This window comes from Ptychodera flava, chromosome 1 (genome assembly GCF_041260155.1).
Source record: "Ptychodera flava strain L36383 chromosome 1, AS_Pfla_20210202, whole genome shotgun sequence".
NCBI lineage: Eukaryota > Metazoa > Hemichordata > Enteropneusta > Ptychoderidae > Ptychodera > Ptychodera flava.
The window spans coordinates 17,000,637-17,144,815 of record NC_091928.1 but is presented as its reverse complement, the minus strand read 5'-3'; the positions used below and the strand labels follow the sequence as shown (position 1 = coordinate 17,144,815).

Below are 144,179 nucleotides of genomic sequence, written 5' to 3'. Positions count from 1 at the left end.
ATATGTCTGAAAACTTTTGTTTTATTCAACCAACTGATTCATCTCCTTTGATATCCCCTAAGCTACATGTAAACAGTCCGGAAAGACTGATATCGATGTCTCCCGGGCCCCCATGCAGTACGGCCGTACGTGTCCAAATATTTCAGTGTTATACATTTTCTTGTCCTTCTCTTTCTTTCTGAGCCAGTGTCATTATTGTGAACACGGCTAATAAATAAATAATAATATTTCTTCACCGTTTTGCAAAATATCTCGTCAACCGGGCGCATGGGCCACGTCTTTTGTACGTTGGTCAAAACTAATGACACTGTAGGTCAGGATATCACATCGGTCAAAGTAAGATTGAATAAGGAAGACGAAAATGCTTTCATCGATTGACAAAAATGAGAAGGAACGAGTCAGTAAATATCGAACCATAAAGGGGAGATCGAGACTGCCATCCCCCATGATTAATCAACATGGAACAAAATATATATTTCGATCGACAGACTTACACAGTACAACCAGAGACAGCACTTTATTCAGCTTTAAAATAAGTCACCGCCTTTCCTATAATAACACCCCGTTTGCGTTTCGATCTACTCTGCTCTGTCCCCAATCGGTATGGCCGTCCGGGTTTCGCCTGCCGTCGGCGTACTGACTGATACATGGTTATTTCTTCAGGGATCTTTTCATCGTTTGGCATAAAATAGAGCATCTCTTTTGGTGCACAAGGCAAATCAACGTTTAGAAGGAAAGTCACAGGAGGTTAGGATATTATATAGGTGAAATTAGAATGGAATATTGAAGATGAAAAGACTTATCTGTCGACAAAAATTGCCATAAACCGAGAATTGAGATTGTCTATGATTTATTAATTGGGTACAAAAATATTCGATTGAGTCATTAAAACAGCCAGAAAGACCATTTTCTTCAGCTTGAAAAAATAAGTCGTCGTCTTTCTCTTTCCTTGACACTGTCCCAATTTGCGTTTGAAAATATTAGTCTGTTTCCCAGTCGGTAAGAACGCACGGCGCGTCGGCGTCGGCCGTATTTACCGACATGTAACATCGATTTTTCCTCAGCATTTTTTCAGCGTTTGCAAAAGATTTCGCAAACTTGTCCTTTTAGTGCACGGGGCACATCTGTCTATGTGTTTTAGGAACAAGCAACGTGTGGTTTAGAACATAATATCTGTCAAATTAGGAAGGGATATTGATTCACACACAGAAAGTCTGTAAATTTCAATCGACACGGGATGGTAAGAATTCGGAAAAGACGATGAGAAAGAGAGAAAGTAGGTAATTTATTCTGACTTTCTTCGATATTAAGGTGAGAAAATAGTTACAAAACCAGAGACTAGAGGGTTGGTACTTCACACACGCTGAAACTTCACGCATATTTCGAAAGCGGCAACTGAGATCCAGCTCACTAAATCACTGAGGTTTCCCACTCAGCGAAAATAATCATGTGACCCAATGAAAACCAATCTGAAAGCCGTTTACACAGCCCTTTGTTATGCTCATTTCTGCTTTTTGTCTGACCCGTGGTTCATCGTATTCGTAACGGTGGTTTTCGATGTCTTGAAATATCGTTCATTCACCAACTGAAGGAAGTTTTTGAAGGGTATGTAATTCGGTCGAATTAATAGATATCGAGAAAGTCCCAATTTTAGTCGGTGGTCGATTTGAAAGGGCCCAAATAAATTATGTTTTGTGAAAAAAATAGGGTGGTCGAATTAATAGGGTGGTCGAATTGATCGGGTTTTTACGGTAGTTTTTTGAGAATGAAATTTTCTGACCAAAAATGGCAACATTGCCCCAAAAATACAAAATTACAGATTTCATCAGAAATTCAATATATATTACTAAGTTCATCTGTAGAAACCTGTATACCAAATTTCAAAGCTATCAGACCAGTACTTTTTGAGAAACACACTTTTTGACCAAAAATGGCAAAAATTGCCCCAAAATTATAAAATTGCAGATTTCATCATAATTTCAATAAATATCATTAAGGTGATCTGTAGGAACCTGTATACCTAATTGCAAAGCTATCAGATGAGTAGTTTTGGAAATACACATTTTTTGACCAAAAATGGCAAAAATTGCCCCAAAAATACAAAATTGCAGATTTCATCATAATTTCAATAAATATCATTAAGTTATCTGTAGGAACCTGTATACCAAATTTCAAAGCTATCAGATGAGCAGTTTTGGAAATACACATTTTTTGACCAAAAATGGCAAAAATTGCCCCAAAAATACAAAATTACAGATTTCATCAGAAATTCAATATATATTACTAAGTTCATCTATAGAAACCTGTATACCAAATTTCAAAGCTATCAGACCAGTACTTTTTTAAAAATAGTGACAATAATCACTGTTCGCTCCCATACAGTTATCAAAACAAACCAACAATTGTATGAAACATGGACATACACATACAGACAGACTGACATTCACAGACTGGCACAGAGTGATGACATTGACCCCAAGTGTGCCTTGGCCCATGAAGAGTGATAAAGATATAACAAAAAGCTGAATGTAATGATAAAATAGTTAAGTATAGGCCTACAGACACTGAGGGTGAATTTGTTACAGCAATTTGATTAGTTTCTTTTCGTTTTCTACTTCTGTGATAATTTTTAAGACAATCAAACTGCAAGGCAGTTTTAATATGTATTGACAAACATGTTATCTTTTACAAGCACACAGCAAACTGTTCATGATTTTTCATTTACAATATTTGACATAGACTGAAATACATAACTAGCAACCAGTATTTACATTTTGCCCATGCACCAGATACATGGAGAGATTTCAACATACGGTATAATCATCAACTCAGAAACCCTACAGGGAAAAGTAAACATTGTTTTCTTCCAGAACAGCTGGTACATCCACATCTGGAGCAACATACAAACTTGACCAATTACACAAGGATGATGACACAAGAGATAAAGTTAAGAAATTTAACTGTGGTGAACTTGACTATTCCTTTCAAATCCTTACCTAACTTGATTGACATCTTAAACTAAAATACACTGCATGGTTAATTGCACACAAAAATACATCAGGGGTGTACCATTTGATAAAAGGGGGTTGTCTGGAAGATTGATGAGGAACATTATCTTTTTTATCCGATACATTGTACATTCTTTTTACCTTTTCTTTTTGACAAACCTTCTGTGGCTGATTTTTTTATTGACATTGTTTGGATTTTTTCAAAATCTACCAGGACTCCCCCCCCTCCATCACTCTTTAACATTGAAAAAAACTTTGAATATATTTGTTGGAAACCAAACCTGCTGAAATCACCTCAGCTATGTTTTCTCATTATTTTTTACCGCATTTCAACACCAAATACAGTTTACCATTTCAAATGCTTACTGAATCACCGCATTATCTTGAACATAGGGCAAATGTCCCTGAAGCTACTATAGACATGGATACAAAATTAAGTATTTCCTGACTGTATGAAATCATCTCACTAAGGTCATCCTAGGGACCTGTTAGTCAAATATTAAAGCTGTCTGACCAGCGTTTTGAAAAAAACAAGCGACCCAATAGTCGACAGAGCTCTGCTGTGTTATGTAGAGAGCAACTTTTCGTGACATGTATTGATGAAGAAGGTTGAGATCTTTGATAGCTCATTGCAGGATGGCCTGACCTAAAATGGCAAAATTAGCTGCAAAAATACAAAATTGATGATTTCATCATAATTATGTATAAAAATGTATACCAAATATCAAAGCTATCACATGACTAACTTTTGAGAAACAAATATTTTGACCAAAAACGGCAAAAATTGACTCAAAAATACAAAAATTGAAGATTTCATCAAATTTCACTATATCACACTAAGAGAACCCCTAGGAACCTGTATACCAATATCAAAGGCATCAGACAAGTAGTTTTTGAGAAACACATTTTTTGACCAAAAACGGCAAAAATTGCACCAAAAATACAAAATTGCAGATTTCATCATATATTCTATATATCATATTAAGCTTATCTGTAGGAACCTGTATACCAAATATCAAAGCTGTCAGACGAGCGGTTTTGATGAAATAAATTTTTGACCAAAAATGACAAAAATTCCTTAAAAATACAGATTTGCATATTTCATCACAATTTGAACAAATCCAAGTTGGGTTATCCCTAGGGATCTGTATACCAAATATCAAAGCTGTCTGACCAGCGGTTATGAAGAAGGAGATTTTTTACCAAAAACGCCTTTTTTGGCACTAATTTGCATATTTTTGGCAATGACAACTTCATTTGAACAAAATCTCATCTACAGCCCATCATCCATGTACACACCAAATATCAAGATGAAATGTGCAGCGGTTTTTGAGTTTTTGATGTTGACGGACAGACATACAGACATACAGACATACAGACACACAGACATACAGACATACAGACATACATACATACAGACATTTCCCTAGCCTATAAGAATAGCTTCCATTGCCATATATACATATGGCTATGGGAGCTAAAAACATTTTTTGACCAAAAATGGCAAAAATTGTCTTAAAAATGCAAATTTGCATATTTCTGCACAATTTGAACAAATCTGAAATAGATCATCCCTAGGGACATATGTACCAAATATCAAAGCTATCTGACTTGTAGTTTTGAAGAAGAAGATTTTTAAAGATTTTTTTACCAAAAATGACAAAAATTGCCTTAAAAATACAAATATGCAAATTTCACCACGATTTGAACAAATCTGACTGTAGTCACCCTAAGTAAACTGCATATTAAATTTAAAAGCAATCGGACAAGCGGTTTGAGAGAAGATTTTTTTACCAAAAACAGCAAAAAATGCCCCAAAAATACAAATATGCAAATTTCACCACGATTTGAACAAACTTAAGTGAGGTCACCCCAAGTGAACTGCATATAAAATTTCAAAGCAATTGGACTTGCGGTTTCAGAGGAGAAGGCAATTGTGGACGACGACGGACGACGACGGACGACGACGACGACGGACGACGACGGAAAATCAACCTATTTGATAAGCTCCGCGTCGCTGACAGCGGAGCTAAAAACCCTATCACTTTGACCACTCTTTTAATTGACCACTCTATTTTTTTCCTCAAAAAGTAATCTTATTTTATCCTTACCAAGTCAACCATAAATGGAAATTAGAACTTTCTCTATCTCTATTTATTTGACCACCCTATCATGACAAACTATTATGAGCAATTTCTTTTAGATAACATAAATGGTGGTTCAGAATATATCAAAGTTGGGATTCAGGAAAGTTGCCTTTACATGTTTTAATCCTCAATTCACTATGAACTGTCAAAAAAAGTTGGACTTTCTGATAATTCCACACTAAAATTATTTTGGCTTTGATGATTTCCTAATTAATTCAATTATTTAAAATCATATTAATTATTTTTTTCTGGGTGAATTGATAGGGTTTATACAGTACAAGAATTACATACAATGTAAGTCAAACTTTGACCAAAAATGACAAAAAAATTCCTTAAAAATACACATTTGCATATTTCATCACAATTTGAACAAATCTAAGTTGGGTTATCCCTAGGGACCTGTATACCAAATAACAAAGCTGTCTGACCAGCGGTTATTAAGAAGAAGATTTTTTACCAAAAACACCTTTTTTGGCATTAATTTGCCTATTTTCAACAATATCAAAAAATAAAAAAAACAGTTTCTCAAAATCATATTTTTCATCTACACAACAAATATCAAATCAGTAAGTACTGCGGTTCTCAAGATATTTGAGTGGACGGACGCCTCACAAACGGACATACATACATACATACATACAGACTGACGACGAACGCCGGACGGATACCCATCCCAATAGCTTCTATAGACTATAGTCTATAGTAGCTAAAAGTTGAACTTTCTGATAATTCTTCACTAAAATTATTTTGGCTTTGATGATTTCCTAATTAATTCAATTATTTAAAATCATATTATTTTTTTTGGGTGAATTGATAGGGTTTATACAGTACAAGAATTACATACAATGTAAGTCAAATTTTGATCAAAAATGACAAAAAAATTCCTTAAAAATACAGATTTGCATATTTCATCACAATTTGAACAAATCTCAGTTGGGTTGTCCTTAGGGACCTGTATACCAAATAACAAAGCTGTCTGACCAGCGGTTATGAAGAAGAAGATTTTTTACAAAAAACGCCTTTTTTGGCATTAATTTGCCTATTTTCAACAATATCAAAAAATTAAAAAAAATAGTTTCTCAAAATCATATTTTTCATCTACACAACAAATATCAAATCAGTAAGTACTGCGGTTCTCAAGATATTTGAGTGGACGGACGCCTCACAAACGGACATACATACATACATACATACAGACTGACGACGGACGCCGGACGGATACCCATCCCAATAGCTTCTATAGACTATAGTCTATAGTAGCTAAAAAGTTGAACTTTCTGATAATTCTACACTAAAATTATTTTGGCTTTGATGATTTCCTAATTAATTCAATTATTTAAAATCATATTTATTATTTTTTTTTTGGGTGAATTGATAGGGTTTATACAGTACAAGAATACATACAATGTAAGTCAAATTTTGATCAAAAATGACAAAAAAAATTCCTTAAAAATACAGATTTGCATATTTCATCACAATTTGAACAAATCTCAGTTTGGTTGTCCTTAGGGACCTGTATACAAAATAACAAGGCTGTCTGACCAGCGGTTATGAAGAAGAAGATTTTTTACCAAAAACACCTTTTTTGGCATTAATTTGCCTATTTTCAACAATATCAAAAAATTAAAAAAACAGTTTCTCAAAATCATATTTTTCATCTACACAACAAATATCAAATCAGTAAGTACTGCGGTTCTCAAGATATTTGAGTGGACGGACGCCTCACAAACGGACATACATACATACATACAGACTGACGACGGACGCCGGACGGATACCCATCCCAATAGCTTCTATAGACTATAGTCTATAGTAGCTAAAAATTGCCTTTAAAAATACAAATATGCAAATTTCGCCACGATTTGAAGAAATCTGACTGAAGTCACCCTAAGCAAACTGCATATCAAATTTCAAAGCAATCGGACAAGGGTTTCAGAGTAGAAGATTTTTTACCAAAAACACCAAAAAATGCCCCAAAAATACAAATATGCAAATTTCACCAAGATTTGAACAAACTGAAGTGAGGTCACCTCAGTGAACTGCATATAAAATTTCAAAGCAATTGGACTTGCGGTTTCAGAGGAGAAGGCAATTGTTGACGGACGACGACGGACGACAACGACGACGGACGACGACGGACGACAGACGACGACGGAAAATCAACCTATTTGATCAGCTCCACGTCGCTGACAGCGCGCAGCGGAGCTAAAAATGTGATTTTGAGCAATATGTGGTGCGTTATGTGTAGGTCACCTTTAATGGGAATTGAATATTTGCAGGAAAATAGGATGACATTTCCAAGAAAATAACAGAGCTTGTGCCTTCAATGCTTAAAACTAAGGGCCCCTAATTTCTTTTACTTCTCTCTTGTCAATGCTATACATTCATTCATATCAAGCATTTAAATTTCTGACGGTTCTCTTTTCATAAAGTCACTGTGGAGTTTCAGCCAGCATTTATTCCTTTGCCATTTATTTCACCTGTAACTTAATCATTTTTCTTACACTTGTTTGTCTCTGATCAAGCTTTGTCTTTTGTGAATTATTCCAGGAGTACTTCAATATTAAAACCAACAATTGTGACAGCCACCCTACAGGGTAGATTTGACTTTTCAGATCCTCAGATTCAGATCCTCAGATCCTCAGATTCAGATCCTCAGATCTCAGATTTCAGATCCTATAACTTCAGATGCAGATTCAAATTTACAAACCTTTTACAATACCTGTATTAACAGTATGATAGCAATTTTTCAAAAAATAATTTGAATATGACATATACAAGGCAGTTATGAATGAAAACAAAATAGTCGGACGTGTACATAAACATTTTGGCTTAACAAGTTTCAACAAACACGGGTCTACAATTACAGATTAGCTAACTTGTTTCTTCAGACCCCCTGAATCTGATTTAGCCCGGGTCACTGGCTTCCAACATGGATTAGGTATATTCCCTCGCCATCAATATTACGAACGATGGTAAAATACGGACTGCCGATAGCCAGCATTTACATGATCGTCGCGGTCTTGATCGTTCGATCGCTGGTGTGTGTTTATCTCTATGTCTCTATGTATTGACTATAGAGGGATACGTTCACATGATGATATAACAAGTCGAATCATTGCGCACCCTGTCTTCGACTGATGACGTTCTGATTCTGAGATCGAAGTTTTTAAGTTCAAGATTCAAGATAGAAATAAAATAATTTCTAAAGCCTTTTCAAATCTAAATTATATTTTATTTATTAGTATATCACATCTAACTTTGAAAGTTGTGAAATTTTAATTCCGAATCTGCATCTGAAGTTATAGGATCTGAGATCTGAGATCTGAGAATCTGAATCTGAGGATCTGAGGATCTGAATCTGAGGATCTGTTCAAAAAGTCAACTCTCCACCCTACAGCTGCTGATTGCTCACATATATGTTACATTTCTGGGAAGGTGATCAGATCAGTATTTGAGGTGTTGCACTTGAAGTTGTATATAATTCTAGGGTTTCCACCACCTTACTGAAGAATTTATAGTGCTGCAGCAACTTGGAAATTTTCTGAGCTCAAGCATGTTTAACATCAAACACAGTTATGATCCCTATAACCTTCAACATAATCAGTGAAATTATTTAATTTTAAAAGAGTCAGCTATTTGGTGCCTTTGTCTTTGACAGTAGGGAATTTGAGGTGAGAGTGTTTTGCTTTGATGCTGCCTTGCAAACTTGAGCTACATGTCATTTGGAATTAAAATACATTTGTCACTCTGCATAATAATGAGAAACACTGCTGCCAACTAGTGCCCAGGTAATTGAACATTCATGATGTACATGTACAGAAGTGGTGACCAATAAAAATGATGGCAGTTTGACTCTTGATGATTACTTCTCTTCGATAGCAATCAAAAGTTTCTCGTCACAAACAGAAAGTATTGTAATTATTTCATAACTGTCACAATGAAAACAATGATCAACAAAAAATCTGTGATTGTGAAACAGTGGTGATTAGGTCAACAAAAAGTCAATATAGTCCTCTTCATAAAATAATACAATAATTTGTGTCATAAACATCAAATCATGTCAAGATATCCTACCAATCAAAATAAAGATCATTTCCTCATTTTCATTTTCATAAAATGCATAAACATTGTAAAAGATCAATTCAAGTCTCACCTTTCTCTGGCTCCTTTGATGGGTAGTCCTCACCAACAATTTCTGCAATCTTTTCCTGAAGCTCTGCATCATATTTCTTATCAGATACACGTAGCTTTGATAGCTTATATTTAAAGTCATCTATGATTTTGTCCTTCTCCTTTATTCTATCCTTCAGTGCTCTTATTTCTTTCTCAATGTTTTTAGGTTTCAGGTTTTCTAATTCATTCTTCAGAGAGTAGATGTCAGTGAGCTGCTTGGCAGCTACACTTTCAGCACTTTGACGAGCAAGAGTGTTTTCTCTATTCTGATTTTCTAAGACTAATCTTTGCTGTTGTGCTTCTGCTAGTTGGTTCTCAAGGATACCCTTTTCTGTTTCAAGTGCAAAAATTTTCTCTTCAAGCTTTCTCTTTTTTTCTGATGACTCTATCTTAAATTTTGAATTTTTGTTCAAAGATGTAACAGCTAAGTCTAGATAGTAGCTGATGTCATACAATTTGTGTTGTTTTGGACTAACATCATAGAGAAGTAAACTTTTAGCCTGTGTGCTAACAGAGTGTGTCACATCTATTCTGGACAAGATAGGTGTACCGCCTCCAGTGACCACTTCCTCCAGATCTGAAAGAAAGGAGAGTAGATCTTCAAGTTTTACATTAATTGTAATGGATTCAACGATTTTGTGATGGGACCTCTAACCTGTTTGGTATCCAGACATAAAACCTGAGATCTGTTCCAGATCATGAAATGTATTGTACACAGGTGATCACCAAACATAACGCAGATCTAACACCAAAGGAAATATCAACCCTGAGTATGTGTCGCTTTAATATCATCCTACAACATCATGACAGCTGCAGTGACTTACAAGGTGGAAGTTTGATATTGTATATGTCAGCAAGCAAATTTGCGATAGTAAAGGTGTGTGTAGCCACAATTACTGTTAACAATGAAAAACCACAGGTTCATCAATATCAATCCAAAACTTATTACCTGTGTTACTCAAGTCAGCACCATCTGTGTCTTTCACAAGATACCTTCTAACTCCCAGCAATGCTAAGATCTCAGGCCTGCAGGATAAGACATGCCGAACTTGCCCTGTCATTTTCACAGGTAGTTGTAGTATGTCATAGTGCTTCCCTTTCCACCTTGTATATGTTCCACTGTTGAAGATCAAGGGTGCAAATCTCTCTGCAGAGTGTTGGATTTCATCCTTTGGATCAATCTCAAGCAATAACAACTGAGATGGTTTCCTACCTGCAGAAACAGGAACTCTCATAAGTTAGAAGAGTGGGTTACATTTATTGTTATCTTGTTACCAATAGCATTTTCACCATAGCAACGTGTACTGAAATTTCATCTCATCATAGTATTTGAATTCCACTTGTCAGAGATCACACTCCTCTTTAATAGTAAAAATACCGTCAATGACAACTTGGGCTCACATTTGTTTTGATGTGGCAGGCCAGAGTGAGCATACTTAACTAAGTTTACCCCTGTGAACATGCATACCAAGTTTCAAAGCAATCGGACGAGCGATTTCAGAGAAAATGATTGTTTGACCAAAAATGGGGTAAATTGCCCAAACAATACAAATATGAACATTTCACCACAATTTGAAGATACTCAACTAAGTATGCCTCTAGGTACATGCATACCAAGTTTGAATGTAATCAGAATAGCTAATTTTGAGAAAATTAATTTTTGACCAAAAATGCAAAAAAAATTGCGCCTTAAAAACACAAATACAAAAATATCACTACAATTTTTACACATCTGACAGAAGACAACCCTAGAATTAAGAGTATCAATTTTCAAAGCCATCAAAGAAATACTTTGGAAGGAAATGTTTTTTTTGGACCAAAAATATGGAAAATTGTCCCAAATATACAAACATGAAAATTTCACCAAAATTTGAACAAATCTGACAGAGGCCAACCCTAGGATAATGCTTACCAAATTTCAAGGTAATGGGATGAGTGCTTTAAGAGAAGAAGAGTTTTTGTCCAAAAACGGGAAAAATTGCCCCAAAAATACAACTTGCAAAATTTCACCACTATTTGAACAAGTGTAGCTAGGGTAACCATAAAGAACATGCATACCAAATTTCAACCAAATCTGGCCAGTGGTTACAGAGTTTTAGCAATTTGCAGGATTTTCCCTTTTTGCACCTCATTTGCATATTTTTGACAGTGACATGCTCATTTGAACAAATACACTTCTCCACCCCTAGGTGCACCTGTACACCAAATAATAAAGGTGGTAGGTGCTGCAGTTTAGGAGTTTTTGATGTTGCCGGACATACATCCACACATACTTACATACATACATACATACAGACATAAAGATGCCGCCGACCTACCCTATAAGCTCTCTTTGGTAAACATACCTATACCAAATGTGAGCTATGATAGTATGGGCAAATGAGCAAATGTGAGTCTAAAATAATAAATTGAATAAGATTTTCCCAGCCCTGTATGATTTAACAATGCCTGAGGAGTGATTGTATATAAAACTTCAAGTTGAAAATTGTATGAATTATGGATTAAAATGTCATAAAAGAGATAACAGAATAGAATAATTCTTGCGTTTATTACATACAAATAAAGACAAAAGTGGCTCACATTACCTGTCATATCAACTTCAGTCTGAGATGCTTGCTGCTTGCATAGTGTGGCCTTTTCTTTGGTTTTCATAAAGTCATCTTCGCCCTTCAAATGGAATTTGTAGCATTTACAAAGTTAATGTAATTTCACAAGTTCTTCCATCACTTCATGATTGTAAGTTTTCTTAGTTAACAGTTTGATTGAAAACCCCAAACTTTTGATCTTTTAAAGTCAAAGTTATTATTCACCATTTATCATAATTGAGAACCTATATTTTTAAACTATATGCCAAAATTAATGACAAAACTTTGTATTAATCAAAAGCTAAATACTGACCATAAAACACCAAAACTTGCTATTCTTACCATTGCATATTATAGTAGTACGAGTAATTGCAGTGTGCTTCAAGTTGAATAATGTGTCAAAATACCACACATTGTCCTCAAATTTTACACTCTTAACTATATTCAGAAAATTTCAAGGCAAGTAATTTTTTTGTTTTTAAATTTTTTGACCATTTTTCAAATTTTATATGGCTTATTTGCATATTAGTCATTTTACCAACTTTGGTTTGAGCAAATTATATCTGAATGCTGTTAGGAATATATTAGGCAAATGTTAAAGTTATAGCAGAAGTACTTTCTTAGTTAAGAATGCTTTTACCATTTTCAGGATAATTTATGCTTATTTGCAAACTTGTCATGTGAGCAACTTTGTTGTAACCTACCAAAATCTGCATCACAATGAACCTGAATGCCACCTTTCACAGAGCTCCACAGCCAATGTTTGGTTTAAAAGATGTATATGCGATATATGTAGAAAACGGTAAATCTGAAGGTAATCTTTGTTACTCACGTCAGCATCAAAGTGTATTTCCTCAATGTTCTTCCTCTCAAAATGAGTGTAGACTTCAACTGGCTTAACACCTCCACCATCACCTGAAAGCAAATAACAGCTATTAAATGTCACTGACAGCCAATTATTCATGAAAGTTTCTATTAATTCTCAAACTTACATCTCCTAATGGATGCATGCATGCAATTATTACATGATTCATCACACTACTGATATATAATATAGTCTTACGAGAAAAATATTTCCACTTACGATTAATAAAGAAAAGCTCAACTTCCTTGAAACTCGCTTTATTATATGTTGCTTTCAACTGCAGCGTTACTCCAACTTTAGCAGCAATCTCTCTCACTTCATCTGTTATCAGGAGTGGTTCAAATGCTTTGGCAAGGGTTGTAGACTTGCAGGTCTGCTTCAATCTGTAGAGATTATAGAGGCCTGGTAACCTCAGTAAGATCCCAAGGGAGTCTGCTGTCAGACCATGTGGGGTAACATCACCAAGGATGTCACTGCAGATGTCATCAATTTCTTGAGCGCCATCATTATCATTCAACACTTCTTCAACCTTGTGCTTTAATCCATTTTGACAGTCAGTCAATGCAGTTTCTGCATCTTCTTTACCTTCCTGCCTGAAAGGTTCTTTATTTACTCCAATGGTAAGTTTCAGTTCATTGGATCCTACATTGCGGCATGGGGAAAAATAAATGTTTTACAGCATTTGATATATATCATGGAAGATAAAATCGCCAACACGAAACAAATTGTAATGTACCATTTGATTTACCTCAAGTATCATCTACATGATGGAATATTAAGTATTTGCGTCTATTTGATGTAGCATCACCAAGAAGTTTCTTGTTACCAAAATTTCTTTTCAGTTCATACTAAGCACTTTTGATGAAGAAAAATAACTGGTAGTCTCCATGCTAAAAAAGTAAGAAAGTCAGCTATCATAGGAATCCAACAAAATACAATAAACTATATGAAAAGCATACAATGTTTGTAATTTACATGGAACCTGATTTAATGATCTTTGCCTTCATTTTCCTTAAAAGCAAACAAATGCAATGTACTATAGCTGGTACACATAAATATTACCTTGTTCTTCTTCTCCAGATCCAGTGTATTTTTCAGCGCCAGGTTCCCTTCCTGTCGAGATTTCAGATTTCATCTCTCCAGGGTTTTCAACACCATTGCTTCTCTTTTCAGCCTTTTCAGCTTGAGTTTCTTCACATCTGCCTGAAACAGTTCCTGGTTCACCCATCTTATGCAGTGCCATTGTTTTTTGTGGGTTGTGACTTTTCATAGCACATGTTTTCATTGGCTGTGATTGCCCTTCCTGGTTCCTTGAGTTACATCTATTTCTGTCACATCTGATTCTGATGTCCTGGTTCTCAGTAGTTCTGATGTTTCACCAGTTTCTGTATTCCCACCTTGTGTTGCTTTGATTTTGTGTTGGTTGAGACCTGTCCTACCTTGTGGTGCCATTGCTGTTTCACCCATCATAACTGGTTGCTCACTTACTTCTTGTTTTCTCTTCTTTGCCCTGGTAGCTTTACCTCTTTCTCCAGACAATGCATGTTGTCGTTTTGTGTGGTGCCTTGATTTCCCTCTGGATCTAGGTGATTTTTTCATGCCTTGAATCTTTGCTTGTTTTGCCTCTGTTGTTTTTCCACTGAGCGTCTTAGTTTGTGATGGTTTCTCTGTTTCTAAATGTTTTCCTTCTTGCTGAGGATACAGTGTGAATGCGGCTCCTGCATGTTCTTCACCTTCCTGCATGAAGGGTTCTTTATTTCCTACAATGGTAAGTTTAAATTCATTTGATCCTACATTGTAGCAGAAGGAACAGTTAATAGTTTTCAGCATCTGACAACTACCCGCAGAAGACAAAATAGCCAACACAGATTAAAATGTTATGCACCATTTGATTTACCTCCAAGATCGTCTATATGTTATCTGCTGAGTCTATATTATATCTGTTGTCTGTATTACATCAATTTGATAGCATTTTGCAGAGCAGTTTTGTGTTACCAAAATTTATGTTTGGTTCGTACTACACATTTGATTAAGAAAAATAACTGGTGAATCATACGCTTAAAGAAAGTCAGCTATCATAGCAATTCAACAATATACAGTGACCCACATGGAAAACGTAAAATGTTTGTAATTTACATGCTCACTGATTTTATAATCTTTGCCTTCATTTTCATGAAAAGGAAACAAATGCAATGGGTACACAAAAGAAGTTATCACTAGCTGGTACACCTATTACCTTGTTCTTCTTCTCCAGATCCAGTGTATTTTTCAGTGTCAAGTTCCCCTCCTGTCAGCAAATGAGATTTCATCTCTCCAGGGTTTTCAACACCTGTACTTCTCTTTCCAGCTTTTTCAGCTTGAGTTTCTTCACATTTGCCTGAAACACTTTCTGGTTCCACCATCTTATGCAGTGTCATTGTTTCATGTGGGTTGTGACCTGTCCTAGCACATGTCATTGGCTGTGATTGTGCTTTCTGGGTTCCTTGAGTTTCATCTATTTCTATCACCTCTGACTGTGATGCCAGGGTTCTCTGTAGCTCTGATGTTTCTGTGTTCTCACCTTGTGTAGCTTTGATTTTGTGTTGGTTGAGACCTGTCCTATCTTGCAGTGCCACTGATGTGTCATCCATCTTAAGTGGATGCTCTCTTATTTCTTGTTTTCTCTTCTTTGCCTCAGTAGCTTCATCTTTCTTTCCAGATGATGTCTCTTGTCGTTTTGTGTGCTGTCTTGATATTCCACTAGATTTAGGTGATTCTTTCATGCCCTGAATCTTTGCTCGTTTTGCCTTTGTTTTCCTCTTGCTGAACATCTTAGTTTGTGATGGTTTCTCTCCTTGCTTTGATATCGCTGATTTGGTTGGGTTTGTATTTTGCGTTCTAGGGTTCTCTGCCTTTCCTGGTTGCATATTCAGTGTTTCTATTCTATTTGCCTCAGATTGCATTTCCTGAGTTTGTTGTTGCTCTATTGTTAGTTTTTTCCCAAACTTCCTTAGATTTGAAGTTGTTTTCTGTTTTTCCTCTACTCCTTGTACTCTGCTATTCATTCTGGTCTGTTGTAGTGACTTGTCAGTTAACAAAGATGTTAACTTTGCGCTGCCTAAAAATATGTCTTGATGTGCATTTAAAGATTTTTTCAGCATTTTTGCCTGTGCAAAAGCTACATCAAGGTCTTTCAAGGTCTCCAAAATTTTATTATGATACAGCTTTTTTTGTAGACCATGAATGATATATTCATTTGCATGATATTTGAAGTGTTTAGTTATTAAACAAGCTAATTGAGAATCATCTTCTATCCTGGTAGGTAATCCTGCTGCCATTGCTTCCAGACCTTGAAGACCGTAATCCTTATAATATGGTGAGGGAAGACAGAGATGAGACTGTTGTAAAGTAGTCAACAAGGCACCAACTGAACAGTCTGGATAAAATTTTGGTCGTACATGAGAACTTTTCATCTTTTTCACCAGTTCATTTTTGTCCTCCTCTTTTGCATTTGGAGCAATCCCTTGAATTTTCCAATCTGGAACACTAGCATAATTTTCCTTCCTAATGTTTGCCGCCTTTCCAATTGATTGTGCCATAATGTCACACTTGTTCAGTGCTTCAGGGGTATCATCTTCCCCATATGTCAGGATGTTGCAACTTGTGTCACCTGGTATTATGGTTTGCTTTATGTCAAAGAATACACTCTCAGGTTTAGGAAGAATCTCCACATGAGGGATGTCTGAAAGCTGCTTGTCATGAAATTTAACTCTATATTCGTTTTCAAAATATTGATAGATTTTAGGACCAATTGAAAACAGAATATCAGCCTCACTTGCCAACTCCAACATCCTTTTTGCTAATTTTTGCTCTTCATTCTCATTTCCCAAAAGGCTTTTTTCTCCTGGACAGACATGATTAATAAGAACTAGCTGTGCCTCTGGGAACACGTTATCTCTTATAATGGCTGCTGCAGATCCAGTCTTTGGTGCATAACCAACAACATATTGGATATTTTCTAATATGTTTATGTCTGGGTAGTGAATATTATAATATGTCAACCATTTCAATTCTGGAACCTCATCTTCTGGATCAGAAAATTTCTGTATCTGTGCTGGAATCAAGGTAACACCACAACTAGCAGCATCTTTCCTCTGGTCATTTGTGATTTCCAGACTGAGTACTGTAGAATAAGCTTTAATACTTTGTCCAACCTTTGCTTTCCTTGCACAAAACTCCTGGATGACTCTTCTGTGAAATCCTGTCAGACCACACATGTCTTTATTCCATTCAGTGTAAAGAAACAGTGCTCCTGCTGTTTGTTCCATGGTAAGTCAGTGTGCCTAGTGGGAAGAAAATACAGAGAGATTGGACATTACAAGTTGTAGACTGCATGTGGCAGGGAGCATATATAACATGACATTTGCATACATGTACATGGAGGGAGAAGCATCATTCCACTTTTTAACCTCCCATTATCTCTGATAGTCAGTCAAAATCACAATTTCACATGCTTGCTATCCCTCTACAGACTTAAAGTACACAGTTAAGTGACAAAGAAATTCCATACATATGAAAGTGTAATCATGATAAATTTGAATATATCCTCAATCAGAGCATCTTATCGCTAGATATGAACAAAATGTCAATTTAAATCAATGACATCATTAGCTTAGAAGAAATGCAAAGTTACCAAGCAGACAACAGAAAACCAAATCAAAACTCAGCTATTTTATAAGTTCACAATCATTGGCATTGGAGCTACAACATCAAGAGTGAGAAAGTCTTTCCCATGCCTGAATTTACATCAAGGTATTAGTTAAAGCCTGGAAATTGAAAGACAAAAACTTATGTTTAAACTTTCCATAAGGAAACTTTAAACTGTTCCCTTTTGAAATTGATAATGTGCAAAAAGGAATACATAAGAAGCATGATGTGGAAGAAAAATAACTAACAAGCAACCTAGCGGCCGATATAGCTCCGCTGTGTTTATGTAGAGAATAACTATTTTTGACACATGTTGATGAAGAAGGTGGAAATCTTTTATAGCTCAATGCAGTGGCCAGAAAAAAGTGGCTAAAATAGCTGCAACAAGTCATCATTGATGACACAGTCCCCGCTTGTCAATTTTGTTATAATCTTTGGTGTCTACGTAGCTGTGGTCTAGGTAGCTGTGGAATGACATTGATGCAACAGGTGCATCAGGCCTGTGACTTGCATTTATAATAAAGTAATCTGAAGAACGCTCAATAAATGACTCATCTCTGCCGGTAATGACCACTGAAGGAACTTTTGATTACATCACACATAACGATGCCCTCACTGCCTCTAGTGTCATGACGGCACATACTATACACATGGTTTGATGGAATTTTCGAAATGGTATGGGATCAGGTATGTTGTTGTAATCAGCCATTTCGGATCATATAATGAAACAAATTAATGTGCACAAGAATGCAGCCATAGTATTTTATTTTCGTATCACGTATGAACAAAATCAGTCCATTGAGGGCAGTGACCTATGTTTATGTTTCAAAGACATAAAACATAGGGCCAAAGTCCCTGAAGCTATAGACATGGATACAAAGTTAAGTATTTCCTGACTGTATGAAATTATCTCACTTAGGTCATCCTCGGACTTGTAAACCAAATATTAAAGCTATCTGACCAGCAGTTTTGAAAGAACAAGCAACTAAACAGTTGACAGAGCTCTGCTGTGTTTAAGTTGCAAATAACCTTTTGTGACACATGTATTGATGAAGAAGGTGGATATCTTTGATTAACATTGTAAGTGAGTTCTGTTGAATAAGTTGAGACTGTACATACTCAGAGAAAGCACACTGAAGAGACAAATGTTTGAAACCTAAGAAGTTCAAGGTCACGAAAGGCATTTAATAAGGAATCATGTAACTTTCATTGCACTGTTTACACAGATTGCATAATTGTTATAAATAGCACATGAGGAATCATACAGCCCAGCTTTACCATAAAAACCCTATCACTTTGACCACTCTTTTACTTGACCACTCTATTTTTTTCCTCAAAAAGTAATTTTATTTTATCCTTACCAAGTCAACCATAAATGGAAATTAGAACTTTCTCTATCTCTATCTTTAGATAAACTAAACAGTCTACATGCCAAAAAAAATAATGATAAAGATAATAATACTGGAGATAGTCTCAGCAGCAACATGGATGGAATTTTACAAAAATTCTTGCTCAATTGAAAATGACAGGTATAATGATTTCCAACAGCAAATTATTGATAGTTTAACATCTGAAGAAACTAAGAATCAGGCTAATCAGCAGCTGGATAAGTCAATAACAACTAATGAAGAAAATTGCTCACCAAACTTCGATTAGCAATCATGATCTAGCAATTGAAAAAGGGAGACACACTGTTCCAAAAACCCCAATTACTGAAAGATACTGCAATCAGTGTAACACCAACAGTATTGAAGATGAAACCACACTTTTTATTAGTCTGTCAGAAATACAAAGTCCAAAGAAAGTACTTTTTCAGTAAAATCAATTTCCCAAACGACGACACTGAAAATCAGCTTATTTCTCTACTAACAAAACAAGAGTTATCTTTTAATGAACAACTTGCAGATTATATTTTTACTTTATATAAACAAAGAAATACCTAGTTATATTTATTATTAGCTACTATTATTATACTGTAATACTTTATTTTTATGGAAGAAAATTTTGAACTTATTTTTGTATCACACTTTTATTGCCACAAATGTGACGTAAATCCTATATTTACAAGCAAGCAATAAAATATTATTATTTTTATGTACCTTATGTCTATTGACTATTTGAGCAATTTATTTTAGATAACATACAGGGCACAATAAATGACGGTTCAGAATATGTCAAAGTTGGGATTCAGGAAAGTTGCCTTTACATGTTTTAATCCTCCAAGCTGGTAAGCATTTTACTATGAACTGTCAAAAAATGTTGAACTTTCTGATAATTCTACACTAAATTATTTTGGCTTTGATGATTTCCTAATTAATTCAATTATTTAAAATCATATTAATTATTTTTTTCTGGGTGAATTGATAGGGTTTATACAGTACAAGAATTACATACAATGTAAGTCAAATTTTGACCAAAAATGACAAAAAAATTCCTTAAAATACACATTTGCATATTTCATCACAATTTGAACAAATCTAAGTTGGGTTACCCCTAGGGACCTGTATACCAAATAACAAAGCTGTCTGACTAGCGGTTATGAAGAAGAAGATTTTTTACCAAAAACACCTTTTTTGGCATTAATTTGCCTATTTTCAACAATATCAAAAAATAAAAAAAACTAGTTTCTCAAAATCATATTTTTCATCTACACAACAAATATCAAATCAGTAAGTACTGCGGTTCTCAAGATATTTGAGTGGACGGACGCCTCACAAACGGACATCCATACATCCATACATCCATACATCCATACATACATACATACATACATACATACATACATACAGACTGACGCCGGACGGATACCCATCCCAATAGCTTCTATAGACTATAGTCTATAGTAGCTAAAAATCACACCCAAATTGAAATCAAATGGCTGTCTATTGACCATATGGATCATAGCACAAAATTAATAGACATGCATATGTATGCCATAGTACTTTATCTTTGTACCAAGTCTCAACAACATTGGTTAAGGAATATTTGCATATGATTAAGCCTCAAAGACATGAAAACATCCAAAAATGACCATCTGGCAGCGATACTGGAAAAAAAAGACAATCTGGCAGCCATATTGGAACATGTCACAAAGTAAATTGACATGTACATGTACGCCATAGTGCCCGATCTTTGTGCCAAGTTTAGACAAAATGGGTGAAATAACATTTGAATTACGCTTCAAAGACATGCAAAATTCCAACAAAATGGCAGTTCTGCAGCCATATTGGATCCTATCGCAAGGTTAATTGATACATGCATATGTATGCCATAGTGCTTTGCCTTTGTGCCAAGTTTGAACAAAATCGGTTCAAGGATTTTGAGTTATAGTTCAAAGACATGAAAAAATCGCAAAAAAATGGCCGCCTGTCGGCCATATTGGATCATATCACAAAATAAATTGGTGTTCATATGAAGGGCATAATGTTTTGCTTTTGTGCCAAATTTGAACAGAATCGGTTCAAGGATGTCTGAGTTATGGTCCAAAGACATGAAAAATCGCAACAAAATGGCCGCCTCACGCCCATATTGGATCGTATCGCAATATAATTCGACATGCATATGTAGGCCATAGTGTTATGCCTTTGTGCCAAGTTTGAACAGAATCGGTTCAAGGATCTTTGAGTTATGGTTCAAAGACATGAAAAAATCGCAAAAAAATGGCCGCCTGTCGGCCATATTGGATCATATCACAAAATAAATTGGTGTTCATATGAAGGGCATAATGTTTTGCTTTTGTGCCAAATTTGAACAGAATCAGTTCAAGGATGTTTGAGTTATGGTTCAAAGACACGAAAAATCGCAAACAAAATGGCCGCCTTGCGGCCATATTGGATCGTATCGCAATATAATTCAACATGTATATGTAGGCCATAGTGTTAAGCCTTTGTACCAAGTTTGAACATAATTGGTTCAAGGATGTTTGAGTTATGGTTCAAAGACTCGAAAAATTGCAAACAAAATGGCCGCCTTGCCGCCATATTGAATCGTATCGTAAAATAATCGATTTGCATCTGCAGGTCATAGTGCTATGCCTTTGTGCCAAGTTTGAACAAAATTGGTTCTGCAGTGTCTGAGAAACTGTTGATGACGGACGGACTGACGGACGGACAGACGGACGGACGGACGCACAGACGGGACCCAATCTATAAGTCCCCGCCGGACTTCGTCGGCGGGGACTAAAATACACAATTGAAGATTTCATCATACTTTGAATATATCACATCGGATCAATGCTAAGAACATGTCAACCAAAGCTATCTGATGAGTAGTTTTTTGAGGATAAAATTTTCTGACCAAAAATGGCAACAATTGCCCCCAAAAATAAAAATTGCAGATTTCATCATAATTTCAAAAGATCAAATTTAGTTCATCTATAGAAACCTGTATACCAAATTTCAGAGCTGTTAGACCAGTACTTTTTGAGAAACACATTTTTTGACCAAAAATGGAAAAAATTGCCCCAAAAATACAAAATTGCAGATTTCATCATAATTTCAATAAATATCATTTAGTTCATCTATAGAAACCTGTATACCAAATTTCAAAGCTATCAGATGAGTAGTTTTGGAAATACACATTTTTTGACCAAAAATGGCAAAAATTGCCCCAAAAATACAAAATTACAGATTTCATCAGAAATTCATATATATTACTTAGCTCATCTGTAGAAACCTGTATACCAAATTTCAAAGCTATCAGACCAGTACTTTTTGAGAAACACATTTTTTGACCAAAAATTGCAAAAATTGCCCCAAAATTACAAAATTGCAATTTTCATCATAATTTCAATAAATATTATTAAGGTGATCTGTAGGAACCTGTATACCAAATTGCAAAGCTATCAGATGAGTAGTTTTGGAAATACACATTTTTTGACCAAAAATGGCAAAAATTGCCCCAAAAATACAAAATTGCAGATTTCATCATAATTTCAATAAATATCATTTAAATCATCTATAGAAACCTGTATACCAAATTTCAAAGCTATCAGATGAGTACTTTTTGAGAAATACATTTTTTGACCAAAAATGGCAAAAATTGCCTTAAAAATGCAAATTTGCATATTTCTGCACAATTTGAACAAATCTGAAATAGATCATCCCTAGGGACATATGTACCAAATATCAAAGCTATCTTACTGTTAATTTTGAAGAAGATTTTTAAAGATTTTTTTACCAAAAATGACAAAAATTGCCTTAAAAATACAACTATGCAAATTTCACCACAATTTGAACAAATCTGACTGAAGTTACCCTAAGTAAACTGCATATCAAATTTAAAAGCAATCGGACAAGCGGTCGCAGAGAAGTAGATTTTTTTACAAAAAACACCAAAAATGCCCCACAAATACAAATGTGCAAATTTCACCACAATTTGAACAAACCTAAGTGAGGTCACCCCAAGTGAACTGCATATAAAATTTCAAAGCAATTGGACATGCTGTTTCAGAGGAGAAGGCAATTGTTGATGAACAACGAAGGATGACGGACGACAACGGAAAATCAACCTATTTGATAAGCTCCGCGTTGCTGACAGCGGAGCTAAAACAGGTGTTCATAAAAGTTTGTTTATATACTTTGCACAAGGTTGACGCTTCTTATTATGCTCATAATGTTCAAGGTGACACAGATAATTCATGAATGTTGTACCTCTTCAATTGCAGTGCCTTCTGTCACATTTGATATATTTGACCTAATTACATTAAGTCATTCATCCATAAATATGCAAATGAGCTCCTTATGGTATGTCACAATCATCAAACTTCCAGCATGACTACAGCAAACTGACAAATTAACTCGACAGAATACCAGCTATCTATCCAGCAAGTTCACAGATAATATTGAGACTTTGATTGCTCATTACAGGCCTTTTGGCAAAGACTATGACATTAATATACAGCTGTAAGTTTGTTAATTACATGGACTATGTTTAATACTAATTTTGTTTGTAGAAATTGTGAGGATCAGTCCAACTATAGTCAGTAGACACAGAACAAAAGGTAGCAGGACTTGAAGAATATAAAACTTGGGTTTGGTAAAACAACTCAAGTCCTCATGCATGGTAAAAGGTTGGCTTTTTATCGCTAAAATCCACTACATAGTGAGCAATTCTATATTCGTTTGTTAAATTGACAAATTTTGAACTATTACAAAAATTCAGACAGGATATCCTCATGCATGAAGGGACTTGAGTTGGCACGTTTTACCAAATACAAATTTACCCTTTTAGTCTTTAAAATTAACTACTTTGTGGCAACATTTGACAAACTAAAATAACATCAGATTCTGTGATATGTCTGCTGGAAACTGGTTCATTATTTTCTCAGCAGTTATCAGTTTCACTGGTGAGACCTGTACACATACAGAGCTTGCATTATTGAACAATCTGACAAAAATGAGGCGTACACTAGGGATAGTGGCAAATCTAGCATGCAGAACTACACAACAAAATCTCAGTAAACACTGAATGGGCACTGTCTTATTTCACCATCCCACCTATCTTTAGCCTCAATCATGCTATTTTTAACCATTTTTACATCAAAAAACTACATGTTATTCTAGAGACTTGCAAATTCATCGTGAAATGTTGTACTGTAATTAATAAGCCAGATTTATGCTGCAGTACACAACAGCTAAATATTGCACGATAAAGGTGAAATACAATATGAGTCTGTTTACATTAGATGATGCACATGTGACTGTGAACACTAATAATGATATCTTTCAGCTCACAAGATGTCTGGGACCACACCTCCCCTGCAATCAAAAATAGCACATCTACATATCTTGCTATAACTTGCTGATAAACCTACACATGAATGTTTGTACTTCTCTTTTCAAATGTGTAAGCTTACTGCTGTGTTCAAGAGGATTACAGAACTTATGCAGTGGCTAACATTCAATTCTGGAACAATCCATGAGTTACCTATACATAGTATTTTCGGCAACATTAATTCTTATAATGATAGAAAGCTACCTACTCCTCTGTTATATTTACATGCTCATCTGTGGAGCAGGGCTCTAAAATGCAAAGAATTTGCATTTTTCTGGGTCAGAGCAAAGTACAATTACATAACGCCAGAACACACACTTCTATGATATCATAGGTTCGGTGTGCATCCCACACTTCGAACAATACAAATTTCCTAACCGGTGAGGTAGAGTAGGTGTAGATGGATCAACCACTGCTATAAATTAGTTTATGGCACTATCATGATAGTGCCATATAAACTAATTAGAGACTTGTGTCTACATTGCCACTATGAACTTATATGCAAGCAGACCTGATGAGTTGAAATGCAAGTGGATACCAGTAAGTTATTACATAGCAAAGTCTTCATATCAGTGAAAACTTACTCGGTAATTTGCACAATTGCTTTAAATGTACCATAGAAGTCAAATAAAAGTCAGTGCAATTACTTTTGACACACAGACTTTCATTAAGTAGACAAATAAGTTATTAATCAGTACGTCATGCTTGTCAAATTTTCAGCATAAACAAATTAAATATGTAAAAAGTTACTTTTTAAAAATCTTATCCAATTCAGTACCTTCATGTTTTAGCTATGGCCTAATTACACAAACCAATTACTAGGTAATAAGTAAACAAGTCAGTTGTAAGTCACAATAATCTAACTTGCAACATGACTCAGTTTATGTATAACTATGTGAAATAGAAGTCTGATAAAAATCAGTTAATTCTGTTTTGATATGTGGCAATAATACAGAAAGTCATTAAATATGCAAACCAATAATTATAAGCAAGTAGTACTAACCAAAACTGCAGCATTACGAAAACTAAGTGTGACCTATGTACCCTAGAAGTCTGATCAATTTCACTGCATGCAGTAGCTGAGTATTGATATATAGCTTAAAATTCATTAAATGTGCAAACTAGCTAATAATTGGAATATCCTGCTCAATAAACTTGAAGTGTAAGAAGACGCAAGTATGTTCAATGCGCAAGAGATGGTTTATCAAATTTGGTGCATTCAGCATTGATAGAAAGTCCAATTACAGAAAGTCCTTAAATATGCAAATGGATTAAATAATCAGAAAGTCACGCTCATGAAACTTTCAGCATATCTACAAATGACCAACATACTTCACAGGTCTGATGAACTTAAGTTCATTCGATGTTGATCCATGGCCAAAATGTAAGCAACAGCCACCAAACATTTCACGTAAAGTAAGACTATGGGACATTTGAAGTGCCTACAAAGTGATAGAAAATTTGCTTCTCAGGAACTCTTGAGATAAACCCATTTCATTTTCAGGTAGGTGAAAATCCATAGGTTGAAGACCATTACAATGTAAAATATGGAGTTCAGATATCTGAAAGTCCTTTATGCAAATTTTCCACATGGTGGATAATTCTAGTCACTACAAGGCACACAGAATTTCAAATAAATATACGGTTTGCTTTTGAGGCATTAAAGCTTTACAAGTACATTGAAACAATAAGGCTTTGCCTACCAAACTCCAATAGATGATGAACTATTTTTCAAGTTACCATGCCTTTGCAACAAGCTGACTTCACGTCATCGAGTTGCGATTCAGTCTTCCTAATTACAGAACTGAACACAAACTGTGAAGGAAAAATTTGGAAAATTGACAGTAATGCAACATACCTTAATAAAAAAGCTTGTATGCAATGTTGTTGGAGGCTTAATCCTTCAGGGGCTAAGACTGCATCACCCAGACGTCAAAAGGGCTCATCAGGATGTGCTGAACTTGAATGTTGAAGTATCGGCAATCTAATATTGGTAGTAAACTTTGGAAAGGGTGTCTGAATTCTGCACTACCTGTAAATGGGTGGGGCAAATTGGTTTTGAATGCTGGTCATGTGACTTGTACCAGTCTTTGGCAGATCTGGTGAAACAGTACAAACAGGTTAAAGTTCAGCTGTTATTTGAAGTGTTTCCAAGTTTATACCATTTAAAGTGATGTTTCTTGCGAAAAATTCTACAAGACATTATGGCCTTTACAATTTGCCATATGTATTTTGTTGACTTATTGGTGGCTGTTATTAAAATAGATGTATTTTTGGCTCAAATATTAGTAAAAAATGAAATAAATAGTTAAGCCAAAGGTCAGATGAGGTCTCATAAATTATATTTAAATTATAAACCTTACATGCCATATGGTTAATTGAATCAAGTCTTTTTGTATAATACAGAATGTGCTTTGGTCCAAGTATCACAACCATTACTTTCACTTTTGGTCAAAGTATCACAACTATTACTTTTTTCTTGCTCTCTTTCTATATGGTGAATGCAAAACTCATACAGCAACAAAGATATTCAAACAATGCACTAAACTACAGTTATTGTTGATGTAGAGTCCTGTATCAGTGGGTAAAGTCCAGCACTCATGTACTTAGCTTTTACATTGTTTGTCAAGTTAATGATATTTGTGTATTGTACCAACTAACTGAGGGCACAAGGATCTTGTTTCTACCTCCATGCCAATCAATGATACAAGTATTTAGAATCTGCACTAAAGATTGGCAGCATGCCATGTTAATTCAGAGATGGGAGCTGAAAATTCAGTAATTTTGCTCTTGGACTTAAACTGAACAACCTACTATATATACCCGTCTAAAAAGAATATATAACCTCAGTCTGTTAATCTCACCCTAAACCTTGTACTGGAAGATCAGTGGTTGAAATTATCAAATTTGAAATAGTAATCACAAAACTAGCTGTCATTCACAACAGGACCACATGTAGTTTGGTAGAAAGTAATGTATTAACTTACCTGTAATAATATTCAGTTACCCCAAAGAAACAAAGCGTCCAAGAACCAGTGCTATGTTTGAGAAAAAGAATCACAATATTTAAATGTACAACTTACTGACTAATCTAGGATTCTTGAAAACTGAATCTAGTCAAGTTGAAACTTTTGGTTCACTTTTATAACCATAGTACTCAATTATTTCAGTGACAGGAATTGAGTTAAGAGCATCCAACAATAGTGAAGCATGGTTGTTATCAATAAGAATATGTACATACATGTCCATGTCTTTAATATGAAAGGAGATGCATGATAACAAAATTTATTGGGTAGAAAATCATTAACTTTATATTTCGTGTTAATACTAGGAAGTCATGTAACATATCTCATCTATACAAATATACTCAGAGTGGATCAATCTACACTGACCAACTGGCAAGCTATGTTGAATTATAATATTAGAAGTGTTGATAGTTTGACTATAGTGTCCAAACTGTACAAGGAATATACAAAGACAAAATGATAACATCTTGCCTTCTAGTAAACTATCATTCCAATCTATATCCACTGAAACTGTAAGGATGAAGATTTGAAACAGGAGTAATTCTTTGTCATTTCACACCTCTTTACACAATACATTTACTTTTGGCTTCTGCACATTAGAGAACAGCTGTACTCTTCCTATGGTTACAAGGTAGCTGACTGAACTCTTTAGATGGCACTGTATCACTTACTTGGAATATCTGTCATAGAAAGGAGATCTTAGACGGTAATATAAAAGATACACTGTCCATCTTTTTATTTCAGTTTCCTCATGGACATTAAAGTCTTTAGTGTTTCCCTTCATAAGAATACTGCAGAGAATCATCATTATCAAAGTAAAATGTAAAAGCCTGCAGTATAATTTATTTGTTGTTCAACTGCATCTGACAACCATAAGGCAAAGGTCATATGAGGTCTCTTAAATTATGCACCAGAAGTGCAGCTACACTGTACGTGTTGATTTACTTGAAAGGTTTCACATTTTTTGGTATACACTACATTATTTTAACATGTCCTGGTCAATATTATTGTAACAACTATTACATTTTTCTCTCTTTTTCCAAAAGGTGAGGTTCTCAAAGAACACAGTGATAAAGCTATTGAAGTCACACTCAAAAAGACAGCATTGGAAAGGTGGTCTACCATCCACTATCACATGTTGGGCAAAGTCCAACACTTAATATGTACTCAGCTTGTTTACTGTTTAAGTTTATAGCTGCAAAGGATTAAAGTATTTGGCCGGTGTAGAGGTTGTGTTCAGCACTGATAAATGTTGACCAAAACATAAATTCAGAGATGTGGCTCAAAATTCATTAGTGTTTCTATTAGATTAACTTATGACTTACATTATATAATTGTACTCACCTCACACAGAAATCACTGTTACCAAATAGTCCATTCCTCTCCCTACAAACAAACAGGAGGTACATCAGGTGACACACAAAAACTTTGGAGTTTAATATAAGGCACTATCTCTTATCATGTCACCATATCAAATGTAATAATATGACTATTAAAGGTTCATTAATTTTTAATACTATTTAGAAACATTGTAATATACTGACATGCATGCAGATGCCGATTTGGCCAATTGGTAGGGACAGTGTAAGTTGGGAGAACTGGTTAATCCAAAAAGCTGTCATTCATTTGTGTATCACCATAGACTATCCTAGGGTCTTTGTTAACTTCACATTTCTTTGAAAACTAATTAGCAACTCAAACAAATACACGTATTTAAATTCATAAATTGGAAGTTGTCAACGAAAAGAAATTTCTACATGTACACTAACATACTGTGCATCAGGAAAGTTATACCTTGAATTCACAATGTATAAAGAAATTATGCCAATCTCTCAGCATTCTTTCATATTGAGTACCTCAATGAGGTGTTGCCTTTGCAATCTACTAGGCTCTATTCGATTTCTAAGAACTTAAAAATGTTAATCATGACAGTAGCTGTTATTTTCAACTTTGACCGTGTTTGTTACATTTTTACACTACCTGTCCTACACTAATATTCTGTATTATAAAATGAGCTTCCATTAAGAAAAATTGCATGCACTGCAGTGTTTGAGGAAATTGTTATGTCATAAGAGTGTACAATTTGACTAATATATGATTCATGATGGTTGAATCTGTTCTTAAAATGTCAGTTAGATTTCCTTTTTATTGAAGTCAAATTATTTGTCAATTGACATTGAGTAAAGAGCACCTTCTAATTCAGCATGGATTCAAAAAAGTATAAACAACAGTGTACATGTTCATCTGTCTTTCATTTTAATGAATGACAATGAAATATACCTCAATGCGATTCACCAGTAGCTACACATGACTAGGGCAGATCAGGGCAGATCAGTCATCTTTGCTTGCCAAGGCTCTTGAGGCAGCTTGATGCTCCCAAAAATCAGACCCTGGCAGAATGAGTGGTGGGATCACCACACAGCTGTACATGAGCTGTAAATAGCCTATCACATAATCGCCTACTACTACTATTTCAGTTCCGATGGCAATGTGTATGAGCCATCTTGCAGAACGTATGACGAGCATCCTCCCTTGTGTAGAGTTTGACTGATCAACACTCAAAAGAAAGCAGTAAGCTCAATGTTAAATACCAACAATGTCTTTTGTAAAATTTTTGTGCTATCAATCACTTTGCGTTATCAGTCCAAACAAAGTCTATAGTGCACTGTGGTAATTACACCCAATTATTAGCATTATGCAGAAACAAGTTGCCTAATTATGGCGTGCTAACCTGTCGGCAACATGTATCGGAAAGTCAAGAGTATTAGAGACCATGAGATTATCAATCTCTTGCACCTAGGTCACAGTTGCACACAACTTAGTCTTCTCTGTGTATGAAACATGTGTGACACGTGCTGTGATTGGTCTGGATGATTCAGACATCTGTCATACAATATAGCTGGTGGGTCCCGCATGGGTTAGTTACCGTAGTGAGAGACTGTAGTCAAACCACAGTCACCAGTGTGTTCTAAAAATCCGCTCTGCGCCTAAGTGTCCCATAGAGGTGTGTACATATGCCTGAGAAGAAGCAAGTCAGGAAACCAAATGGCTATAAGGACTGTGTAATGTCATCTTCAGCATTTGACTTTACTGTGAAAATTAGCAAATTCATGTATCATGTAACGGTCAATCATTCCTTATCATTCTCAGAATTCATACCTGATACTTAATCTGCTTCAAAAACACTCGTTTTGTGTGATTTTTTGCTGAATTTGATGGACATATTGCCAAAACATAAGCGTGAGCAACATTTCAGTCACCTCTTGGGCACCTCTACTTTACTGACGTTGGCGCCGCCTACCCATGTGGGGTGACTGGAATGTTGCTCATGCTGATGTTTGGTGATGTGTCTTTCGACTCTGGACGAAAATCACACAAATGAGCATTTTTGAAGCAGATGAAGTATCAGGTATGAATTTTCATGTGATTTTCGGCACAGTTCAAAAGACACCTAGCCAAAACATTAAGCATGAGCACCATTCCAGTCACCCCGCATGGGTAGGCGGTGTCAACGTCAGTGAAGTGGAGGTGCCCAACGTTCTTTGTGAGGTGACCGGAATGTTGCTCACACTTATGTTTTGGCGATGTGTCCGTCGAATTCGGCCGAAAATCACATGAAAAGAGCGTTTTTGAAGCAGATTAAGTATCAGGTATGAATTTTTAGAATGATAGGGAATGATCAACGGTTATATTATAGATGAACTTGCTAATTTTCACAGTAAAATCAAATGTGGAAAATGACACAGTATGGTACTTATAGCCATTTGGTTTCCTGACTTTCTTCTTCTCAGGCATACATGTATGTCCACACGTGTATGGGGCGCATAGGAACAGAGTAGAATTTTAGAACACAGGTGACTGTGGTCAAACTAATAACCTATGCAAGGGGACAATGCGTATCAGTATGCACTAAGCCAATGGCAACACTGAATGTACAAATAATTATAGTGTAGTAATGTAATCAGTTTCAAGACAAATGTCTAAATTGTAAAACCAATTTTATTCCAGTGAAACTTTCGGTAAAGTTTATGTCTTAATCAAAATTAACATGTTAGTACTGAGATACTGGGATAAAGTGTCACATGGAGTAAGAAAATATGTCTATTGAAATGGACCTTGATACCAGTTTAGCATGGTAAGATTGTATGACTAGTGAGTGACAAATTGAAATAGAACATAACGTGCAAATGTTATCAGCTATCGGGTTTGTTACCACAATAAAATTGAAATTTATACTGTTATTACCAACATAACAAAATATATTTTACTGTTCTATAGAAAGGAAACTAGAAAAAGATGTGAAATCTTTGTTATAAAAGTTGTGCTCCAAAATCAAAATCAAAATTTAACACTAAATCAATCCACAAAAGGCATACAAAAAAAAATAAGTCAATAATTGAAGATATTTTTGTAAATATTACAATGTTCTTATCATTGTCAGAAATTCCAAAAGAGTGGGCAATACCATTTCACATTTCCAGTTTTCTGAATATTGTCTGATGTATGACAGGTAAATATTCCAATTGTAATGATATGTCTGTTTCATCACAACTTTGCATTGAATTTGAACTGTTTCTAGTATCCCCAATTATAGAAATACACCTGCTGCCAGTAAGGTAGGTACTCCATGAGGGGTCCTGAAACAGCAGAAGATACAGTGTGGACTGTCAGATGGTATACTATATTGTCATGCATTAAAAAAAGACTGATATGCTCTGGAGAGGTTAAATAATTTTATCATGACATGAAAGTGTTGAACAGAATGAGTTATGGATGTGACTATAACAAGACAGAACTCTACCGAATTGATGGCAAACTCTATTGATATATAATATATATACATACATGGCTCAAGCTGATCATTTTTCATTACTCACAAACACTTAGAGCAAACAAAGTATACTTACTTGCAATAAGCCCTACACCTGGTATTTTATTTGCCATTGCTGATAATAGAAATATTATTCTTGATCTGAAAATAAAATTAAAACAGAAAAAAAGCTAGAAAAGGAACTACGGTAGTTTGAAAACAGCTGCTCACTGACAAATCATCGAGACAAAGAAGACGTTACTTCACATTAAACTTGTTCAAGTTGCCTTTTTGCATCACGTTTCAGTCTGCTTGTCCTGAATGTGCATATAATTGATTCCTTTACTTTCTACATTTCTTGTGTGATGAAGGGATGTACATCCTACACACAGGCAACTTTGACAAATCATTTCCCCAGGAAGCACAAAATCATCAGTGTTTTAAAACGTAGTATTGAACACTATTGTACAGGCATGTATGGTGCATACTGCCACATGACAAATGGTATGAAACATGAGTAATTATTTGTCATTCCACAACTTTGTACACAATACATATACTTTTGATTTCTGCATATCAGAGAACAGTACTTTTCCTATGGTTACAAAGTAGCTGACTGAACTTTATAGATGACACTGTATCACTTACTTGGAATATCTGTCATAGAAAGGAGATCTCAGAAGGTAATATAAAAGATACACTGTCCGTCTTTTCATTTCGGCTTCCTCATTGACATTCAAGTCTTTAGTGTTTCCCATCATAAGAATACTGCAAGAGAATCATAACGCATAGCAAAATCAACATGGAAAAGCCTGCAGTATAATTATTTGCTGGTATACAATATGTGCATGTAATCTATTGTTTTTGATAGCTTCAGCTCTGATTTAGGGACAGATGGTCACAACTCGATCTAACTAATTTTCAGATTGAAATACAGAGGACCTGAAATAGTTTGCCAAACTAAGTACTGATTAATATCAATTTCTACACACCTTCAATTGTTTTTTCAGATATTTTAAAAATTCTTTTTTGTTGTTTATGGTTTGGAATACTTAAAAGTGCAAGAAGCAACAGCATGCCATATGAAAATGAAAGCAAAGTTGTATTTCATCTAAGATGCATCAAATATCTTCTCAATGGTAAAATGTTTTAAAACATTGATAAGCTGATTCTTAGCAAAACATAAAGGCATATTATACTAAACAATTCATAAAAACATGATCTGACAACATAATTTGTGCACACCGGCAAACATACTATAGCACAGTTGTAAATCCTTCCTTACCTTGATACATCAAGGCCACATGACAGTAACCATGGTTTCCATGACTGTTGACCAAACTTGAACATTGAAGCCACTGATATTAGCAGTTAAAGAAAATTCCAACAGTATCATTGCACTCTGTTGTATGTGAGTGCACGTATCTTAAACATTGAGTCTACTGTATGATAAAATTCCCCTTGGATGAAAAGCTACATGAACAGTACATGGTGAGTCCAAATTTCCTGACCAATCACGTTATGCTATAACCTTCCCGTCAGGTGATAATTTAAATAATCTTGTCATGGCATAACACTGTCAAACAGATTATCATACAACTTGCTGAATCAATAGTAAACTCAACTGATGTGTCAATCATGCACAACTCAAGCTGAATATATTCATTTTAAAAACCCTTCACATCTGGATAATAATCTATAATATCCAGCAATGGATATCCAGTCATTCATTTACTTACTTTTTATCAATCTTACACTGCTGGATTAGGAAACCTAACGACTGGTGTACTCATCTTTATAGAACACAAGCACACACACACATTGCATACAAAATCCATGCATTGTATGGACATAACATATCACCAATTGGTACATACAGTATAAAGTACACAATGTACTGTACTGTACTGTATTCAACTCACCACATACATGTCCTTATTCACCAGAAATAGAAATACATAAACATAAAAAAATTACAGAAACACAACAAAACACATTCATACATACAAATGTCTGAAAAAGGGCCAAGGAAGAGTTTGTAGTTTCTTGTCAAAAGTAATTTTGAAGGATACGATGTACAAGTGGTCTTGCTATATGTAAACTTTCTGCTATAACTCTTTGTCTTGTTAGCTGTGTTGGAGGTAAATATTTGCACCAAGGCTCTTCTTTGATCACATCTTCTGTTGGCAGTTTCCAAGTTCTGAGATGCAGTGGCAGTGCTACAGACAAGAAGGAAAGATCGGAAATTCAAATGGGATAAGCACAGTGTTGAATTAGATGGGTTTCATCCACTGAACATAATTATTTACTGGACCACATTGTACACAAGTTGTGTATACTCTATTGACAAAATGTGTATTCATTCTTGTTTTGATAAAAACAAAAGTGAAGATCCACTAAAGGATAAACATATATTTCATGTTAGTCAATTAAGTTGTGAATTTATGAATTATTAAGCAGTAAAGAAAATATTCAAACACACATGTGTCTGACGTGAAGATTTCCCAGTGAGGACTCAAGGTTGGCTTTCTTGTGTGGAACTGCAAGTACATCAGAAATAAAACACAGTATGTTACATAAAATCAACAAATCGTTCAAATCTCCTAGAAATATTACACCATGTTAAAGTCTGTAGTCAATACTAAAATGTAAACCTGCATCAAGAGTTCTGACAACTCTCCCAGTTCGTTTACCCCTACATGTGTTTCTCTTTGGAGCTGCCGCTTCTTGCATCCCCCTTCCTCGCATTGTCAGTACACTTCCTCAAATTCAGAGAAATTCTGTGCATCTACTCCTGACTCCGTGGTTGCTGTAAAATCATCTGAAACTTTCACATCTCTCTGTCTGTTCAGTGGAAACAGTGGCGGCATGGACTGCAGGCCCACTTTGTGACAGATTAGAAGAACGGCTCTGAGTGTTGCCCTGCGAGATGGAATGGAAAACAGAAAATAAAATAACATATAGAGATCGACCTTCGTACATTTTATGGCTTTCCTGTATGCTGTTCTTGTTACTCTACAGTTATGGGAAGGCGTCGAGGAACAACCTAAAAACCAATATCAAGGACACTGAAAGAGAATGTGTGCAGTTATTTCTGCATAAGTACACAGACAAGTATTTATAAATTCTTATGATTACAACACACATGGATGATGCTATTCAAAAAATTATTAAGTTTTCCACCAAATCATTGCACTTCCGAGCTCATATTTTACAGCTTTATTAATAAGTGTACAACTTGCTATTCACAGTTTCCATTATGTCATAATTAATTCATTCTTTTGGTGTTAACATACACAAACAGGCTGCAATAAGAAAGAAGACTGCCCATCTGCATTGTCTGTTTTAGAAAAACCTTTTCATTAATAGAATCTCTATGATAGATAGCAGCAATCATGTCAAAATTCATATTAATCTTGATCTCTCTGAAGACAAAAAGTGCAAGAAGATACAGCTAACAGGGCTTAAATTACAGTTTTTCTCTGACCCTTATAACAACACTTACTTTAAAACTTGTATAATTACGATAACAACCCATCGTCCTGCTTCACCCCAGAGTCTCTTTGCAGCAATCTCAACAAACACTTCAATGTATTCAATTATAGTAAGCCATGACATCAACCTATACTGAGATGGAGGTGGCTGCCATGGAGACAAAAAAAGCAATAAAAGTGTCAAGAAAGATTTGTTCAGTGCAGTGGACATTTAATCCTGGCCTTATTTTCTGATCAATATTTTCCTATGTATTCTCATAGACAGTTGAGAAAGAGGAGATAAAGCATTACGTCTCAAGTTGTATGTGGGAAAGCATGCATATAGACAAAGTTATGACATCATGGTGCAATTTTTGATTCGCAAGTTTGGCTAATTTTTGCAAAAATCTCGCCATACGCTACTTTTTTCTCATATTTGTGGTTTGGCGAGCGGGCAGCAGAAACACTGAGTCTGTTGCATCGATATATGTTATTAATTATCGTCTGATGTAAAATTTTACATATTTTACATGTGGGTACCGAATGAGTCAAACATACAAACATTGTCAACTCTTTTATTGTTTTGTAGGAAAATCATTATTTTATATTCTGATTGAGAATCTGTCATCAATGGACAATATCTTGACAAACTTGAATGATTTGAAGAAAAAGTGTATGGCAAATCCTAATTGCAAAGTTAAGGTGTCTTTGGTACATGTACCCTGGTAGTTGTCAAATTACTGAAATTGGTATGAGTACTCAGTACAGGTCCTGAAGGGTGTTTCAGTCAAAAGATTTCATTGATGAAAACTTCACTGGAACAGAAAAACAAGGCAAGCCTTGCCACGCTTGCGATCCTGTTGTGGCATGCATGCCACTTATGACCCACAGGGTCATAGGTGTCCCTTAACTCAGGTATGTGACAGCTTCAGCCTGATAAACCAAGCCTGATCAATGGGATCACTCATGCGGTGAATGCATTATGGTACTATTACAGTAAATCAATAACTCTGTGCCTGTGTAGAAATTCGGTCATGTACACAGATACATGTGGGTGTTTCAATACTCACCAGTTTCAATTTGAGTTTAGTGGCTTTCCTTAAGATTGCATCGTTGACATACACCATAAGATTTGATGCTGCATAGACTGGTGGGAAAGATCAAAGGTCATTTCTGAATGTTTACACCATTAGTAAGACATTTACATTGTATCACCTGAAATGATTAATCCACAAACAAACTGTAACTTTTCTGCTTTTAATCTTTCTAGGACTTCTACTAAAATTTAAGTTTTGCACCAGCATATTTCTTGGTCCCTCAATGTGATGTGCTATCAAAGATATTTCATGCAACACACAGTCACTATGGAGCTTTATGTTTCAGCAGAAAATCAAGTTGCCATAGAGGGCGCACTGCTCGATGATTTGCCCTGTGCTGTACATATCAGTGAACAGGCAAACTGGTTACATCTTAACAACAATATACAGTAGTTACTGTTTTTCTTTCATATTTGAAGAACTCTTGTAGATTATTTCAAGAAGTTAAAGTTTGTGATTCCATATCAGTTTTAAGTTAAAGCGCAGTGGTCGTCGCGCTGCGCATCCTCCTGAGGGGGTCCCCCTTTGTTGTAAACAAATCCAAGAACGCCGCACATGTTACGGGTTGACTGTAATGTTTGCGATATTGCCGCTTGTTAAAATGGCGGCTGATCTGTCACAAGCATACCAACTAACCAAATGTAACACGCAATAAAAGGTCAATTAATCTAATTTGAACAATAATTGCACGCTTGATTGAGATAACATTTGCTCATGATTTTCTTGAATCAGTTGAATGGGGCTCGGCTACTGTTATCGCTCGAGCCATAGAGCTAGACGTACGCATCTACGCATGTATACGCCAACAGACTATCAACGACCGGGCTCTAGTTTTCGACATCGCTAGCAAGGACGAGAGCTTTCATTTCAAGAGGCCCGACAGGAGTACAAAGACAACAACCCAAACTACAGAAATCTACAGCTCGCAGAGCAATGCCCGCTGCAGCAAGAAGCATCTCTGCATCTGTTTCCGTTCCGTGGTCTGTATGAACGTCTGTGTCAAACCGGGTATATGGCGCGCTACACTCGGCTGTGGAGAATCCAACTCAACTACAAAGTTTACCCCGTTTGGGGTGCAAACGAGAATTCCGAGTACAGGTATCAAGTCAAGCGAAGGACCTTTCATAGGTCTTCTTGTTATGTGGGGGTTATCTCTCTTGAAAGAGGATTCAGACCTACCCGGCAATCAGGAGGTACAACAACGAAGTTTGCCCAGCACCGGTAGGCCCTACACAAGCTAGCGTTGGATCACTGCCATGACCGTGCACAGGACCGGGGCACAGGATCTATTGATACGTAGATGCACGGTGTAGCCGTGCAAGTTTCCTCCCAAATGCCGCGAAAACCCACTCGTTTTGTCTATTGTTTCCTGTCATTTTACTATTTCTAACCACGTAATACTAGGAGAAGTAAGGCATGGTGATCAACAGTTGGTTGTGGGCCAAGTCGTAGCGGGCCGGTACGTTGTGGGACCGGATTCTCTATATCCATCTACGTCAACGCGGTGACCGTCTCCCAACAACATCTCCCGTGTCCTGCTCTGGCTTGCCGATCATGGTCTTGAGTGTAATTTTTGTGTTAGGCATTGTGCTTGTTGCTGGTCTACATATATAGGCAATGTTATCATTTTAGTCATGTATTTTCACTGTACAGTACCATAGCATTGTGTATAAACAGCGTGATCGCGCGCGATCAAACCTTTGTGTTCACTGTGTCTGCGTGCAGTAAACTCAGCGGCATAATGTGCTGAGTGTAGTGTCCCAATGTTCGTAGCTCTACACGAGTTTATAGATAGAATACACCACTTACAGTCAGTGCCATTATTCTTCGGTGGGGCAAGTTGGTAATTACCTACCAATTTAGCTAGGGATATTGCAATATACCAAGGGAACTTCCTAAGCCAAACTCTGTTTTCCTATCTGGAGCGGCAAGATGAAATCTAAACAAACACAGCGGGTAATGAGATTTTACAGCCAGCAATGGTGATCTGATAACTGGGATGAACCATTTTCATGTAGGTTCGTTAAAAGGGGACTGGATTGGGGAATGAAAACTACAAGGAATAAAACACGATCCCAAGAGATCATATCGTGCCTTGTCTTCTTTTTGATATACCGGTATATTGCACATAACTATAGGTCTGAAAAAGCTGCATGAAGTAACATCATTACAAAACATGGTATTTTGTACAAAAGTTTGAGATCACCCCTTGTCTATTAATCTTTCAAAAGCTGGTCTTTACTGTGTGGTTCACAGGAGTCTAATTCAAAAGCAATCAGCGACTCAAAAAAAGTCAACTTTACAGTCTGTCTTGAAAGCTCCATCGAAATTCGAGACAAGATGAACAAATTGTACGAAGCTACATGAAGTTGAAACTATTAGAAATATCGCTCAGAGAATAAATGCACCACAGACGGCACTTCAGCATGTCATCGCCCATCTCATTCTCAGTACCATTGCCCAAAACATCCTGGAAGGCCACAATCAAAAAGTTTGACATGACCTGCACAACTAGTTGCTTAATTTTTTGTGGGTGAAGAAACCTTTGATAGCAGCCAGTAAAATATTGACAAAATACTTTTTTTAGAATACTTGTACTGTACAAAACCAGCCGGCAATCAGAACAGTGTTCAACATACTACACGATGAACTGAGCCACACATAGTAAAATGACTACCAAAGTTCCCTCTGACCAGCTAAATTACTGAAACAAAAAGCGGGCAGTGGAGTACATTATGGTTTATCCCAGTATCAGATCACGATTGCTGGCTGTAAAATTTGTTATCCGCTGTGTTTGTTTAGATTTCATCTTGCCGCTCCAGATAGGAAAACAGAGTTTGGCTTAGGAAGTTCCCTTGGTATATTGCAATATCCCTAGCTAAATTGGTAGGTAATTACCAACTTGCCCCACCGAAGAATAATGGCCTTAACTGTAAGTTCGTTTCCGATCTTAATATTTTACTATTGCATGATGTTGAGTCTTACAATGGCCTTAACAAAGTGGGGGACTGCTCCCATCTCACTCCTATTGAAGTTGAGAAGACTTATGTTTACAAAAATTTATGTTTATCAACAAAAAAATCACGCACGCGCAGCGCGACGACCATGCGCTTTAAATTGTACTTAAAACAGATGGCCTAACATATCACAAGTCTGAACATCATTAACCCTCAAGGTTTTCAAGGGTCTACTCATATGACATAACTTACCTAATTCTGCAAGTTCCTGGGACTGTTCAAAACGACCTGGAATTCAAACTGAAATACAAGCTAGATTACTGAAAGTGTACACACAATTATTAAATGACTACGTTGCAAAGAATACATGAATGTACTGCACATGTAAAGAGGATAGCAATTTGTAATTGAGGAAACCTGTTGATGAGATCAAGGTCACACACAATGGCCATGTTCAATGACATGGTTGAATCACAGTCCCTCCAGTGTGTGGAGGGACTGTGGTTGAACCTACTTTATAACAGGCATGTATTTGGTATGAATGCCAAAAAAGTCAAAGAACTTTCTGTGCAGATAAATGTACATGTACGCTTAGCTGTGTCAGCACACATCCTTGTTTTGATAAAATATCAAGCTTTCATTTTATCATCATGGTGGTTGCAAAAGATGCTGTTATAACAACCATGACTGGCAAGGCTATAACAGTACCAGTCAACTCAAGTATGGTTTGGAGAAAGTATTATTTTTACCGGTATATACATATTAAACAAAAGAATTGAAGTCATATCAAGTGAATTTTGTGTTCCAGATATTCTAGGTTTGAACAATAACTGTAATGCAGCAGTTGTAAGATTATGAAGAACACACCAACATGAGTATTTGTAGGTACATGTTTTATAGACCTCTGAGCTCCATGGTCTAACATACAGGACAATAACTGACACCTTGATTTCTAATAGCTGGAAACAAAAGTGCAAAACAAGCAGCCCTATATGTAGTTATCTAAAAGTTCACATTCAAGTAAACTATCTACACATACAGCAATGCAAGAAAATGCCGTTGTAGTACTCTCATTTTCATGAAACTCATGAAGAAATGGTGAAAACTTTAGTTGTAAAATTGAACCATCCTTGATATGAAGACAAAATGGAAAGAATATTTCGTCATTTATTGACCTCTTAGACAAATTGGTTTCTTGCCAACTTCTCTGAAAGATATCCCTCTGCATCATGATCACTCAATCAGTGACCCATTTGTGTCTTTGTTCATTTGAAAGTCCAGTTTAATGGAGTTTTAAGAAATCTCTGTAGAAAGGATATGACAAATTCCTTCAATTAAATCAGCGTACTGGCTTTTGAAGGCTAAAATTTGTCCCAAAGTTTTGTAAACAATAGAAAATCAAAAAATTATAGAAACAATGATGACAGTTTAGTTTTGGTAAGGTGTCCTCTTGTGGTCTGACAGTAAACAGCTGTTCTCAAAGTGATTAGCCTTTTCCTTGGCAGTATTTTAGTGATGTTCTTTTATGACAATGTCTGCATTTGTACTAAAGTTAGTGAAGCAAGTCTCAATGTCACTGATGAACTATAATCAAACTGTCAGATTTCCTTCTCTCATCAGACACTAGCAATTCACCCCTACATCGTAGAAATGTTGTGTCATCTACATGTATACATGTACTTTAGCACAAAATAAAGCAACTTTTATATTGTGATCGAAGTGTATAAGTGTCAAAAGAGCAGCAAGGTTTGGCCTTAATCCATTACTATCAAAAGTGCTAGTGGTCTTATTCACAGGGAATTGGGAGCCGATGGGAGTGAACAACAAGTGAAATAGCGATTGTATAGGGTACATAACATGTAGCAATTATACATTGAAAGAGTTAGACTTGACATGAAGAATTCCCAGACCTATTGTGACGATTTTTTTCTCTCTCGCCCCTTGTCCCTTCAGTTCTTACATTTATTTATTTGTTTGCTTATTTACTGTATTTGTTTATTCATTTATTTATTCATTTATTCATGCATTTATAATCACAAGACACAGTGTTTGTTTGGCTAGTTATTGCTGCAGTAATGTAGCTTGAGATTTTGCCACGGTATGTGAGTCGGACGGCAAAACCAGGCCCACATAAATGTGCCTAGGCGAAATCTAGAATCTCTAGCTACTGCACTGCATTGAGCCATGAGCACACCTACTGACTGTACTGGGGCACTGCAGCATTCAATCTGCACCAGGTTTCATATGCCAAGACATTATCAACAACAACACTGTTTACATAATTATGTACTACTACAAATCTACACTAGTGTCACTAGTACACTAGTGTTGGCACTAGACTGATATTCAGCCGGCTTTTAGTCTTTCTGGACACGCATCACGTACACGTGCGCACAACATGTCGCTACACTGCAGAGCACCAGCATTCATTGCAATCAATCAATGCGCCACACTAAGAATCGGAGCAACACACTCTTTCTTACCTGCGACAAAATATGACATTATTCTGAAAGTCTGCTCCACTTGCGAGGCAACTTCTGGATTTTTTGCGACCCATTCTTTGTAGGATGTACAATATCCGTGATATTTTGATGATATTTTCGAGAATAGCGCTTTCACGCGAACCCTGCCACTAAGTTCCGCCATTTTGGGGGAATACCTTCGACATAGAAAATAACATAAGATTCGAAGGCTGTACTTTCAGTTTATTATTTTTTCTTTAAATTTTAAATTTACCTTATATTTTCAATTGAATTGTAATAAATGCTAATTATTGAACTTTTCGATCTTATCAACTCTTTAACGTTATTGTGATACGTATATTAAGGTTTCATTTTTTCAATTTTGTGACTGTAAAAAACATGTTACACTCAGTCTCCTTCAAAAATAAACAATCCAGTTGATATTTGTTGTGGATCTCGGGATGGAATACAAATGCGTCTATGGTAGGCAACTATTCAAAGTTTCCAAAAATCATACGTTTAAGTCTTCCTGCAGGAATTAACATGTTCACTAAGCAATTAAGCGTGTGCTTTACTGGGGAGTAGCTGTAGGATTTGACCTTTGACACGACATTGACCTATTACGTATGCAAATACTAGCTCAAAAGTTATCTGATACAGAACGTCGGCGCGGCGGTGGCCATGAGTGACGAAAAGGCGGTGCTGTGTCGAAATAACGCACCAAAAGAGACTTCATTCTGACACTAAACACGCAAATTTGATCTGTTTTAGAGAAAGTCTGTACTGGTGAGTAGAATACTTCTTTATTTTCAGTAATGTACGTGCTGCTTGGATTCTCCAGCAACTGTAAGGATTGAAGTTTGTAGCTGTCACAATGTGTCAGCGATAGTGTGTTCGTTTGTATTTGCTGCCCTGTATGTGCGATGCAGGGTGTACGCATTGCCAACACGGTCTCATCCTAAATCGTCTTTAGCCCCGCGCCTACATCGTGATCGTACAGAAGGATGCACATAGGGGCTGACAGTAGCTAGTATGTACTTTTGGTACAACGCTACTTGTCTTTGTAATTTTTGGTTTCACTGTTGTGCTGAAACCATTGTGTGAGTGGTGTGCCAAATTTTCACTGGCAAGTAAACCGGAACAGGAGTAGACCATTGCCTAGTGGCAGCAGGCAGACAATAAGGGCCTCTGAATCAGAGGAAAACTCAGGAGTAAATTTGACCTTGAACGTATAATAAGCCGAAGTGCTTTTTGCGTCTTATAGTAAGTGTCTAGATCTTTATTCAACTATGGGAATTGTAGCAGCGATTCATCTAAACAACGATTTGTAAACCAGACAGGTCTTGATTGTGGGTTTTGTAAACCAGAGTCCCTCTGGACTGTGTGAACGTAACACTGGACGGAAGGCATGAAACGAAATTTGAATCTAATTCAACTACGAAGTGTTAGTAACTCAAGATCTTCTCATTAACAGATATGGTATCTTTACATTCAAAGCTTCATAGTGCACTAGTTTATATAGCCATTGTTCAAATGAATTACCCCCTCCCCGTTTTTTTCAAGTCCCCCCCCAAGTTGTAGCCAACAAAGTACTGGTATTTCAGATAGTCTGCATATTTAGATATATATCGGTTAATGCATTCGGCCACTAAAAGCCAACGAACAATTGGAGCCAGCTCAATGAAGAACAATTTAAGAGTGGTTCCTGACTGTGGGTATAATTACCCCATCTGCAATCCATTTCATCTCTTTCAGCAGAGTTTAGAGGCATTGTTCTTACACGGAGCTCCAGAGTTGAGTCCAGGAAAGAGCATAAACGTGAATTCATTGTAATATTTTGTTTAATCAGACTCAGACTTACCCATCTAAATTCCCCCTCCTGACCCCGACTATTCACAGACACTCAAAGTTAAGTGACCAAAAGATACATCAACAGTATTCTACATTGCATTTAAACAGTTCCCACGTCTTAAGTGCTACGTTCCCATCTACATTAAGTTATCTTTGAGAATCAGACTTTCCACTTCAATTTTCAAATTTTTTTCCCCCACAAAGGAAAGGAAATAGCATTATCACAGAGACTCTCTCAGCCTGAAAGCATCTAGATCAGTTGACAGGCATGGGATTCATGTAGGTGTTCTCCCATAGAACCACCAATAGGGCATGTGGATGCCATATATACTAGCTTCTATTTCCACAGCCGTGAAGGGTTGATATGTCACATTGGGTCAGTTCTTGTTCATTTATTTTACACTGGTACTGTGCAAGCGCAGGAAATGGAGCAGAGCCTGTCCAAATATATCTGAAATATTGGTACATACGCAGGTAGGGCAGCACACATGTAGCTGAAGTCTGTTGTAGTGTAGACACAGTCCTTTTTCTGAAGTCATAGTCTGTCTCCCTCAGGAAATGTGACTTCTTTCCTCATGACTTCTTGTGAAATAGCATCCATACCGGTAGTGTTACATAATGAGAAACTTCAGTACAGGTGATCGTGGTCGTTATCCTAGCTGATTTCCTGGTTGATCTTTTGTCTTTCCTTATGAACACAGCATTGTCTTCCATGTCACACTTTGTAAAAAACAATGTCCATATATTTGTAATTCTATTCCCCCATAGAGTTGCAAGATAAAGAAAATGAAAATACTGTGTTACCTATAGCAGGGCACAGAATCAAAACTACTATCATCAGTGATTGTGACTGAACCAGACAGATATTTAAATATTGTTGATTGACTGAGATAGTGTAACAATCAAATGTGATTTGTCTCTGTAAGGGACTGATTATTATCATCGTGTAATGTAGTATGCACCTGAAAGTTCAAGTGTTGATCAAACTCCCTATTCAAAAACAATATATAGAAACCAGGGGTCCATGAACTGTGAACCATGTAAATTTTGGTGCACAGAGTGGATGAACCTGTAACCTGCAACAACATACTGGTATTACAGTCTCGTATTTTCTTTCGGTAGTAATATTTTTAATAGTCTAATTTAATAAATGCCAATGGTAATTGGTTGACCTTGGAATAAAGAAAAGAAAAGACAATAGGGAAAAAATTTAATGGTTTCTGAGTGCAACCCACTGAGCCTGATGTTTTAAAATCACTTTCATTTCCGATTTTCAACCCATGCACTTTGAAGGTCTGTTGTCATTGCTCCACAAGAATCAAAGCATGCATTTGCATACAATGTATGTTCATGTATGTTGAAGTATTGTGTACAATATGCAATGTTATTTTTGACAAGTGAATCCTTGTCCCAACTAAAAATGTAATGTCAACAATAACATAGGAAATGAACTTTTAATGCATCCACAGACAGTATTGACAAGCCAAACATAAGAAAAGTTTACATTATTTTGGGGGAAAAGGTTAGTTTGCTGTCAAACAGAACAAAACTATAGGAATATGCATAAAAAATAACAGGAGGTGGACCTTTAGAAATATTTGTAAACAAATTTATGAAAAAACAGGAATATGCAACTTCAAGGAGATGATGTAAACTTGTTGCTGTGTATGATAAAGGTACATGTCAGTGCAGTGGTTTCCGAAGTAGAATTGGAATGTGGTTGTCTTTGTGCCAATTGTGGTGTTAAACGCTGCCAGTGAAGTCACACAAATGCCAAGAAGCCAGTAACACGGTTGACTAGCTATGTCACTGCAGTTCCACTTGATGTGTTACTGCATTTACATGTATGCAGTATATGTGGCAAGTAGGAGTAAATATGTAACCAGCCATTTACAGTGCATTAGATGATTACTGAACTCAAGCTTCAGCACTGCAGACTTGAACCCCCCTCCCCTTCTACACACACACACACACAGCTTTTAAACAGTATGCCTAGGGCAATCAGATAAAAAAAAGACATTTTGCAGTGCACTGTGTATGTACATTTGCACAATTACAAATTTACAAACAGAAGTTTTGCAATTCAGTGTGTGTTTACATTTGTAATACAAAATTACAAACACAGACTGTAACTGCTGTAGGTGATAGAAAGTGAAGAACAGAACCAGTTTCCTTGTTTCAAATCTTAGAAAATGTATCACCTTTTTGACCTGGGCACTCAACCATGCCTTATCTACTTTCTGTTTTGACCCAGTTTGCAGGAGAAAAAAATTATGGCAAGTTTTTGTCGTGACAGGGTTTACATGTACATGTAGGTGTATCAAGATTTTTAATGCATTGAACGAGAGAGAAAAGAAACTCTTTCATCCCAGTTCTTTTTCTAAGAGATCCAAATTTACCCAAGAAACAAGGTTGTTGCATCAGAAGTTTTATTTTGCCAAGCTTAAGTATTGGAGACACTTTCACGACTGTACTCTTAGGCATCTCATGTTCATATCAGTGACACAATTCTGCTCACTATGAGACCTTATCATTGGTCATTCCGTCTACCTGTCTATTTCATGAACTCATAAATTTTCATCACTTCAGCTTCTCGTCCTCACATGTATTAGGTGAACTGTTGTACTACCATACAATGTATGTAGACACATTCGTATTGTTTTCAGTAGGATAGATGGACCTGTCCACTGCAAAACAGGGGTGACAGGCTTACTGAATGCTAGTCACTGATCACCAGAAAATTTAATGAAACCTATTTATTTACATTGTATGTCATTCAATTTTACAGGGCTTTTTCACCCTATAACACTACAGCTGTAGCAATCATATGGCTGTAAGTGGGTGTCCATTACAAATTACTTTCATTTTGCACTCTGATCCCTGGCTTAGCACATCATGGCTGATTTCAAAACAAGGCTTTCTGAATGTTCTCTGTTGTAGTATCTGTCTTCGTGTTGCACATCTAAAATGTGAAGTGAAATCTATATTTCAAAGACGGTGATAACAGCCAGGGGAAACTCCCATACCAAGGGAAATTTTTTGTCCACTTACTGAACATTCATCATAGAATGTGCATTTTAGATGTACATATGGACTTTGTGATTGTCATTTTAACAAAAATTGTACAGAAAGCATTCAAACATTTTACCTCTTTGACGGAAATAAATTTAAAACTTGCGTTTATTAAATATTTTCCTCATTCTTAATTCATAATGAAATTTAAGGCATTTTTTGTAAATAAAAGTGTTCAAGCAGGCTGGTGTGTTGACCAAACATTGGCCATACACTGTACTTTCATCAAAATGCATCCTGGTCATTGTAAACTACAACTCCTTATTATGGTGAAGGGAGCAATGAAAATTATGAATGCAGGAAGGTACATGTATACTGGAAGATCCAACACTGAAATCTTCAAGGCTGTACCCTTCAGTGGAAGGGTATAGCCCTGCCTTGAGCGACAAATCTTCCTGTCTACGGGAAAGAAACGAAGACTGGAAAGTGGTCCTTAAATTTCTGTAATTTTAGCCACAACTCTTACAGCATGTGTACAGATGATAACATCACTAGCAGTAATAGTGAAAGCTGACTGCTGCTGCCTTTGTCAAATCTCTTCAACATTTAACATATTATTTGTACCGTTAGTTCCCGCTACATTATGTATGTGTACATGCACAATGTATACATTTCCAACCAGCAGTTCTCTCCTCTTCCTCTACTGTCTCCTGTCTGTGTGCAGATAATCAGTTTTTAATGTGTTGTGTAATGTGTATGTACTTGTCAGGGGCTATGTACAGCCTAGGTAATTGAGCAGTGAATTTGATACAAGATGCCTGAATTCTTTGAGCAAAACTTCTAGAAATTATTAATTAAAGATTGGTGCACTGTATAGTCAGACTGCAAAATTTCAATCAATATTGCATGAATGTATAAATTGTCTTTTTTTTGGAGCGTAAAAAGGTGAAATACTGTTCAGGACAGGTACAAATGAATGTTTTAAATTCTCCAGTCAAATTATCACTGATGACGCGATGTTCTACGGATGGCTGCACACTGTCTCCAAGCTATCCAATTCTGATCTCAGGTGTACAAAACGCAGACAATAAACAACAAATCAAAGAAATCCACTGGGTATCATCCTAACAAGACACTCAATCACCTTGTGTCTCCTGGTTAAGACACTGAAGAAGCTATCATCTCATCTGACAGTGTGCAATAGTGAAACATACACTTTCAGCCATACATAGATTTGTCTTCCTTTACACACTGTACACACACATGATCTCTGACCTAGATTCCTACCGTAATTCATATACATAATACTTACAATGCATCCTCTGAATTTTCTGTGTTTCAACTAATTATATAATCTCTTTCTTCATCTATTCAAACATTATATATTAATTTTTTCACTTCCAATACATCCATTATTATTTATGCAGGGATATGGAAAATTCTCTCACCTCATTGAAAATTTGGTGTTATAGACTGAGACTAAAATCCAATCGGCTGCCAGGTGAATTGTATTTCTAAAAAACCTCAGCATTATGTGTTTTGGTACTTTTTCCCTTGGTTTTTACAGCCAAAACTTTGCCAATCTCAGGTAATTATATTTTCTGCCTTCCTCCAATTTTCTCTGTCACGTGTAGATTGATAACATTTTATACACTTAGATACTATAGTTATTGCAACTTGCTGTAGGTAGGTTACTGTTTGAATTTTTTTGAAATCAATATCAATTTTTAATCTGTCATGTGTATATCATTCAAAACTCATTTTATTACAAAGGCCATCCTGAAAAGTTGTCATCTGTGTGTCTTTCTCTGGGATGCAGCTTCTCAGATTACAACAAATTTCGTTTACTGCCAGTTTTAGAAAATGGAAAACAAAGTGACTTACAGGACTACCAATGAAATTTACTGATGGCCACATAGGATTTAAGTAAGACGACAAAATGACAATTTAACAAGGAAGCTGTATTAAAATAAAAACTATAATTTTGAAAAGGCCACTGTATCCTTAAAAAAATTCACAGATACGTGTGCAGATCACAGCAAGGTACATCTATTTCTCAAGGTGAAGCTTTGCCCCGTGTTAGTACCTACATGTATCGAATTCACACTTTGCAAGCCTTTATTTTGCATTGAATCATAACTTCATGTACATCATAGCCAAAGCAGTCTGCTTTCTGTTCAGTTTCATCAGGAATATGCCTCTTCATGCACAGTCACTCCATAAAAACATCTGTACATTGGACATTTGTCTTCCGCTGAACAGATGCAGATTGCCGATTACAGGCAGTTAATTTCCTACACTTGACGAAGAGTTGGACAGTTGGCGTTTGATACAGCAAAGCTTTCCACAGCTGGTTTAGTGGTGTTGCCCATCCTTTAAAATGTCAAGGTTTTTCCATTCCTTAACTTTAGTAGGGATATTTATACATGTAGTGCCAAACATGGGAACAGAACACGGCACAGAATTTACATTTAGAAATAGATCAATTTAGTAGAACATGAAAAGGGCCTCACCCTCAAACATGTGATTAGTCATTCCATTTCCCTCTCATAATTTTATTTATGCTAGCTCCAATAATTTATGAACAGTAATGCTTTTAAGCAATCAAACACAGTGCTTATCCTGTTCAACCCAATTCCCTGTAAACAGGTCCACACTCACCATTTATAGCAATTAGTTTGGGACAAACCATGGTGGTGCGGGGATAAATCAGGCATTGTATATAGTATTCAGTCATGAATAGCTCTAAAAGGTGCTAGACTGAAGATTAGTGGGCCCAACCCCCCCCCAAAAAATGTACAAATCAATGTAATCTTAGGGATTCCTATTCGGTTCAGTGAATGGAAGTATGGAAAGTCCCCTATGAAAACCAAATTGTTGTTGTAAGGGAGGTTGGGTCCAGTGTTGTTCACGGGCTAATTATAATATATGTATTAGCAAGTTGCAGCAGTAAATGTGTGCAGTAGGTCAGCATCCTTTTTTGGTGACCTATAGCCTATAGGGTCAAGCTTACCAAATATATATATATATATAAGCTTACCAAATATATACATGATGTATATATATATATATATATATATATATATATTATATATATATATATATATATATATATATATATATATATATATATATATATACATGTATATATATATATAATATATATATATATATATATATATATATATATATATATATATATATATATATATATATATATACACTATTATGTATATTCTGCTCCAAATACATGTATGTCACAACATGGTCTGTTATGAATACAATGAAATATTACACACGTATAATCTGCCATACATCAAATCCTCTGTTAATTATCATTATAAATAAATAATAAGTAATTTACAATAGGGATACGTGTAAAATCATGCATGTTACTCTTTGAGTCAAATTTCAACTTTGCCAAATGTGTAAAGTATGTCAGACTTCCACAGAATTTAACCCTCAGAAGAGAAACCAATAATAACACTTGTACTTGTGTGAAAATTGCTTTTTCATTACTTTCTAATTATGGTTGATTAGTAGGGAGAGATTCTCATTATTTCTGTAATTAGTAACAAATTATAATACTCTGTAGATCATAGTCCACTTGCAATCAACAGGAAATTCCATGTTTACAGTAAAATTTTATTGACAACAAATAAAATTATTGAATTTCATATATCCTGCCACTTACATGTATGTTAGCCACTTCCCGTCGACAGGGAATTCAATGTTAAAGATAGAATTTTATTGACAGCAGTGCAAATACAATCATGGAACTTCATCAATACATTTACTGTCATGCATGAGAGCAGCAACAATACACATGCATGTAGTGTGACTTTCTGACTTGTGCCAGTGGCAAATAAAAAATAAGTACATATGCTTCCATCCACAGTGATATTGCTAACTTCATTTCACTGTGAATCAAGTAAATGTATTTTGCACAAAAGAGGCAAGTAGCAATTCATCCCATTAGAGAATGTGGGAGGCACCTCTGGGCAATGGTCAGGCTACCTGTCTCAATATCGGAGGATAGCGAGTTCAACACCACATGTAGATAAGTCTATAGTGGCAGACTCAATGTCGCAGGATGGTGAGTTTTAGACTCCAGCACCATGTTGTGCCCTTAAGCAAGGCACTTTACTCTTCATTGCTCAAATCGGTTGTGGGTGATGGGTACATGTACCTCATCCTGTAAATGGGCAATAACCTGTATGGATACTCCTTATTGCACAATTGGGTAGTGGGTGATGGGTACCTCATCCTGTAAATGGGCAATAACCTGTATGGATACTCCGCATTGCACAATTGGGTAGTGGGTGATGGGTACCTCATCCTGTAAATGGGCAATAACCTGTATGGATACTCCTCATTGCACAATTGGGTAGTGGGTGATGGGTACCTCATCCTGTAAATGGGCAATAACCTGTATGGATACTCCTAATTGCACAATTGGGTAGTGGGTGATGGGTACCTCATCTTCTAATTAGGTGCTTGCCTGTCGGATGATGGATTGAAAAAAAATCAAGCATTAGTGAATTCATGTTTACACAACCCCTTATCTAATCAAAATAGTCATTATGTTAATATGACTTATGATAAATTGAAATGTCATATCAATAAATACTTGCAATATCTTGTGATGTTGCCATTAGCAACCCATAGAGGATTGTCCAATTTTTAATTGTAGACAATAGAATTACGTCTGGACTTGAATTCATTTGTCTCTTATAAACAACTCATTTTGCCTGTGGGGTGTAATACTTTTCATTTCAACATAATGTACAGCAAAAAAATGGGAAAAGATATTAGTTTTATAGAACAAACATGTGGAACACCTTTTCAAAAATGACAGCCAGTGTCCCTTTAACAGAGTTGACCACACGAAAACATCTGAAAACATACAATTATGAAAGTTTGACTGACTTGTCATGCTAAACGCACAATAACACCCTGTGATTTGAATATCTTGGCCTGATAGCATGTGAGAGCAATCTTCAAGGTACCTGGATTTTTGTGTGAATTTAGAATGACCTGAAATTTAAAAGGATTAATCCCCTTTTATTCAGTCATCAATCAAGTACATCTAAAGGTGAACTTCACACATTAAAGAGATAACGCTGTATGTGAACTGTGTAAATTTGCTTGGTCTATTAATAAATAAATTGCATCACAAAATTTTACCGCATTTGACCATCACATTTATCAACTAAAATTAATTTAATTTTCAATCATAATCACTTTATAAAAATTTGTGCAAAATATCGATCTTCGGCATTTCAGAATTATTTCTTTGTATTGTTGCATGCCACAAAAAAAGAGGACTTCTTTGCATACATGTCAATATTTGATAGATTTGCTTTGTTCAGTCTTGACGCCAACTTCCAGTATTGCTATTAGCTTTGCAGAGTAATTTTGCCATTATTCTGTTGTAAGTTTGAACAGGCGCGCACTCCAGAGGGAATTACCGATCGGTTTGTGACTCAAAAGACTGTCTCTAACATCGGTGCCAGTAAACCTAGCCGCTGTGTCATTACACAAGTCCAGGTGATTCATCAAAAAAAAGGGCAGAGCAGAGAAAATCCAGAGCCTCATCCGCTGTGTGTACCCTGGTTGCGTGCTTTGAATAATTTAGAGAATTGAAGTCACAAGTCAGACTGAGAGTACAAATTCTGCTACTGCAGATTTGCAATCTGTGACTATCAGTGTAAACACTGTTGAGCTGTGCCCTGGAAATACTGAACTTCTCAGCCTCTCAGTCAGAATATTTAGAATGTTAATGCTTTCAGCATCATTTCTCATTTGTGTTGTCTGTGCCTGCTCCTTGTTCCTTTGTAGTATGTGTAGATGCAGGGAAGATATGGAAGCCTGGCAGTAGGTTTAGATCTGAAGGTGGTGCCTTCATGTACCTGCCACTGCCATTAATAACACTTTGAGCGCCAAAGTCAATTTTTGTCGCCTTTATAAAATAAAATCCAGTGAATTTTTTTCAAAGTTTTCCCAAAAATTTTGATCAAAAAGTGTAGCCAATGAAAAGTGATGTCCATTCAATCCAAAATTATAAAAAAATTACAGAAAAAATCATAAAAACTGGTAAAATGTTGCACTAAAATTTTGGAGGGAAAAAATTACAGCACTCAAAGGGTTAAATTCAGATGTATCTACCATGTGACTGTCATTCCATGTTGACTGTAATTTTAACAAACAAGGGCAAGCCCTCTTGGTCAAACAGATATTAACCTTTAACCACAAACACTGGCATTGAATCAATCAAAGATATACATGTATACCATGTGCTTGCAGAATGGCCACTTGGATCACATACTTGTCATCTGTATCAACTGTCCTATTACCCAATGACAGCAAGGAGAAATTTATGGCCTGTTTGCTGTTTCCTATTACACTAGTGAGTGTACCGTTCCGTTATCAGATCTTTATCTTATGATTGCTATAGTCTTTCTGATAGCCAGGGAAGGTGAAACAAAATTGCGACAAGAAATTGCAGAATATTCAAGTCACATGTCTTGTCTCAAGGGGTGTCACGTCAAATAAGGTGGCTCCATGGATCTGATCATATGATGAGCTTTGATCAGAAAATAGGAAAATATTCATCAAAGGTCATATTTGCTACAATAGAACAAGTAAAGTAAGTCAACAATGTGAGTCAATGTCTGAAAACATCAGATTTAAACTTTGTACAACAATGCAATATTTCTTACTTTATTTATTTTATTAAATTTTTTTTTTTATTTATTTTTTCGTAGTCATCTAAGGTACATATGCATTGTACGGTGTGCATTTACAATCATTTCAGCACCTTTTATGTGTGTATAATAGATAATATTTTGTTGATTAATATACATCAGGACATGTCAGGGTCAACTCAGTTTTCATACCAAGTTCAAGGAGACACACAGACATTCACCTGCATTGAACATGAACATTAACATGTGACCATTCATACGTACAGACACATAGTTACATTAATGTTGCGTATACAGTGTTTCATCTTTATAATGTTACAGCCAGGCTTAGTACACTCATGAGAAGTCCTGAAATGTGAAAGCATCTCAGATCTACGAAATGGAATGTTGTTAGAAATTCTTGCGAAGAAAGATAGGTCAGAAGTGAACGCTAGTACAAAACCTGGAAATACCTACATGCAAACATTACATATGTACATCCAATTAAGTGACTAACCTTTGTTCCAAGGGGTTAATTCAGCCCCATGGTTTACTTGATACAACATGAATGAAATTGTGATCAGGATATCGAAAGGGCAAACTTTTTTCTTTCCGAATCCATGTCTTCCCACTGTTTATAGTTTTTGTTTCAAGAAGTTAATTCATCCCGGTTTATGTAAAACTAAAGTCATGAGTGAATGATAGAATTGTGATCAAGATATACATAAAAATAACGATTAGATTTCACTTTCCGAATGGGTTTCATCCAAACATGTACTGCCAGTGCTATTAAATCAGGACACAGCAAGACACTTTATCAACTTATACCATAGGAGCAGTGTATGCAAATAGATGTACTTAGATTTGATATGAGCATCTACATCAGGCCCATTTGATTGACTCAGATGTGTGTATATGTGATTGCAAGGTCATCAATGTCCCTAGTATGTGTACCCTATGTGCATTGCCCACTGAAAAGTCCCCTTGACGAATGATGATGGTAACACACAAAAAAGTGAACACACATTATGTAATAGAAGGAAAGAGACTGATCAATGTTGCATCTTGAATCAAATACTGACAATACTGGAGCTCTGTATTACAAGGATAAAGTCCATTCCGAAGTGTTCCTGAACCCATGTGTTTAAGCAACATGAACTTTGACCCCACGCATGAACTTTGACCCACACAGATGTTGTGATTCATGGTCACATGTGATTTCAGAAGTCACGATTCTTGCCTATCGGAACATACCATAAGTACATACATATATAAATACTGATGGGTGTGACTTTGGTATCTTTGTGGTATACAGTGATGTACGTGTGTAGTGTGGTATCCAGGGAAATGTGGAAATCCAGCTGACAGATGTGAGTCACACATGTGTTTCCTCAAAACTTTAATAAAAGTATTAACATTCAGTGTACCATACCTAAAAAAATTTGGAAGTTTTCAACCTTTAAAATAGTTTAAGGAAATATAGAATAAATCTCTTGTAAATCATTGATAAATATAAGTCAATAATGTATAAAGTACACATGAATATATAAACAGATATTGTTTAGAAACTCTCTATAGATTAGATATGATATCCCAAAACTCACAAAAGTTTTGAGTTACGATACATGTACCAAGACTATCGCCAGGCTGTAGATATATAAACAGAGAGAGAGAGAGAGAGAGAGAGAGAGAGAGAGAGAGAGAGAGAGAGAAAGCGTGTTGTCTTTGTTGTATAATACTGAAATCATCACACCTAATTCTAGGAGGAAAGTTGAAATAATTTGATAAATCAAATCTCATGTATAGATGATAAAATTGAACATTCTAATTTGGTTTTAAAATTACATCCAACACAAAATTTGGAGAATTCCCACTTTTGTAGACATCTTCAAGCTATCCTGAAGTTGACCCAAAAACATTTGTATAATTACAACACTGAAATGTACACCCATTTATTTCCTTTATTTGTAAAAGAAACTTTCTGTAACCACATCTTACGCTATTCTATCCCCATTACAGTCACTGTTAGTCATTCCTTATACAAATAGTACATAAAAATAACACATGGAATCTCCAACAGCTGTCTGCAATCAATTTCTCCACTCCCCACATTAGAAAATCAGAACTGGTACATCGAAACAACATGCATGAACCGGTACCTGACGTGTTTAACCCTTTTCCTGCCGAGCGCCCCTGTCCATTATCCTGCCAAGTCGGTCAAAACCGGCCCCCTTTTCCGTGTCTACAGAAGATAGGCTCTCCTGCACGCTTTCCTGCCAGGCATTTGGCGGGAAAATACCGCATTTTCGGGGTACGATTACCGACCATATACGTGTTAGACTTCAAAAATTTTTGCATGCCCGTATAGAGGGGCAACCGCTGATGAGGTTGTGTCCAGAAAATGACGAGGTCACGGGCGTTGTTTGCCCCGGGGGACGTGCACTTTTATGCCCTTTTCTAGCTTACTTTCGCGGAAGTAAAGCTCGTTCGCCGGCACGCACGGCCACACCGGGGAAACATCACCTCGCTCGTGGGTTAGTAGAAGACCCAGGGGTTAGTGCTATGGGTGCGGCAGCACCCTCAAACCTGTCCTGTTTCCCCTGGGTTGTGTCACTTGGCCACGTACTTTGAACGACTTGGAAGAGTCGCACAGTGCAGTCCACTTTGACGTAGTGTCAACGACATAGTTCCGCCATTGAAGGAAGGCGTGTACGTAGTTTGGCCAGTTCAGTGCACACTTAGCTCGTTAGTGTTACCGTTTCCTAACAGGTTAGTTGGCAGTTGTTTCTAAGGTGCAGTTTTGTACCACCTTAGCTCTGGACAGTGCAACTGCACCATGCACTAACCCAAACGACAGATGGTCGGTACAACGTCTACGTCGCACGAGCACAGCCTCCGTTGGGCTGTGCCCCTCCCACATGATACAACGCACGTTCATCCATTACTATAGCGTCCTTACGGATCTGCCAAAAACGAAAGTGGGGGTAAAAAGAAAAGAAACGAAAATATGCGATCCATAGATAGTATTTTATTCGGGAATAATTTACATTATGCCGAACAATAAATCTCGGAGTCTGTCTCGACGTCCGAGTGCATGGTCCGTGTTTCAAAAATAAAAAGGGGGGTGGCAGATCCGTGTTACAAAAATAATAATCGGGGGAATTGTACAAATAATCCGTCTAAACAAAACAAAACAAACGAAATATGCGATCCATAGATATAATTTTATTCGGGAATATTTACATTATGCCGAATAATAAATCTCAGAGTCTGTCTCGACGTCCGAGTGCATGGTCCGTGTTACAAAGATTACAATCGGGGGATTGTACAAAATAATCCGTGTTTCAATTTACAATCAGCGGGATCGTAAAGCACAAACAAACGGCACAACCGTGCTCAAAATGTGATCATGGTCCGTGTTAATAATACAGTCAAGCCACTGTAAGGCGAAGCTATCCCCTGTCCGTTATTTACGTCGGGTTCTCTTGCTGATGGGTGTCGTCGGGGCTGTGTGAGTAGAGGTCTGCACGCCAACGCTCCTCTTACCTCGTAGCATCATGCGATGATGAAAAGCCGCAAAACACTCGCCCTCGTGAAGATGAACCCCGCACAGACTACATCCTTTGGACGTCTCAGACAGTCGTCCGCTCGCAGTGGTCTTACCCTCTCTGCTGCATACTTTACAGCATTTCTGCCGCCCCTCCAAACGGCTGACAACGTGCATCGGCTGATTTTGTGGATGTATGTACGAGGCAAGAGAAACGGTGGCCTCGACCTCTCTCACACTGGGCTGCGATCGCCCACAATAACCGCCAATGAGTTGTTTCCCGACACGCAGATGAAACATCTTATGGGTCAGCTTACTATCAGGGTGTACATGCTTGAAGCATATATATGCATTTACCAAGGCAACATCAATCAGGTAACATGCCAGATATGTCCACCATCTGTGATTCTTGCGCCCAGTGTGAAAGTACTTGCGCTTCTGGTTGGCTCGGTCGACACCTCCCATGTACCGGCGATAATTATACAGCGACAGAGGCACTTGTCGCTGCTCGTCTCCCTCCCCCACTGGCACGCACTCCAAGGGTGGATAGACCGTATTCAAGATCAGCACCTGAGCGTTACTATCCTGATAAGCAGTGATGTTAAGACGAGAGTCCGTTCTGGTCGTGGCTTTCATATCCCCAACAGACAGAGGAAGGCGCTTCCTCTTACCCGGCGGAATTAATTGAGGGGGCATGGTGCGACGATTACGGCGGTTAAAACTCCCGACCATGTAGATCCCGGTCTCCATCAGCTCTCTAGCAGTAACGACCGTGCTAAACAGCTATCACAAAATAGGCTGTGATTATATCCACAAAATGGCTGGACCAGCTCCATCGTAATTCTTTTCACCACACCTCGCTCCTGCCGTCTCCCATCAGTCCGATCCCGAAATTTCACACCTAGGTACGGTGCAAAGTTGGCGATGTATGCAGTGGTGGAGTCGCATAGCTGCCATATCTTAAAACCGTCTCGGTCAGGCTTATGCGGTAATCTCTGCTTAAATTTAGAACGGCCCTTGAATCGCACCATGCCCTCGTCGATGGAGATCTCTCTACCCATCTTATAATTATTTACGCACCTGTCAACTATGGGCTCCATCCATGGATTGATTTTATAAAGGGGATCCTCCTGACACCGACGTCGGCGGCGTGCCTCATCAGGATCACGACGTGGATCGTTCTCTGGGTCTGCCAGATGAAAATATCGCATAAGCTGCTGAAAGCGACTGCGGGTAATCACAGTAGAAATACCCTGGTTTTCTCAGAAATGGATCGCTAGACCAATAATCCTCCACTGATGATTTACGGTCGATACCCATACAGACTAAGACGCCAATGAACGCCTGCACCTCTCGGTAGTCAGCGTTACGCCAGTATTTATCGATCTTTTTAGCGATATATCGCTGGTGGAACTTGGCGTATTTATTAGTCTCGTCCTTTGCCAATCTGATCAGTGTAGCTGGAATAAACTTAAAAAGTAATCGATCTCACGGGAGTGGCTGGGCAAGGTGAAAGTCGGTCCTCTCTCATGGTCAAAATCGATCTCCTCAAATATATTAGCATCGGTAGTTTCCGACATACGCCAGACAGGAGGGGTTCATCCTCCGCCAACACAGCAGCAACGTCATCATCGTCGTCAGAGCTTGCCTCACCTACATACTGCCTGTCATAAAAGTCATCGTCCTCTGCCGCATCCTCGTCAACCTCCGAGTCGGACTCAGCGGTGATATCACCATCGTCTGGGCGTCTGGGCCTGAACTCGCCCGTAGCGGCATCAAGGATCATATCTGGCTCAAAATCAGGTGGGCTATCCTGATAACGAACCCTCCGCACTATCTTTTTCGGCGGGGACATCGCAGCACACGAAACTATGGCAGGAGCGGGCTGGGCAGCCTCTGCTGATGACGAGGACTCAAGCTCTTTCGCACTGGGCACAGGAACCTCTCCTGACGCAGGATGAGGGCTCATGGTGCACGCAACAGGTGGTGTCTCTCCCGGAGCAGCCGGGGAAGAACCAATGGCATCAGCCGTCTCGTTACTAACTGTCTCACTAGCAGCAGCAGACGTAGTCTGTGCAGGTGAAGTATCTCCCACAATAGCAGCAGATGTCTCTGCAGGTGAAGTAGTCTCTCCCGGAGCAGCCGGGTGAGAACCACTGGCAACCGGTGACCCACCATCATCATCGGTAGAACGATCAGTCTTACGTTTACGCTTACCACTGGGCTTTCTAGATGGAGATAGCTTCGCCTTACGGGCGCGTTTCTTGCCCGACTTCTTCGAACGTTTACTAGGCACATCACAACGATCGCTACCACTACCGCCCGGAGACTCTGCATCTTTGAGCTTCAGTCGTCTGCTCGCCTTCAGAAAACTTTTGCGGTCCGTCAAGCTCATGTCTGGAACAGTGTCGACAGACTAGCAGGTCCCACCCTTTTAAAGCCACAGGGAAACAAAGCCCTGGACATGATTGGACGCAGGGGTGTTAATATATGCAGCCACCTGTTATTATAATGAACCTACGGCAATCAGTCCACCAACCGTGCTGACATTCCTACCCGTCATGTAAATTGCCTGTCCGTACCATTTGATATGCTAATAATACTCGTTTGCAATGCAAATCCCTCGAGCACTTAGCATACCATAGTCAATGTCATTAGCATCTCAATTTGACATTCCGTCCAGCTGGGTACGTGGCATGCGCACCTGCCACCCAAGGACGTTGGCCCAAGCCCATGCTCAGTACGGGTGGGAAACCCGTATCTTTAACCTCATGTCACTTCTAAGTACGCCCGAGCAAGGCGTATTGTCATCCAAGTCGGTGACAAGCCAACCCGACTGATCGCCCATTAAGCAGTAATGGACTGGCCGTCTCGTTCTTGTACGGCAACGAACAGTGCTTCAGCGGCTTGTTTAGGTCATACCGTTGCCTTCCGTGCGGCTTACCCAACTAAGGCGGTCAAAGAGGAAGGATACCAAAATTGTCAACAGCTGTCTCAGCCTCATCCGTTGAGCAATCATGGCTCCTTCAAATAACATGGCCAGCACGTCTACGTCATCAGCGGTGATGACGACCCGTCATTGACGCCCGAGTGCGTAAAACTCGGAATATACCGACAGGTACCTCTACCTGAGTCGGTTATACCACGATAATCCAAACACAGGTCTGCCAACTCCCGTTAGACTCGGCCGTTAGCCGAACTTCACAGGACAACATAGGCGTAACAAGTCGGTGAACAACGGTTCACGCACCTAACCGCAGCCGCCAAGTCAGTGAACAATGGGATCGAATTTCGAGGCCTTGTTCGTGAATGGCAAGGCTGAGGCGGTGTGTTTCGTTGCACGGCTTGAACGTCTAGAGCCAAGTGTAGCCGACAACGTCCGACATCTGACTGGGTAGTCTTTTCGAGAAGGTAACAAAAGTCGGTTAAAAGCGGTGGTTACCCTTCACAAATGTCGCTCAAGTCCGTTCGGATCAGTTCCATGTCAGGACTAATCAACCCGAGTCCGTCAAATCCGTCCGCACTTCCCGTCAATCAGGACTAAGTCCGTGATTTTCGTCTCGCACCATTGGCAAAAATTGCACCGCCAGCTGAGGCGGTCTTAGGCGGTTGCCTTATAGATTAGCATTGCCGAGACGGTCAATTTCGGCCGCAATCTATGTAGTGGCTCAGAGCCAAGTTAGACCAAACTCCGCTAGGATACGTCACCGTGCTAACCTGCCAAGTACGCTACTCGTCCCCCAAAAAAAAACCAGTCCCCCAACGGGGTGGGGGACTGGCTGGGTAGCTTCTGCACCTTTCCCTGTCCTTGGACTCCCTGTGAACCCATTTCCAGAGCAAACGCCGTTCCTCGCCCAAAACCTGTCCTCGTACGACCCCTAGCGTGAGCAAGGGTTTGCTACACGTAGTTCCGTCGACTAGGCAGGAAGGGGGTACCAAAAAGTAGCCCGATTTCCACCGCCTTAGGAGAATAACGGCCGTGGCTGCTCAGCTTTTAGCTACACCGAATTTCAAGCGGATTTTCACCGACTTGGCAGGAAAAGGGTTAAGGAAAAGGTACTAAAATACCTCCAATGAGTCCAATGGACACTCGTGATGTCTGTGTTTACAGACAGATCTAATTTTAAGACTGAGGTTTTGTTTCAAAACAAGGATGTAAACTGTACTGAGATATTTTTGTCTCACCAAGGAGTTGTCAACCAACCCACATGTTTTCATTAATGTGTGGGATCAACCCATGACGTCCACAAATGATAAAAATTCAAATTGAAACCAACTTATGAAATAAAATGGAATCTTTATTTAATCCTTTACCTGTGACATTGTGAGACAGTATAACTTCCCCATCAGCCAAGTCAGTAAAAAGCAGTATTGAGCCAAAACCATATGTATTTCCACCCATTTGGCTTGGTCAGTTCCAACAGCTTTAGTCCATAAAAATCATGTTTATGGTATCTGTGATTTCAGGGGCCTTCAAATGTTCAATTTTTTGTTCAAAAGGGACATATTGTGCTCCAGTAGTTTTAATGAACGTGACCTGATGGTGAAATATGAACTTGGCAGGAAAAGGGTTACACCTAAACATCCAAATTTATGCTGTTGATGAGAACCAAGTAGCCTAGCAACTCAAAGGGGACTAATATAAGATACACATAGTTTTAATCGTAAGGTCATCAAAATACTCTAACCTAAATTCTTATAGGCAATTTAAAGAGAAGGTGGTTGATTGAAATTTTTCGCCAGGTTGAATAATTTAAAAGAACTAGGGAAATGGGTTTGTGTACATTGAAGAAGGTTTTTATAGGTTTCTTCAATGACATTGTAAAATACATGTATCTGTAAAGCAACTTGCGTACCTGGTAATTGTCTGACTTGAATAATTAAATCCCTGTTTATCCAGGGTCAGGCTGCAAACTTCTAGCTCTGACTTATTGAGGAAATTTCAAATAAAATCAAACAGTATGTAGCTGTGCAAATATTAACAGATGCCTTTCACTTCTATTAATGTAAAAATATGTATTTTCTATTGTAAATGAGATGAATTTACAAGGAATTAACTCTTTGAGCGCCAAAGTCAAATTTTGTTGCCTATAAAATATACTACTTTTATTTTTTTCAGATTTTTGCCAAAATTTTGGTAAAAACACTGTAGCCAATGAAATGTATATCTGTTTCAGGGTTTCATTAAGAGCCGGCAGCCGGCGAAATTGACCGGTTACTCTCACGATTTCGCCGGCTACTTTTTCGGAAATTTGAACTCTTTCTTAGCTAAAATATTTTTACCTTCTGAAATGATACGGACAAGTTTCACAGGCTGTGTAATCAAACTTTTTGATGGCTTTTATGTGAAATAAAATCGGAAGACGAGCGACTACTACGATCGCCTTGTACTACGATGCAGCACGGTCTTGCGTATACTGCCTCGATAAAAATCGGACTTTCAACGGACGATTCTATTGGCTACCTGAATTGCTGATTGCTATGTGGTGACCTTGATATACGCCAATGAAAACGGGCATACTACACCTGTCGGCCGTTTTTAGCTCAACTCAAAATGGTCGATGAACAAATGAAGACGGAAGCGATCGCAAGGTCAGGCTTCGCTGTACGATCCTCGGTTTTGAAATGGACCAAGAAACAAGAGAAGGATAATTACGTGGATTTAAACTGTTTTCGAAGGCAATGACCTGATTTTTTTCTCACGAAAAAACTTCCCGATGACAGTTCGAATTTTAATAAGCCGACGTGCGTTGCACTGCGGTAGGCTTTGATGTGGACGTATATAACCAGCTGGACGTATGAGATGTGCTGCTTTTCGGTCTATCCACGTCAATAAAAAGTTCGCCGGAGTGGTTTAAAATACGATCAGACCTCTGAACTCACTTCAAAAACGATCGTCTGGTTAAATCCATATATGAGCTTCTGAACGTACAAATTTCCATATCCTAAATAAAGGTTCTTACTTTGCATACCCATATAATCAAATAACCTTCAGGACCTTTGTTTCTATTCGCGAAATATGGTCATGATTGTCCGTTTTTATCATTATTGTTATATAAATTATCCTTTTTACCTCCCCAGTGGTATAAAAGTTGTTCATCTGCAGATTTTCATACCAAACATAATGGTTCTTAATTTTAAGCATAACATTATACATTAATGAAAAGTTTCTTATTTACTGTGCTTAAAATATGAGTTTTTCATCCAGGATGGCATCAACAAGGGGGATTTTCCCCCTTTACCAGAAAATTTCGAGGGCATTTCACCAGTTCATGTGTTCTACTTGTACCTCTATGGTGTGACTGGCACCATTTCATTGGGGGAGTGGTCCCCCTTGACAAATAATTTGGGGTGCCAACATTTCAACAGAGCTAGAGGGGGAATCCCCTATCCCCCTGTCTAGATGTAACACTGTGTAATATCATCTACATATCAATTTATATCATTACTAATTATGAATTATTATGGTTTACGTCCTAAAAGCATAGTGAATTATTATGGTTTACGTCCTAAAAGCATAGAGGCTCTAAAAACGTCAGTTTTTCTTCGTTCAAAATATCGTCACATTACCACATTTTATCATTTTTAATTATCAATTATCATATTTAGGCCTAATCTCCCAGGTAAAATGGCTTTTATGATATGAACACAATTGCCCTGGAACACTGCTGATAATTCTCCTGAAAAAAACCTAGAAATTCAAGTGACTGTGAGCTGTAAAAAGTGAATTTTAGTTCATTTTTCAGGGTTTCCGGCCTTTGGCCGGGAGGGGTTGTTCCCCCTCCCGGACCCTCCCCCGACGACGACCGCTTTGTGGTCTGGCCGCTGCAAGCCGCCTACTTTTCCATCATGGCCCCCTACTTCAAAACTTAATGAAACCCCTGTCTGTTTGGTCCAAAATTATCAAAAAATTGCAGAAAAATTCATTAGAGATACATGTATATCAGTTTATGCATAAAATTCTTCAGTCTGTACAATTTGTTTTCAAGTACTGCATTATTATAGTAGGTAACTTCTCAGATGTAACTCTCTTCATTTCAGAGTGTATAACTTCCATACAGATACATTTATGTGATTTAATGTAATATTCGCCTCGAAAGTGAAAGACTTAAACTTTTGCTCTTTAAACTTTCCTCAATGAAACTTTTGACTATTCTCATACCAAATCAACAATAAAAATCAGAGGTCACCGTGCAAAGTTTGGTACTACAGAAACAAATCACCTAACATTCAGAATATTTACCGTACCAATATATGCAATTCATAATGGCTGCCGTCGATCCCCGTGTTAACTTTACAGGAAAAAAATTAAGTTTTTGATTTTTGAAAACTAAGATGGTGAAAAAATCTCTTACACCGAGAGCTTCAAAATGATCTCCCGCAAATGGTAGATCAGAAAATATTGAAAAAAATTGAGTGCCTGAATATCTGTCCCCGAGGCACATTCTAGGTGTACGATACTCTACATACACATGTCACTGTACATACTTATCAATTACGCATAATGAAACATCCGTATATTTCCTGGTCAACAGTGTTCTAATTGTTAACAACCAGGTAGCAAATGGCATGATACATGTATCTAGGTTTTATCTTTCCTCCTGTCAAGAATGTGTTTGTTGCGTGAAATGAACTGGTTTCTGTGATGCAATTACATATAATAATGATGCGTATCACAGTGTCTCCAAGCCAGCAATTATCTAATCGTTATCTACAAGGTAACATATGCCATAATGTCTAGGTTTTAAATTTCATAATCTTAAGAATGTGTTTTTAGGGCAGTCAATTGATTTCCTCTCTGTTATATATGTATACCATTGATAATAATAACATATGAAAACTGTAAATGAAAATTAATATGGCAAAGAGATTATCATTAAGAAGTTACAAGAATAAGGAAATTAAGCATTGCCAAGGTCAAGTACAACAGTATCTGTGTTCACACTTTGTGTGCCTTAGAAAAAAGAATGAACGTAAGATAACCATAGCAAATCTATCAAGACAAACCAATCACTTGTAGTATAGTATTAGACAGTTGAGCTGCAAAATGAATTTTCTCGTCTGTCGTCACAGAATATTGGAAATGAGATTTTCCGTACATAGTGTCATAAATGTACAGGTATCTGCATTGCTTAAAGATGTAAGAATTCAGTACATAATATTTACGATTAGCACGGATATATCAAACCAGTGAAATTGACATTCTGAGTTGGTCTCCAAATGCCACAACGAAAACAACCAAATGCCTCCATGAAAGCAAATTTTACTGGTCAAACCTTCATGCAATTGATCACCAGGAATAGCATTGCCCAAATTGAAATTATAAGTACAATATGGTACCGGCATTGCCTAAATTGAAAATGTAAGTACAATGTAGTATTTCCAAAATTGAAAATATAAGTACAATATAGCACCAGCATTGCCTAAATTGAAAATGTAAGTGCAATATGGTATTGCCCAAATTGAAAATGATAATACAACAGCAGTGTTCTCCCCAGAGCTATTATAGAGTGGTGGCCGCCACTCTGTAATTTTTGGTAAACAATAGAAACTCATTACCATAACAATTACATTTATTGTTATGCAAATTAGCCGCCACTCTATCAGAAAATCCTGGGGAGATCACTGCAACAGTATTTGTACATGTAGAGTTTAAAGGAAAAAATAAATTAGAGATGCTGTACCTACATCTGACGATCACGTGAATGCATAAACCCAGAGGAACTCATACCTACATGTAGTATGGTATTGGTACATGTACACTTGATGTGTGTTCTCATGTGTATCGTTTTTATAACGAAAGTAAATGAAACCAATGTTATGAATATTATGAAACTGATAGGTGATACTACCAGTGTTATTGGTATGAGTGTTATAACTATCATTGTCTCCAATTATGGCAGCGATTTCTTTTTCAAAATATCACTCCTATCAATGGAGAATGAATGTTTAATGCTACGTCCATATAAATTTTGGTGCCGGAAGTGTGAAAATGATGGGTTCTACACATGTACCGGTATGCTAATGGTTTCTTTGATCATGTGAGAGATATATGAGAGAGATACGCTTTTTCCAGAGGTAGAATATGTGTGTTTTCTCAGAAAAATTGGAAGTTCATGTGATAAATGAATTTATTGAAGAATCACTTATTGTGCAGAGATAATCTACTGGTAGTTTGAATTGTAGTAAAGTCATTTGTGGAAATTTTCTAATGATGTTGGTTTTACTCTAATAGGCACATCATCTCATAGCTCATATACATGTATTAGATACTCAAACTCATGCAAAAATGAATTAATCAACAAGAAAAAGTACAGTCACCCAGATTACACTCACATGTGATATTACATACAGGATGTTACATGTTAGGTGGCTACATTTTATGTCACATGAACTTGGATTAATGCCGTGGTGAGGTTTTTAAATCCAAATGCACTCTTTTGGATAAAATGTCTAGTAAAAGTCTAACGTCTTAATATTGTGTAGGGGTTACTTCATTCGTGATGATGGTTTACCCTGTCCTGGTGCATGTAACTCAACTCGTACTGTAGAATTTATGAGTAGACAATATCGCTCTGTAAAGGTTGGTGTTGTGTTGAACTGTACATGTAGGTGTGAATGGGTGGCCATTTCATGTCTTTTTGATGGACCAATATCTTTTCCAATAACTTACAGTGTGTGTGTCACTTTCATTGGCCTAAAGATGGGCATACCGGTATAGAATTGCTCCAAAGTCCTTTGTACCTGATAAAGTGCACATAGCACATGTAAACAGAGCATCACATATACAGCGTGTATACACACCCACGTGTGTTCTGCATACTCAGTCCAGCATCTCCAATCTCACCCAACTTCAGGGTCTGCAAATATCAAATTTCAAATCACGTGAATGCCAGCATACCAGTAACAAGGTGCAGAACTCTGTGTACAATGAAACGTTACTTGAGTTGTCTTTGTGATGAATGTAGGCCAAATACTACACGGGACATGGCACATGTACACCCAGGGCACACTACTGTTCATGAGCATACATGTACATGCAAGTGTTAGTACCGCTATGCTGTGTACATGTACCAGTACATAGTGACAGTGTCAGACTGTATGAAGCCCTCTCAAAAATACAGGTACCGGATTTTTCTGAGAGTACGCCCAGGGCCGTTAAACAGAAAATGGCTACATTGTCTGCTTCACACCTGTAGCTAAATAACGGCCCAGGGCCGTAATTCGGTAAAAATTTACCGCCAATTAACTAAAAAATAAAGGAGTTATTTTATCACTGTTGATCACAAAACCAAAAATAAATGACGGTAGAACGCTGCAAAACATCCACTCATTTTTTTCTCGAGAGTTTTGTTTTCTTTTTCGTCATTGTGCGCTACAAATTCTAACAGATCCATCTTCAACAAAAAGGACACAATGTTGCAATTTTCTGATGCATCATACAATAACATAAACTGACACTCATGCACTCATTCACGCACGCATAAAACTAAACTGAACCCAAGATACGATCAAGATTTCTTTTATTTGTATATCAACACAAATTGCAATAATAATTATACACATCTCTTTGGAAAATAAAATCACACATGGAAAAATAAATTACGAGTCGGGTAAAAATAACGCATGGATAATCAACGCATAACCGTGACAACACAAGGTCCCAAAGTTTTCGGAAGACAATATGACAGCTAGGACTAAAATCTACAAGTGTTCCTCACAATGACTAGCAATATCGCCACTAAAATCCAGTGCAAGTCTGTTTACGTTTGCAGCAAAAAAGATACATCGTTGGCTCGCCCACCGTCCCTCCACCCAAGCAAAATGTAGGCTATCAACACCATTGATGATATGCCTTTTTTCTCACCGTGTTGTCTCATTTCTCTGTAATTTTTTGGTGATGGTGATTTGAAAATAGTAATTCCTTGTCCGCTGATCGTGGCGATTTGATGTAGCTCTCAGAATTCGAAGTACGAAGCGTCGACATCACTGGCTACCGGCCATGCCGCGGGAGATCAGAAAACACGTTTTCAAACTTTGGGTCAACCAAGTTTACTTTCTCGATCGGATAACATTGAGGTCAAAAAACAAACTTTGCCATAGGGATTAAAATCTGCAGCATTTCAGCGTTCTTTGCAATTGATGATATGATTGAAACATTTTTATTTAGCCTGTCCTTTTTCATCGTACGTTTCTTGAGAATAGTATGTACCCACTTCAATCGGATACCCCAATGATAATGATATCATCTGTATGACGCACGCAAATAAATGTGATTGAACTATGACTTTCTTGTGTCATATCAAGGCCGAGACTCGGACACGGTTTACGTCGCCTTTGCCTCTGAGGAGAGGTTTTCAGAAACAAAGCCGAGAAAAGGTCTGGCTTTATCTACGGTTTACTTTATTCTTCAAAATCACGAAAGCCGTCGATGGCGACCGTAGAGGTTATGGCCGACAGTTGGATGCTTGTAACATAGATTCCCCGCCACGCAACGCCGTGCGCCAGCAGCAACAAGTCGGACCATCCACATAATCCACATAATCAGCTGATACACTGAAATTCTCCGAAAACCGAAACCTTGCCAGTATTATATTAGTTCTCACAGAATTTCGCTACGACATGTCGGATAAAAAAAACGTCAAAGCCAGGAAGTTTTACCTAGCAACTTACATCGGTGCACGGCCGATAACGTACCGGTAACGTACCGGTACCATTGGTTATTTTCACCATGGATGTACATCCATATTTTCACAACCGTCTATTCCTCACTTAGAATACGCATCTACTTTAAACCGGTCGACAAACCATAGATCCTCGAGAAACGAGGGTCTATGGACAAACCGGTTTCTTCGAAACGAAACTAGAAATTTAGCGACTTTGAATTTCACTCAAGGAAACACTGTCGCTTTGAATGGAAATTGTCGAAGTACATGCTCGAGATATTACATCGCTCGATGGGTGTAAAACGTGAATAAAGGTTCATGTACAACATATAAGAAAGAGACGCACATTGTAAACCTCAACGTAAGCTGATCACTTTATAAAAATGAAAGTTAAAAATACAGATTTAACCACAATGCCGGGCGTAATTTACATTTTTTGTGAGATAGTGGAAATGGCGGCATTTTTATGATGACACGCCTGCACAACGGAACGAAGCCAAACGATAGCGAGCTCCATGACAACACCTATACCGTTTTCTCACCTGCACTCTTTCTTCATTTTGAGGGAAAGTCTGTCAAAACGGTTACTTCAACAGGTTCCCTGCTCATCGAAATTTACCAAAGTAACTTTATTCAAAACGTCAATCCTTTCTTGTACCATCGTTCACGCGAAATGAACGGCCTCTGCTATGGTTTTTTTGTCTATGAAACACAGTATGGGCACCCCGCAGTGTTTTCGATAAACAAACTGTAAGATGATCTAATTCACTAGCGATACCGCTTTGGCTAATCACTTGGCGATATAGGGATATCGCCAGCGGTTTTCCTATGTATATAGGGACTTCGGTGTTCCGAGTTTATTTGCGCCAGGAATAACACATTGTCACAGTCATTATCGTTGTCAAGCAAATAAACGATAGTGGTGACTGCCACTTTTTTCCTTAGATGTACCCCGTTTGAGTACTCGGTTTCAGACTGAGTACTTCTCATCAAAACCAAACCAAACGGCCCTTTTCAGGGCCACCACATTTTTCAAAAAGAGAACTACCCAAATGTGTCAGTGTGTATGTGTTCTTTTTCTGTCCCAATAATTTTTCCAAACAAGATTTTACTTGCCAATAACAAAAAAGGAAAAACCTTTTTAAATTTTTATATAGACATTTTTTTTTATATATGCCTCCATGGTTTGTCGAACGCATTAAAATTTAAGCGAAGAAAATCATCGATCAGATTTTGACGTGTGCACGTGTTCTGAGGTTGACCTAGTTTGTAAGTGTGACATGTTAATCAAAGTAGTCGAACGTGTGAAAATAGATACAGTGTTTCCACATTCGTTGCACGCAAAGAGGTCAATAATCGTAAACAATTGTGGATCATACCATTTCTACTAGGGATTACTACTACTGTTACGTTTGTGAATGCAACAAATTTACGCGAAGAAAATCATCAGATTTTTGTATCAAAGCGAAAAACCTGAAAAGTAATGATGTACATTAAATAAAAAAATAATGAAACAGAGTTATTTTTTATGATAGTCATTTTATTTATTTCATGATCCCCATCGTGCAGAATGGAAAATTCCTGGCTCCTGCTTCATCTGTCAATCATTGTCGGCATTGTGTGGCAAACTCTAACGTTGACTTTGCGTTCTTCTGGATCATTCCACCTGCATTTTAGTAGCATAAATAGGGGAATCTGGACATATATCGCAGAAGTAATTATCTTAGAAGTGTAACTTATTTTATTTTGTACGCTATATAAAACTTTTTGACCTTTGCGTAGGTAATTTTTTTCAAGGGGAGTCAAGTTGAAATGCCGTAGACAAAGGTTGAGATGAAATTTAAAATTCTTAATAACAGCCCACCCCCCAAATAACCGCCCATGGGCGGTTTTTCGAGTGGGCGTACTCTCAGAAAAATCCGGTAGGTTTAACCCATAGTTCGGCACAATCTCTTCTTGGTAAAGTTGAACCATCTGATTGGAAAAGAGGCTATTAAAGGGTCAATTCCCATCATGCTATTGATTCTGTGTTTTCATGCTAGCAATACATTATATAGATTGTCATCAGTATCTAACTAGAAAGGTGGTAAGCTGTACACCTCTGCCACTCGAGAAAGTCGTCTGTGACTAGGAAAATTTTACCAATTACATGCATTGTACATGTATGATATCCATGGCTTTTCTCTCAAAACCTTTTAGTTGTTTTTTTTTAGTTCAAAACAAGGTCTGAATCCTCGACTGCATATATGGATATTAAGTTAAATGTACTAATACGCTTGTCCCAATACGGTTTTCCAATGAAAAAGACACTTCCATCACAAAAAATGTGAACTCTTTGTTCCTCAAGATGGAGGCTCCTCATCTTCAAATTGTTAATTGTTACTGCATCGTGCGCAATTGCATACGACCGATATTCAGTATTTAGCAATGGCTGAAAAATTCCCTCACCATTCACAAAACAATATAATATAAGGCCAAAAAACAAGAAATGTTTCTGGTCAGGTCTTTCTTTAAAAAATGGTGCGGTGACGCGCATTTTTATTTTTTTTTGCCTCAAGGGAGGGAGGAGGGTCAGTTTTATAGTTTTATCAATATAGTCACATAAATACTGTTCATGCAGTCACTGATCATTCCCCCCAAAGAATTTGTCTTTCTCTTCAGCCATTTTGGTTTGGTTGTCAGCCACGGCCGCCGGCCACAAACAGAAAAAAAAAGGGTGACGCGCTGTTGTTCAAGTGACACGCGCGCTGACCAGAAACATTTCCTTTTTTTTGGCCTAAGCAGGATAAAATATTCTTTGTTTCATAAAAATATTTGTACATGTCTACACAGAAAAGGGAAATGATTGACGCATTGGTGTTTGTTGCTGTACATGTACATACATACCCAGTGGAAGGATTAGAGACACACTAATCCATTCAGGGACATACATGTACAATATTTATTTGTGTGTAGACCATTGGGTTACACTTACATGCTGTGGACCCCAAATCATTTCGTCAAAAATCAGAATGACATAACGATGTACCGGTACAAATAAATGCATTGGACTCAGTATTGACTGAAGACAATCAATGTTAAACAATGGTTTACTTCTATTTTTATTCGTATATTATTATCCATACATCAACCCAACAATCTTCATTACCCAGACTGCTTTGCTTCACTTCTAGATAAGTACAATGTAAGAACTGGGTGTTAAAACATCAATACTTGTGTTTTTAGCCTGCTGCCTCATTTTGCAAAATCTTGTTAGATCAGCAGATACGGACTACGAAAACCTTTGGATGAAATGCATGGCAAACACATCAACCATAAGCTGTTTTCAATATATCTGTGGAATGAACTGTTTCATTAGGGAACAGAAACACACATCGGTGATGATGACATACTGGTAGGCCCAAGTGGGCATGGCAAACGTCCACATATTAAAGTGGGACAAAATTTGAAGGCACAGAACAGAGATGGGTACGTGTTTCCAAACCAGCAGATTACATTTGTATTATGGTACTGTACCATTTGAGATGTGATGGTCTTATAAATAAACCCTGTAATGCCATGATTATGTTTGTACATGTCTATAATACAAACACTGCCCCTTGGTATTTCAGTGTCTGTCAGATCCATTGATGTACAAAGACACTAAGTAGCAATACAAGTAATATGATCTCTTTATGTACACGTGTTGAACAAATGATATCGGAATATCTGTCTACCAAAACACAATTACATGTAATAACATGTCTACTTCAACACCAACTCATTCAGGTCTGTAAATGTTTAATTAGCATGTCAAATTTGCCATCAACTATAATTGAGCTTCCATCATGTCACATTAGAAACACAAAGAATATGCATGCAACCGTCAACATCAGTGGCTGTAATAGGATAATTAAGTCCAGGGAGACTTATTAAATGAAGGAACCACTGAGTCGAAACTGACTCATTAAAAAATTTCTCTTTGGTGCAAGAAAGAAAATTTCATGTAGTACATGTTGAGCCGACACAACAATGAACTTGCCGTACATACATGTATGTCATTCTCGTGAGTTAGAGCAATAATTTCCGCTCCGCTGACCTACGCAAAAATCAAAAATCAATCTGTTAACGGGTAGCGCTGAGCTGTTGCCGTAAAGAGGCGCGTGGTTTACGATGATGATGTATGTAGGTGCTGACATTGACTCAGAGAGTTGGTGAGTTTGTTGACTCACTGACCTACATGTACACTGTACATGTGTATGTAGTTATACAGGAAAGAACTTTACAAGGGGTAGTTTCATGGATTGTGAAGTCAGAAACTGTGACGATGTTTATGTAGTTTCTGTCGTTCACTCACATGTTTGCTTTCAAATATCCATGGAGAATTCAACAACAGTGATTTCGGAACCTTAGTGACTAAGAAACCATTGTGAAACGAGTTTTACACCCAGGTTTTACATTTCCTTTACATTTGAAAAACAGACTGAATGAGTGTTGCACAAATATAGATCTGCCAGGCCCCAGGATGATAAATTTCCTTTCTAATTAGTACAACATGATCTCCCCTTACAATGATACATATGACTGATCACAAATCTGCAGACTTATTAATGTCGGTTGAATATTAAAACTGAAAGAGAAAGAATTGAGCAGACTCCGGTGTATTCATGGACCAAGTGGTGTACATGTAATTCATGGTAAGGAAATAATCAGGAAACGTATATGATTAGCCAATAAAAGTCAAAATATGACATTTTGTATTACAAAAAAAGAATACATGTAGGTGTACAGTACAGTGGCTAATAGAATTTTTGAAAGAAAGCAATTTTGTCTTCGTAGATAATAATTACATTTCCAGGACTTTCCAGGAAGGTATCGAAAAGAGATACAATATCCTGGAAGCCTTGGAATTTCCTGGAACAAATCAGATAAAAAGCTGATTAAATTCCAAACAAGGAATAGGAAGAAGTCTAGGATTTGTTACACCCCTGCTTGTTTGTTCATGGGGGTCACCTCTGGAATAAGATACCTTGCATGGCAGTTTCACCGGTAAATGACATCTGATGTGTACTGTATATATGTACATGTAGGATGGTTTTGGATCTGTTACAATATGCAAATTATGCCGCAGTTCCGTGTAACGGAACATAGTGCTCTTCAATAAGCATTCTTGTGTACACCAGCCAAGCATGTGCAGATGTATACTTTATATCTGTACAGTACTACATGTAAGTACATTGTAGCTGATTGGATATGTCTACAGAGATGACAGCTTTGAGAGGTAGGACTCGTAACAGTGGCCACCAGTTCAAAGATTTGGTGTGTTTGCGCTACATCCACATATGATAACTGTGTATTTTATATTTTCAATTGACAAAGGAGAAAGTAAGCCCATGCTACATGTTACAGATACCAAGTTTTACTCTCACAGGATATCATAAAGTTATTTGGCTTCAGGTTTATCATAAATGTATACAGGTACATGTATACAATGTATGGTACTGTACCAAAAACCACTGACGCCTAGGCCTTAAGGAATTAGATTTGTTTCTGGTCATATAGAGCACTTCAACTACGATACTGAGTTTCTTTATCCTTGTTTGGTAAGTTCTGAAATTGCCGGTCATAGGTTTCCCAACAGCTGACATATAGAATAAATGATTGACAGTTATGAGCAGCAGCATACACACTCTTCAACTCTGTTGACTTCATGTAAAGCTGACTTCTCTTGAAACCCACAAAATGCTTAACAGGAAGAGATTATAATGCGTGTATTTTGCAGTCTGTATTAAAATGACCATTATGTCAGTGGAAAGTCAGGGAAAGAAAGCATTAACCTTTGGGCGCCCAAGTCCATTTTCGTCACCTGGGTAAAAGTGTAACCCGGTCAATAAATTCCAGATTTTTGCCAAAATTTTGATAAAAAAGTGCTTGTAAAGAAATGCAAAGTCCATTTGGTCCAAAATCAAAAAAATATTGCAGAAAGAGTGGAGAAAAATTGGTAAAATTTTGCAGTAAAATTTTGTTCAGAAAAATTACAGCACTCAAAGGTTTAAAAGGGAGATAGCATTGTCACATCACTTTTTGTTAAATGCTAGGGGCCAGAAGCAAATGATCTGTTTTTCTTGGCCTTGGATTTGATGTTCCCATTTTACACCATCCACAGTGCAATATGCAGATTTTTGCTTTTCTCTGTTAAGGTAGTATGCACCTCGAAAGTCAAAGACTTAAACTATTGCTCAAACTTTCCTCAAGAAATCTGTCGACAATTCTCTTTCAAAATCAAGAATAAAATCTGGGGGTCACCTTGTAAACTTAAGCAGTGGAGAAACAAATAACCTAAGAGTTACAGATATTTAAAATTCAAAATGGCCAACATCCCTATGTTAACTCTATGGAGAATAATAAAATTTTCAAGTTTGGAAAATACTAAGCCGGCAAAAATCTTTCTTAAGGTAGTATGCACCTCGAAAGTGAAAGACTTAAACTTTTGCTCTAACTTTCCTAAAGGAATCTTTCAATCATTCTCTTTCAAAATCAAGAATAAAAATAGGGGGTCACCGTGCATATTTTGGTACTAGAGAAACAAATTACCCAAGATTTACCGATATTAGAAATTCAAAATGGCCGCCATCCCTGTGTTAACTCTATGGAGAAAAATAAAAATTTTCGAATTTCGAAAAACTAAGCTGGTGAAACGTTTTCTTTCACCAAGAGCTTTAAAATGAACTCCCACATGTGGTATATCAGAAGAGAATTGTAAAAGTTTGAGAGTCCGAATGTCTGTCCCCGAGGTGCGTTCTAACCAAGAGCTTAAAAATTTCCCCCTAGACATGTAAGTGGTATATCAGAAAAGGATTGTAAATATTTGAGTATCCAAATATCTGTCCCCAAGACACGTTCTACCTTAAAGTTTATCTGCTGCCTTTGTATCATTGTAAACCAAGTTTGTAATATCTTTAAAGTAAGCTTTTCCTAGGGGTTTGATAGCCAGATTAAGATCAAAACCTAATAAATGATCAATGCATTGACCTTATTTATTCAGGTAAAAACTCCCACTCAGATAAACGGTCCTCTCCAATTTCATTGCAGTGTACATTATACATGTCTTCCTATCAAAAATAATTACAGGCTGATACGCAATATCTCTAAGGTTGTGGAATATTTATTGCAAAACGTCACATCAACGGTAACCTTCCAGGCTGCTGCACATTGGCCTATCATTGCCATGGTATACTTTTACTGATTACAATTCGTCTTGACGAAACAAGCACCGCACATGTGCCACAAAGCATCAGTCAGCTTCAAGGAGATATGTGACCTTGACTGCTAATGAACTCGTAAACTCATATTCATGTTTATACCAATGCAAGTGTACATACATGTACATGTGGTTGTAACTGTATGTTGGTATACACTTTTAGGTATAAAGCACCTCGGGGACAGATAAATGGACTCTCAAATTTCTACAATTCTTTTCTGGTCTACCATTTGTGTGCGGGCTCATTTTAAAGCCCTTTCACCCCCAGTTCCCTGTATACAGGTCCAACTTTACCATAGAAAACAATGGATTTGGGACAAACCATGGCGGTGAAAGGGTTAAAGCTCTTTGAGAGAGAAAAACTTTCACTGCCTTGGTGTTTCGAAAATCCAAATTTTTTCCCATAGAGTTAACATAGGGATGGAGGCCATTTTGAATTTCAAATATCACAAAATGTTGGGTAATTTGTTTCACTAGTTTCAAACTTTGCCGTGTGACCCCCGATATTTATTGCTGATTTGGTAAGAGAATGGTTGAAAGTTTCATTTAGTAAAGTTTAAGCAAAAGTTTAAGACTCAAGGCGCATATATATAAGCGACACAAAATTTTGCTTCAGATTTTGATGGTGAAATCACCAAAATGGCAAACCGAAGAGTAAAGAACAAGTACAGTACTGTATCATTGTATGACTGTACATTTTTGGTGTCAGTTATCCATTTCATACACTTTTAGAATGGTACATGTTACATGTGCAACATACAATATTCAGTAGTTTTGCAAAGGTTAGAGATTATTTGAAAGGTAATTTCACAGTTGTTTTCCTTTTCTGTTCTTTGATTTGCCTTGAGAGATATGTACCATAGTTTGCCCCTGTGATGTTTGCTAGCTCAATGCCCTTGACGTAAACCATGTACTGTTTATGTATGTATTGAGTCTGCTTTAGGTTTCCAGGCTTTTGAAAATCCAAATCTTAAACTGATTACACTGAGGGCAAGGTTGCATTGAGGTCCAGGTAACAAAATCTGTCCAATCTCCATGGAGTCATTCCCAGTCTCCCAGTGATGGTGCATAATTTATAGACTTGAACGCAATATTCTCTGCAGATTATTTGGTTGGAAAACAAGATGTGAATTGTGTTTGTCAGAGGAATCTTTAATTAACGTCCCACAACAATCTTTCCACACTGTATTGTGTTGATGTGGCTTGCACTTTTGGGTGTAGTGTAGGGTTAACCCTTTGAAGACCAAAGTCGATTTTTGTTGCATTTATACTATACAACAGCAACAATTTCTTTCAGATCTAGACATATAACAATTTTTTTTTCAGATTTTTCCCAAAATTTTGGTCAAAAAAGTGTAGCCCATAAAAGTCAAGGCCATTTGGTCCAAAAGCATGAAAAAATTACAGAAAAATTCATAAAAGTTGATAAAATGCTGCTCTGATATTTTGGGGGAAATTACAGTGCTCAAAGGGTTAACCCTGGTCCAACAAAGTTCATGCATTTCACCAAGAGGTCAAGTTGGTCATATACATTGTACAGTAAAACTAGTGAAGGATGATATGTTGTCCCAAATCTATTGTTTTCTATGGTAAAGTTGGACCTGTATACAGGGAACTGGGGGTGAAAGGGTTAAACAAAAATTTAACATTTGATTTGAAAGCCGCTGAAAACATACGCACTGTAAACATGATTTTTACAGACTATTAAAAGCTGCTGCAATAAACCAAGCCAAGTCGGTGGAAATACACATAGTTTGGCTCAATACCACTTTTCCAAATGTGGCAGACGGGGAAGTGATATTGTGTGACAGGAAAGGGATTAACTGCTGGAAAGATAATTCCTTTGAAAATAGTTGTCCTCAGTTGTATCATCAATACAGTACGTGTACATTGTACAAAAAAAAAGTGGGCAGTCAGTCATCTATGGCATGGAGATCAGAGCTACCTTTGTAAATTACATATATCTGTCATCAGGTAATGTTGTGAAGAGACAATTATATGATTGTATACAATGTTATGTCTGTTGAAATACTTTACCGGCTATTTTGATAATAGCAGACATTTCATATCAAGACTGTTAAAACTTTTCACAGCATGTGATGACCATGTGTGAGCAGAGAGACACTTTGTAATAAGCCCACAGCTATAAGATTTAATGTCACTTCACACAAATACCATATTGCTTCAACAAATTACAACGTTGTTTTTACAACGTAAGCCATGATAATGTTGAGAGAAATTTCTGCGTACAAGTATCTATTCAGGTTTGTAGACATTCACGTGTACACATACATCAAATCATAGAGGGACTCTGATCAAATGTGCTACCTCTTCTGCACAGTCTGTCAGAATGTGTGCGGTTAATTAATGAGCATGATGTTCTCCCCCGAAGGCAGGGACACTGGCCACTCCCCAGTAATTAAAGGCACAATAGGTGTAGACGTTTGTTCTCTGACAGGAAGGATGTTGACACACAGAGTACATGTATAAGCCTTGAGAAGTCAACGCATTGTGTGCAATTTGTAATATGTTCACTGAGAAATGATAGTTTTTTTACATCAATATATGTACATGTTGCTTTGCAAAATATACAAGACCACCAGAAATTCATTGGGAAGAAAACCAGTTTTAAAGTAATATTGCTGTAGAGTTATCTCACTTCTACTGTCTATGATAGAAACACTGCTCTCATTTGTTATATCTGAAACAATTTCCTTCATTATCACAGCCATAATGAGCTGCGTAAAAGTGACTTGGTGTGTAGTAGATCGGAAATGAGCTCAAAAGATTATTTGATACGACGATATGCAGGTCTTATTACTTCCTTTTCAAATTCACACAATGTCAAGAACATAGTTAACTGGCACAGTTGGTACACCAGCTGAGATGCATTTTAAAATTTTTGATAATGCCTCTTTTATACCAAAGGCTTGCTCCGTGCACACTTATATGTGCTCCATAATACATACAGGTACAATCTGAGATGCACTGGTATATGCAAGTTAACCCTTTGAGCGCCAAAGTCAATTTTTGCAGCCTTGTTAAATATACCGTACCCCAGTCCAGTCTTTTTTAAGATTTTTGCAAAAATTTTGATAAGAAACCAAAGTCAATGAAATGTGATGTCCATTTGTCCAAAATTATCAAAAAAATTAGAGAAAAATTCATGAAAATAGGTAAAATGTTGCACTTAAGTTTTGGTGGGAAAAATTTTAGCACTTAAAGGGTTAATATTACGTCAAAAATTGTAATGACGCGTGTGATCCATGGTGATAAAGCATACTAAGATTGCATCATCATGGTTCTCACATTTTACTTCAAAACCACAGGAAACTTTCAAGTTTTGTTTTCATGCACAGAACTCCATTCCTCTGGAGTTTTTGTTTTTATCAAGTTTTATTCTCAGAAAAACAAGTTAATGTTTGATGTTACTAGCGCGTGGAAAGGCTGTCTGTTTCCTAATCACGTTATCGCTTTGGTTGCCATAGTAACAGGATTTCTGTCAGCATTTTTGAGTCACGCATGATGTCTTTGGCATCTGTCAGGTTTTTATGCCAGACGTTGATATACATCACACAATTTGAACAGTTGAATACTGAAAGACAACAAAAATTTTGACTGATCGTAACAGAAAATGAATTTTTTTGAAAAAGCAAATCAATAATGGGTACACATGAATACTGTACTTATCTGATGAGAATTGTCTTTGGTTGAGTAGTGTAAAGCCAACTAGATAATGAAATGTCTTACTCGGTAATGGATGGAAAGGGTTCATTCATATGATTTTGGTTTCGTATTTTTTTTTTTTGACAATCTCCTTTTTTTTCTTTTTTTTTCTTTTTTTTTGTAAAAAATACTCAATGTCTTAGAATCCACCAGAAAACACAAAAACAACTCGTATTTCAAAAATCCCCTGTGAAAGTAACGGTAAATGTTCTCTCTTTTTTTCCCCAAAAATGTTTGTCATCAAGCACACTGGGTAGTTTGTAGTTCCCCAGGCTGTGCATTGAACAATGAGAAGCCATTACCCGTGGCCTACTTTTGTATCCCTTGAGTATGCACTTGACCTACAGGGAAAAAAATCACAGGCATTAAGAGAAACTTGCTCTCTTCTTATCACTAATGTCGCACTTTGACAGTTGCTAAGCAACCACTGATTATGGAAAGGAGGGGCCATCTTACAACGCTTACGCCAGAGTTCAACACGAGGTCATTCCATAACAGTCAGTGTGATATTGCAGATGTGTATGTGCACCGGGAATCTTGATTCATCCGTATGTATAACATTTCTCTGTTTTTGTACGCAGCAAATATCTTCAAGCTGTGTCCTGTATCTTTCCAAATTACCCACACTGTACATGTACGTCTTTCCAGGTCATCGTGTCGACTCAAATGTAAATCTCATTATTCTTGGTGACTATTTTGCGGTCAGACCTTTCACAGCCGTGGCAGTAAGGAAATGAGAGCAAATGTATCAACAGTGTTCTTTGTGCCCAAGGAAACCTCGCAATTTGTAATTTTAGCCTCCGTTTTCATGTAATACACTCCTCCTGGTATTCAGCTGTCATTTTCAATTCCAGCCGCAGGTTTTCACTCCTGCTGCCTGTGTTCCTAGGAAAATACTCCCGCAGAAAATATTTAGACGCAATTTGAGATTTATTTTATAGCCCTCAATTGAAATATTGTCTTGAACTGAACAGTTTTTTTTTTGCCAGGTAAACATAGTCTTGAGGAATATTATTGCTGGAGCTTACCAGATTCTTTTTAACATATTTTATATGTAAGTGTAAGGGAAATTTGCATTGCAAAGATCTGAGTTTCAACTTGTGTTCTCAAATTTTTGGACAAATTGTCGTTGTCCTTAGCATGGTAGTGCATACATGTATGTACATTGTAGACACAAGTTCTTGGTGTAACTGTTAGGGTTAAGTTGTTTTCACAAGTGTTACACGCTTTTTTGGTGATATCACAACAGCGTAATTTCAAAAGCACTACCCCGAGGCAAAGGTTTTTTTCAGTTAAAACTGGTTTCTGCAGGTTTGTAAAGTTAAAGATTTCTGTGAAGGTGATTTTAGTTATCATCATTTTTTGCATACTATAATTTTTTGAGAAACAAGTTTGCGGAAGTAAATTTGTACATGTACATGTACTGTATGTTTATTCCCTGTCTTTTATGAATTCCACAGAATGCCATCAAAATATAGTTGAGGTGATATTTGAAAAGTATGTGTACCCTTATGATCAAACCCCGATGCAGTATCTTTCATGTTGGTACATTTATATGTATAGTAGGCTGTCACAAAAACCATTCAGTATATAGTTGATGAGAAGAACTTGTGTCGAATAGAGTTCCAGAGTCTCTCAGGAACTGGAACTAACTGTAGGGATGTCAGTGTGAGCACATGTAAACGCACCAGCATTGTATACACTCTTATGCTATGAAATTTGAGAGTAAGAAATGTGTTAAATTAATAATTAGACAATGAAAATGCACTGTAAGCCCCATAGCTGTAACTTTTCAGCAATTTCTTCAACAAGTCTTTGTCCAGTGTGTCAACAAAAATTACATTGTCTCATGCTGATAACATGTGGAAATACCCAGTATTGGGCCTGTCAACATACCTTAGTCTTTGTACATCTGCTAAGTGCTGTGTTATTGTTTGTGTTTGAATTTCATTGCCAACTCTGGCATTCCACATCATAAATGTCAGCCCTTGGTTCACAAGGTGTGTTTCTGGTAGAAAGAGGGAAGGCACGAAAATATTAATAAAAGTATTAATCTAGCCTGTACGGTATATCTGTTCAATGCTTTCAATCAATTCAGTACAAGGTAGATGTATCATTGCAATCTGGATGTCGCTGTATGCTGATCATATTCAGCACATGACAACTGCACCGACTCTGATGTGTTTGCCGTAATCACAGTATCTAATGATAAGCCGATTTACACTCATCAAAAATCCTATAATTTTGGATGAAACAGTAAAGTTACACAATAAGCTATTTCAAATGACTTCTTTTTTTAATTTTGAATCACTGACTTGAACCATACAGTAGACACAAGAGGATCCCCCTCCCCTCCCCTCCTCTACTGTCTATTCTTGAATCAAGTCTAATAAGGCATGCAATACAGTACCCTCCTCTACTGTCTATTCTTGAATCAAGTCTAATAAGGCATGCAATACAGTACTTGCACTGACGCAACTGACTACAGTATCTGATTTGTTTAAAAACCTCTCCAAACATTGCGGTTCTACATTTTAGAATGGGACCTATGTGTAACACTGTCCAGAATTGCTGTATCATGTACATAGAATTTGTACTCGTGACCAAATTACATGTACATTCATCAAACATATGGTTACTGAAAACATTATAGTATACAAGGTACGCCAAAATTGACAGCCATCAAGACCGGATTCGTGTCATAACTGACAATGGCCAAAACCAAAGCTCCATTAGCAATATGTTGCTTTTATTTTCCATTAGGCCAGAGAGAAAAAATATCGTTCCTCAGAATTTTTGGCAAAGCTGCAGAGGCGGCAAGTTAAATTGTTTTGTTTGTCGGCAACTTTCCTTAGAATGTGAAGACTACACACCTATAGATAAAACCCAGAATTCGAATGGACCACAGTACAAACAAAACAGCCACACAAACACACAGAAGTATGTGTATTTCTATATGCTTTCATACACGTGGGTTGGTTTGTACCGGTATCATGTGATCTCTTAGGCGTTCTGAGTTGTAGAACACAGCGCATCCTTTTTATTCCAGAGTAGAACCATTGCCGATGTATTTACACTGTCGTATTTTTTTTGTTTTCTAGGTATCAGAGATGTGTGATTCCTGCAAAGAAAATCTTTGAGATTTGTTGGAAATGAGGGGACAAGTCATGTTTCGACCTAGGAAAAAATATATTTTATTATTATTGGTTTTAATGTCAGTACCATTGATCATACTGACCTACATTACTTTTACACATGATGGTAAGTTTAAATACCTCTGAATTTATTCAACATGGTATAAACCTATTGTGTTGGCTTATTCCATTCTCCATAAGAGGGATGTTAGTTGTTGAAATGTCTGTGAAAACATCCATTTGTTCACTTTATGCAAGAAGTAGCTAGATTATTTAGAGGGAAGTTGAACCACTTGACAAAAAAATGTGAACAAAGTGTTTTTGTGTTTGAATTGTTAAGAAATAAGTGATTGAAAACAAATTATTTGATCGGTTTAAAAGTAGCCTGTGTACTGTACCCTGTCAACAATCACGGTCCCTCTATCACATAGAGGGACCGTAAAACAACTTATCTTGTGCACTTCGATTTTATTAGCAAAATGCAACAGAACCAGTGCTTGCTTTAACCCTTGTATCACCTGATTATGGTACGATCCTATTGTTGTTAATAGGTTGGGTGAAACCATTTGAATGTGTATAATACAGGGAATAGGGATGGAAGGTTTAAAAACCAAGTGAGATCTCAGCAGCGTTTTGCATATTGTTGTTTTGTATTTTTCTGTTGCAGATAATTTTAATAGAAATAATTTGATGGGTTTTAACAACAGAGAAGCAGCTCTTGCTGAAAGAGTACGTGAAGTAGAAGATGACAATAAGATGCTTAGGAGACAGTTAAGGTGAAAATCTTTATCCTTACACTCAAAGTGCTTACAGTATACCATGGTTTGTGTAAGCAATAATGTACGCCTCACGGCCCACAGTGGATGAAAGGAAAGCTTGCATGATATAATGTAACGATACAAGGCAAATCTGATTTCATTATTTTATGAAGTGCAAATTTTGAGTCCATTATGGGCTGGGAGGTGTACACTATTGATATTATTTCATAGTTTTGGCAGTACGAATGAATTTATATAGGTGTAGAAAACATCTTGGGCCGCAGTACTTGATAATCTGAGGGGATGAGGTCACAAAATTCATTGGTGTTGACAAAGTTATGATATACATGTGATTCTCAATGTGATATTGGCTGTTTCTGACAGAAATGTCCAAAAATAAATTGCCTTTTTTGAGTGGTATTTACGTTACTACTGCATGTGGTTAGAGCCCTTTTCACATGGTTTGATTGTTTTCATCATAACATTGGTGGTAACTGTTTTCACCAATCCTGTGCTGTGATTTCCGAAGGTCTTATCAAGATTTTAAACAAATGCTCATGGTACTATCGATAATGATATGTTCAAGGACAATTATGCCCTTGACATCAACCCACCTGATGTCTCACAGAACACTCACTCTAACACCAGCCCTAATCACAGGCGCTTGGAGTGCATCGTACAGTATTAGGTAGTTATGTAAAAAGGGGAAGATCTGTACACACAGTTAAATCACCACCATTGACCGATGGATAAATGTACCTTCTTTGTGGTCCAAGTGTGACACAAGCTAATTATGATTAATACCATTTTTTCACCAAAAACTTGTGCCTACTCACAATCCACTGCTCTTACATACGTACACATGAAACAGCTGCAGGAAAAGGTTCTTGAGCTGAAATTGTGACTAAATCATGGTTCACACATTTCACACTCAGGTATTTAACGCAGGAGGTATTTAGCAATTGGTGTAGACCCTTTATTCAACCGTAAACAATATACTAAATGAGATTCGTGGTCTGGAGAGCAAAACCACATCATTCCTTCCCTTTTTTCTGCGTATACCAAATGGGACTCGGGAAGCGCTTGTGGCACTAACTGGTCTGTTTGTAAATGTTGGTGTAGTAAATGTCTAGAAGATAACTATAATCCTGATTGCTAAAAATAGAAGTATGATGTTGTCAGAAATCAGTCGTACACAACACTCCCCCTTCAGACATCTTTATCGTGACATTATTCTTGTATGATATAACACTTCACACACTCATGTTTTCTCACAGTCAGTCAGTATTATCACAACCTCTGAAGTACTGTGTAATTGCCATCCTCACACATATGATAAAGTCGGTATTTCTGTGACTTGATTGTCTGTACTGTATTGTTTTTCAATTCACAGACACTTCTTAAATATTTCTTCTGGTAAGCCCTTCCCAATGAACATTGCCTATTTCCTACCCATCAAAAACAAAAAAATTTTGTTGCTACGGTATGTTGTTGTGGAAGTGAAACTGGTGCTGCAAATTGTAGCAAAATATAAATTTCAAATATCAGTAATGGTGTATGAAACAACATATTAGAGTATAGAAGGGTTAAATGTCAATACCCAGACCTGTACATGTATGATTAAATTTTATGTAGATCTTCAAAAGAATGTTTCATTTCCTTGTGTGTGCAGAGTTATTCCAATGGACTAGATGAGTTGAACAGTCAACTCTAGGAAGGTGTAATTGTTTCCAAAGTGTGAATTTGATCAAATGACTCAAAATCAGAATTTTGCAAACTTCAGGTTCTGGTTTTACATGACAGAGAATGACTTTTGAAAATTGAAGATTGATAAAGACTATTGCAATATGTGATCTTAGTTCATAAAGCATCCTTTTTAAATCAACCAGAACTATGTATTTATATATTCCGGTACAAGTCTGTAGACAATATGTATTTCAGAAAAATACTAAACTGCTGGTGCACAAAATTATTTCCAGAGGAATAAAAAATGCTTGACATTTAACTCTATTGTGAATATCTCCGAACAGCAGTCAATTACTAGTACCAGCTGTTCAGGAATTATGGATATTTTGTGTTCATTTATCAACAATACAAGATCTGGGTTTTTTTTTGCAGTTATCACAGACTCAACTCCAGCAATGTTACCAAGTTCACAGTCAGACTGGCACGAATAGACTCAATGCAAGCAACAACAACGTAGAACTAGATTTTAGAAACAAAACTATTATTTGTACCAATGTAGAGGAAAACGTGCCAAAGTGTGAGGTGAGTCAGAAAATTTATGTAACTGCTCATAAATCTGGTCCATATTTATTTTTTTCCCTCATAAAATTATCAGTAGAGTTTTCCTGCTTTTTAATGAGCACGCAAAATATATTCGTAGAATTTGTTGACATTGTTATGGTATTGGTTTATTCTCAAAAAGGGTGACTATGATGGTACAGGTCTATGTACATAAAACATACATGTACCGTACAGCCAATCCAGTGTACAAGAAGTATACTCAGTCTCAAAAAGGGTGACTATGATGGCACAGGTCTATGTACATAAAACATACATGTACCGTACAGCCAATCCAGTGTACAAGAAGTATACTCAGTCTAGATTTTCCTACAGGTAACAGGGGTTGATTTTGCTAGTAAAAGGAGTTGCTTTTAGCCAATATTTTGCTTCTTTGTGGGGTGACCGTGCTTCTAGTAATCGCTACTTTGAGACAATTCCTTTCTACTTTATTTACATTTAGGGTCAAATTTCTTGTGCAAATAAATAAACTGGAACTTTTAAATCATACTCTTTTTTTTCCCACAAGCTGACAGTTGTCTTAAAGCTGTATTGTCTCTCTGTCTAATGCCAAAGTGTTGGTTCTACAACTGCATTTGTAATCCCTTGCCACATAGACATGTTTGCACATGCTTGGTCTGCTTAATGGAAGTTGATATATTGAAGTACTTGTCACTAGGGTTATTGTACTTCTGTAAAGGGGCAGGATTGTTATCAGCTTAATCTCTGAATAAATTTGACTAAACTGTGAACAACTTTCAAAGGAGAACTAAAGACTACAACCACATCAACATTCAATGTCAAACACCACCGATGCGAGAACCAGGGATTGAGAATGCCACTTTTTGAACTTATAAGCAGACTAGACAAGGATAGACGTGCCAATTGCTCCTTGTAAGACTATATTATAAATAAAGTCGTTTGCAATGTTTTTTTGCATTTGGTCTCCAAAAAAATTCAAAGACATTATAGCTTTAATCACAAGCACAACTCTGGGTCTGTAATCACGCCGTATTGTTCTCATATCTTTCAGGTTTTACATGTTGCAATAGTTTGTGCCGGATACAATGCCAGCCGTGAAGTCATGACGCTGATTAAATCAGTGTTATTTTACAGAAAAAACCCTATTCATTTACATTTTATATCAGACACACCAGCACAATTAATTTTGAAAACATTATTTGATACATGGAATGTACCAGGTGGTGAGTAGATTAATATTATTAATCATTGTTTGGTTACAGTTCTTGTCCAATGGCATGCAGGCAATTATTTGTAGTGGCTAAAAGGTGAAAGCTGATTTGTAGATTGTCATTATTTACAGCAACTTAAGGAGTCTGAAACTAGAGATATTCTCTTCCTGATTGGCAGTTTGGAAATGTCATTATTTACAGCAACTTAAGGAGTCTGAAACTGGAGATATTCTCTTCCTGATTGGCTGTTTTGAAATAATTCAATGAGAACAATAAGAATGCCCAACCACATGGCTAAAAGCTTCTGAAACACTGCACATTAGCCCATGGAATGTCAATAATGTTATGTATTCTATTGACCAATCAAAATTCATCTATCACTGTCAATTTACAAAAACTCACCCAATAGCAAGTCATCTCTCATGAATCAATAGCAAGGGATGTATCCATTACCATTATTATCCCCTCTGAACTGTTTGTTCATCAGGCTATAGAGGACAAGAAACAAGAGCTCCGTAAAATTCTGACTTTAACTTTGTGTATAATCTAACTTTTTTGACTAAGACAATAAAGCATAGGAGATATAACTATCAGCTACCATTAACCCTTTGACAGCTGTAATTTTGCCCCCTAAATTCTAGTGCGCTGTTTTACCAAATTTTAGAAATTTGGGGTTTTTTTGTTTTTGGGGATTTTTTTTTGGTAATTTTTGACCAAATCAACATCCCATCATTTGTTACTGTTTTTGAACAAATTTTGGAGAAAAGTTTTAAAAAATTGCTTGGATCTCAAACAAATTGTCTGAGTCATAGTTTATATAGTTGACAAAATTGACTTTGGTACTCGTAGGGTTAAAGATGCTATTGCTATGTTATTTCTCTAGTATTAATAGTATACACTCTCCTACCATTTCATTGGTTACACAGTGTGGTCCTGTTCCTCTGTCTGTATAGCTTGCTAGGTTGGCCTTTGCATACCATTGAAAGGCATAGAATAGGAACTGCATAGCAAATAGGGGCTTTCAGATCAATCTGTACTCGAAAACAGCATTTCATGTATTCTTATTCAAATCGTGCAATCACTCTCCTCCTCATGAGTTTAGCCACTTCCTGTTGGTTCATGTGTATCATCACGATAGCGTTACCTTGTACTATACACCAACAATCCAATATACATTTCACCTCAATGAAGCAGCTAGCCATGTTGTTACACTGCAGGCTGATTAGCTATCAGTATCAGATTATATATTGACAGTGATGCATATGGATTCGGTAACATGAAAGTTGGGATTACATTTATGTTTGTACTCTAATGTTGCAACACGGATGTAGGTAATTGTTTAGAAATCTAACAACGTTCCAGGTAATATATTGAAGTATGGGTGTACAAGCTGATGTCATATCTGAATGTAGAAATTACTCAAATGTTTAAACAACTGAATTTTTTCAATTTTCTTGTTTTCTTTTTTCACAGTTGAAGTTAGTTTCTATGCAGCGATGACTTCAAGGTAATCTTTTTAGTCCCCGCGGACGAAGTCCGGCGGGGACTTATAGATTGGGTCCCGTCCGTGTGTCCGTCCGTCCGTCCGTCCGTCCGTCATCAACAGTTTCTCAGACACTGCTAAACTAATTTTGTTCAAACTTGGCACAAAGACATAGGACTATGACCTACAGATGCACGTCGATTTATTTTGTGATACGATCCAATATGGGCGCGAGGCGGCCATTTTATTGCGATTTTTCATGTCTTTGGACCATAACTCAGACATCCTTGAGCACATTCTGCTCAAACTGGGCACAAAGGCATAACATTATGGCTTTCATATCTATGTCAAATTATTTCGCGATATGTTTCAATATGGGCGCGTGGCGGCCATTTTGTTGCGATTTTTCATGTCTTTGGACCATAACTCAGACATCCTTGAGCACATTCTGCTCAAACTTGGCACAAAGGCATAACACTATGGCTTTCATATCCATGTCAAATTATTTCGCGATATGTTTCAATATGGGCGCGTGGCGGCCATTTTGTTGCGATTTTTCATGTCTTTTGACCATAACTCAGACATCCTTGAACAGATTCTGTTCAAACTTGCCACAAAGATATAACACTATGGCCTACATATGCATGTCAAATATTTTGTGATACAATCCAATATGGCCACGAGGCGGCCATTTTGTTTGCGATTTTTCGGTCTTTGAACTATAACTCAAGATCCTTGAACCGATTCTGTTCAAACTTAAAGCGCAGTGGTCGTCGCGCTGCGCATCCTCCTGAGGGGGTCCCCCTCTGTTGTAAACAAATCCAAGAACGCCGCACATGTTACGGGTTGATTGTAATGTTTGCGATATTGCCGCTTGTTAAAATGGCGGCTGATCTGTCACAAGTATACTAACTAACCAAATGTAACACGCGATAAAAGGTCAATTAATCTAAGTTAAATATCTGCTGAATATTGAACAATAATTGCACGCTGGATTGAGATCACATTTGCTCATGATTTTCGTGAATCAGTTGAATGGGGCTCGGCTACTGTTATCGCTCGAGCCATAGAGCTAGACGTACGCATGTATACGCCAACAGACTATCAACGACCGGCTCTAGTTTTCGACATCGCTAGCAAGGACGAGAGCTTTCATTTCAAGAGGCCCGACAGGAGTACAAAGACAACAACCTAAACTACAGAAATCTACAGCTCGCAGAGCAATGCCCGCTGCAGCAAGAAGCATCTGTGCATCTGTTCCGTTCCGTGGTCTGTATGAACGTTCGTGTCAAACCGGTATATGGCGCGCTTCACTCGGCTGTGGAGAATCCAACTCAACTACAAAGTTTACCCCGTTTGGGGGTGCAAACGAGAATTCCGAGTACAGGTATCAAGTCAAGCGAAGGACCTTTCATAGGTCTTCTTGTTATGTGGGGGTTATCTCACTTGAAAGAGGATTCAGACCTACCCGGCAATCAGGAGGTACAACAACGACGTTTGCCCATCACCGTACACCACCAGCTAGCGGTTGGATCACCGCCATGACCGTGCACAGGACCGGGGCACAGGATCTCTCGATACGTCTATGCACGGTGTAGCCGTGCAATTTTCCTGCCAAATGCCGCGAAAACCCGCTCGTTTTGTCTATTGTTTCCTGTCATTTTACTATTTCTTACCACGTAATACTAGGAGAAGTAAGACATGGTGATCAACAGTTGGTTGTGGGCCGGTACGTTGTCCGTGTACGTCAACGCGGTGACCGTCTCCCAACAACATCTCTCGTGTCCTGCTCTGGCTTGCCGATCATGGTCTTGAGTGTAATTTTTGTGTTAGGCATTGTGCTTGTTGCTGGTCTACATACATAGGCAACGTTGATCATTTTAGTTATGTATTTTCACTGTACTGTACAAAGCATTGTGTACAACCACGTGATCGCGCGCGATCAAACGTTTTTGTTCACTGTGTCTGCGTGCAGTAAACTCAGCGACATAATGTGCTGAGTGTAGTGTCCCGATGTTCGTAGCTCTACACGAGTTTATAGATAAAATACACCACTGAAGTTCGTTTCCGATCTTAATATTTTACTATTGCATGATGTTGAGTCTTACAAAGGCCTTAACAGAGTGGGGGACTGCTCCCATCTCACTCCTACTAAAGTTGAGAAGACTTATGTTTACAAAAATGTATGTTTATCAACAAAAAATCACGCACACGCGCCGCGCGACGACCACTGCGCTTTAACACAAAGGCATAACACTATGTCCTACATATGCATGTCGAATTATATTGCAATACGATCCAATATGGGTGTGAGGCGACCATTTTGTTGCGATTTTTTGTCTTTGAACCATAACTCAGACATCCTTTAACCGATTCTGTTCAAATTTGGCACAAAAGCAAAACATTATGCCCTTCATATGAACACCAATTTATTTTGTGATATGATCCAATATGGCCAACAGGCGGCCATTTTTTTGCGATTTTTTCATGTCTTTGAACCATAACTCAAACATCCTTGAACCGATTTTGTTCAAACTTGGCACAAAGGCAAAGCACTATGGCATACATATGCATGTATCAATTAAGCTTGGGATGGGATCCAATATGGCTGCAGAACTGCCATTTTGTTGGAATTTTGCATGTCTTTGAATCGTAATTCAAAGGTCATTACACCCATTTTGTTTAATCTTGGCACAAAGATCAAGCACTATGGCATACATATACATGTCAATTTACTTCGTGACATGTTCCAATATGGCTGCCAGATTGTCATTTTTTTCCAATATCGCTGTCAGATGGTCATTTTTGGATTTTTTCGTGTCTTTGAGGCTTAAGCATATGCAAATATTCTCTAACCAATGTTGTTGAGACTTGGTACAAAGATAAAGTACTATGGCATACATATGCATGTCTACTAATTTTGTGCTATGATCCATATGGTCAACAGACAGTCATTTGATTTAAATTTTGTGTGATTTTTTTATGTCTTTGAAACATAAACATAGGTCACTGTCCCTCGGTGGACTGATTTTGTTCAAACGTGATACGAAGATAAAATACTATGGCTGCATTCTTGTGCACATTAATTTGTTTCATATATGATCCGGAATGGCTGATTACAACAACATACCCGATCCCATACCATTTCGAAAATTCCACCAAACCATGTGTATAGTATGTGCCAATCACGACACTGGAGGCAGTAAGGGCATCGTTATGTGTGATGTAATCAAAAGTTCCTTGAGTGGTCATTACCGGCAGAGATGAGTCATTTATTGAACGTTCCTCAGATTACTTTATTATGCAAGTCACAGGCCTGATGCACCCGTTGCATCGATGTCATTCCACAGCTACCTAGACCACGGCTACCTAGACACCAAAGATTATAACAAAATGGACAAGCGGGGACTGTGTCATCAACGATGACTTGTTATAGTAGACATTTATTTAGACATGTCAGTTCATCTGACAAAGTTTATTAAGGTGGATATAAATCATTGCAGAGCTAAGTAGATTAAGATGCAAAGTATATCATTTTTTGACACAAAGAAGAATCATGACTCAGTAAGAGACAAGTGGTTGTCAATATCCCAAACTTAGGGGGTCTTGTTACAGGAGAAGTTTAGGAACCCCTGGGAAAATTTTCTGTTGATGTGCAGCTGGTTTGGAAGGTTATATCTGATTGGTCTATTTCCACTATTCACAGCAACTTAGGGAGTCTATTGTGTATAATTCAATGATAACAGTAAGATTCAGCCAACCAATTAGATAACAGCTTCCGAGATGCTGCATATTAGCCAAAAATTTTCAGTGACTTGCCCACTATGCTTGATCCTTAGTGTAGAGCCTCATTACAGTTCTCACTGTGCACTCTCTATTCTTGACTGTAGAACAGTGATTTCATATTTGGACTCTGAAGAATTCAAAAGGCAATATTTTAAAACCCATCAGGATAGCTTTCGCTATCAGCAATTGTTGTGCCGCGTGCAAGTCATCTTTTGATGTATCATACCGTAAAAACCCTATTAATTCGGCCACCCCTTTTTTTTCTCAAAAATTAAATTTTGTTTTACCCTTATCAATTCAACCACAGATGGAAATTGGGACTTTCTCAATCTCTAGTAATTCCACCAACCAATCATGACAAGCTAGTTTGAACATTTTATTTTAAACAAAATACACAGAACAATAAAATGTACAGCACAGAATGTCTAAGTCAGGACCTTACATGTACCGGTACATGTTTCAATCATCCAAGATGGTAAGCATATCACTTATGAACTGACAAAAAAGTTGAAATCCTAAATAATTATGGTGGCTTTGTTAATTTTCTAATAATTCAACAAATTAAAATGATAATTATTTTTTTTCTGGTCGAATTGATAGGGTATTTACAGCAATCAGAATCTTAAATTGTGATTTTCTCTGGTAGTTTATCCAATCTGATTGAAATCAGATGTAGAGTATGGCAACCTGTACTTGTGCGGTATTCTCTTGCCGTCGCCTCTCACTACATCTGACCAACTCCCATAGAAAGTCAAGTTCAAATCTCGCACTCTGGCCAGAACAGCCGACCTATCAGAAGGCGCCTTACAGAGAACAATAGGTATGACTCGCAAGCATGCATATGCACGAAGAAGACGCACGAAAATCAAAATAGCATTACTGTAAAGTGTGTAACCGAGCTATCCACCCAGTTGTAAACACAGGAGCATGGCGAATTTTAAAATCACCTGTCTGTAATTTTAATGTTGAAACATGTCTTTTATTAATAATTGTGCAAAAGGAAATCATGCAGACAGACTTTGAGACCAGCCCTGTGTCCGATATGCTGTGTGTTCCCGGTGTAAACGTGGCCTCCCACTACAGCCCTACTGACTCTCACAGGAATACACTGCGACATCTGTCCCAATTTGGACCGTGCATGAAAAGCTACATTTTCTAACTACTTTCGGCCAAATAACTCATTAGATAACGCCATTAGATAATGTTCTTGCAAGATATGGCCGGTTCCTGGACACCTGACCGACCTTGAATCGCTGGTAAACTATATTTACGGTTTGACAAGGGCAAATTTCTGAATACAAGAGAGGTCAGCCAGTTGCGAGCTTGGCCAGCTGGAGAAGTCAGCCAGTAGGCGAACTCGGCCAGTAGGAGTATGGTTATATGATGAGACTATAGTGTTCTTCTATTTTCTAGGTCTCGCCAAAGTTTTAATGTGAAAGCGATGTCATTCATGATCGCGATGTTTACAGACTTCCTTCCACCATGGAGGTTATCTCGCTTCAACGCTAACTACACGATGATATCGGCCGCACAGTGTGTACATCGTGTTTTGCTTTCCATTAAAAACCCTTTAAACCTACGATTTACTACATTCAAACCATAACATAAAAAGTTATTCATCCAACAATCAATGATTAAGTCGTTGTTATTGCCGATTTTTACCTCTTTTTACCTTTTTGCAGTCTGTGAGTGAGCGATTGAGTTACTCGGGTAGACGTACATCAGAATCGAGCTGATTTCGGCCGAAAGTAGTTAGAAAAGGTAGTTTTTCATGCGCGATCCAAATCGGGACCACAGTCACCGTGTATTCCGCCTATCAGCAGGGCTGTGGTGGGAGGCCGTATAACGCCGGTAACACACAGCCCTGCCATGCAGTGCTATACAGCTAGCAGCGCCAAGTGAACAAGTTTGGCTTCTCAGCTCTGTTACTTATACACTCCAGTATATTGTGTACAAGACAGCCGAGCGGTCACAAATTTCTAGACTGAAATTTGAAAGTGCGTCGTGTTGTGTACTTGTCGCTGCAGATTTGAACAACGATCAAATGTCTACATGGATAAAAGCAAGGGAACGCGACATCGCATCGACACACTCAACCTCGCGATTGCGTAACGTGCAATCTGATTGGCTGCTTCAGAGCATGAGATTTGAATGCGACTTTCTATGGGAGTTGGTCAGATGTAGTGAGAGGCAACAGCAAGAGAATACCACACAAGTACAGGTCGCCATACTCTACATCTGATTTTAATCAGATTGGTTGTTTATCAGGATATTTTTATCACCTTGGCATATGGAGGCACGCATATTCCATTCTCTGTTTGAACATCTTCCACGAACAACAAACAATTAATCAAAGTCCATTTCTATAGTAGCCATACGCAAGTCTGTTTTTTAATGGAGTAAAATGTTTTGATGAAAGTTGAAATGAGGTAAAATCCACCGTGAACAAAGAGAGTGAAGTAAAAGCCACTCAGAACCAATCCTGCGACAGTATGGTGAGACATATGAATAATAGAACCAGATGGCTGCCATGCTCAATTTTAAAGCTTTCAACACAATGTAGCTTGCTTAATGTTGTATACTGACAGCGGTGACGTCAATTGATTCAATTGCAGGATGATATATCCTGGATACCAAACAAACATTACTCAGGGGTGTACGGACTTATGAAATTAGTACTCACCAAAGCATTACCTCTACACCTAGCCAAGGTAAGTCACAAATCGCAATAAACCTGTCACCTTTACTTGCAAAGACACGCAAAGGAAAGTTTTTATAGAACTGTTATTCTGATGTCTTACCCAATCATCAGGAAGGGCTTACTAATGTTAGGAAACAATTTGCATTAACCTGTTGAATACTGTAATATTTCCCACCAAAATTTTAGTGCAACATTTTACAAATTTTTATGAATTGTTCTGTAATTTTTCGGATAATTTTAGACCAAATGGATATCAAAATTCATTGGCTTCAGTTTGTTATCAAAATTTTGGTAAAATCTGATAAAAATTGACTGGGTATATTCTATAAAAATGACAAAAAATTGACTTTGACACTCAGAATATTAGCTTGCTCTTTACATAATCAGTGTCTGAGATAGGAGATGTCATTTAAAACAAGAAAGACACAAAAATGATGAATCTTTAAGTTCCACTAAAAAACAATATGCAGTGTATGTTAGGTAAAACGCAAATGGAAATTCTAGGTTTTATAAAGTTTGTTTTTTCCATAAAAGCTGTTGAAATTAGACATGCAGATGTAGTATTTTGCACTAGTCTGGCAGAGAACCTGCGATTCACGTTCTTTCCTGTTGGAACAAACGCGCGCCCTTCAGAGACGGGACGCGAATCCCAGGGTCTGGACGTTCTTGCAAGCGACCGGTCGGATTTCTGCCTGATCCGGGTACTTTATAGAACTCCACACACCCCGTTAATCAAAAAAAATGACAAGTACCATAGCCAAATAAAATTAAAAATGAAAAATAAAAACATACCGCATATATAAGTCTACCAGCTACTATTCTCTACTATTCTCTAGATAGGTGTTTCTTTTGACGTCACTACCCTTATGAATATTCATATACTTGCAAGAACTGACAGTCGCTGTGTCTGGCAGCGCGTGCTCACCATGCTCACAGCTGCACAGCGTAGCCTTCGAATGCAGGCCCATCGTGGGCGCGCACAAAACAAGGCACAGCGACTGTGGAGAGTCTATATTTGCACTTGCATATATTCTCATTGACAGTGCACAGAGCATGGATTGCATCTATGGTAACTGATTTACATGTAGGTTATAGAGAGCATTAGGCCAAAATAAAAAATATGTGCTGTTCCGATTACCCGACCTACCCCAATTTTATCCCCCCGACCCTAGACTTTTTAGAGCTTCGTAAACCCGGAAGTAAAAATAATGATATGAAAAAACGTGAAACGCATGAAACTAATTTTAGTTCGATTTTGATACTTTTTGATCTACTTCAATAAAATGTTGTTGAAACAATACCACGCATAAATTTCCGTACGCTGATTTTGCATATGAAAGCCTATCAGCCAGTTGAGAGTTACATTCACAAAAGTTTATTGCCCTAGCCTGTGTCACATCATCTCTGCACGATCGAGAAAAGGAGACAAACTGAAGGTTTTGTGCATCATATGAATGTCCATAACACTGAAAATAATTCTGATAGCAAAATTGACACGAAAAATTGGACTCAATATTGGACTTTACTGGTACAGAAACGTGCTCAGTGCAGACTGCACAAGCATTGAAGCAAGCTGTGGTGTCAATGGGCACGGTTTTTGAATTCAGTGAACAGACACTGACTCATTTTTCAGAGCAAATAAACCCTAAAATTAACTGTCGGTGACAACCAACCTTTCTGTTTATTATTTTCCCCATTCTAAAATGACTGAAAAAAAGCAACTGGAACAAATCTGACATCGAGAAAAACTCACGTCCGCATTCAAGTCAAAACAAGGGATCTGACCCTCTAGGTTGTTCGTTTTAGCTCTACTGAGTCTGCGCACAAAACTACAAGACCAGCTGGGTCACTACAAAATACAGCTCACTGGTTTGCAAAGGGCAATGTTGATCCAAACTTACTAGTGAGGGATGATATACACACAGTAAAAACGTGACAAACAAGAACAGTATTTTTTTCAGAAGCTACAAAACATTCTTTTATAACTACAATAGATTTTTTTCTTGGCTTGTGTAGTGCAGACAGTTCAGTAAAAATGAAAAAATCCCTTGAAGGTACAATGGGAACGGCTGGCTGTTGTTAATTTTGATGTTTGAATGTAAATTAAGCCCTATGAAAGCAGACTTACAGAATATGTGCAAACAAACATACAGAATATTTAAGCATGAGGAATATGCTACAATTTTTAGGGATATTAAAGCTTGTGAATATTAATGAGCCTTCCGCCACTTTTGGAAGCCCTATACATTCACAACAGTGACACCCAAATTTGTTGACTTTTGAAAAAATCTTATAGAGGATGGTGTTTGGAGCCAGCAGCTTGGATTGTGTAAGCAAGTGATTTATGGCTTGTAGTATGTATATCACAAGTGACATCACTGCAACATTAAAATTACATAAGATGTCCTTAAATGTTTTAGTTAAATCCCCCTAAAATTTTAAATCCCCCTGAAAAATTCCAAGGAGAGGGGACCAATCCCCCCTGGTATAGTATCCTAGATGAAACACTGCATTGATGACAGTAAATATTGTGTTGTGTCAGTTCTTACAAGTCAGACTTATCTGTGGATAAACATTCACTTTCCTGTCAAAGAATTGTAATTCAGCCATATCAATTTCCGTGGTAGTCTAATACTAGTAAACCACACACTTCAATTCTACTGATGAATATTTTATTTTAATAAATTGGTATTCAATTTGAGTGCGATTCATGAGGAAACTGTTCACTGGTAGTTTTTTTGAAAGCATACAAAATGCACATAGAGAAAAAAAAAAAAAATAAAAAAAAAATTTCCCTACCTACCTACCCTATTTTTGAAAACCATGTAATCGGAACAGCACAATTTTTTTTTTTGGCCTTACGTAGAATTGATCATATGGCTTGGAGATGGTAAATACATTAGTAGCCGTATTGTCATCATTGCAAAGACTAACTGTGTTAATCACATGCACAAGCCAAATTTGTCGTCTCTGAACAAAAAATACGGGATTTATTCTCTTGTCGTTCTACGTCACGACAATCCGCGTCTATGTCATCAATTTTGATGCGTCGGACCTTTTTTTGTCCATCTTCGGTGTGCTCGTAAATATGTAAACAAACTACATGGCGGCCGATGTTTCTCCAACGATCAAATTCATGTAATGAAATCGATATTTTCACAGACTACGACATTACTAATCCGAACCATAGACCTTAAAAACTTTTTAAGGTCTATGTCCGAACAATGTAAACACAAGAGTGTACCGCCTGTATATTCCGAAGGAATTACGTGAATAATTTTGCGGAAACAACAAATTCGAAGCTGGTCGTGTATACCGTGGGTTCCGTAAGCATTGCAAACAGGGTCAGGCGCGACGTTTACAGTGTTCGCGCCGTCGAGATTCAGTCGATATTTGTTCCCGAAAAATAGCGTATCTTCGTCTGTGATAAATTTCTAGGACTATGCTATCTTTGAAATAGAGTATAACTTTGCGGAAGGTAGCCTACGTGTAGACCGAGAGCTGTCATTTGCTCCACACACGAACAAACGTGAGCGCTAACGCACAGGACGGACGACTGGAAATGATTGACAACTTGTGCACGGCGTACTGATATTTATTCCTAAAGTAGTTCAAAAGTTTAAACGCCGAATCGTCATGGAAAACTTATTTTATTTTGCAAAAAATAACGAATTCTTGGCTTGTGCATGTGATAAGTATATTATTCCCTAATATTTTTCTTTGTTCAGCGAAGGAAAATACGAGTGATGTAATGACCGTGTCACCACGAGTCGAAGACGAGTGGTGACACGGTCATTACGTCACGAGTATTTTCCTTCGCTGAACGAAGAAAAATATTAGGGAATAATATCTAATTGTATGAAAATCAGATATACAATATACCATATGTCACTTCTTTACAGAGTGTATATGGTTTACTCACTTATCATGTGATTGAAATATGGTAAAACATGAAATCATTTCAATTCACAAAATGTCGTGGATTTCATATGATTTCAATTTTCAAATATAGATTAAGCCTCATGGTGTTCTGCTTCCCACTTAAAGGTATACTGTCACCTGTTCAAATTTTGCAACAGTTACCATGGAAAGAGAAAATCTAATCAATCACAGATTTTAAGCGGGTGGCCGCTTTTTAAAAACAGCGCCCTCACATGGGCATTTTGAATACCAAGGAACACCCCTTTGACCATATATGGGCAAATGTAGATTACAGGTGACTGCATACCTTTCATGTGTACTACTATTCAAATTGCAAAATTTGAAAATCTTCTATACACTACAGTATAGTATATGTAGTTCATATCAAACTGTTGGTTTTTTTGAAGTGAATAGACCATGAAACAGCATATACCGGTATGACACTTTTTCCCCAATTTCTAATTTCAGGTCATAGTTTTAGATACTGATATAACATTTGCCACAGACATCGCCGAATTGTGGAAAATATTTAGTAAATTAAAAATGGAAAAGCGATTGGACTGGTGGAAAATCAAAGTGATTGGTACCTTGGGACGTTGTGGAGAAAACACAAACCCTGGCCAGCACTGGTGAGTAGTCATCACAAACAAACAAACAAATATAATACAGGTATAGATGTAGGTAGCCTGAATGTGATCAAATTTAACTGAAAGTTATTTTGATTCAATTTGTGACTGTTTTGGAGTAGTTTGATGAAACGCAAATTTTCAGATTTACTTCCAAGAATTGAAGAAAGGAAATTGATATGACATTGAGATTGAGAACAAATAGGGTATATAGACCTTACATTTCAGGATCCTTTAGGGTAGTGTGTGCCTCAAAATTAGAAAGACTTAAACTTTTGCCCAAACTTTCCTCAAAGAAACTGTAGATTATTCCCTTTTGAAAAGAATATAAATCAGGGTCAATGTGCAAATGGTGAAAAACAATTTCCCAAAATTTACTGCCACTTACAGTTCAAAATGCCTCGATCCCCGTGTTAACTCTATGTGGACAAAAATTAAATTTCGATTTTCACAAAAATAACCTGGTGAAATTCCATAAACTTCGAAATGAGCCCCAAGATGTTGTGGACCAAAAGTTTGTTCTCAAAGTTTGACAGTCTAACTGTCTGTCCCTGACACTAATAAGATATTTATTGATAGTGTATTAAATCTAATTTATACAGACATGAGTGTCTGCTCTGTTTGTTTAATAAATGTTATCGGGATTTTTATAAAAAATTAAGTTATTTGTTGCTACGGAACAGCTTATTCAGGTGAACATCAGAGGAATTTTGCAATTTCACATTCTTGACGGGACAGATAATCATAGCAGGTTGTGTGACTATGCTGTTATTAGTAATTATTGAATTAATTTCCATCAATACTTGGCAATGGTATTTGCAATTAACCCTTTCAGGCCAGATAACCTATACATAGGGGAAATTTGGGTACGTTCCCAGGAAGTCAGGCCTGAAAGGGTTAAGATCAGGTAGATGAAAAAGTAAATGGTCCAGAATGCTCATAGCTTCTAAGGTCCTTTTATTCTAACACAGGTTTTACGAAAGTGTGAGCAAGCTGTATGGAAAGTGTTCATTCTTGCAGCTGTTATGTGCTCACTGTAGCTCGATTATTTTCTTCGAAATGAAAAATTTGGCTATGTTCTCATCTTTACCCTAATGCTACAAATAATCTAAAAATATGGAAAAGTTAACATTTATGCCAGTGCGTGGTAACCATGCCAACCTTTGTGCCTATTGTAATTTATATCGTTATGCAGTCAGTGTACATGTAGGTACATGTAGATTATTTATGCACTCTGATGACCATTAATTTTGTCAATCTTTCAATGTCTGGACGTGAAATGTAAATTATTGAGGAGAATTTTATGGATACACTAACTTTTTGCAAAGGGCAAACATTGTCAGTACATCAGACGTTTCTGTTTAATCCAACAGTACTGGAGGCACAATTGCAATTACGGTAACATGTGTCTTTAAAATGAAAGACTATAAAGTAAGATTGTGAAAACCCAGAGGGTTTTTTCACCTGGATAGCTTCAAAATGAGCCACTAGAAATGGCAGATCAGAAAAGAACTGTAAAAAATCGAGTCCAAACATCTGTCAGTGAGGCACATTTTACCTTCAAATGGATTTTATTTATTCTTGAAAGTGTACACATTTAAGATTTAGTTGCCATATTTTTTGCCAATTTTTTGCTGATTCACATGGATGTTGTCAATACGTCATTTCTGCCACCTTTCATCGCATGCCATATGCACAAATCTGCTGTGCAATCGCAAATTTCTGAGAAAAACAAACATTAAAACTCTTATTCTAGTATTTTCACACCAAAGCCATTACTGTACATCATTTTGATGAATTTTGTTATTTGTATCGAAAGGGACAATAGCTCTAACTGCTGATACTATTTTCACCATATTGGTCACAAGAACCAAGTAATTTTTCTCCTTGTTCTACCCCAAAGTGTGTTTGATTTTGCTGTATGTACAGTGTGTCTGTTATTATAATTTATATACCGTATTACGTATGTGAAATTAGGCAGTATTTGCTTTGCCAACATTGAAAGACAAAGTTTGATTTCAAAATGAGGAAATAGTATCATACCAACTTTTTGATTAATCTTTGTAATTTATAAGAGAGGCGATCCTTTGTAGATTTGAAATTATTCAGTGAAATTGATTCAAATGAAGCCAGTAGCATGAAAATAACAATCAAATTTCCAAGTGTTTATCACAACAGCTCCTAGATGCCGAAGATTTCATTTACATTCTACGAATGTAGCCGAGTGTTTTTGATCGCTGACTTCTGTGCTTGGTGAGTACGTACCGTCGGATGTGAGGAATGTGGGAATCCAATATAGAAATTGACTGACAGTGATAATTTTTTTTTTTTTCCAGGGGCGGGGATTTAACACCGGTGTGATTTTGCTCGATCTGAAAAAGCTGAGAGAAATGAAATGGATGCAGATGTGGAGACTGACGGCAGAGAGGGAACTGATGAGTATGCTGTCAACGTCATTGGCTGATCAGGTAGGTCAACATTCAAAATGAAGAAAACAATTGAAACTATTCGTACAAGTTCATTCAGAAAAACCAGGGGGTGCCACACACCATGCTAAAGGTCAAGTACTGCCCAGGTTACAGTATATCTGTACGTGTGTCTGTCTCTACATATACTACCTATAAATGTACAATGACAGATTTGTGTAGGTGTTTATCATACAAATATCACAATAATTGAATCATTTCTTGTTCAGACAATAAAACATATTGATGATTATATTTTTTATTAGATGGTTACTTATTCATCAGCATCATTTCAGAAATTTCTAGGAAGAAGTATTTTTTGCCAAATTTGAAATCTAGAAAGGTAAAATATGTAGCAGTTCCTGGACTTGTCAGTTCCATAATTGTGTCATGTACATGTATATCAGTTTATGTGGATGTGTTGTTGACTTTAACCTTTTGGTTGGTGTGTAAATCAAAAATCTTTGAACAAACACATCTTCTTTGGATGATATATTTCCCTAAGAAAGACTGATACAACAAAATGAAATCCCTGATTGTGTGATTAATGTCATACACAGTGACAGTGGGTCTGATCATAGACCCTCAAGAAAAACTCATCCAGGATGTATGGTCTGATTATCAATATTCTGTGACCTTATTTAAAGCAAAATATCATTTCTTGATGACATTGCATTGACAACAAGAGTTCACCTTTAAGGCGTTTCTGGTCAAGGGCTTACTTATGTCTGCATTCATTTAGAAACCCATCTAATAATTGTTTTGTTGAAATCAAAACTATAAAACCACAGACCTCAATCCCCAGCTCTCACATCAGTTCTTATCAACATTGGCAACTCAAACAGTGGTAGACTCTTTGTTTTCCTTGTAAAGTATTCACAAGTTGATCAATTTGATTGAAACAATCCTTCCCTTGAATTTCAAATATCAGTAGATATGGAATATTTCTTTACTAATCCAAAAAGTTCCTGTTGTTATTTTGTTGCTTGCATGATACTCCTATTGGCTTTAAAGATCTATATTTGTTTCAAAGTGAAGAGATTTAGATGAATCCATTTTCTCATTTAGTCAAGTATCACTTAGCTCAAAAGTTGTAAGTAGAATATTTCCCATTTTAGGCTATCTTACAGGTGTCATCAAATAGAGACAATATACTGTATTGAAAATGATCAAAATCATCTTAAGCATGAAATTTTGGTTCGTCACTTTGAAGGACCAATAGGATTCACAAAAGAACAGTGGTGTTTTCTTCCACCAAACTCAATTTTCCTTTTTTTTCTTAGCAGACACCTTTGTAAATTCATGAAATACTAGAGTTTCAAATTCAACATTGATACATTAAAGTTGAATGCTGACACAGTCAACATTTTCTTCCACAGGATATTTTCAATGCTGTTATAAAACAACATCCAGATATTGTTCATCAACTGCCGTGTGCTTGGAATGTACAATTGAGTGAAAATACACGCAGTGAGGTATGTGTGCTTTTGAATAACATTTCTTGTATTATTTCATCGAAAAGACACTTTAAGCTCCATCATAATTCCAGATGGGAATATAAATGTGGATTAGTGTTCACACAAGTTCTGTCCAGTGCTCAATAGATTGTAACATTCATCTGATTTCAATCACTTAAAGATGAATAATTTGATGATATCACAATGTGATCAGCAGTTGTCCAAAACAAAAAAGTTATTTATTATGAATACAAATTTCTAAGGTAATCTCTTCTCTAGTTTCCCCGTCTTTCCTTGTCCTAGCGGTGTTTTTGCGAAGGGCAGTAAGCAGGTAAATGTTACTTGGGTTCCCCCGTCATTTTACCCTGGTTCCCCTTGTTATATCAATATAATCAAATAGGGAGACAGCAGCAATGTTACCAGGGTTCCCCTTGGTATATCAATGCAATCAGATTAAGGGACAGCAGAAATGTTACCAGGGTTCCCAAATCATTTACCAATATTCACCAACCTTGGCAAAAACACTGCCTAGTGTAGAACATATAATTATTCCATTAATTCCATTTTATTTTCATCCAGACCTGTTACACGGAAATCTCAGACATCAAAGTGATACACTGGAATTCTCCACAGAAGCTCCGCGTCAAGAACAAACATATTGAGTTCTTCCGTAATTTGTACTTAACATTTCTGGAATATGACGGCAATCTGCTGAGGAGAGAGTTGTTTGGTTGTGAAACTTACCAACGATTGGCTGTGATGGAAGATGAGGTAATCACAGTGTTATGTTTTCATATAAACTATAGCGGTATGAAGTTACTTTGTTTGAATACAAGTTAGTGCGTGAAATAATCTTGTTATGTCAAGTTCGACCCTGACCTTGCCAAGCACTATCACTTACCCATCAGCTAAGTCAGTCAAAAGCAGTATTGAGTCAAAGCCGTGTGTATGTTCACTCACTTGGCTTGGTATGTTATAGCAGCTTTAGTCTGTAAAAATCGTGTTTGCAGTGTCTGTTTTCAGTGGCTGTCAAATTCTAAGTCTTTGTTAAAAGGCAACATATTGGACATCATATGCCTCACTGGTTTTAACCAACTTTGACCTGATGGTGAAATATCAACGGGGCAGGATGAGGGTACTTTTGTTCAAAGTCAGTATCTACTAAAACATAAGCAAATTCAAAGTTAAAAACAACTACTAAAAGCGAGTAATTTAATGTGTTAAAAATGTGTTTCCATATTAAGACAGTTTGAGCTACAACTTTACTCAAAATTAGATCTGCTTTCCACTGAATTCAGACTGATCATTATAACTAATACCCTTGGTAGAAAAACCAGCAGTTTTAGTTTTACCATTCTTTCACTAATGTGTGGAATTACTATTTTTGTTTTTGTCATTTTTCTGAACAGCTGGCGGAGCTCGATGAGGATGACCAGTGCTATGATTTCCGAAGAGAAAAACTTTTAAACCACAGAACACATTTGTATTACCTAGACTATCAGTATACTCCGGTAAGATCATCTAGTGAACCTTATCATTTCAAAAATTCTGTCAAGCAAAGCATTTCTGATTACGGTAATACGTGCCTCAAGTGAAAGACTTGAACTTTTGCTCAAACTTTCTTCAAGGAAACTTTCAACCACTCTCTTTCAAAATAAAAAAATGAAACATTTGGGGGTCACATGCAAATTTGGTAGTACGGAAAAGCATTACCCGATATTTCCAGATACCTATAATTAAAAATGGCCACCATCCCATTGTCAATTCAACGTGGAAAGATTAAATTTTAGATATTCACAAAAATGAGATGGTGAACACTATTTACTCAAGAGTTTCAACATGAGCTCCCATGATTGGTAGACCTACAAATTATTGTAAAAGTTTTAGAGTCAAATATTTGTCCCCGAGGTACATTGTACCTTAAAATAATTTGGGGATAGCTCAAGAGAGTGATGATGTTTTCCATCACTGATTCATAAATTCTGTTTGTTGAGCTTTTTAGTATCATGAGATCAGGATGTGTCCTGAAAAGTACGGAATCTCAAAGAACTCTTGAAAATTCCCGGAAAAAATAGATGTGGCTCATTGATAAAACTCACGGATGCTGCAGCATGCTGTAATATGTGAAATCAGGAAAACCTTTATACAACATCAGTTGTCATGAAAATACTTTTAAAACACTTGGAGACCTACTCAATATATATTGACTTGGAAGTCCTCATGAATAACTATATCATTTTGGCCTCAAAGTACTGTTTGATGCTTGCCACAAAACTCCATGAGAGTCCTTGAACTTTCACTAACCCAGATAACATATTTCTAGTTCAAGGTACATTTAAACAACAGAAGTTAATCATCACTTACTTTGATATTAAAATAGTTAGTGTCAGTGATTCAGGCTACTTCAATCCTATTTTGAAAAAATCATTTTAATGAATATTATGGGTGAATTGTCGCTATGTACTGCCATGCATACCAAGGTTGTTGAATTTGATGTGATCATGATTTGGAGCAGAAACACATCAAAGTTTGATACAAAAAAATTTTATATTTTGAAAGATATTTCCAATGTACCAGGAAGATCTTTGTGTATGTGGCATGTCATCGTTTGATGTTTGGTGTATAGAGAACAATGATGAGTTGCAGACAAAATTCAAGGAAAGAGTAAAGATAAAGATTTGTGGTAATCACCATGAGTCAAGAAATTGTGAGGGTTTGGGTTACAAACAGAGTATTTAAACTGCTGCCTTCAGGGACAACTGCTACAGAGTCAGATCAAAACATGTACATTTGTGTTTTCACCTCCGCAACATGCTGTACTCTTACATTGATATTTATCATAAAAATGGCGCAAAAAATTCTATCATTAAACTTAATCTTGTGATAGTACATTTACAAGTAACACATTACATGCTTAATTGTGTTAAAGGCGGAAAGTTCTCCTAGGATCAAGTTTCAAGAGTAAATCAAACAGCTGTACATGTTAATTTTAGTCTCTAAAATGTCAGTAAGTTCACACAAAGACAACATATCTGAAAACTCTAAATATAGCATTGATCTTTTCAACGTACTTGACTTTGGTTGTCTGATTTCCTTGATAGAGTCTGGATGACACAGATGTGACATTGGTTGCACAGCTATCCATGGATAGGTTACAGATGGTTGAAGCTATCTGCAATCATTGGAAAGGTAGGGTTACTGCAGTTACTATAACAAAATGGGGTAAGAGTAGTGGGGAAGGATGGCTTTAAAGGGCCAGCAATGCTAACTTTTGGTGATTTTTTCATTATTTTGATTTTGTATGTCAGTTGCAATTTCTTGTTCTACTCCCCAAAGCATGTTGAAACAATCGCTATTCAGCTTGTCAACACGTTGTCTTAACATGTAACATGCACTGTTTGAATTCTAGTCCGGACCAGAATTCACTTGTCAACAATAACAATGCAGTTCACACATGTACATGCTGAGTTGACAAAAAGTTACAACACAAAGTACAAGAGAGGAAAATCTAAAAGTCCCAATCAAAGAATATACACCCACACTTTACTTCCACGTCTAATGGCTTTTAGAAATATTTATTCAACTCCATATGTCATTAAATAGCCTTATTATTATATGAGATATATTTTCTCAATTCCTATTCCAAATCCAGTAATTTTTGTCTGGTAACATGTTCCAAACACAATTGCATTGTGGGATAGTAAATGATAGATAATGACCCTACGTGTAAGATCTCTTTATCACTTGTTTTTTCTTGCTTTGCCAGGTCCAATAAGTTTTGCTTTGTACATGTCTGATGCCGAAGTTCAACAATTCCTTAGATATGCACTTAGTTCTGAAATATTGATGTCAAGGAAAAATGTTGGATATCACATTGTGTATAAAGATGGGGTAAGACGTCTTCATACTTCAAATACTTCTGAGAAAAAAGTCTGATGATCATATGATTTTGTGTGAAAGTAACATTTTACTAAAAGATTGAAAGCTTAGAGTATTTACTTTCTGCAATTATTTACCTTTCCAAAGATGTCCAATGTACAGCATGTTTTGCTTTGGTGGTACATAGTTTATATCTGAAATTACAGTATGAGCCATTTCATGAAATCTCCACAGCAGAAAAATATGTGATAGCTTAGGGTATTTACAGGACTGAGAGAAATGTTGTTGGCCACAGTAGTTGTAGAATTCTGTCAACATGGCTTTCTCAATCCATCAGCAGGCCATGACAACCATGTGCAGGGAAAATGCAGTCTAGAGTATAGCCAGATAATTTGATGCGTAGGGTTTACAGAGCTCTAGATTGACTGGCTTGATTCTAGACTTGGAGAGATATAAAACTTATGTCTTCTTCAGCCATCCAAACATTCCTAATCCAAGTATAGTCTACTGTGTGGCTTCATATGAGTTCTGATTTCAATTTACTCATGAAAGGTCAAAATATTCCACTTGATTTAGCAGTAATCAGTGCTCGAGAAACCTGTAATTTTCATTCTTCTATAAACTATCAAAGAGGATAAAATTTTGAACAACCTTTCATAATACTACAGTAACATCATAGGATAGTATTTTACCCGTCTTACTACACTGTAGTGATGAGTTTTCTTTGTCTCATTGCAGCAATTTTATCCTGTTAACTTCCTCCGCAATGTAGCTTTGAAGCAAGTGAACACACCATACGTTTATCTGTCAGATATAGACTTTCTGCCAATGTATGGACTCTATGAGTATCTGAAAAAGGCAATAGGAATGATGGATATGTCAAAGAGTAACAAGGTAGGAAAATATTGTGTTGTGTCTTGCCTCTAGAGGGCCTTACCTACCCAAGAGTGATTGTGAATCATAATCTCACCAATAGAGGGTGCTGTAGAGAGTACATGTATAAGGTCCGGAAGTTTCAGTGTTACATTCTGAGGGCGCTATACGTCTAAGTAAGGCATGGGTAAAGTATATATCCCAACACACTATTTATGCGCCTTATCCAGCAATCTTCAACATGTAGGTAGCTAGTTAGCATTTCACTACGGCAGACAAACCTGTGAAGTATAACACAGTGTACCGCACTGTTACGCTTTCTAAAAGGAAGGACCTTTTGCTTTGTGATTAAACTCTGACATTACTTATTCATACGCTGATGGTACCGGTAATATCTAGAAATACAAATGCATTTGAGTACCATATCTTATATAGTTCAAAACTGTATAATACTTGTGTGCCTCCATTCAATATAGTGTTATACACAAATAGTATACTTTCATGGTTTCAAGTGCAGCCCAACATCAATAGCAACCATCAGCTCATCCAGTAAAAGGTTACTCGAAAATTGCCAATTATTAGCTAATTTTCCTGACGAAAATTGAAAATTTTACCTTTCAGGCTCTTATAGTTCCAGCCTTTGAGACTCTGCGATATCGACTAACTTTTCCTAAATCAAAGGCTGAATTGTTGACCATGTTGGATATGGGAACCTTGTACACATTTAGATATCATGTGTGGCAGAAGGGACACTCTCCAACAAATTTTGCAAAATGGAGGACAGCAACAACACCATATAAGGTAATGTATTTTTCACTACGTACCATATAAGGCAATCCATTTTTATTTATCATTCCATATAAGGTAACACTGCCTCATGTAGTTACTTTGAATGATAGCAATACTTGTTTATTGAGTGCAAAAGGGGTCCTACTAGAGAGGTGTCCAAAATAGACCGGTATTCATGTTTGCATATTTATGATAAAATTGTTGCATAATTATAAATCAGCCCTATCATAATTTCACAAATCAGCAAGAAAACTGACATAGCTATTTTCTTTTCCAGGTGCAATGGGAGTCTGATTTTGAACCCTATGTCGTTGTCAAGAGAGACTGTCCTCTCTATGATAATAGATTTGTAGGTTTTGGATGGAACAAAGTATCACATATAATGGAGTTAGATGCACTCGGGTAAGCTGCCATTTATTTGTGCTCTTTTTTTCTTCTGTTTAACCACTTCAACAAGACCCAAGTGCAGAAAACTTCAAAAACGTCAACACAATACAAGAAGGTCGTAATTGACATTTTGGAAAAAATCGGTCTTCTGAAGAAAATGATCTGAAATGACTCAGTACATTGACTTAAATTCAATCAAAAGTAAAAGTCTTCATGTAGAATTGTGTAGAATTAATATTTATTAGAACATGTTTCATGTTTATATTGTTTGTTGCAATTATTAGAAAATTAAATTTTTCTTTTCCATCCATGAAAATATAGAAATTTGCACATAAGACCTTGTACTGATACGACATTATGTGAAGCATTCTTGTCTATGTGGGTTCACGTTTGGAGTGAGGGAAAACCACAAAATTTGAAAAAAGTAGCCATACAGTAGAACCAAGGACTATAATTAATTCAGAAGTTTCGGAGGTACAGTTGTCTCCGGACAATCTCTAAATAGTAATCGTTTCTGCCAGAACACGTATTTTCTATTTATCAACAACATTTTACGATGTGGTATGCCCCCTGAAGCATGGTGGAAATTTATGTAAATCTGCAAGGTGTATAATCCTTTCCAAACCATGGTTCAGCCCAACAAATTGCGATCAATAGTGACCATGAATTTTTCACAGGGAATTTGGGGCAGACAGGTTACATCTGTTTAGTGCTATGATATTGTTAACAATGGAATTGAAGTTCAGACAGAGATTACACCACCAGGAATAACAACAATACACTTACCAACGTGTACAGGCAGTCACGGCTCACCAAATACACATTCTGCGCCGGATAGACCTGGAAAGTGATTCATAAAAGGAAGAAAAATACACAAAAGTGTCATAAGTTATTGTTATTTGGGCTGTGTGAATTGGCAGCAGGGCAGTGTCTTGTTCCTACATCAGCATATGCCTATCCACCAGTAGCCATTGACTATAATTGTGCATGTGTACAGTATGTATGTATTTCTGTACATATGTGTACAGGTATATGTATGTACGAATGTATGAATTTATGGACGCACCATTTGCTTATTTGTTTGTTTATTTGTCTATTTCATTCCAGGTATGAATTCATTGTTCTTCCAAATGCCTTCATGATCCACATGCCACATGCACCAAGCTTTGATATCGCAAAGTTCCGAGCAAGCGAACAGTACAGAGAGTAAGTAGCCAATGTGAACATTAAGTTCTATGGTAATGAAAGGTTTATGTTGGTGCAGATTTGCTTTCACTGAATCCCTCTCACCATAGAGGGCGTTGTCCACTGTCTGAAGAAGTTATTTCATGACATCCTCAAGGGCCAATACACTACAATAAAATGAAAAAACATTGGTAATTGCAAGATACTATTGCAGAAACCAGTCAAATTGACTAGCTACCCAATACTGTTGGCTGGGTATTTTTATCAAAATTTTTCTCATCGATGAAGAAACACACATCTGTGAATTCCTTTTCTACTTTGGCCACTATCAAAGTATTGAACATCCTAATGTAAATATATCAACTTTCCATTGCATTAAAGACTGTCACAGCATTTTACAATCAAAAAGTTCCACACAATTTAACCAGGTTTCCTCTTACTTCATCATTAATCATTGGACCAGTAAATCTTCTACACCATGTTTTCAACACCATAGTGTACTATAATGCTGACACCCCTCACCCCAGAATATGTGGTCCCCTGCAAAGTTGGACGATTGAGATATTCTGGGGCCCAGGGGGAAAAAGTGTTCATCATTTCTTTCATTCAATAATTGCAATTTATCACAGATACAAGGCAGGTCGTGCCTCAAAATTTGAAGACTTAAAATTTTTGCCCAAACTTTCGAGTTACAGTGCAAATTTGTTGAAATCAAATTACTTAATATTTACCAACACCAGAAATTCAAAATGGCCCCCATCCCTATATATAAAGTTTTTCAATTTTCACTAAAGTAAGCCAGTTAAATTTTACTTAATCCACGAGCTTCAAAATGAGCCCCCACAAGGGTAGACCAAAAGAGTGTCGTAAAAATTTCAGGATATCTATACCCTTTTAGCATTTAACCTAACTTCACAAAACTTTTTTTCCCTTTTATTAGGTGTCTGAAGATTCTAAAAGGAGAATTCCAGAGAGATATGTCCAAAAAATACGGCTTCAAGGCACTGAAATATGTTGCAGTGGACAAGTAGTTAGATCCTTGCAGTGAACTCGATTCAGAGTTAGTAAATTCACAAGTCTGTCTATATTTTTTAATGAAATGGAGAAAAAAAGGCTTTGCAATTTCTGTGCTATGAACTCTATTTTTGTTGCTAGTTTTATTTTGCGTATTTTTTATGATATTTTTAGTGCTTTTTTAGCGTCAGTGACTCAACCCTATTTCGTTAATATGGGTCGATCCTTTGGATTTTTCCCATTGGATGATCCCATTTTACCCAGAAAGCAGTGTTTATTAGTTCTCAGCTTATTAATGTCAATTGAGGGGTCAGTCATGTGTTGGCACCAGGTGATCGTCAACCTACAATCCTTGACTACCCACACAAGTACACTGCTGAATGTTTCAATAAGCGTGCCTGTAATGTAAGCATTGTTCATATAAAGCATACTCAAATTGTATTCAAAGTTGTGTTACCTGTGTAAAGTATTCGTATTTATTGAGAAACTATCATACCATTCAGTATTTATTTGAAACAATAGTACAGGAGAGTAGACAGAGAAATGAGGGTATTACTAATAAGTTAAAAATATTCTGTTTTTTTTTTTGCAATTCGAAAATCCTCATTTTTACTTTCAAAACACAAGAGAAACCGTGGCACCAGAATCATCTTTTGAGATATTTTAAATCTGATTCTGAAGCAAGTACCTAAAGCAAAGCCTGCATCAGATTCAGAATCAGGTCTCATAGCTGCCATTTTCACCCAAATTGACAAGATAAGTAAAGGTTACTAAAACAATTCAGCCATAATTGTGTCCTGTTTGAATTTACATCAGAAGATGATCTTTCAGAAATGATGACCGAAGACAGTTGTTATTTTTGATATCCATAACACTATTGGACCGCTTTCAACAGATGCCTATAAATTCAGAATTGGAATCATGTTTGTGTGAAATGTTTAGTGGGATTCTGAAACCAATGGTTGTCCCTTTCCTCAGCAGACTATGCAAATAAGATTCAGAACCAAACACAGACAACACTTTCTGTGTTTGAAATTCTCTTACAATGATCTATGTCACTTCAGTGAGCTGTAGGATGCAACATTTTCTGTAATGTTGAACATTTCTTGAACAAACAAGAAGATCGCAACACAATTCATAAGGTTATTGGTCGGTTTTTGGCAGTGTTGTTAGCATCACTTAGCTCTTTGCATCCACATGTTAGGCATCATAGATTTTAATTAATCCCTTAATGTTGAACGGTAGACTTACAGTTACAAGCAGTAGATTGAAAAATCTCCTGTAACTGATCTGGTCTTGCCTTTGAAAACATAGATCTATCTCTGCAGTGTTTCTACCATCCAAAAGTCTTTTATCCGTGGCAGCTGATAAAATTTGTGTATTTAATTCTTGCATGGACAGCATCTGTATCTTTTTGAGAACATCAAAACCCTTTTGTAAAGTTTCTTACCCTGTGCTGTGAGATACATGTATGTTATGGTGTATCAATACCAGTATTAACCCTATTTGCATAGCATGTGTGTAAAATATTCAGGTATTCTATTATACCATATGCGTCCTACTTAAGTATAAGACCCTAAGACCCTCCCCAATGTTTGGACATTTTTAAAAAACTGCTGTACATCCATGTATAAGACCCTCCCTTGTTTTGTTCAAAAAGTCAAAAATTCACAACTCAAAAATTAACGATAATATGACTTCAAATGATCACGTAGGCAAAGTTGTAGCTGACTGACCAACTAAAGTCTTAACTTGAACATTATTTGAACAACAGTAGTTGTGGCGGGACTGCTCATGACATGTGCGGGACTGCTCATGACACAATGAAGTAACTGTCTTACTAAAGTGAACAAATGAACTTTTGATAAGTCTACGTTAAACCACTGCATGCAAATTATTGTGTTGAACTCTCAGCTCACAAATGCTTATGCAACAACGTACACCTTTGTGGAGGGACCGTGTTTGACTGAATTGTTAGAAATGTGTCAAAAAGTTACAGCTGCTGTCCATGCATGAATACTACATGAATACTAATCATTGTTGATCAAGGTTATGTTTAGCACTGTCGTTACTTTCTAAGCTTCATGAGGAAATCATTAAACAACATACAAAATTCGGACTTCCTTGTACAGCAAGTGTGCATGTGATGACCATGTGATGTGCTGTTGGTGTATGTGTGATGACCATGTGACATGCATATTCAAAGTTTCCTCACAGACCACAAAGTATAGAGAATCAACATATTTGGTGAAATTCTAAATCAAATTTTTGCACACACATGAACTTGTAATCACCCTAGTCTAATCAAGTATACTAATATCAATATTTAAGAGTACATAAAAACACAGATTTACCTAGTTCTGTATTGGAAAAAATTATTCATAGTTTATAGACCAACATGTGTAGTGAATCAATATCTCGGTGAAATTCCAAAATCCAATTTCTTGCACAAACATCCAATTGTAACCAACCTAGTCTAATGAAGAACATTAATATCAACAATCAAGCGTACATAAATACACAGATTTAGCTAGTTTTGTATTGGAAAAAATTATAGTTTCCTCATAGACAATATAGTGAATCAACATTTCAGTGAAATTCCAAAATCAAATTTCTTGCTCACACATGCACCGGTAACTACCCTTGTCTAATCAAGTACATTAATATCAATAATCGAGAGTCTATGAATACACAGATCTAGCTAGTTTTATATTTAAAAGAAATTATTCATAGTTTCCTCATAGACTACTCATAGATTATGTATGGAGGATCAAGCAACATTTCGGTGAAATTCCAAAGTCAATTTTTTTTTCCTTAACTCCATGCAAACTTGTAAATTTGACACCCCCCCCCTTCCTATCATTGATTGTAAAATTTGGACCCCCCAAAAAAAGTTTTGTAAAAGTCAACCCCTCTGATTTCCACCGACGCCCCCCCCCCTTGTAAAAATCGAATGCTTCCTAATAAAGTGGTTATTTTTTGCTCACGTGTTTACACACGTGAGCATATGTCGCAGCGATGTCTGTCTGTCTGTGTGTCCGTCTGTCTGTCTGTCTGTCTGTCTGTCTGTCTGTCTGTCTGTTGGTCCGATATCTCAAAAACGGCTTATCAGATCAGAATCAAATCTGGTACATAGATTCAGTTAGCAAATGGCAAGAACTGATTAGTTTTTGGTGGGTGTGGCTTGCATACTTTTTGCTTATTTGCATAATTAATGATTTTAGAAAAAATGGATATTCATTAACAATGTGATGAGATTTGTTACAAATGTTGATCACACCAAGATATATCAGTAGTGGGAACCATTAAGGGGTGACATGAAAGAGAGTTGCCAATTTGCATATTTAATGAACTTTCCTAATTAGGGATATATATCTGATTTGACTCTATCAAAATCGACCAAACTTGGTATGTATATTAAAGATACTATGATTTAACATTATTGAAAGTCATTAAGCGTTTTAACTGCAGCCAATTCCTAATTTACATATTTAATGAACTTTGCTAATTAGAGATATATATTTAAATTGACTGGACCAAAGTTGATGAAACTTGCTACATGTATTGAAGCTACTATGATACAACATTTTTGAAAGTCATTAAACATTTTTACTTCAGCCAATTCCCAATTTGCATATTTAATAAACTTTCCAAATTAGGGATATATATCTGAATTAACTTGATTGTAGTTGTTGAAACTTGCTATATACATCAAAGATACTGTGATATAATATTATTGAAAATCAAAAAACATTTTACTTCAGCCAATTCCTAATTTGCATATTAAATGAATTTTCATAATTAGGGATATTTATCTGAATTGCCTTGATCAAATTGATGAAACTTGCTATGTACATTAAAGACACTATAATACAATATTATTGAAAGTCATTAAGCATTTTCTCTTCAGCCAATTCCTTTTTTGCATATGTGAACTTTCCTAATTAGAGATATATATCTGAATCAACTTGACCAAAGTTGACAAAACATTCTACATATATTGCAGATACCATGATACAACATTACTGAAAACCATTAAGCATTTTTACTTAAGCCAATTCCTAATTTACATATTTAATGACCTTTGCTTATTAGGGATATATACTGGGATTTACTTGATCAAAGTTGGCAAAACATGCTATGTACATTGATGATTATACCTGGTTAAAACAATATCAAAAGTCATTTCACATTTTCATGTCAGCTAATGTATAATTTGCATGTCTAATGAGCGTTCACAGCTTGGCATATATGGCTTGAAGGACTTGGCCAACGGTAATTACACTTGCTATATGAAGTGGTGATACAATGACTGCAGTAAAAGAACTTTGATATTTTTATTTTAGCTAATTACATATTTGTATACTTCATGACCTAATCGGCGGTGATTATTGTTCATTACGTTGATCATAATATTTTCAATGAAGTTGCAAACATGTGGCAAAGGTTAAAATTTACACATAACTGCAATATATAATGAAACACGTGAGCATTTTCAGTTCATATCTGGTTGACACAAGGTGTTGGCCATTGCCAGTTTTTATTGAGGAAGATGCGTTTCCTTTATTTGTTGGTTCACAGAGTGACCTAAGACCCAACATTGCTACAAGGTTTAAACAGTTTCACATTATTGTTTATCTGGCTGTCATCTTTATCTTTGCCAGGGACACTGTATGTTCCAGTGGATTGTGTGTGTGGGTTTTATGGAATTATTATTATTAAAGATGTTTTAAAATGCACTACACGTACCTCTCAGCGCATTGTACATAGCTGGATAAAAGTACAACCACACAAGAAAATTAAAACAGAAAATTACACATAAAATTGAGTAAAACGATGGGTTTTCAAATTGCGCTTTAAACTATCTACACAATGGCAAATCGTTCCATAGTAAGGTTGCACACACTGAAAACGCTCTGTCCGTATGTCTTGTTAGTAAAGTTACCACGGGCTGGGTTAAACGTAATTTGTCACTCGATCGCAGGTCTCTAGCTGCAACATATAAATCTAATAATCTCGCAGATAATTAGGTGCATTTCCATGGATAATTTTGAATGTTAGCAACAGAATTTTAAATCTGGTGCGGCCTCTACCGGTAACCAATGTAATCTTTGAGAACGGGTGTGACATGATCGAATTTGCGCGTAAGAGAAACTAACCTCGCCGCAGCATTCTGTAGAGACTGTAGTCGTGCAAGTTGTCCTCTGAGGATACCAAACAAAGACTGTGAATTCTACAGTGTCTTTCACTTATACAGTTTTAAGAACACTTTCTCTCAAACCCGCCCCCGACAAGTTCGGTCTATTTGACTGCTGAAACTGTCGGTGATTCAACACAGTATTTTCAAAGAAGGGTAGAAAATTACCTCGCTTTGCTTCACAAAATTGGTTTCTACCGTAGAGGGCGCTGCGTGCAATGGTAAGACATGCCACATATCGTGGTCTCCTGTGTAGTTCGTACGTCACCTCTCAAGTTAAGTTGGTTAAACAAGTGAGGCACAACACGTCCAGTATATTGTATTTTAACAAACACTCAGCTATTTGAATGCTTCTGGGGATGGAGAGTCTATATGCATGATTTTATTGACCTTTAATAATTCGCTATAATATTCCATTCCATGTAGAAGAAAATATATCATGTAGGTTTTTTGCTTTTCACTGACTTTGCAGATAGGGAAGTGGCGGGCTTGTAAGAGTAAAGTGGTCAAAGTTGTGTCAGAGATGAGTTAAAGTACGTGACAAGACAATTTTGAGAATAATTAACATATTATCGGCATAATCTGGTCAATAAACTTTTCAAGCCAAGTCCGCGAAAGCGCAGTTGCATCCACTATCTTTCCCTACACATGTACACTGTCAATTTCATTCACATAATAAATTATCACACAAGTTGCTTGAACCATCCGTTTCTAGCTCCATACTTGAACAATAAATTCTGTCCCGTTTAAGCAGGCTTCTAATTTTTCCTGGCAAAGGCATGGTTACCTGGATATTTGCCAGTAACTGGCTCACAGCGACTTTGCACGAAGTCCCTGTGTGATGTGGCGAACCAAGATTGAGATACAACACTCACTTGGAGGCCCAGTATTGGACATCCTTACCTCCAGTTTAGTTCCCTGCCGAATTTCTGCCGCTGCCAAACAGCGCAGCCAGTGGCAGGAATGGGACAGGGTCACAGTCTAACGTTTAACCGTTCCCAAGCATCGTCATTTCAGATTTGGGTTTTATTGTACTGTCACTGGGCGATGTGAATGTTGCATACTGTCTCAACATAAAAGCTATGCAAGATTATAGTCTCGGTGTAATGTGTACACTTGCTTAATTACACAAAAGACTAAGTGATACTTAACATTAATAAATAACTGTATTTGTTAGCTGTCACTATGGTAAAATATTTAGATTTCTGCATTGCTGAGATATTCGATAGAGTACAGAAAAATATATATATACAAATTGGACCTCTTATAATGTCGGTATTTTTTTATAAAGGCTCAAATTGAAAGTAAAACTGTGGTCCGAACATTTTACTACTCTTAATGTGTACGCCATATGGATTTGGTAGTTTGACAAGAATATGTATGTTTGACCGGGGAACATTGTTGTATCGTCAATACAGTTAATGTCTGATACTTCTGTGGCCTCAATCATGTAGTGAGTACCACAGCTATGTTGAATCAGACTCCAAAACCTACAAATATACCAAGTTCCATCTTCGTACTTTCATTCAAAAATGTAACACGGTACACGAAGAGAGATGATATCAAGAGTAACACTGTCACGTGACTTGTTGAATATCATCTCACTTTTACATCTCATTTGTTTTCATTCAATGATATATTTTCTGGAATACGAAGGTCTTTCCTTTAAAATCAAGTCCCGAGTCGCAATTTAGAGGTCCCTAGACCAATAGCGAGAAGCAAGTTCTGCTGTCCAGTTTGCCAGCCCTGCACACATTCCGTTGTCGTTCAAGTGAATTGTTACCATACATGAGTTTTTCAACTGGTCTCAGAACTCAGTGACCGTCAAGATTGGCGAATTAAGCCTGTGAAAGGGTGAATGCAACGATTGCAATTTAAAAAGTCAATATTTGATAGTCCTGGATCTCAGAACACTAGATTTGCTGACCCTCTGATGTTATGCACTTAAAAATGTAGAGAAATGAATGTAAATATAATACCAGTATTTTACCCAATATCCATCCTATTTACAAAGCTCTAATATTTTCTCACGATATTTTCCACCGAGTCCATAATGGCACTTTACATAGCAAGTGTTTAACGCACCTATTATCTATCCAAGGCAATTAATTTCAATTTATTCATATATCTATAAGACGAACGTATTTAATGAATGGTGTTTTTTTGGACTTGTTTATCGGTAAATGTGTTCTTAGTCACTGGTTTTGGACGAAAACACCAGTGACGCACACTCACAAACATTATGTGATCTCAACAAACACACGGGCAATGCCCTGCCGGGCACCTGGGTTCCACCAAAACACAAGACACATGCGTTGCACATGGGCATGCACAATGCATGACTCGTCATCAGTTTAAAAAGGGATTAAGAATTACCTTGGAACTGATTCTCATCATGCTACTTTGTTTTGTAGTTTTTAGCAATGCTAAATTGTTCAGATGTCCGGTACAAGTAGTACAGTGACTATTCAATACCTAGATTAAATTACATGTATGTTCCTTGACTTGTCAACATCGCTATATGGGTCACGGTACGCGTCTGGGCTAATAAAAGCCCAGGAAATGAAACTTTTATATATTTTTATCTTTTACATATGTTTTGCTCAAGGCCAATGCAAACCATTCTCTCTTATTATCAAGAATAAACATGTCGGGATCACCATGTAAAGTTTTGAGAAAAGAATCAATTACGCCATATTGGTTGGTTTGGGGATTCAAAATGGCTGCCAGACTCCATGTTAAAGCTCAGGGAAATATTACATTGTCAGTTTTAATAAAAAAGAGACACTGAAAAGTCAATATCTTCCGTAGATATCGAGATGGGCCCACACATATCAAAGCCTAGCAAAGAATTGTCAGGTTATTAGCATATGGAAATCTTATTGCGAATTGCTCAGTCTTAACTTGACTTCACATTACGTCATCTTCAAATTGGTTTTCCAAACTTTCTCCTGCTCTGAATTTGGTCTTCTTTGTAGTTGTGTCCATAAAAAAAACACACCATCTAACAATCAATGTCTAAATTTCAACAAGTTTATTCTTAGTCATATGCATTCCAATGGAAAATTCACAGTTCTACCTCCATTGACCCGCTGACATGGTTGCAAAACAGTGAAAAAGAAGACTCGTGTATTTTTACAGGGATTTCATTGTGCAAAACTCTTGATTTGTTTAGATGGAAATGCTCATTTAGATAGAAATGCACCTTTTAAAAATCCTTTGCTGGTATGCTGGTCGTGTAGATTATTTTGACACTTATGTGTAAATAAAGTTTGTACTTGCTTTTTTTTATCATATATAAGATCTACAGTACCAACATTTACACTATGACGCCTGATTTTATTCATCATTTCAGAAACGAAAAGATTACAGTTTTCTTGGGAGAAATGTTTGCAAAAGTTTACTGTGTTAAAATATTTCAAAAACAAATTACTTTTGTGTATATTTTTATTCACATACTAAGCTTATAGGCCACCGGCCCGTAAGTATACATATCATAAAATATATATCTGAAGACGTTGTAAATAGACTGATGTGTTCTACAAAAATTCATTACGTTACACAGAATTTGTTGTTACATTTAGAATTGCATTAGAATGTTTCTTTGAGGCGTGAAATTTTTTTAACACAAAATATTTCAGTTTAGAGGTGTATGTCAAAGTCGTTTTATTTGTACGAACACAAATAACAACGGGTGAACATGCACAGACCTTTGATGGCTGCGAAGTGTGGCCGGCTGCTGTCCTGATTTTGATAATGGTGTCACCCTGCCCCGTAACAGGCGACGCAGCGAGCCCAAGTTCCGCCATACGTACATTGATCTTTGTGCCGGCTCAGCCAGACCTCGACCGTTGAGGGCACACTAACTTATGTCACAGATTTTGAAACGGCTGGGGCTGACTCGCAGCGTGTTTGCAAGGTTATATCTGATTGGTCGATTGTCACTATTCACAGCCACTTAGGGAGTCTATTTGTATTGTTTTCATTATATTGGTAAGATTCAGCCACCCAATTGGATAACAGCTTCGAAATCGCTGCGAGTCGCCCCAACGGCTGCCTTGCAAAGTGGGAGCAGGGAGAGATAATTTCAATCCGATCCTTAGAAACTATGTAGAGTTGTGATATCACCTCCGGAGGGGGAGATTTGCGGGGGCTTGAAAAGAAAAGATGGCTGATTGGGCGGGATTTTAAAAAATATTGCTGCTCATGGGAAGTGTAGAAATGGACAAATATTGAACAGACATTTAACGCAAAAATAATAATGTCGAACCAAAATTGCTCGCAGCTGTGTACCATATTGTACGCATACATTACAAAAATACTTTCTCACAACCATACAGGTTATCGCAAATTACATGAAACTACTCCAGCCACTTTCGCCGTTGTGTCAAGAAAAACGTTATTTGTTCGGGAATCGTTCGTGACAGACCTGACATGTGGAACCCCCTTTCTATATATCAAAACAAGACGACAGCGTAACTTTAAGCGGAACAGTGTACACATATTAACTTACCATGAGGTTTATTGAACATGTACATATAGCTTCCCCTTGACCCTGGGGTCACCCACAACAGTTCTGCGATATGGTCATCACATTGTTCACAATTTTCCTTCGATTGTCAGTTTTGTTTTTTTAAGAAAAGGTTACAAGACTTTTGCCAAGTGCAACAATGGAAATGTATGGCCCGCTACTGCTTCTGCAGACCGAAGATATAATTTACATTTTGGGGGTGGGGAGGGGGGGCTTCTCAATCATTATGAGGGTACTTGAATTTTAGAGCTTGTTATGTGGGTACTAAAAAATAAGCTAAAATTTTCTAGGTGCCTTCTCCAAAGGTGTCTTGGAACTCAGCCTAAGGGCTGATGTCTAGTGAACTGCGGCAAAGTCACGCGTTCTTCCACAGGGAGCGGAGAGTTTAGTTTCCAGTCAGTTGAGGAAGATACTAACCTTTTCCTAAACTTTCGAGTTTTTGTAATGAAATCGGTTTGATGAAAATCTGGTGTACTGGTTATCTAATATTTGTGTATTTGTCTCACTCGGTAGTGTCCATTGGCATTGAATTTAACCTTAACCAAGACCCTACCATATCTTAACGTGATCGTCAATAAAACTAGACTAAGAGTGATAAAAAAAGTTTTTAAGCCTTATTGTTCTGAACAACATTTATAACTACCAGCGCTCTCTAGGAATGTTAAACCCGTATCATCACCCGTATGTTTGTGAAACAACGTTTTTGTACATTTTGAAACAAGACATTGTACAACATTTCACTTGGTTTCCATGGCGAAAACAAGAACGGACAACGGATTGAGAGTGGGGTCCGTTTGAAGCACGGGCAGCCTACAGAAGCAATGTGTCGTCTGCAGGAGAGAGTGTAATTTACCACCTACTTCCGCTGCAGACTACATCCAGATAACATGAGCTGTTTACGAGTTCTATATGGGGGGTGGGAAAATGCACAATACGATATTATTTAGCAGTGATTATCACGTGATCTTTGACCTCTGATAACCCGGTTTCCCTGGAAGCGCGGATGACAGTCAGCCCTGTCTACACTCAAGCATTTTAAACAGTCTGGGACTAGTGAAGGGAAAATCCCCATAACTAACCGGTCGTGATCCACAATAAAGGTCACTGACGCCGGTCAAACTGACGACGCGTTATCGTTTACAATTTGGAACTGTATACCCGAAAAAAAGTTTCTATCCGACGAAAACGCACTGTCATTTCCTGTCACGCCATTTGAAGAGGATAACAAAGGCTCTACACCCGAAATTTCGAGAGGGTCTGATGAAATCAAGGCAGCAAATCATAAATATCCTTTGTTATCCTGCGTTGAGTTTTTTATGCCGTCTCTGTGAATTTGTAACACGGAATCTGATCGAGCGTTGAAATTTGTAAGGATGTTCAAAGGGCCATAGTCACTTTTTTAGCATTTTTTAAAGAATTTTGCTATATGAAAAGTAATTTGTATTGTTGTGACTCCTTGCAACATGCTGAAATGTAGGTCAACGGCGCTAAAACTCAAAAGCTATTCTAGCAACCTGGCAAGATTAAACATTTGAACATTTTATGGTCCGTACCAAAAACAATCAAGTCCAGTGTGCAACTCTCACAATGCAAGGCTGAACATAACACTGATACATAAAGATTTTACAGTATAATGGTCCTGCCTCGCAGGAAACTGCTTGTCGTTACTCGCTCGGTCGGTTGAAGGATTAGGCAGATAAGGCGTGCCAACTTGTCAAAAGACAAATGCAGTGTCAAAAACCAAAGAAAATTAGATTGATCCGAGACCGTATCCTATCCATAAAATATGTATAGCTGTCTTGTGAATGTCACCGCATTGAAAGTTTTCCTTTTGAACGGTGTCTATCATAATATCAGTTCTGGTTACAAGTTCAAAGTCTTCCATGACGCAGTCTATGACTGACTACGAAAGAAGGGACTAATGGATTGATTAAATCGCAATCCAAAAGTTACAGCCTCGTCAATTTTCACTCACAAAATCTATGGCGTGATAAAAAAAATTCAAACAGAAATGTATCGAAGGATTTTCATGGGGAATAATAATACGAAACAAGTTTGTAATTCATGTCGCATGATCACGCCATAATTTACAGAATTACACGTGGCCAAAACACATCTTCATTAGCCAACCGGGGGAGGGGGAGGGGGAGGGAGGACCAAGAGACAGACAGGCAGACACAGACAGACAAAGGGACACTGACGGAGAGGGAAAGGGGACAGAGGGAAGAAACATATGGAGATGGCAGACTGACAGACAAGCAGATGGACAGATGGACAAAAACAGAGAGAGTACTAAAAGCAGTTACATCAACGTAAATATTGCTTCAGTATATCGTTACACCAAGGAACTGGCTTACATGTCACTTTACCATCGTATCAGTTTTCTACTTCCATTCTTGTCATCCAGCGATTTATTTCTGTTTATAACGCATGCCACACAATCCTCTTGCAGTAACGTGTTTATCAGTTGCTGCAATTTGAATAGAATCGAAATGAATTCTTCGTTGTCAGTAATACAATAAAAATAAATGCATGCACATTACATATTAGTAAGACTGGATACAGCGGACAAGGGAGTCGAAAATAGATGTGGCAACCAATCTAGTCCAACTCGCCGACCCGTCACGTAAAGTGGCTCCATAATGATTTCACTAGGAAGATCATAATTCCATCCACTTAGTATTACTAGTAATTCGATATTTTGTAGGTTTCCCAGTCAGCGTGATATTGAATTCACCATGACAAGATATGCCGAGTAGGTAGAGATCGCATCATTCGACCACTGGCACATGTGTCCACAAAAGCAAATCCCTATACACACAAATACACTTGAACTATGCCTCGCGCCAAATGTGGTATTTCCACACGTACAAATCACCCGGAAAGTTTATCATTGACGTCTCATAGCCGAGAAAAATAAGGTCAATAACAATTCAGATCACCAGTTCTTCTTTGGCCTGATAAGAATCACAATTTTACCGACAAATCATCGGCAGTAAAATCGGCAAAATTATCGACATTATCGGCTTATCTTTGATCTCAACCTCTTCAGATGGTCTTAACTCTGCTAAGGATGGCTCTTAAAGTTGTAGTACATTTATCAATGTCAAGCTACGGTTGCTCTCTCAGCGTTATCGTGGTTCTATACGGGGGAGAAGAACGGGGAAAACTAGAAACATTCTAATTTAGGATTTGTGTCGATGACGTAGTACAGAAGAAAAGAATGGGTCATCTATCACCGGATCATCAGACCGAACGAAGAACGAAGACGTGTACGTGTACATACCGACATACCGACGGCGATATGAGGGGGTAGGGAGCACAGGGCAATAGACACGCAGACAGGTGTACGGGTATGAGGTCTGACTGGCGGACAATCGATCATGCCATAAAGGTAGGGGACTCTATCCCAGGGATCAAGTTTGTTCTAGTCTGTAAGAGGATTGTAAAGGTGTCATCATGGCCTTGTTTTTATATATTCGAATTGTAGTCTTTTTTACCTCCATGAGTCTAGAAAGTTTATTTCCCGGAAAGACGATCCGACGCCTGGCACAGGACTTAACAAAGAAAGCTGCACAAAACTGAACATCTCTAAACCTGGTCATGAGGGCTATTACCCAATACGCGTCTTGTGTCGCCAGATGGACGTTGTATTTCCCGACGCCGTAGCTAAAGGGAAATAGCAATGAGTGACCCAATTTACTCGGGGTGATTAAAAAAGGGCGCTACATTGCGAATATATACCTGGTATTAAAGAGGTATTTTATGACATTCAACATACTACTGCTTCCCTCGTGCGGTGTACTTTCTTCAGTTTGGACTGCAAAGTCATGGTAGTACAAATTTCTTCAAAAAAGAACCACAAATGTCCCAAGCATACAGAATGACAGCCTTGATTGCACTTAGAGCTCTTTTATCAATTAGCTTTTCAAGTTCTTCACCTTTGTCGCGATCGCCTTTTTTATCAGAGGTTCGTCGCAATGACCGCTCACCATTCTTTCAATGCGGCAAACGACACTCTACGAATGGTCATGTGACAGGGCAAACTCGCCTACAAATCATTACCCTGGGGAAACTGACTTCGAAAAATACCCTTTAACATATTTTGGGCCAGGTGGTTTATATGGTTTATATTTATTTGTAACACGCTTCATCCGCATCGTCATTGACTGTTCTGGTTTGACACCTCCGCGTAAATGTCGAAACGCCACCAACGGCGAAATGTGGACACCGTACGGCAAGATGTTGGAATGTCTTGCTTCCTGCATTTGAGGGAAACAACAGAAAAAACACACAATATATCACACACAAGTAATGTTAGCCATTTTCTATGGTTTAGACGAGCTGGTATAATTTAAAGGATGAATAACCTGAATAAACCATCCATGCATATGTAGACTGCCCTACACTGAGAATATAAGTATGGCGAATCTTGTCTTCTGCACATGAGTGGAGCAGGTGTGTCGCACTAAAATTTCCAACAAATTTAGTAGAATGTGCCTTCGGGACGGATATTCAGACTCTAACAGTTTTACAATGTCCTTTTGGTCTACCACTTGTTTAGGCTCGTTATGAAGCTAATGGAAATAGGCCTTAATAAAGATTTCAACGGTTTATTTCTATGAAATCGAAAATTTCTAATTTTTACCCATACAGTTAACACGGGAATAATGATGGCGACCATTTAGAATTTCCAGTGTCGGTAGATATTGGGAAATTTCTTTCTCTTGTTCAAAATTTTGCACCGTGACCAACGATTTTTTACTGTTTATCTCCAAAGGAAATGGTTTAAAGTTTTATTACGGAAAGTTTGATCATTTCAATGTTCAGAGCATAATTTCCGCTCCTCGGGCTTGCGGGTAGCGGCCAAGCTGTTGCCGTAAAAGGGTGATCAAATTTACGACGATCAGTATACAATCCCTGCTTTTGGTATTAGTTTTTGGTTGGCTACGACTATTGACTTGCTCTGTGTCTTTTGATTTCCTTTGAACTTTTTATTAGAGTGATCAATTTAGATAAGGCTGACATAAAATCTATGCCTCTAGAATATTTCTATCTTCTCTCTGGTATTAAATAAATCTCTGTTGTTATTTTCCCAAACAGCGAGTCCAAACAAAGTTGCCTTTTAGATGCAATGCAATGCGGACGCCTCCTAATGACCCAGATTTTTGGGGTCACAGGAGTCGACGGTTGTGTACCTAACCACAAGCGACGAGACGGTGAGCCGAAATTTCTCAATGTAGCTGTTGTGGCAGTCCCTTACACAGGTGTCCGGAGTTGCGGTGTACATGCATAGAGAGAGATTGGAAGGTGTGACACGGTTTTGCCCTCCGGAATGAAAATGACAATAAAAATCCATGTATATCAACAAATGCAGTCAAAAAACTACCTTCCTCCGACAGATAAATACCTTTGACGTTTAATGTCCAACCCTGAGACGTGTTAATCGTTATTTAGTATCTCTTTTGGCCCTGAATTCCTGGTTACGTACATCCTCAGGGTGTTACGTACGTCAGCCATTTTGAACGAGACAAATTACCCATGGTTCTGCGCGCAAAAGTGATGAACTCGTGACCTTTGCACGATCAAAACAAACGTGATCGCGGGAATAGGAGTCGTGGTCTATGCAGATGTGTCGAAATCTTGCGATGGAGACCAAAATACGCAATGCTGTCGACCAGGGCCACAATATTTTTATTCTTGGCCAGGCAGGGACCGGCAAAACGCGCCTCATTAAATTTAGCGGTTGCGGGGTCACGGGTTCATGTGGAATGCAAATGAACCCGCACTGCACTATGGGAAAGAATGTAGTTATCCAAATGGCACAAGATCACTAATTCACTTCCGGGTTCGTTACCCACGAAGATAGTTCGGAAGAAAAATAGTGCAGACCTTGAAGTTTTGATATCTGCATGGATGCTTGTTTAGTTTGAACTTTAACGTCAAGAATTTTTGTAAAGATATTTTTCTGCCTGAATCAAAATGCAGACTGTTGTGAATAATGGCTGTAGCATTTGGTGGTAATATGAGGAGTTCTAGGGCTAATAGAAATCATAACAATAAGCCTGAAATTTGTCAAAAACACCACTGAGGGCGCTATTTTCATCGCTATCTCAAAATTTCCGTGGACTTGCCCACACGAAAAATTAATCAGTAGTTAAGCTGACATTGACCTAACACCTGTTAAGAGGATTCGTGCCGCTGAATGTTTTAAAATAGGAAAATCGAGCTCAACGCTACTGTGGTGGCCTATGGGAAATGAATTAGTGGTCTTGTGCCTAATTGACGGCCCATAGGAAGCCCTATAGGGGGACATATTTCAGTACGTATGATGTCCTATGCTGAAAAATAACAACCTTTTGCACTTTCTATTACTCCGAACAATACTTGGAAATATAAAGGTATGTGGAAACCAGCTCAGACACTAATTTTGATATACTTGGGGGGCCCAAATCCCTGCTGGCGGCCATATTGGACTCAGTCAGGAATAGGGGTATGGCATAGCTTTTTGTCAATTTCTCCCCTAATTCAACTTAATTTGTCAAACCAGTACTTTTATTGTTTAGACATACAATTTCTTTCTTTTATATCAAAAATTCGTGCAAATCCATTCATAGCGGTTTTCTACAGAGAAATTTATTATTCAAAATTTTCTGTAAAAAGTCGATGAAAATAGGCCTGGCCCCTGAAACCGGGGTTTAATGTCGAGGAGAGATACTATTTGTGAAATCATTATCTTTTTTGGGAAGAACACAACTAAGCAATTGTAAAAGTATTCTGATATGAGTGTTTGGGACACAAACTTTGTTTGCCAGGAATGTGTTTTATGTCATATGGTGTCATATGGCTTGGTACAGAGGTGACGCAAATTGCTGCCATAGGGCCGATGAATGTATGTCTTGAGGCAGGTGTAGCAATTGAAGTGTAAGGTTAAATTTTCTTTTATTTTAGTATTTGAGTCATATCCACCAGTACTTTGATTGGTGTTAAAATTGTGCACTTTTGTCAATTTAAGGTTCACTATATTGGCACAAGATCACTAATTCACTTCCGGGTTCGTTACCCACGAAGATAGTTCGGAAGAAAAATAGTGCAGACCTTGAAGTTTTGATATCTGCGTGGATGCTTGTTTAGTTTGAACTTTAACGTCAAGAATTTTTGTAAAGATATTTTTCTGCCTGAATCAAAATGCAGACTGTTGTGAATAATGGCTGAAGCATTTGGTGGTAATATGAGGAGTTCTAGGGCTAATAGAAATCATAACAATAAGCCTGAAATTTGTCAAAAACACCACTGAGGGCGCTATTTTCATCGCTATCTCAAAATTTCCGTGGACTTGCCCACACGAAAAATTAATCAGTAGTTAAGCTGACATTGACCTAACACCTGTTAAGAGGATTCGTGCCGCTGAATGTTTTAAAATAGGAAAATCGAGCTCAACGCTACTGTGGTGGCCTATGGGAAATGAATTAGTGGTCTTGTGCAATGCTGTCGACCAGGGCAACAATATTTTTATTCTTGGCCAGGCAGGGACCGGCAAAACGCGCCTCATTAAATTTAGCGGTTGCGGGGTCACGGGTTCATGTGGAATGCAAATGCACCCGCACTGCACTATGGGAAAGAATGTAGTTATCCAAATGGCTGCCGTACGTAACAGCCTGATGAACGGGGCTACCAGAGAGTTTTTGGCCGATATCGAGACTAAATGCTAGTTTGCATTCTTGAAACTTGAGCGTTAAAGGCAAGAGGTATTTCGATATCGGTGTAGACCTTTTATTTGACTGTAAACCCGCGTATTTTATTGTCATTTTCATTCCGGAGGCAAAAACCGTGTCACACCTTCCAATCTCTCTCCATGCATGTACACCGGCAACTCCGGACACCTGTGGTCCCTTACGGGGCACCTTCTCGCCATCAAATTTTAAACACGCTGGCGTAAAGTGAAGGGAAAAGTAGACTTGCTCCAAGTCTGTGGGCATAAAAGTATCAAAACACAATAAACTGCAGGAATTAACTTCAGCAGACTGTCACGCTAGATGGTAGGCTGGTGCCTAGATCGTGGGGTGAACGCCTAGCCTTGGCCAGCCAGTAACTGCTGCCAGGAAAAGCCAGGCGATTGTTGGAGGCAAGCCTGAGTAGGGCTAACTCTCGGTGCCAGTCATGAAGCTTCGATAGTTGTACGGTCGTGGCGTGCATCGCTGTTTCGAAGCGCGGCGGAGAATGAGTGGTGGAGAATGCATAAACACAAGTTCGAGCTTCAAAAATAGTCGGACGTTCAAGATCTGTATTGGACACAGTTACGAGTGTTTAGAATGCATAGATAATACATATTATTCTATGCATACTACGCGGAGGCCGCTATGTATCACTACACTCGTAACTGTGTATTTAGATATTTAAGAAGCTATTTGTGATCATTTCTTACCCCAGTGGTAGAGAGGAGACACAACACAAAATATAATCTAATTAGAATGCATATATGCGATGACTTTGAAATGAATGTTTTACTTTTCGCTTGCCTAAACCAGTTCTCTGTTATTGATGTTGACAACCAATCAACATTGTGTTGTGCTGTTCTACCGTTAGAAGGACAAGAGCCGTAATATTTGACAATTGCATCATCCATATTCCTGCTTTTAAACGACTGTCTTTCATTTCTTCTGAGCAAATGTATTTTGAAGGGCAAGTGTTAACCTCGAACACGCAACAGATAGTATTATATAGATAGTGTATACATTTTGTGCAATCTTGTCTTGGTTAAAAAAATCAAGTCTGGACTAAAATTCAAATGTCAAGTTCAACAGCAATTTCAGTGGAAATCACACACTCATACACTGAGTTGAACCATGAACAGTTTCTCTACTGTCTATGGTTGAACAGTGGATATTTCGACATAATCTGCTGTATTTAAACACAGCAATATTGGAAAATATACCAAATATTACGCGTTGTTAGGAAGTGCTTGATAAACTATTTGATTGAAAAGGGACAGTGTATTCCTAGATGCCCTTTGTCAAGGTCAAATTCACGAGCAGAGTCACAAACGCCGATATTTACTCATGAAACTGGGTTTTCCCCAACGCTCAGCTCTTCATTTTCCTTCAAAGAAAACCGCGAGGGTTTTATCAGAGATACAAGCTGTCAATCAAGATAGAATCGCTTATTTATCAGTAATCCATTGCCAAAGACAAATATTGAGGGAGTATTGTGTTAAATAGTCAGAACTCTGATAAGAAGCACTTTTCTCCGAAATATTACATAAAAGCCTGAAAACATCTCAAAAAAGACCTTCAAATTCTTTCATTTGGTCTCTGGATAGATAACAACACCTTTGAACACTCACTCACTGCATGATGCGCGGGTCAAAGTTCATAATAAAAAGAATGTTATTTAACTTTGCCTCTCCCTTGCTGATTCCGAAAGTATCTATCAGTGTTATGATTGATTTGAACGTACACTTGAAATCATATTTCAGTCCGAGAAGTTACCAGTTTTAACACGCGCTGATTCCATGCATGTTTTCATATCCTACAACATCGGTTAAATTTCCACCATTCTCGGCGCAAAATCTGGTAAACTTGTGTGAAGATACAGAGTCTTCAGCACGCAAAATATGTAACTTTTCCGCCATATGATTTGGGTCAGCGTGTCCCTGTGATGTATAGTAGTTACGTAAACGCTGATTGGCTGGTCGTCTTTAGGTAACCGATACGAATGATATGACAAATACAGCTAGCATTCTGTAAAATTATGTTTAAAATCCAAATCCTTGGAAAAATAAAAGAAATATCGCTAGATATCAAGACTACGTCAATGACAAAACTGTTTCTTGACGTTGCTTCGATATCTTGAGAGCAAAGCGGGAAAACCCCTGTACCGAGGTACAGATACGTCTCTGCGAAATCTTGTATCCCCTTTCCAAAAATCTGAAAAATGATAGACTTTTTCCACCTTTATCTCTCCTTTTCCTTGTTCCATAATGAAGAATTTTCACCGGGAAGTGGACGTAAATACCCTATTCATGGGGAGAAGTTTAAGATCAGGCTCCACTTTGCTGCTGCGAAATTTACAAAAATCCTCAGTCCTCCAGCCCTGCGTACCGGCCGGACCGTGTGCCCTCGGCATAACGTTCGGAATACACAGACCGGTATACGTAGCTAGGGATATCCTCTCGACTTATAATTATGCCCTCCTGGTAAATGGCTATAAGACATACTCTTGAATGTGATTTCCCATGTTTTATTTAGTTTTAAAAAAATACTCAACGACCACAAAAAAACTACAGGCGTTTGAATTCTCTGTCGTTAGAATTAAAGTCGGTCATTTGCAGCAAAGACCACAGTTGAAGAGCAGGGGTATAGACTGTAGTCCCGTGGCTTGATTATTTTTTGCACGGGTTATAGACAGGTGCGTGTCATATCCACAAAGTTTGTAATGACGCGTGCGTTACGTTTATCGTCGATAGTTTCCAGATATTGGCGGAATGAAGTGCCTAATCATGCTTCTCAGAAAGCTTTACAAAGCCTTCTATGCACGGAAATACGGACAAAGTAACCGCAATGCGACATGTAGTTGATGTGGACGATGTCGCATCGACGCCTGTCAATACACAATCCGGCTATGGGAGGAGCGTGCCAGTTAACAGAACTCGACAGTTGATCACCAACAAATGAGGCAGCCCCGACGTGTATGTTTTGAAAAGGAAGCACTTCGACCCATTTCCAAAATGTGGGTCCATGATAAATTAGATAATTGAGGATGTTTATTGATGTTTATTGTATTTGGAGACAATTTAAAGGGCTAGGACGATGAGAATGGCCAAATGTGATGGAGGCAAGGAACGATATTATGTAAACTGTGTCGTCATCCCAGAAGGTGTTTCAAACACTCAGCATTACAATCAACAAATAGTAAAAAAATAAAAAGTAAACCAAAAAAACCAGGAAAACCAGATAAATGTTGAAAAATATAATTATGAAATTACTAATATATATATATATATATATATATATATATATATATATATATATTATATATATATATATATATATATATATATATAAGTATTTAAATATCCGCGTATTGCAAATAATTTTGTAACTTCTACATGACAAAACAGTTTGATGAAGAGCAGTATATATGTACAATTTTGAACATTTTGGCGAAAAACGCCCAGCGCCTGTCTACAGACACTTCGTTTTTGGACATGTTTTTTTGTATTTAGGTTGTTTTATTGGTAACATTTTCTTTATTAACAGTAATTTAAGTTAAAATGAAGTACAGTGCTTAGTTATCTACCATTGTGTGTAAAAATGAAATCCATTTGCTGCAGTGTCTCTCTAATTTGTCTCTTTCCAGAACTATTTCGTATTCTAGATTGTAGTTGAATTTCACTTGCAACATAAAAGCTGCAAAGAGTGGTTTATTCTGTTTCATTTACATGGATGTTTTTTGTTATGTGTGAGGGGGGGCCGACTAATAGCCCCACGCAAAGTTTCGAGCTACACTGTACTGTAGCCAAAGCCCAGGATCATCTATACCCTTGATAACGTCAGGGCATGCTACCCTCGTTCAGAAGATTGTGAGCTCTAGACTCGACAATGCACTGACAGGTAGAACTCTTTTTAGGAACGCGGAGATCACTTCCTCGGCTGACAAATAAGTGGAAATGCTATTCGATAGATCTTTAAAAAGCTGGAGGATTGCGGTTTTTAGAAGGAAGATTTCTTCTCATCGCCGTTAACATAGATCGCCATTTTGACCGGATGTTGTCGTATTTGATAAAATTGAAAGAACTCGTTCGAGAAGAAACTTCGTGTGAAAAAAAAATCGGTGTATGCTTTCAATATTTTCCCAGAGCACATGAGAAAGCCAGTGGCAAACTAGAAAAAAACCTGCAAAACCAGAGTCACTGTTGAGCATGGTGACTTTCTTGTAATGTTTAGTTATCTCTCTTTTCTAATAAAATGAAGTGAAATGTAAAAAGAAGCATGGAACTCCGAAAGTTATTGGGAACTCAAAGTTAAAGGGTTCGAATTTAACTCCAGGTCATAGTCTTGGTCTGCTGGATATGTTTTTAAGGTAGTATGTGCCTCGAAAGTGAAAGACTTAAACTTTGGCTCAATCTTTCAACCATTCTCTTTGAAAATCAAGAATAAAAATCGGGGGGTCACCGCGTGCAAAGTTTGGTACTAGAGAAACAAATAACTCAAGGTTAGCGATATTTGAAATTCAAAATGGCCGCCATTCCTGTGTTAACTGTATGGAGAAAAATAAAAATTTCGAAAAACGAAGGCGGTGAAAAGTTTTCTTTCACCAAGAGCTTTAAAATGAACCCCCACAAGTGGTATATCAGAAAAGAATTGGAAAAGTTTGAGAGTCCAAATATCTGTCCCCCAGGTGCAAGGGAAGATCCCTCCAGGAATGAATGACAAGGGTGGCGGTATGTTTTCACCCTGAATGTAATCTTCAAGTTCAATGCTCTGTGGAAACATGATTTATTAAGTCTCTTTTGTGTACTCAAAGTGATAATTACATGCGCATAATTTTCTGTTTATGGCAATTTCGCTAGCGAAGGGAGTTTACTGGGCAGCCCCCCCCCCCCGCCCTTTTTGAGGGAGACTATCTACACTGACTTGCCAAGCCGGACCAGCTAGTGTGTTTACCGGTGCGATGGCAGTGTTGATGAAAAAATCCTCTACGGAGTTGGGTAGCTTTCTTTTTTACGGGGAGGAGATGGAAATGCGGGGGGTGAATTTTATAAAACAGTTATGGAAATGGGTCAAGATTTTCAGTTATCAGTTTGAAGGGCTCTATTTTACAATAGAACTGAAAATTTAAAAAAAATGGCTTATTCTTACATGAAGTGTGGGAATAATATAAATAGGATTCTATCAGCTTCAGTGCTGGTTGTAATGGTAAACAAACAACAACAAACTTAACTTATCCCGGCTTGTAGCAAGGGATAGTAAATACTGGTTTGTTGTGTCAATATGACACATCTTGTCTGAAAAAAAGGGTAAACAGCTTTGTACTATTATCTACATGAATCAAGTAAGTGAAATTACCATGAGATTATAAACAGCTACGGTTGTACAACGTTTTAATAACTGTTTTCAATCGCGCCACATCTCGATGGCACATCATGGCTACATTATATTTTTTATTAGTCAGATTAATAATTTTGACAGTGGGTCACATTTACAATTGATGAATAAAGGAGGTCATATTTTACAATGAATACTTTGAGGGGGTCACGTTTAAAGCATACGTTTCTTGAATTCCGCCGGCACCCTCCTCCCTGTAAATGATGAAGACTCTCATATGAACAGCGCTTTCATGAACAGAACACGTGCATGATGTGAGAGTCACGAAGAACGCCGATGGTTCCCGAGCACTTGCTATATCTCTGTTCGATCATAAACAGTGGAGCGGCTCTCTACTGTTAGATCCTGCAGCGTCTCACGACTAACTGTTGCGATAGCCCTCGGACAGGATAAACGGTACATGTAACATCTTGTATCCATCGAGGAATTCGTTTGAAGGACAACAGCTGTTAGTTTTCAACAGTACTTTCATTGCCTTTGTTTCAGTAAAGCACGTGCCGGAGGGACTGCGAGCAAAAAAAAATCAACCCTAAGTATGAGTCTGTTCTCCTTCTTCCTAAGATCTTTCCTTGGTTACAGTGTACGCTACTCTTCCTCCAAAGGTTTCGGATGAAGTATACACCGTAACCAAGGAGGGGTCCCAGACCTAGCATCTTCTCTCCTCGATGTATGTTGAACAACCTGACCATGACCAATATACATCGAATTTTGTCCTTCATGATTATATTAACCCTTTGAGCGCCAAAGTCAATTTTTGACGTCTTTCTAAAATATATCTCAGTTAATTTTTTTTCAGATTTTTGCAATAATTTTGATAAAAACTGTAGCCAATGAAATTCAGTGATGTCCATGTGGTCCAAAGTTATCACAAAAAATCATGGAGATTGGTAAATGTTGCCCTAAAAGTTTGGTGGAAAAATTACAGTTTTCAAAAGGTTAAATGTCATAGTAAAGAATGTAAACTCTGGTCCTGACTGTAGACAGCGTGTACAAGCACATACCAAGCAGTGTTGGCTGAACACGTTTTCCAATATGATTCGGGAAAGAACAGGAAAACGTGTTTTAGAAGCAAAATGGAAATACGTCAAAAGCTACGTCTACCGGAGCTTTAGCTGGGACGTTTACAGTACGAGGCAAAACAGACAACAAGTCATTCAAGGTAATAAAATCCGAACAAATACAATAACAAGGACGTTTCTTTGTAGAGTCTTCATATAGGCTAGAGACATACAAAATGACTCTATCGGAAGGAATTTCTCGTTACGGTAGTAGACAAATAATTACATATGTTCTCTATGAATTTGCTGCATGATATAATTAAACGGTCAGTAAATTACCGCCACGTCATCTACATGACATATATATGCGATGTATGCCCAGCCTCATTTTGAAAGCGACAATTAAATAAAATGGGCCTTCATATCTGTTTATGGGGAACCCCCCTCTCATCTCCCAGTGAATATAAATATGTATTTCCTCTGATGTAATCGGATGTGTATTCTAAAGCGGTTGAATTGGCGCATGCGTTACCTTCGGCGTACTTGCAGATTCCGGGAACTCGCTTGTTTTCTCAAAGTACGCTACGACCATACGTACCGTGATTCCAGCGGAAGGCCAAAGGGCCAAGACAATATCCCGTAGTAATTAATCGCGTCCGTGTCATTTAATGGACGGAATCTGTCTAAAGTGTATGTGCTGAAGCTAGAATTTTATGAATTTGACTTTGGAATGGTGTTCTGTACGGGATGACGCTTATTGACAAAAATGCGGCAAATCACAAAGTTACTGTTCTAGCGAAATAAGTCACCGCCGCATGCTGTCACACCAATACCGTCTATTACCATAATATTACGCATAATATTAAACACATTACCGAGTCAATGAACTGGCGCCGAAGGCATGTGCCTGCTATTTCCTATACGCCGCAAACATCTCAATTTTCTTTCTACGCGTAGACAAACCTTGCCAACGGGACCGATCTACAATTTCCAGTAAGTTCAGACGTCCTTGTTGATCGGCAAAAGGAGACTTGATTGGTGATATTGTTGTGCTTCCCAATGCTGGTACAATGACCGCTCACCGCCCAAGATCAATCACAGCACTTTGGTGATTTCTCTTAAACATGGCGGTAGCAACGAGACCAGCCTACACTGTTTATGAAAAATGCAACATAACCTGTTTTGTGTGTCCATGCCCCGATTTCAGAAACATTTAACTTAAACAAAATTCAGAGGGGAGAGGGTTGTTCGTGACTGTCCCCCTGCTTTGCAAATTTGACTCCCGCAGTCGGCAATTTTTACTCTCCCTGGCACCCAAGAAGAAGGGCTACCAGGCCCCTCCCTGATCGTCGCATCAGTGCATTATCATGACGCTTTCTTCCATTCGATCGATAGTCTGGCAAATTTCAAAGATAATTCCTTTTGACAAGCACCCTTATGAAAAAGCCGCCTATAATCCCGAGGGTCTGCTACTTTGCATTTGGACATATGCATCGCGGCTCATCCCATCTCTAAAAGTTCTCGGATGTTGGTTTGTCGTGAGCTGGGAATTACACTATCTTGGCCATACATGGTCATCTTGTTCTACTCCCCAAGGCATGTTGATATTCAGTGTTCAGCTTGTCAACTCGGCCTGTACATTGTACAAACTGCGTTGTTGTTGTTGTTGTTGTTGTTGTTGTTGTTGTTGTTGTTGTTGACAAGTGAATACTAGTCCTGACCAGAATTCAAATGTAAACAATAACAGTCTATTTTAAACATATAGACGCTAAGTTGACAAGCTTACTGTGTCAGCATTATTTTGGCAGTAGAGTAAGAAGTTGCAGTTGATAAACAAAATAATGATATTGAAAATATAATCAAAAGTTAGCATTACTGGCCTTTTAAAATCTCACCCAAACATTTTTAACACATTACTCAACCTGCACAACAACGGTTTCCAGTGTTGTAGCCAGACAGAAACCATCATAGCTTTCATTGTAAGCTTGAATGCAACCATTGGCTGAAGAGGCCATTTATCGACGGCATTATTTTGGTATATTCATCTGCACACCTGGTAAAACGCTTGTAAGAATCCTCTGATAGATTTATCACGGATTATAAAGCGGAGAAAAGTGAGCAAAAATATGTGGAGGGTGGTTCGTTTGGAGTCTGCAGTGAACATTAACGCTGAATAAAATCGCCATATTGTTGAGTTCTAATTTTTTTTATCATTCAACTGTTTTCTATACGGCATTATCGTAATGTGCGTCCAGAAAGAAAGACTGAAAGACTTAAGCTTTCCTTACACTTTCCTAAATGACACTTTCAACCATCCTCACACACATTTAGAATAAACGCCAGAGGCAGTGTAAAGTTTAGTATTAGAGAAGCAAATTACCTAACATTTATATCGATATTTGAAATTCAAAATGGCTGCCATCTGAGGTAACTCTATGGGAAACATTTTGGATTTCCAAAAAACTAAGATAATCAAATTTTTCTTTACTCCAAGAGCTTAAAAATGAGCCCTCACAAGTGGCAGATCAGAAAAGAATTGTAAATGTTGAGAGTCCAAATATCTGTTCCCTATGCGCGTGTAGTATATAAAATTCGAACGAAAGAGTTGGCGGGAAGCTGCTGGTTATACATTCAGGCTGGTATTTCATACATTATTCGCGATCGTACAATATTACAGAATGCCAAAAAACAAACAACAACTTTATCATTAATTCGAAAGTGTCTCTGCATGAGGCCAACTAATTACATCATGATATGTAGGACAATTTTCACGCTTTCATATCCTCGCGACGAAGCATTACAGCCTGTGACACCTCAGGCCTATAAGTCAAAAGCTATGCCGACGAGGCCGTGTGTAAGTTTTGCATCGCTTATTGGAAACACTTGGTGACCAAGATTCTGCCGCCACGACGCTACAAAATTGCTTTATGCTTGATAATCCTTAACCCTTCTTCAATTACAAATCGAAAAAGTGAAAACTTCCCGGTTTCTATTCCAGGAGTTTCATTGCTGCATCGAATATATTTCAGAACTGAATCACAGCGATACTGATACTTATAACCAATCAACATCAAGGAACCGATAATTGCACATTGGCTCTCTGTGAAGACAGCAAATTTCCCGTCACGATAACTTTTTGACCATCTTTTTATTTGTTATAATTGTAAAAAAATCGTTTTCTTTTTTCTTTTTTTCAAAGTATGTAACAATTGATAGTAATAGCCTTGCAAATACAACACTCGGTGTAGGCCTACAACATGCGTCGTCGTTCACAAATTTCTAGTCGCGCCTCGCTATGGATTTGATAATTTCGGTCTGACAAAATCAAAAACATTTTTAATCACTCTTCTTATTGAAGGACTTTGGAGTGTAAAACAGTAGCCCCGTCAAACACATTTCACAGTGTCACTGCTTGCAAATGAGTTCTAGAACCAACTAGAATTAAAATATCAACAGTGACATTGAACATCCCAGACAGACAGGTTGTATCGCGAAATCGAATACCGGGTATTTCGATAGGATTTGAGGCGTAGAACAAGAAACAGTACTGCTTTTAACCAATAAGAAGAACGATATTGAAAATTACATCAAAAACTGCTGCAGGCATTGATCGAGTTATAGCTTGCTTCAAAGTAATAATATCCATATTCTCGCGCCCCCATGCATTTGAAATTTCATAGCAAGCAATTGTTATTGAGTTTGATCTTATAGTAGTGTTTGTGCCTTAGCTTCAAAAGTATACTCTGTAACAGTCAGTAAAATTTCAATGGAAAATAAAAGTGCCTTTTTGATGTATACGTTATAGTTTTGTTCTGCAGGAGACATAACGTTTTCGTTGCTATACGATGCTTTGTGTACAATGTACAATCGCATTTCATATTGCCTCCAGTCAAGACGGAAATTCTGCCAATAAATTAAGTGTCACACACGCAGGATTTTAATGACATTCAAGCAGAATATTATGAACCTGATTTTTTGAGCAGAAAAAATGAGCTGCATTCTATAGATAAGGCAGAAAGACTCTCAAAAATGTTACATTGAAATTCGCTTATTGTCTACAAATGACAAATGAGAGGGCAATAAGTCAAAGCTGACACAGCTTGTATTCATTTAATGATAACAATCAGAGGAACTGAGAGTAAAAACTTGAAGATGTTTCGTAAACACATAAAACTATAAAAGAGATGCGGGTCATGCGGGCTTGAATTCCAGTGCGCTGTCGATTATCACTGACGTCATACTGGTGTTAAAAACAATTATGCTAAATTAAAAACACGATCTTTTAAATTCTGTTTTGCTTCTAAACTTATTTTCTTTTGCCATACCTACAAGAAAGAGTTTATATTCAAAATGTGATGAACATATGAAAACCATGCACAGTTACGGTACAACTTCTTGTTAAATGGCCTTGTAATATTTAAGTGTAGTCCTAAATCATGTATATGTTTAAAGTTTGACTTAGTATAACAATGTAAATTAAAGTGTTTTCATGTTGTGCAGTCTAAATAAGCTGATTAGGTCAAGGATGAATGAAATTATAGTAAAGCTAAAATTTCAGTTGAATTGGTGTTTCTGTTCTGGAGAAGTAGATTTTTAAAGAGTAAATTACGATTTTTGGAAAATCTAATATGGCAGCCAAACCACGTGACCGATCCAAATGACTTAAATAAACTTGAAAGAGATCACACTATAGATGATACATGTAAAATAACAGTTGAGTCGGTGTGGTTGTTCTGGAAAAGAAGATTTTTCAACATTAAATTGCGATTTTTACAAAATCCAATATGGCGGCCAAACCACGTGACCGATATCCAAATGCCTTTCACAAACTTGAAAGACATCACACTTTTTATGTTACATGTTAAAGTTTAGTTCAATCGGTGTTTTGGTTCTGGAGAAGAAGATTTTGAAAGATTAAACCACGATTTTCGCAAAATCCAATATGGCAGCCAAACCATGTGACCGATCCAAATGCCTTTCGCAAACTTTAAAGAGGCCAAACTTAAGATGTAAAACGTAAAACATGTAAAATTTCAGTTGAATCAGTGTGTTGGTTCTGCAGAAGAAGATTTTTAAAGATTAAAATGGTATTTTTCCGAAAATCCAAGACGGCGGCCAAGGTCACGTTGACCGCTTAGAATTTTATTTGTTAAGACTAAATAGCAAAGTGCAAGCATGATACACACCAAATTTGGAGATGATTTGCCCTGTGGTTTTTGAGAAGTAGTTATTTATATATTTTCATAAAATCAGATTGTGGCCGCCAGGTCACGTGACTAATTAAAATTTCAAGGGTTAGGTGCACCACTTTCCATTGGCCCTGATCAATGTGCCAAGTTTGAGAAACGTACATGCAGCGGTTTTCCAGATCTAGGCTGTCAAAGAATTGACGGAAGAAGAAGAAGAAAGAAGAAGAAAAACTCCAATGAAACCAATAGGCCCCTAATAATCTTTGTCTAATACGTCATCAGTCGATGAAGGTGTTCTATTGTGTGGAATGTATATTTTCCTAGGGAAAAAGAGGCAATATTTGAACAAATCTTAAGTGTCCATTCAGTTGGCCAAATCACACAACCAAGGGATATGCTAAAGTCTCTTCTCGTGAAATACGGTGGTCGTTAAAAGCAAACGCACTTTGCATAACTTTAAAGTAACTAAAATCAAGACTTTATAAGGACTTTAAGAGGAGAAACGATGAAAGATGTCTGTGCGTCCTGTAACAGAGAGAGAGAGAGAGAGAGAGAGAGAGAGAGAGAGAGAGAGAGAGAGAGAGAGAGAGAGAATAACAACAAATCTCGTCATTGAGGAGTCATGTTACTCTACTCGAATAGAGTAAGACCGTTTAAATTGCGGTGTAAATCGGTGCCGTGTCGTTTTCACCGTTTTTTCGATAACAAAATGCAATTTACCCTCGGGTAAATCATCCGTGCATTCGGAATACAATACGAGACTTGTTTATTCACATTTTGAACGGACGACCCTGTGTTTCAGTGTTTTCCAGGAACCAAGTGTTTCTACGAAAATTGCTCCCACTTCCGGGGCGGAAGGGTGATGCCAGCAATGGATGACACCCAATCAATGTAAAGTGTGGTTGTCCATATCACATGGCATTACAACGACAGTATACGCAAAGAAGATAAATAAAAGGAAAAAAACAGCAAAATGCTGACAACGCTTACTAAAAACAGAGTATTGTGAACACGATTTATTGTAAGGTATTTTGAAAACGTTAAAATTTGTAAGATATGTGAAGGTTGTTCTTAGCAACTGCCCTTACGCTCACCGTGCCCCCCCCCCCTCCGCACCTCTCTCCACCAAGAAAGTCCTCGTCAACCCTCCTCCCCATAGGTACAAAAGCTCCACACTACCCTATATCCGTCTCATCATTTTGATTTTCCTCACCAGAAAACCCTGAAAACAACCGTCTTTCACTCTCCGCCCGTCCTATGGGCTGTATCCAAGTCGACTGCGTGATAACTTGTCCCAGCTGCAGGGTATACCCGCTGACGCTGAAAAGTTGACCAGTTCTTCTTCACCCGCTGATACGAGAGAAAAAGTAACTTGTCCGACAAGAAACCGTTAGCGAATACCGTATTTGTTCACGAACAGGTTGGTCTGCTGCCCCTGCATCAAGTAAAATGTACTGTCGACGCTCATTGAACAAGGCCGACTACAGCGTATTTTATTTATTTATTTTATTTATTTATTTTTATTATTTATTTGCACAAAATGATACATAAAACACCACAATATGAACAAAATTGTGCATGGATTACACAGAAAAGTCGATAGACTTATTTCCACTGTGGTCCATATTAACAAAAGACTAACACAAAATGGAACAAGTACAACGTGAGAAATCCGACAACAAAGAGTAAAACAAGCACTTCCAAAAAAAGTTAAACGGACTAAATCCCTCTAAAAATCACACCAAAGATTAAATGAAATCTCTCCTGACACTTTCAGCGTATATAAACACTCACACATGTCCACAACTACAGAATTGCAGAAATTCAAACTTTTCTCTGAAAAAATTCCACAAGTGTAAGAAAATTCAACAGCAAAGAGAAATCTGAATCGCCAAAGGACTAGATTGCAAGTGCAACACATATTAAATACCTATGATCCATGTCAAAGTATTGCAAAACTATCCAACATGATCACATTCTATAGAAAAGATGAACAAGTGACTCTTCGTCAAGAATACCGCACATCAACCAATCAACGTCATTTGCAAAAATTAAGACACATTAGGCGTTTGTCTCTCCGTTTTTTTCAATTTTCAGATGTTTTTCAAGAGGAGTTATGACTAGAGAGTAAATTTCAGGTCCGAGTGTCGATTTCGTGCGTCATAGTCCCTCCGCCACTGCTGTTCGCATGTACTACGAATCGGGCGAATGCAGACGCTGTGTACATCAGCGACTTTCTGCAATGAAATCTTGAAAATGTCTCGTTTCATGAGCTTGACTTTGCCTGGGTGTGTTTCCTGACATTGTAAGATCACGTCGTGAGGTGGAATTCGTCTCAGATATATTTTGGTTGACTCGTTGGAAGAAATTTTGTATTCATTTCCGGCCATCGATTATCGCTCAAACGACAATTTACAAAACTACAGTCAGCCACAACACTGAATAGGCAGCCCGGTTGAAAACATAAAATCACGTGATATTTCCTGCTTGTGAACTTGAACGGAAAGCAATGCTAATTCACGTGACAGAAACTTTGGAGACATGACGGAAACAAACAAGAAAGAAAACGACAAATATTATATTGCTAGTAAGATGTGGACACAACTGTCAGTCGTGATAACGTAATTTGCTGTTCATTTCTAATTCCAGACTTAAAACTCGGCTCAAGGCCACTTCCTATTCCAAAGACAGTAAATCTCAACAAGTCTGACGCGAAATTTCTCTTCTTTTTTTTCTCCTTTCAGATCCACTTCCTCATTCTATCTCCTCCGTGCAAGAAGAATTCAAGTCGTCCCACCACAGAGTGGCTAATTCTCACTCCCACGGTGTCTTGGACGACCCTTACACACAGAGCCAAACCGATCACATTCGTAAGCTGCTATCCATGCAGGGGGGACCGTTGAGCAGTCCAACACACCCTGTCATTAGCATGATGAGAAAAATACCGAGTATATTCCTCTAGATCTGCAAAAACACAGAATTGCCTTTCTTAACCCGTTGGCTTTACTTGCAAGATAACAAGTGAGAGGATGAAGCTGTAGGTGCTTTTGGGGTTTTTGTCCGTTCGTCGTATTTTTGTCCGTCGTTTTTGTCCGTATTAAGAGTCGCCGTTTTCGGACGCTTTCTTGATCACACTTAACATTTCTCAATTTGTGTGAGCTCCGCATTAATCGAAAATGTCTATTATAAATTGTTGAAACATCAAATATAAAAAATACCCGACAGTGCGGTCGACGGAAACACTTTCACGTTAGATGAGATATATCAGACGAAGAAAAGATAACTAGAATTATATTGAACACGGTGACAAATATGTGGTAATGACCAAACGGCTTTTTCTGGAAACTGCAAACGGAAGTCAGCATAACATATTACAAAATTGTTATAGTCATTTGATTCGTACATCACACATGGTCGATATTATTTCGGC

The 144,179-nt window shown here is 37.5% G+C and overlaps 3 protein-coding genes and 1 long non-coding RNA gene across 11 annotated transcripts; 2 read left to right on the top strand and 2 right to left on the bottom strand.

The window, feature by feature from the left end:
• Nucleotides 1-9,300: 9,300 nt before the first annotated feature.
• Nucleotides 9,301-11,983, bottom strand: LOC139143194 (uncharacterized). Its single transcript, XM_070713329.1, has 3 exons — nt 11,917-11,983; nt 10,281-10,544; nt 9,301-9,908 (listed from the first exon to the last, which is right to left on the bottom strand). The coding sequence occupies exons 1-3, from the start codon at nt 11,981-11,983 to the stop codon at nt 9,301-9,303; spliced, it is 939 nt and encodes a 312-aa protein (XP_070569430.1).
• Nucleotides 11,984-31,521: 19,538 nt separating this feature from the next.
• LOC139131621 (peroxisomal membrane protein PEX16-like) lies at nt 31,522-42,275 on the bottom strand. 8 transcript variants are annotated; one of them, XM_070697774.1, is made up of 6 exons: nt 34,732-34,992; nt 34,150-34,296; nt 33,363-33,435; nt 32,726-32,845; nt 32,175-32,233; nt 31,522-31,904 (listed from the first exon to the last, which is right to left on the bottom strand). In XM_070697774.1, the coding sequence occupies exons 1-6, from the start codon at nt 34,823-34,825 to the stop codon at nt 31,843-31,845; spliced, it is 555 nt and encodes a 184-aa protein (XP_070553875.1). In that variant the 5' UTR covers nt 34,826-34,992; the 3' UTR covers nt 31,522-31,842. The 8 variants fall into 8 exon arrangements, 5 of the variants coding, with proteins under 5 accessions (XP_070553875.1, XP_070553866.1, XP_070553883.1 ...); XM_070697765.1 differs by having other exon boundaries at nt 31,541-31,904; nt 32,175-32,239; nt 34,732-34,990; XM_070697782.1 differs by lacking the exon at nt 34,732-34,992 and adding an exon at nt 34,560-34,709 and having other exon boundaries at nt 31,541-31,904; nt 32,175-32,239.
• Nucleotides 42,276-42,695: 420 nt separating this feature from the next.
• On the top strand, nt 42,696-83,703 carry LOC139131615 (uncharacterized). The gene is made up of 3 exons (XR_011552167.1): nt 42,696-42,852; nt 82,896-83,055; nt 83,596-83,703. It is a non-coding gene; the product is annotated as an uncharacterized lncRNA (long non-coding RNA).
• Nucleotides 83,704-84,597: 894 nt separating this feature from the next.
• LOC139143183 (xylosyl- and glucuronyltransferase LARGE2s-like) lies at nt 84,598-113,847 on the top strand. Its single transcript, XM_070713318.1, is given in 19 exon segments — nt 84,598-84,621; nt 85,805-85,954; nt 87,003-87,174; nt 88,636-88,656; nt 88,659-88,669; nt 95,047-95,142; nt 99,522-99,603; nt 99,606-99,682; nt 102,016-102,147; nt 103,524-103,619; nt 104,181-104,372; nt 105,011-105,112; nt 106,703-106,790; nt 107,368-107,492; nt 108,219-108,374; nt 108,975-109,154; nt 109,420-109,544; nt 110,637-110,735; nt 111,655-113,847. Coding segments are annotated over 19 exon segments (2,019 nt in total). The 3' UTR covers nt 111,746-113,847.
• Nucleotides 113,848-144,179: the final 30,332 nt, after the last annotated feature.

Coding starts and splice junctions, on each gene's coding strand:
- LOC139143194 (XM_070713329.1), bottom strand. CDS start 11,983: ATGAAAACCAAAGAAAAGGCCACACTATGCAAGCAGCAAGCATCTCAG. Junction 10,545..11,916: donor GACTGAAGTTGATATGACAG/GTAATGTGAGCC, acceptor CTGTTTCTGCAG/GTAGGAAACCATCTCAGTTG. Junction 9,909..10,280: donor TGCTGACTTGAGTAACACAG/GTAATAAGTTTT, acceptor CCTTTCTTTCAG/ATCTGGAGGAAGTGGTCACT.
- LOC139131621 (XM_070697765.1), bottom strand. CDS start 34,825: ATGCGAGGAAGGGGGATGCAAGAAGCGGCAGCTCCAAAGAGAAACACA. Junction 33,436..34,149: donor AGCAAGACCACTTGTACATC/GTATCCTTCAAA, acceptor TGCTAATATCAG/TGGCTTCAATGTTCAAGTTT. Junction 32,240..32,725: donor TTCTATGACAGATATTCCAA/GTAAGTGATACA, acceptor TTTTATTTTCAG/ATCAAGAATAATATTTCTAT.